Source organism: Anguilla rostrata, chromosome 7 (genome assembly GCF_018555375.3).
Source record: "Anguilla rostrata isolate EN2019 chromosome 7, ASM1855537v3, whole genome shotgun sequence".
Classification (NCBI taxonomy): Eukaryota; Metazoa; Chordata; class Actinopteri; order Anguilliformes; family Anguillidae; genus Anguilla; species Anguilla rostrata.
The window spans coordinates 43,272,745-43,400,519 of record NC_057939.1 but is presented as its reverse complement, the minus strand read 5'-3'; the positions used below and the strand labels follow the sequence as shown (position 1 = coordinate 43,400,519).

The 127,775-nt window shown below is 44.4% G+C and overlaps 1 protein-coding gene and 2 long non-coding RNA genes across 5 annotated transcripts; 1 reads left to right on the top strand and 2 right to left on the bottom strand.

Annotated features, from left to right (window-relative positions):
• Window positions 1-9,323: 9,323 nt before the first annotated feature.
• On the bottom strand, window positions 9,324-44,508 carry LOC135259773 (uncharacterized). 3 transcript variants are annotated; one of them, XR_010331371.1, is made up of 5 exons: window positions 44,391-44,508; window positions 43,622-44,121; window positions 41,086-41,170; window positions 9,995-10,090; window positions 9,324-9,676 (listed from the first exon to the last, which is right to left on the bottom strand). It is a non-coding gene; the product is annotated as an uncharacterized LOC135259773 (long non-coding RNA). The 3 variants fall into 3 exon arrangements; XR_010331370.1 differs by lacking the exon at window positions 43,622-44,121; XR_010331372.1 differs by lacking the exons at window positions 43,622-44,121; window positions 44,391-44,508 and adding an exon at window positions 41,214-41,414.
• Window positions 44,509-54,043: 9,535 nt separating this feature from the next.
• On the bottom strand, window positions 54,044-119,270 carry tmtc2b (transmembrane O-mannosyltransferase targeting cadherins 2b). Its single transcript, XM_064344500.1, has 12 exons — window positions 118,734-119,270; window positions 87,217-87,817; window positions 75,754-76,588; window positions 73,147-73,261; window positions 72,303-72,388; window positions 71,282-71,466; window positions 70,778-70,856; window positions 69,228-69,349; window positions 66,447-66,528; window positions 65,424-65,538; window positions 61,159-61,222; window positions 54,044-57,442 (listed from the first exon to the last, which is right to left on the bottom strand). The coding sequence occupies exons 1-12, from the start codon at window positions 118,814-118,816 to the stop codon at window positions 57,263-57,265; spliced, it is 2,547 nt and encodes an 848-aa protein (XP_064200570.1). The 5' UTR covers window positions 118,817-119,270; the 3' UTR covers window positions 54,044-57,262.
• A 1,279-nt stretch (window positions 119,271-120,549) lies between these two features.
• On the top strand, window positions 120,550-122,583 carry LOC135258621 (uncharacterized). The gene is made up of 2 exons (XR_010331043.1): window positions 120,550-120,928; window positions 122,421-122,583. It is a non-coding gene; the product is annotated as an uncharacterized LOC135258621 (long non-coding RNA).
• Window positions 122,584-127,775: the final 5,192 nt, after the last annotated feature.

Below are 127,775 nucleotides of genomic sequence, written 5' to 3'. Positions count from 1 at the left end.
GCTTCCAGTGACTAGTTCATTACAGTGTTCAGTGTTTCATTCAATTTCATGCTCCATTTCACTGCATTAATAACACATGTATTTTTTAAGATAATCTGACTGGGTTCTAGCAGAAATATTGATGTTCTTTTCATGAGCAGGCCAACATTCAACCATCACCCAGAGGAGGGGACCTACGCGCTAACAGGGACAGATAGACAGATCGTACCGAACTAATCAGGGACAGACCGACTGTGAAAAGACTGGTTGGTTTCATCATGGCAACACAGACGTGAAAGGAGTTAAGGCGGGCGTGGCCAGTCCAACGCTAAGACCACGGCTAAAAGTGAGTGAACGCTCTCGTCCGAAGCTCAAATTGTCAACTTGTTCTACTGGCCGAGCTGCACACACATCCCGGGGTAACTGGAGAAATTCAAAACCCAGCCTGGCCCTGTAAAGACACTCATCCCCCCAATACACACAGAGTCCTCCCCCAAAACTGCTCTGACTGAGGAAAGATATGTTTGCAAAAAGACATCGGGCCAGTGCGGTAAGAGGGAGAAATGTCCCCTAAGCACACAGGTTAACGCCTTGATCTGCTATAGCCATCAGAGTCCCAGTACAGATGTACAGCTCACCTCTGTGAGCTGAGACTGAAACACTCACAGTTGCTGCTGTGAGTTGAGTCCCTGAAATGATCACAGTTACTGCTGCGGAATCACCCATTAAATAGATACAGCCTAATAATCGATTAACCAAAATACCATCAGATAATCATCAGTTTTGTGCTGCCAGATTTCTCCGGGAAACCAAAGAGGACATTCTGGGCTGCGCTGCGAAGCCCGAAATATAAATTTTCCGTCAACGTTACATTTTCAACCTTATTTTCCGCTTAAGTGATGCTGTGGTTTAATTTTCCACTGCAGCTAGAACGTTCATTTGAACTTGGAAGCTGCTCAGCTCTGAGAAGCAAGGCCATTTTTAAAAAATGAGTTCAGATGCTGAGTCGTGCTTTATGGAATCAGCGAAAAAAGAAAATTATGGCCCCTTAGCAGTGAAAATATGAATGTCTTCTTTCTCCAAAGGACAGAAATACTTCAAAGTCTAAACCAACACTAAGCTAAATATTAATAAAGTGATATAGTCTGTCTACACCCTACAACTTTTTTGAGTTATTTATGAGGTTAAAGAAAACTCTTTGCGTATAATTGGAAGAATAGTCATTTTTAGGATTTGGAGTGCAGCATCGCCTTTATCCAAATACCCCACTCTTTTTAAATGCCAGAGGTCAGAGATCTGCATGGACAACCCTGAGGCCTGGCCTGTGTGCTTTCCACCATCAGGTACAATTTAATCAACTTTACACTGTTAAATCCTCTCTACTGAACCTTCTCACTGTTTAATCCTCACTACTGATCCTTTTTACCATTTAATCCTTATATAGAAGTCCTTCTCTCTGTTTAATCCTCATATAGAAGTTTTTCTCTCTGTTTAATCCTCTCTATTGGTCCTTCTCCCTGTTTAATCCTCTCCACAGGTCCTTCTCACTGTTTAATCCTGATATAGAGGTCCTTCTCCCTGTTTAATCCTCTCTACAGGTCCTTCTCCATGTTTAATCCTCTCTACAGGTCCTTCTCTCTGTTTAATCCTTATATAGAGGTCCTTCTCCCTGTTTAATCCTCTCTACTGGTCCTTCTCTCTGTTTAATCCTCTCTACAAGTCCTTCTCACTGTTTAATCCTCTCTACAAGTCCTTCTCCCTGTTTAATCCTCTCCACAGGTCCTTCTCACTGTTTAATCCTGATATAGAGGTCCTTCTCCCTGTTTAATCCTGATATAGAGGTCCTTCTCCCTGTTTAATCCTCTCTACTGGTCCTTCTCACTGTTTAATCCTCTCTACTGGTCCTTCTCCCTGTTTAATCCTCTCTACTGGTCCTTCTCACTGTTTAATCCTCTCTATTGGTCCTTCTCACTGTTTAATCCTTATAAAGCGGTCCTTCTTTATGATTAATCCTCTCCAAAGTTTATTCTCACTGTTTAATTCTTATATAGAGGTCCTTCAAACCATTTCATACTCTCTACTGGTCCTTCTCACTGTGTAATCCTCTCTTAATGCCCTTCTCACTCTTCTTCTCAATGATGAATAAGCCTTTATCAGCACAGGCTTATGCATAACGTCAATATAAAATGCCCCACCGTGAGCACTGTGTAAAGGCAGCGCGTGGTTTCTGCTTGCAAGACACATTCAGTCCCGTACAAACGGCTATTTCAGCTGATCAGCACTTACCCTGTTCAGCCATTTAATCTGTGCTCCCCCGAGCCCCATCTAACAAGACTGCTGCACTCTGTATTCAGTCCTTCAGTCACTAATCAATAAGCAAACTTCCATCCGCACAATGGCCTCTTTCACTGGAGCCGTACCTAAGGATTTTTACGGCAGGTCATCATGACATCCGTTCTTATAATAGACCTCTTAAACATTTAGACAGACTTATCATTTTTTATGTTCCTGCTGTTTTTCATATCAGAGCCGACAGGGTTGTTTGTGTTCCATTCTCCCCGACGGGTAGAATGAGAGTAAAACAATCATCTCCACAGCAGACTGAATAAGGAGATCTATCTAAGAATGTGTCTGCTGTAATTCCCTCTTTCCGTTAATGAGTCCCCAGCAATGGTAGTGAACACACGTTCATGTTTCAATGTCAGGACAGTGCTGTTGAGTTGAGTTGTGATTGTTTTTACATTTTTTTCATGGTTTTTTGGCAGCACTTGAGAAAGGCAGTTGCAATAGTAGAAACAGGCACACGCACACACATGCAAAAAACATGTGCACACATACACACACACACAAACTCAAATCCCCCCTCCCCCCCCACACGCACACACACATACACACACACACACTCAACCCCATCCCCCCCCCCCACACACACACACATACACACAAACACATACACACACTCAAACCCACACACACACACACACACAGACACACACACATGCACACACACTGCAAAGGTGAGCCAATGCAAGCGAAGGCTACATGTGCACACATAACATGTTACGTGAACAGAGTGGAGACATTAAACTCCACACAGTTACAGTACATGTGGTATTTAGCCCCTGTTCTGCTGACCACAGGCATTCAATCAGGGGTAAAGAGATGATCTAACAGGACTTCAGCAGAACAATGAGCCTTACAGAGGTGACCCCTGTTACGACTGCCATTTCCATCGCGTTTAAAAGGATGACCTCAGCTAAAATCAATGCCGGTGTCAAAGGGAGCCCTTCGCTACCCCACAATGCAGAGGGGTGTGTGAGGTGTGTTACTGGACATTAGGGTGATTGCGTGGGGGTGAGCGTGGAGAACCGGAACTCCGTCAGCATCGATTACACTGTTTTAATTAACCTCTCAGATTCAACACAAGGTTACGCGCACCGAAAGGCCACTAATGACCCACTCGTTTATTTAGCCAATCGGGCGAAAGAGAGATGTAGGGGACAGGTCATGTGACAGCATCCACCGGCCTGATCGATGTCCCTGCAGCAAGATATTCTGTGCCAATGCAGAATCATTCATTTTGCCCAATGATTTATCACAAAGCCGCTTGCATCCAATGACCGATTAGACTTGGAATCATTCAGTATTAATCACATCGTACAAAATTGAACAAACAATCTAGCCTCTCGAACATTGCCATAAAGAGGAATAGATTGCAAATGCACGGTGCTTTCAGTAATTAAAAAATTTGCATGGAGATTGCTTTCGGCAACAGTGATAAGCAAAGGTTAACACAATAAAACACTGCCACAGCTAAGCCTCTTTTCCCACTCACAGGCCAGCCCTGGACACTGGAGCGTTACTTAGAGGGGGTAAATTCATGACTGTGTCAAAGCAGGGTTACATCATCCCAAAGGCATTTAATCACAGTTACCAATAACAAATATCTGAACAAGGACATCACAATTTCCCCTAAGAAGCATCCCCACAGTGATATCACAGTCCCCTATTAGAGTAAACACACACACACACACAAACACACGCAAAACAATTTTCAGCACTGGTTCGTATTACACACACACACACACAATGTTAAATATCTTTTCCGAACTAAAGAAAAATACGTAAGACACAGAACAATATTTTTAAGTTCATGGAGTGAAATAGCCTGTGTATGAAACACTGGATAAAGTCCAAACACTGTGCATTGTGTCTATTGCGTTTCTGCTAACATTATCTCAGAGAGCAGCTCACCCTGCTGCTCAGATTCCCCACCAGAGTGCTAACGCTGTCTGAGAGAGCAGCGTACTCTGCTGCTTGGATTCCTCAATGGTGCGCTAATACTCTCTGAGAGAGCAGCCCACTCTGCTGCTCAGATACTCCACCAGAGCGCTAACGCTGTTTGAGAGAGCAGCCCACTCTGCTGCTCAAATACTCCACTGGAGCACTGACAATGTCTGAGAGAGCAACTCACTCTGCTGCTCATATTCCCCAATGGTGCACTAACGCTGTCTGAGTGAGCAGCCCATTCTGAGCTCAGATACTTGACCAAAGTGCTAACTCTGCTTGAGAGAGCAGCCCACCCTCGGATGATAAACTGGGTCACTCTTTTCCTGGAAATAAGCATTTCCCTGGAAATAAGCCACCTTCCTCAGGAATTATTCCGGATCTCGCTACTCTCAAATGCTTGGAATACTTTGAATACCTTGGCTCCCAGGGAAGAGCTAGGCATTGTGGGGGATAAATGCCACGTGTCCATCTGGAAAAGAGAACATACTGCATGAGCGGATCTGGTTCCTCTTGAGGTGGGAGAACAGCTCTCCCGTTCCCTGTACTTTGCAAGTGGACTCTACCTGCATAGCAAATGGACACCACCTGCTTAGAAAGTGACCACAACCAGTAACTTTTCCAGTTGTTCTCCTCAAAAGGGGTTGAGGGAAATAACTACAGAGCAAAACAACAACATTTTAGTGTTATTAATTATTCTTGAATGAAACATTCTTTGTCCAAAGAAACATATAAGATTGCATACACTGGTCAAACCACCGTGCCCCACCGGTTTAATAAATACTGTCCTGGAGACCCACAAAGGGAGGCCCACAAAGGGAGACCCACAAGGGGAAACCCACAAGGGTCCCCATGTTAGCACTCAGCTGATCAGTTTAAGCAGCTGATCAGACAGCTAACTCTCCTCCTCTGGTTTCTTGGTTCTGCACTGGCTGCCAGTGTTAATGTTAAAATAAAAGCCAGCCAATGTTTAAGGGAAAGAATGAAGATCACCGCTCTGATCTCATACTGCTGTACAAGACAATTACCTTCAAGACGTGCGCTATTTCCAGCCACTAAAGGGCGCTGTGCGAAAAAGAACACAACCAGGCTTCTGGGTCATAAATCTGCCCCATGATGTCTGGTGTCTGGATTTACCAGTCACTCCCACTAGATTTTTATTTATTTAAAAAAAAAAAAGTTATATTTATGTGTGTCACCAAAATGACTGCAAATGTTTTCACTTTAAACAAGTTTAATCTTCTTCTCTTGGACTTCCTCCGTCCTGTCAGGAACGCATTCTTTGGGTGTTTTTCAGGGCAGAATCACGCCCATATGGCGCTGCTCCTCCAAGCCAGCGGAATGCTTTTAATGTTGCTGTGGGAGATGCAGGCCCCTGATTGGCTACTGCTCTCCTCCCAAGTAAACAGTTCAAATTCAGGACAGGTTCCAGGTGATGGGGAGGGGGTGGTTCAAATGGCAGACAGGTTCCAGATGATGGGGGACAGTTTCCAGGTGATAGAAGGGGTGTCCAGGTGATGGGGTGGGGGCAAATTTTCAGCTTGCTAGCTTGCCCTGGTGTACGTGGCAGGCCTTTTTTTTCATGTGTGGCGGGGGGGGCACCATCAGGTCTTTTATGCACAGTGATGGAGATTTATTAAATACACACACACACACACAGTAATACAATACAGATATATTGCTTGTTGATGGAAAAGCTATTTCTCTGGTCTGACAGAACGGTAATTTCAATCAGATGACAGCAGCAGCAGCAGTTTTAATAGAGTCCTGTCAGAGCTATACTGCAGAGCACACAGCACATGTGGGTCAGCTGCTTTCTTGTACCTCTGTTTTCAATACTTACTTTCACAGTGGCTTTGATTCTCTCTGTCTGCTCCTTGTACTGTGACACACAGGTAATGTGCTGACTGTGATCTGCTTCAATCTGTTGTGTGTCTGGTGAGCAGAAAATGTTTGTTCTACCACCAAAACCTTTGGACGCAACCATACTCGTGACAAAACAAACCAAAACTCTGTCTTGCATGCTGGTAGGCCTATTTATAGTGCCTGAAATGCATAATTCATCAAATAAATTTAAAAAAATAAGGCGGGGTTACAGAAAGAAAGCTAATGTACTATACCACACCACCACCTAGTGTCGGCAACATGCAATACCACCGTCCAGGGTGTTAAATTCCAGGCAGAGCAATATGATATGAAATTAATTTTAGACCCTCTCAACAGGTTTCTTGTCTTGTCAGAGTAAAACTGAAATAAAGACGGACCGATCACGGACACCCTCACAAGGGTGAAGTAATGACAGATCCTGATTTGAACCCCCTAGCAAGATGGGCTCAACTGAAAAACAAGCAAGTTTTGGAGGGGAGTGCAAAGTTAAAATGTCCAGTCCGGCAACAGACAGTCACGACAGTAGGCCTATATTTCAACTCGCCTTTGACTGATAGTTCGCCAACAAATGACACGGGACATTTAAAAAAGCAGAACATTCTGTTACGGTTCAAATGTTTCTTCTACGGAAATGTGTTGGGAACACTGACTCATGTTTAAACTTATTCCTGCCGCAATGAAATGTCTGAGATAGAATGAAACTCATACTCCTTAATTCCCTGATGCCAACGGAAAATTTATGGTGCAACACTGCCATCTAGTGTCTGAAAAGAAATGATTCAGGGCTGTGATTAATAGCCTGCATAATTATGCAATGAGAATTTCCATCTAAGAATGACTTCTGTGAATACAACTGGCTGAAGAGTTTCAGAATGTAATACTAATTATGGAATAATGACAAAACTAAAATGATATGTCCTAATAGATCCACAGAATGAACAAGACTCTTGAGTCACCTTTATTTCTGCTGAATCTGTAGCGCAGTGGGTACATTCATAAAGACACCACTTTATAAACCAACTGCCATGCTGATGATAGAATGCCTCTGAACCGAGTGTGCTGTGAAAAGTTGTGTCAGGTGAACAGTTCATGCTAAGCTGCAGATATAACTCTTTACGCAAGAGGGCGCCAACACACCAACGAGACCATTTCAGACCACTACTCACCGTGAATACAATGGTGAAAGTTGATATCAGGTGATATTTATGATATATGAACAAAAAAATAAAAATGCAAACGGCAGAGAGCTGGACCGACACAGGAGGCTTTAAAGCCAATATTTATGTAGAACTAAGAATGCATGGAGCAAGTATTTGAATTCACACAAGGTGCAAGAATGGGTTTATGCTGTGAATCAATTTCTCAGTAAAGAACCTGCTTGGAAAACCTTTCCTCACCAGTCACAGAGTGTGTGGGTGTATGGGCGAGGAGGGGGTGCAGGAAAAATACACAGTAAGGGCACAGTAAAGGAACAGGTAAACTCATGCCACTGTTTGATGATGGTTTTTCTCCTCACTGGAAGTTTTTTTTAACATTGTGTGTTTGCTTTTTTAGGGTTTTCTCTTTTGCACTTTCTGCTACTCTGTAAAGTGTCTTTGTGACAGTTCCCTGCAAAAAGCACTATATAAATAAAATTGCTTTGATTTGCTATTTAAACCTTTCAATTTATCCTTTTATGAAATTTCTGTACAATTTGCCTTCATCTATGTCATATCCCTCTCACGTCTCCTTTCAGTTACTCCTCCCTGTGTGCGGTAAAAAGAGCACCATTTTGGAGGGATGGTTTTGGGGGCACAGACCCGAGTCTGCGTTTAGTAATGGATCTCCAGCCATTTCTTCATTACCCCCACCCCCTCAACGCACCCCCCCCACTCACTGCCAACCATCTGCTACTAATACAGAACATCAGGGTTACCCGTAACCACTTCTTTAAAAATGATGAAAATATGAAAGGCCAGAATGCGGCCGTCCAAAGCAGTGGGATGAGGGGCGTCCCAGTCAGACAGAAGGAACACATGGAGGGAACATGGATTCTGCTCTGAGCTCAATTATTCTGACAAATGACCCATTTTTGCGCGTTGGATGTAACAAACGAGAATGCCAAATCATTTCAAGACCTCAGAAACACACACACACAGACACACACACACACGCACATATGCATGCATATGCGTGCGCACGCACACCCACACACACATGCACACACACGCGCATATTTGCGCTTCGTACACACACACCCACACACACGCAAACGCACACACGCATATTCGAGCGCACACACACGCAGACACACACACATGCATGCACGCACACACACACACACACACACACACACACAAATGATAATTTTGTCTGGAACAGGGCTGAGAGGCCCAGCATACTCATCAGGTCAGGAAGAAATAAGCACACTTTAATACGATAACCAGCCGCCAGGCGAAAGCATTTTGGGCAGAAATGAACAGATCAGGGGTCAATTCCATTTCAGTAAATTCAGGAAATTCCTTAAAATTCCGTTAATTAATAGAAAAATCTGCATTTTCCCCCCCCATTTTTGAACTGATTTTTAATGGATTTCCTGAACTGACTGAATAATACGCATCACAGTGTGGGTTTTATATACACGCAGAGAGCAAAACGCATCTTTACTTTATATTTGAGTTCTTCTCAAAATGACATTTTTATTCCGAGAGCATAAAGGGCTAAAACGTATGTAGTTTTCTTTGTCGTGGGGAGCAGTAGCAGGAGGTTCACAGATGCTGGGTTCCAGCAGCACAGCTTCATTAGAAAGGCTGTTGTTAAACTGCCCATCATCCACGCTACGGTCCTCCAAGTCATTTACATTTATATAGAATGCACACCCGGCTCCCTCTGTGCTCCCCAGTCCGTGTCAGTTCCGATCAAATCTCCTCCCCTTCAGAGTCTCGCAGGAAATGTTTTCACGCACCAGGCCTCAAAATCATAGCCACCAATCACGTGTGCGCGGCGTACACCCGCTAACGGCCAACCAATTGCATTGTGTGCCCTCGTTCACATCCATCCAATCAGGAGTGTATGTCCACTCAGACATGCAGGGTATTAACAGAACGCATACTGGTTCAGCTTTACTGAGTCCAGAACACGCCCAGGTCAAATAATTATTACAAACACTTTAACCCTTTTGAGGCTAGTAATATGCATGGAGATTTTTTTTATAAAGGAACAACTATTCTCACAAATATTTTCAAGTCTTTCATATGATTGTACATTTTAGTAAGTAACATGTTTTAATGAACATTGTCAGCAGTATTTTTATATTTTGGAGGCATCTAAAGAGTTAAAATCCGGGTCCAGAGAGCTATCGAAAGAGGTACAGTATTTCAGATGTGTAGTTGACCCAGGTTGACCCAGGTTTGGCCAGGGTCTGGTCCAAGGCAGGCTCCAGGGGGATTCCAGAGCAGACCCCCGATTCTGTTTCTTTACAAATCGCTGTCATCACAGGCAACATTACAGGCTCCTTTGCTAAACAGACAGCAGGACCCCCCTCCTGAATGAGAAAGGATCCGCTATTAAAAATGTACATTTGTTATTCGAAATGTAGAGCCCGGTGAGATTTTGTTTGAGTCCATTGCCAGCGTTCAATGTTCTCATCAGTAAATCACCAAAAGATGTGCCTATGGAAACATTTTTTATCAAGGCTCTAGTGAGTGTTTAGCAGCTCTGTGCAAAATGATTATTACTCATTCTGTCGGGCCTATGAGAATAACGAGCTTCTGGGAGCTGTAGTTTGTAAGGCTTTGTTCTTAGAGAAGGACGAGACATCTGTTCACTTAAGCATGCGCTTAATTCTAAGGGAATAAATCACCCAGAAGGCTGTGTAACACAAGTAGTCGAAGAAACATAAGGACACGTGGAGTCACTCCGGTGCGGTCTGCAGTATTCAGCAAATGTGTGAAGGAAACTGGAAGAGAACAGGAAGAGCAAAGCTGAACATTATTCAATAAACACAAAGCTTACAAAACATGACAGGAATGAGCAGTGGTAAAATTGACTGAAATTATTTCTTAACTATCTTTCTTGGAGAGATTACATATGAAACCAGCGAGTAAAACTGATGAAACACAAAAGGAAATCGTGTTCACACTATTTTTAATCTCCTACATGGAAAAGCTAAATGAATCGTTAATTTTAATGACATTAAAGCAGTCTCTCTCTGGATACCGAAGCAGTTATGCTTTTTGATTTTCTTGAAATTGAATACCTCATAAACTGAATTCAATATTCAATTTCCAAAGAAGAATAAAGACATACAATGTAGTATTGTTTAATACACAACCTTGTCTAATGGAAGACAAAATGAATAAACAGCAATGCTGGTGGCAGAGGGTTTTACCTATGAAGTGGCTATAGAGACAGAGCAAGGTCACCTTCAGTTACACACATGCGTGCGCATGCACACACACACACACACACACACACACACACACACATACCTACACACACCCACACCCACACACGCACGTGCATACACAGGCCAGCACGCACACACGCACAAACACACAGGGGCTTGGTAAAAACCACAGCAGGGAGGCAGTGCAATTTCCATGGCAGAACTTTCCAGAACCTTTCGGTTTTGTTTAGCTCTTTAACCATTTATTTGCATATTCTTAGAATGGCAGGGATCTGCTCTGAGGAGCAGATGAGGGGTCTGAAATCTGCCAAAACAAACAACATTTTGGTTCATGCGTTTCAACACCTTTTGTCTGCACATGTGGCACATGCCTAGCTTCAGAACTTAATGGTGAACTGCACATTACGAAAACACCAATGAGAAGAGTGCAGTTAAAATCCGTTAAAATCTGCTCTTTCTGTAAAATGACATCATAGCGTGACATGCTGCATTCACAAAATTACACATTAGAGTTCCACTGCCTGGAAGAACACGGTACTTTCTTCCAGAGATATGGGCCTGTTTCGCTGACTATAGCTCTGTCTTCTGGCACAAGGCACATCCACATGGGCCCACAAAACATTAAGCTTTCATAAGAGCTCTGGCCACTTGCTGCAAGAAAGGATCTTTTGCCTCAGTATTTTACAATAGTAGCCTGGCTGAAGCACTTTTTGCAGCACAAGGTTGGAAGTTAAAGCTGTATGTGATCTGTACTGCACAGTTGTTAGAAACTGAAGCTGTATGCTCTCTGTGCTGCACAGTTGTTAGAAACTGAAGCTGTATGCTCTCTGTGCTGCACAGTTGTTAGAAGTTAAAGCTGTATGTTCTCTGTGCTGCACAGTTGTTAGACGCTGAAGCTGTATGAGCTGTTAGAATCCAACGGTACACCAGAAAAATAACTGCTGCAGTTCATGGCATGGTGATTACCACCCATGTGTGCTAGAAATGTATAGTACTGGCTCTCAAACAAATACTGACTGACTGACTTACTCACTCACTCACTTATATGAGGTCCACCATATTAAAGAGCTCACTGTGAGGTTTTTGGAGGTCAGCAGTCAGGTAAAGGTCAGAGTTCATCACTCAGCACCAGGCTCACAGCTGCTCTTTAGAGCTGATGGAGATTTCTGGAAGGATCCAGACTAATTGCATCTCAGGGAATAGCAGTGTAATTATGTATATAAGATGAAACTGTGCTTTGACTGCACCGAGACTATCATTCTTTACCACTGAGAAACGTGACACGTGTTCCCCTCTCCAAACATTCATTCATCTTTAAAACAAATACCCTTAATATACATTTTGGCTATTTCTAAGTCATTGCTTTACTTGGCATATATGCAGTTTTCTTCTGTCATAGTTCAGTAATAGATGCTTACATGCTTTTGAATGAAAGTTAAGAAAATAGCTTTTCAAAATTACAGTGAAGCTTCTCTGCTCCGAGACTCACGGTACTGAGGCTTTAGACAGATGGGATATTTTATATTAAAAATACCGTATCCATATCCATTTTAGGTTTTATTAAAATATGTACAATGTTAAAAGAACAATGGAAGAATGGAACATTTGATAACCTTGTTTATACTACACAGATGCTGTTGAGACATAAAGTCTGATCTGTGTACTGCTTGTTCCAAGTCTTCCAAGTACTCTTATCAGGGCTAGCTTTGGCTTGGCCATCTGTGGACCTTAGAGGTTAATCGACTGTTAGCCACAAACCCATCCATCATTACTTCATCACAAACAAGCAGGCTCCTGATTAATGTTTCTTCATTAAGTAGGCCCATTCAAGACCGTAACTATGACAGGAAATTGAAAACCACTTTTTTGTTTTGGCAGTATGTGTAGTATAGTTATGTGACTGTTGGTCAAGCAAAGTGTAAACCTACTGTAAGCCAGTCACAGGGCTCAGCATAGCCTCAGATAGACTTATCACTGAGACAGAGCTAACTCTGAGACAGAATTAAGCCTGAGACAGAGCTAACCCTGAGACAGAGCAAGCCCTGACACAGAGCTAGCCCTCAGACAGAGCTTATTCTAAGAGACAGCACTTAGCCAGAGACAAAGCTATTCCTCAGACAGAGCTACACCTCAGACAAAGCTTACTCTGAGAGACAGAGCAAATCCTGAAACAGAGCAAGCCCTGAGACAGAGCTAACCCTGAGACAGAGTTTACCATGAGAGATAGAGCTAACCCTGAGACAGTTTACTCTGAGAGACAGAGCTAACACTGAGACAGAGCTTACTCTGAGAGACAGAGCATAGACTGAGACGGAGCTTACTCTGAGACACAGAGCATAGACTGAGACAGAGCTTACTCAGAGACACAGAGCATAGACTGAGACAGAGCTTACTCAGAGAAACAGAGCATTCGATATGCTGCACCCCAGAGAACAGAAACCAGGCATGGGATTCTGTTGTTTTTAGCTGAGGTCAAAGGCTGGCCACAGATTTATGTTTGTACAGTACAGGAAGACTGTAAAGACTTTGATCTTCCATTTCTGCTACTGGTAACACCGTGAACTCATCTGACCTGCACATCACGCAGGGGTATGCACCTGTTTTGCTTTACTGAAATCCTCCAGTCTCAGAAAGATGATTAAGAAGGAAAGAAGTTAGCCTTGGGTAATCTTACGCAATGCCCCAGACTCAAACGGTTTTAATATAACTGTGGTGCCTTTATTGACAGTCTTACTTTATTTAGACAGACCCTCTGCGATAGAGCTGTTTTTCTAAAACCATAAATGAGAGTCTCACGCGTATTTAACTGAGATGGACAAATGGGAAATATTTAATTTCAGAATATTCATTCTGATGGCCAAATTTAATTTGTGGCCAATTCGATGCTTTGACTCCATGAAAAGGCCGGCACCCTACAGTTTCAATCAAAGAGACTGTGCTTGGTTTCTGTGTAATTTGCAATCACCCAGCCACACACAGGCTACTGTGGAGTGATATACATGACTTTCATTAAGATAATTGCAAAGAACGCCCTCAGTTATAGAAGAAACTGCAAAATTTCCAGGACTGAACAGTCAGCACTGCTGGACTGCTTTAGATTCAACATACAAAGAGACCTGGAGTCACAGAATGGGAACAGAACAACAAGGAGTTCCCAGAATGCAGTTACACATAAACCCATGATACTGTGGCTCACAGCCACACAAACACAATTCACTCACTTCTCAGGACATATAGCGCAGGGCCGATTTCATGCTACCCATAAATGTTGCATACTATAACAGTTACAAAAAACTACCCTAATATTAAAGCACATATTCCTCTTTAATATGTTTTACTATTATGAAAAACAGACTGTTTCCAAATAAGATGATTTTATGTTTAATATTAGATGAGTTGGTTTTGTAACTAAAACTGTTAAAAATCAGCGCTGTAGTCAGTATAGGGAAGAACTGCATGCATAAAAGTGCCATTGTTTCCAGTGAGGACATGAGACAGTGCGGAGATGATCGTTTCCAGTTTCCATTTTTACTCAAAGCCTTGCAGGCCTCAACAGCTGGAGAACATCCATCCAACTGCATGAAATTAAAGCCTCTGCGGAGTTTGTTTGTTGTTGTTCATGGCGACCTGGAAACTGCAGTGTCAGCATGCCACGGAGCACAACTCCAAGCCACTGCGGTGCCTTCTGTGAGATAAAGAGCCTACAGTTCCCATGCAGCCCCGACACCGCCCTCAGAGGTCTCCTTTCCTCAAGGTTTTACCGGCTCAGAAGGACGGTGCTCGCTGATTAGGTTCATGGTTCGGGCCAGCGATCGAAAAAAGGAATCCTGAACTGCTGGAGAAACACCTGGATAAACAAATCAGTTTGCCACTTGATAAGCAGGACGTCATCAGCAAAGGAAACTCCTTTGTCCTGATGCGCCCGCCAATTACACCAGGTCTTTTCACACTAGCGGTAGAAATGTCTTATTCTTTGTTTTTTTTTCATTCGCTGTGATCTCTGGGAAATCATGCATTCCCATATCTCAGTGAATGACAGTCTGACTGACTGACCCTGAGGCCTGTAGAACCTGGAGGATGTAGGCTGCTTATTCCCGTAAGTTCATAAGCATCACTGTTACGCACAGCACATGTTGCAGTCCTTCACTGGACCTGTATTGCACAGTCACTTTAATAGGCATCACTGTTACACATGGCATATGTTCCTGGCCTTCACAGGAGCGGCATCACACTATCACTGTCATGAGAATCATGGTTACACACCGCACATAGAGCTGGCCTTCACAAGACCAACCCAAGGACCCACCTTAGCCCAACACAACAGGCCTCGACCCACCACTGTGGCACAGTTATCTCTGACACAGGTGAGGCCGTGACTCATGACTGTATGACCCTGCATTCACTTTACTGCCTGAGGCACAGAAGAGGCTGCACTTCCAACCTTGAAAATGTGGTCATACTGTAAATGGCTGATCCAGCATAGAAGACTGCTATTAACTAATGCTAATAAAGATGATGATGCTTTTTAGCTTTACGTTTTTCTTGGAGGAAGTTCCATACGAAACAGATATTTCTAGTTTGAGTTATTGGATTTTTGATTTTGGATTTGATTCTTGCAGGCTGTTTTGAAAAGTTGCATGCTCATAAAATGGCCTGAAAATCCTGTGCAGTTTTGACTTTTGAAACCATTCTTCTGCCTAACCATATCCACATGTTTAATAACTACTGAGTTGCTGTTTTTTTCCTACACCGGGCATGGAATTGAAAAGATCTAAGCAAAGCTAACAAAGAAAAAAAGTGGTTTAAGCTGAGAAAGTACATCTCCCAACATTTTACTTTTAACATATTATTTGAGTGTGATATGATAGAAAAAAGAATTAGCCTTAAATACCTATTTGACGTCAACAAAATGATTGCTATATATGGATAACATACTTTAAAAATTCCTATTTTTGGCAGAGACAATGTAGTATTCAATTTATATGGGTTCATGGTCATTCAGCCTTTATACACAGTGAAGACTGAGGCTGAGCTGTATTAAGGAATATCCCAAACAATATCTGTCATTGTATTTGATTTATAAATAAATGCAGGTGTTACTTTCTTCCCTCACAGATAATTTGGTGAGTTCATTTCATGGAGCTGTTTGTGATGACTGTTGAAGACAGATAGAGACTGAAGCACTGAAAGCACTGTTCCTGTCAGGAACCTGACAGGGCTGCTCATAACTTTACAGTACTATGAGCCTGACCAGGCTGCTCATAACTTTACAGTATTATGAGCCTGACTAGGCTGCTCCTAACTTTACAGTACTATGAGCCTGACCAGGCTGCTCAGGACTTTACAGTACTGTGAGCCTGACCAGGTTGCTCATAACTTTACAGTACTATGAGCCTGAGCAGGCTGCTCAGGACTTTACAGTACTATGAGCCTGACCAGGCTGCTCAGAACTTTAAAGTACTATGAGCCTGACCATGCTGCTCATAATTTTACAGGTACTATGAGCTTGACCAGGCCATTTATAACCTTACAGTACTATGAACCTGACAGGGCTGCTCATATCCTTATAGTACTATGAGCCTGACCGAGTTGATGCTCTGATATGGCATCCGGGGACGTGATTTTATACTGAAGGACAGTGACTGCGGGATAAAGGATTCCCCATCTGAATCTGCTACACTCATCTCTCTCCACTTTCCGGAAAAATCATTCTACAGTGACGATTTCTGAGGCGACTTCAAAAGTGTGTTTGTTTTGAGGAGGAAGTGCTCTGGCTGAAAGATGAACATCTGGTTAAAAATGTCTCCCTGTGGAGCCGATCTCTCAAAATCACAGCTTCCAGACAAATAGAAAATACCACCTCATCTCACACTAGACCAAGGCAAGCTGGCAAGGAGAGCATATGCTGGTGATCTATGACTGAATGAAAACTCTGTATCTGCAATGTTGTCTCTTTTGATGATACTGTACTTTCTGGTTTCTGTAACTAATGAAAAAGGAGGACATTATCAGGATGACCTATGTGACAATATTTAATTATCATGTTTAATTACAATATTGAATTATGTTTAATAGCAATGTTTAACAGCATGTGTGGATTTGCACGGCAGTAAACTGATTGCATCATATGTCTGAAATGAAGGCTGTATTTCTGTCTCTGGCTGTACGTCCGTCTGCCTCCTGTTTCCTGCCTTGGAATCCCACACACCAACATCACTGCACTGGAACCTTCCAAAACACAAGTGGCTTTTGTCTGGTGATATTTTTCCCTTTAAGTGTGTGAGTTCTCCACTGACTGTGTTTATCAATATTTGTAATGTTTAAGTATTTTTTCCTTTAAAAATCCGTATTTATATAGTAAAATATTCAAATGGTCTTATATGGTTTAATACTCTTTCCCCATACAGTAGAGCTTGGGTCTGATCTCCACTCACACAGTACAGCGGTGGTCTAAAATTCTCCCCTCTTAGAGTACAGCTGGGGTCTAGTCCTCTTTCCATTCATTTAAAATTTTCTATCAACATTTGTCTTGAACTTTACTTACACATACATCCAAGCATTTGGTAGTGTTTATTTTATTTGTATGAAACATTTTTCACACCAATACATCAACAAAAGGTCTCTGACTTCACAGTCACCAGTACAATTTCATAAACTTGGATCTCAGTCTGAAAGAAGCAGTCAGCCAAACATCTCCTTTTTTTGTGTAATTTGTACAAATCAAGAAATGTAACTCTAGGGCACCGTCCAAACCTCAGAAATAATGCGCTGCTTATTTTCATAATGTGGGGACAATTATTTTAAGATTATGATTTCTTAAGCATTCATATAGTTTAAATCAGCCTTCATCCAGAATCCAAGGTCCCAGTGTGTGTGTAATGGGTTTGAACTGTGGCACCGTCTGTGCTGGCTGGCTGACACCGTGGACCTGCTCACAAAACATTCAAAGCCTGTACAAGCAATTCAGACACAGAGGAGAGCTGACGGATGTTTCTAATGTTTGGCAAAAGAACCAGCCTATTGAATGCAAATGTGTCTCACAGAAACATAACCCAGTGCTGTCTCATTTATAATGCACAACATACTAGTCTTAACTGAGTCTTAAGTATGTTCTTAAGACCAGATAAATCTAAATAACTGAAAGCTCTTTCTTGATGTTATGTGGGGGTTATAGTGTGAAACACCCAACTCAGTGGGGCCAGAAACTCATCTCTGTTCCTCTGTGTTCTGTGGGCATTCTCTGTACCTGGGAGGCTGTCTGTCATTAACCCAAAGCCCTAACCCTAACCCTCACCTTAACCCTGCCAGTAGGCTCTGTTCTGTGAGACAGAGTAAGGCTTTAGTAATGGGGATTTATGGGCTTTGCACTATGCTCTTCTCCCTTGGTTAATGTTGAAAAGCATTCACAATAAAAGTCATTGAATCACTCAGGATGAACGCATCTGCAATTCGGATCTGAAAACAAGTTGAGTGAACTGCTGACAGAGACAGAGACAGAGTGCCAACATGTGCCGTTAAAATAATTCATGGTGCTTTTCTTTCTTAAGCGTGTGTGTGTGTGTGTGTGTGTTTGCCTGCATGTATTTCTGTGAGTATGATTATGTGTTTGCGTGTGTGTGTGTGTGTGTGCAGGCGTGTGTGTATGTGTGTGCGAGTATGTTTGTGTGTCTGTGTGTATACGCACTGATGTAGAGATACAGTAGAACAGTGAGTGGTGTGTGAGGTGATTTCTGGCCTGAGGCTAACTCAAAATTGCCAGAGCAGGAGTGGCACTGGCTGTGTAATAAACGGTCATGTTGATGAATGTTGCACATTACTGTCTTTATTACACAGCAGCCTGCTTATTTGGAGTTACAACAGCAGGGTGGATGGCATTTTCAGACTGCTACAGTTTTTTTGACAATTGTGAAGGAAGTATATATATATAACAAAGGGCAGCAAAAAGCTTCACATCTAAACCAGGAGTGCATTAAACTGCAGCAACAGCACATTTAAATCTAATTTAAGCCATCTGCATGGTGAGAACAAACCCAGTCCTTCCTGAAGTCTCAGGCACAAAGGGACCCAAAAAAGTAAAGATATAAAGTTAGTGAATGAGGCATGGCCTTTCAGTCAGAGCTCTAGTTATGCTGACTGGCGTGGCTAGGGGAGTGTATTTAGTATTACACACCGAGCCTAGCTGGTGTGTCTAGGGGACTGCCCTTAGTGCTACACACGAAGCCAAGCTGGTGTGTCGTGGGGAGTATATTTAGTGTTACGCACAAAGCCCTGCTGGTCTGTCTTGGGTAATGTATTGGGGAAATGATGGGGGAGTACAGTGGTTGGGGGAAATATAGGGGTAGTGTTCTGTAATGGTTGGGGAAATGTTGGGTTAGTGTGCTGTAATGGTTGGGTAAATGTAGGGGTATTGTGCCTTAAGGGTTGGGGAAATTTTGGGGTAGTGTCTGGTAATGGTTATAGTTCCCTAAGCCAGGATATTCCAACACCTGCAGGTGCTTTCCAGTGAGTTTTCACAGCCCATGTTGTGGTGTAACAGGTCAGTGGTTCTCAGGGTGCATCCTGGTTCAAGTCTGTCTCTGCCAATAATTCACACCTTTCTTATTCTCAGTGTCTACACACATCTCCTTGTGTTTAAATGAATGTTTCTCATTATCCAAGGAATCAAGACCCCAGCACCTTTAAAATATATTTTTATCCTAATGTGAATCACCTGGATAAAAGATGAATAAAATAACAAATGAAATTATAACTGCAGACAGAGCCCTCACAGTGCTTTCTGCCTTATTAGAAGAACAACAGAAATAAAGATGTGTTTTTTCTTTAGGCAAACAGCAACATTAAGGGGTTAAGTGAGAAACAAGAATGCAGAGTCGACAGTTATTTCTCGCAGAGAAAACCCTGTCATACTGTATACGACATGAATACAGCTGCTATGGTAAATATGCTATAAATAAAATACTACAAACCTCACATTTTAAGTATACAGGCACGGCTTCTCCTTTTGCAGGCTCAGTGCTCAGTGGTTTCACAATTCCCAGAATTCCCAGTCCCTTCCGCTGAAACCCACAGGCATTCCTATTCCTCCCATTCTTCCAGTCTGCAGTCGACTATTTCTGCTCGCAGCTTCTCCACGTCGCAGTTTCCTCCGTGGCCCAGAGCCTGAGCCTGGTTCTGCTTTTTGCCGGGAAGCTATTTTGGTGGACCCGGGATTTGTCACGTTCTATTTCCCAGATTCAATCAGCTACAATTTTGTGCGTGTTAAAGTGACAGCCAAATGATTTACTCTGAAGAAGCGCCTTTCAGTCTCCAAAACAGACAGCTAAATGGAGGGCCTACGGCTGAGCGGGTCCTGCGTAATTGAAAACACACATTTCACAGGCATTCTTGTGGGTTCGACAGGCCCTGTTTTCAGGAGATTTGTCTCTTTTCTTGTCCCTTCTTAAGGGAACCGAATTATCGTCCTAAAGAGAAGATGAGGTCCCTTTTATTTTCAGCCCCTAAGCTGTTTAAAATACCATCTCCGAGCTATGGGTTTTTCTGAAACATTAACCTTATTAGCGCCAAACCCAACAGTGGCACTTTAAGCGCAGCATGTGTGCATCCAAGAACGCTCTCTTTCTGCTTTAAATTCCCTCTCCTCGCCTCAGCTGCAAACAGCTTTTGTGAGCTTTCTGGCACAAAATGGCTGCTGAACATCACCCAGTTGGCAACGTCGAAATCATGATATAATAAAAATCATAGATGTAAGGTGCTATATAAATGCTATTATTATTATTATTATTACCCTCCTGTTGAGTAGTATACCTGAACAGTCAGCAGGTGTACAGGTGATGTTCTGTGTTCAGTAGACTATCATTACAGGAAGCAGGTGGTGGACTGCTCTGTAGTGAAAGACAGGGAGTGGTACTCTGTAGTGCTGTAGTGTAGGCAGGGGGTAGTGCTCTGTACTGGAAGGTAGGGGGTAGTGCTCTGTACCGGAAGGTAGGGGGTAGTGCTCTGTACTAGAAGGCAGGAGGTAATGCTCTGTACTGGAAGGCAGGGGGTAGTGCTCTGTACTGGAAGGCAGGAGGTAATGCTCTGTACTGGAAGGCAGGGGGTAGTGCTCTGTACCGGAAGGTAGGGGGTAGTGCTCTGTACTAGAAGGCAGGGGGTAGTGCTCTGTACTGGAAGGCAGGGGTAGTGCTCTGTACTGGAAGGCAGGGGTAGTGCTCTGACTGGAAGGCAGGGGTAGTGCTCTGTACTGGAAGGCAGGGGGTAGTGCTCTGTACTGGAAGGCAGGGGGTAGTGCTCTGTACTGGAAGGCAGGGGGTGTGCTCTGTACTGGAAGGCAGGGGGTGTGCTCTGTACTGGAAGGCAGGGGTAGTGCTCTATACTGGAAGGCAGGGGTAGTGCTCTGTACTGGAAGGCAGGGGGTAGTGCTCTGTACTGGAAGGCAGGGGGTAGTGCTCTGTACTGGAAGACAGGGGGTGATGCTCTGTACTGGAAGGCAGGGGGTAGTGCTCTGTACTGGAAGGCAGGGGGTAGTGCTCTGTACTGGAAGGCAGGGGGTAGTGCTCTGTACTGGAAGGCAGGGGGTAGTGCTCTGTACTGGAAGGCAGGGGGTAGTGCTCTGTACTGGAAGGCAGGGGGTAGTGCTCTGTACTGGAAGGCAGGGGGTAGTGCTCTGTACTGGAAGGTAGGGGGTAGTGCTCTGTACTGGAAGGCAGGGGTAGTGCTCTGTACTGGAAGGCAGGGGTAGTGCTCTGTACTGGAAGGTAGGGGGTAGTGCTCTGTACTGGAAGGCAGGGGGTAGTGCTCTGTACTGGAAGGCAGGGGGTAGTGCTCTGTACTGGAAGGCAGGGGGTAGTGCTCTGTACTGGAAGGCAGGGGGTAGTGCTCTGTACTGGAAGGCAGGGGGTAGTGCTCTGTACTGGAAGGCAGGGGGTGGTGCTCTGCACTGGAAGACAGGGAGTGGTGCTCTGTACTGGAAGGCAGGGGGTAGTGCTCTGTACTGGAAGACAGGGAGTGGTGCTCTGTACTGGAAGGCAGGGGGTGGTGCTCTGCACTGGAAGACAGGGAGTGGTGCTCTGTACTGGAAGGCAGGGGGTAGTGCTCTGTACTGGAAGGCAGGGGGTAGTGCTCTGTACTGGAAGGCAGGGGGTAGTGCTCTGTACTGGAAGGCAGGGGTGGTGCTCTGTACTGGAAGGCAGGGGTATGCTCTGTACTGGAAGGTAGGGGGTAGTGCTCTGTACTGGAAGGTAGGGGTAGTCTCTGACTGGAAGGCAGGGGTGTGCTCTATACTGGAAGGCAGGGGGTAGTGCTCTGTACTGGAAGGCAGGGGGTAGTGCTCTGTACTGGAAGGCAGGGGGTAGGGTGCTACTGGCATTTAGCAAATCATTCTTTTTTGGAGTGAATTACAAATCCAAATACTTTGAGAGTGCTGAATAATAAGCTGCTTTCATCACAGAATTGGCCTTGTCACCACAAACCCCAATTAAATGAATTCACCAATCAAATAGAGAGTAGTGGGGACACATGTGAAGAGTTCGTAAGTCCCCATTACTGGAAATAAAACACCCAAATGGCACAAAACGTTTTCTTTCTCTCTACCACTTCAGATAAATAATTGGGTAAAGTATAAAAGTAAAAAAAAATAAAAAATTCAACTCTAGTTCGAGTTCCAGGAGACGAGATTCAGAGTTAAAACTGCAGTCTGGTCCCTGTTCCGTGAACATTTGGCTGCGCAATTTATCAAACGAACTTCAATCAACACAACACGGGTATATGGAAGGTACATTGAGATATAATACGCTGTCACAATGTGTTAGCTTATAGTATGATCAGAGTATGTGTTTATATCTGTATGTCCGTACATTTAAGGGTATCTTAAACAATGCCGAAATATGCCATGAGAAAATCGTGCAATGTTAACATTTTCTTCCTTACAATAAACGGTGGGATATTTCATGGTTCCATAGTTTATGTAAATGTTCCAGAAGTTATCCATCAGCGCTTGGTGTGGCCAACGCTGTGTTCTTCCCTGCTTTCTCAGAGATCTTTCGCCAGTTTGTTCATTTGCAGTGATGGACGCGTTTCTATGGCAGGGCAAACGAGCTCTGGTCACGTGACCGTTATTCATCTTCCATCTCGCAGGACCGTGTGTTAACCGGAGAATAATAATCCCGTCTGACAGGACCGTATTTATGAGGAGTTTAGCCCTCCGCTCGCCTTGTGAAAGCGTAGAGATATGAAAGACATTCGTCTTCTCCAATGGGCATGTCTCCAGTTTCTCTGGAAGAATAATAAACTCGCTGTGTGCTTTTGGAGAAGGTGCAGAGCAGCTGAAGTGGAGTAAACAGCAGCAGTGTAACAAGGACTTCTGCCGATTAATACACTGCTGGTGTTCATGCATCGCTGGTATTTAATGCATCACTGCTGTTTAATGCATCACTGGTGCTTAATGCATTGTTGGTACTTAATGCATTCATCCATCCATTATCTATACCTGCTTATCCTGAGCAGGGTTGCGGGTACAGATAATGTACTTAATACATTGTTCGTACTCAATACATCGCTGGTGTTTAATGCATTGTTGGTGCTTAATGCATCACTGCTGATTAATGCATCGCTGGTGTGGGTGAGGGAGCTATCAGAAACTTCACTGTCGTTATCACACCAAGATTTGTCCTAACACCCTAAGGTAAGGAAAACAGACAATATTAGTGATGGACCCTGTTCAAGCAAGTCTGAAATGGGAAAGGGGCAGGTCTGAATGGGTCCTTGTGGAAGCAGCACCCACAGCTCCCAGACACTAGCTTCCCTGAAAATATTATCGTACAGATCTTACTCTAGAGAAAGAGCGGCGCACACCTCTGACCTGCTGAACTCAACTTTGAAACACCATCCCATAATATTTGGCTTTCGGTTTCCTACCCCTGCAGCCTCTGCGCAGGTATAAAGTGAACACCTGGGTAGGCCTGTCATTTTACCTGGATATGTTTTCATTGGAAGCTCAACGTTAAAAATTCTGCGGTTGATAAACCGGCCCAGCTGTATTTGAAAAAAAAGAAGAAAAAAATATAACTATGTAAATGGAACTGCTGCAAGCTCAGTAAAATCAGCACTTTCCATTTTATTATTTGAGAGCCGATACCAAACAGAGCTAACCGTTGTGTATAGCAGTTGTGTGTAATGGTTATGTACAAGGTTGTGGATCACAGTGGCAAGCGCCAGCTCAACCACACCGCTCTGCTGCAGCAGGGCGACTTGCACTCCCTGCGATTCGGGTGAATGGTTTTCGCTTGTCCCAACCACAGAGCTTCTCCACCCTAGCTCCCCAGTGGCGGAACGTACACCCTGTTTCTCTATGAACCACTTTGTCATTGCCCATATTCCGTTGTGGTCTGAAGACACATCTCTTCAGACTGTGCCTGGACTAAATATCACCACTCTGCAGGGCACTCCCAATCTAGGATCGCTCTTATCACATGAGTCCTTCTAATTTGTTCCTGATGCATTTTCACGTTACACTTGTATCTGCATCCAACACTTATACTGGACTTGTATTCTTATCTTGAAGTTGTAGCTTGTCGTCATGCCTCCTAGTTTGACTTACCATAACTTTCTGCCCTTTCCTATCCTAGCCAATGACCTTTGGTGTGCACTCATTGAATGTTGCTTTGGATTAAATCATCTGCAAAATAAATGTAATGCAATATGCAATATAAATGTAATGTATAATGGTTATGTACAAGGGCTGCGTATGATGGTTGTATATAAGGGTTGCGTATGCCGGTTGTATATAAGGGTTGTCTGTTTTTAAGCAGGAGAGTTGATAGGAACATGTGCAAGAACTGTGGGTTGGTTCCATGGCCATCATGTGACTGATAATCAGGACCAAGTGTGTGAGGTGCAGGATTAGCTCTTTTCTCTTCTGTGCAGTGTTGCTAATCTCTCTGTGTGGAAATGCTAACAGCTCTGCACATTGATGTTAACTCTTATGCGCAGTGATGCTTAATGTTCTCTGTGGTGATGCTAACTGTTCTAAGTGGTGATGCTAGCTGCTCTGTGCAAGTTAAATATAAGCACTTTGTTCCCCTCAGACAGTTTGGCAAGTTTAAGCGATAACCAATTTTTTTGACATCAAGAACACAGAAGCATTTTTCAAATTTGATTCATACATTTCTGTACTTCAGTCACTTCAATGGAATCATTCTCATTAGTTATTCATCTGTGAGGCCTTGGTGATTTCATCGTCTGTGGGAGATTGTCTGAGGTTTAAGCACCCTCAGCAAAGCAACAAAACTGCCTGTTTAACTCATAAAATCCGGTCATTTTCAGAAAGTGTCATTTGGCAAAACTCATTTGCCACGAGTAAGGGCTGCCTCTGATTGGATTGTTATGTCATTTTGATCATAACCTTCTGTCTCATTAAAAAAGCGCCCGGGTTTGCTTTTGAAGCTGAAGTAGCGCGGCGAGAGCAGCTGATGGAATCAGCGGAGAATGAGCTAGAAAGGAAGGATAATTGGGGGCCTCGTAAGGCCGAGACGCCGGTTTAACGCGCCGTCCTCAAAAACTTAAAAAAAAAAAATCCAGACAACGTAAGTGTAATTGGGAGAGAGGAGACTCCCAGAAGACCTCACTCAGTGAGGTCGCGAGCCTTTGAAGCCCGGAGATCTGAGACCTGCCGTTAAAAAAAAAAAGACCAGACGGTGCCCCAAATCCCCGCTTTTTTAAACGGACAACCCGGCGACATGCTTTATGGACGCGGGGGATCCTAACGCAGATATGGGGTCGGAGTCCCGTTTCTCACCGAGCGGGGCTCACTGACTGAACGGCTGAGCTTCCCAAACACGGCCTTCGGGACGAAACAGGAACCGACTTTATTCCCCAGACTTTTACGGAGCTGTAAAGTCATAACTTATGACTCCGAACACAAGCTGCACCAGGACGCGCGAGCCAGACCTGTAATTAAACGCTGAAATATGGCCAAAATCAGTGATAAAGGAGAAGGTTGTGACTTTAAGGGCACGGGGTGATCTTGTGAGCCCTTTATAGTGCATTACTCCTCATAATGGCTTTCTGTATAGACCCTGGGTTGGCCTTGTGTGAATGGTCAGGTCAATGACTGTACATAAATTACATGCGCATGCAGCATCTTGAATGGGATGATATATGACGACTGTGAATGTCGAATAAATACTTGTAAATGCTGAATTTGTCTCTCTTATGAATGTGTATTCAGTGTGACTGTGCCCTCTCTCCTATCCAAAAATGAAATTTCCCCTACACTTATGAATAAAGTAATACTGTGCAGCTTTGCACAAGTGGCCTCATAGTAGGGAAACAGGCTCTGTGAGTGGCTCTTGTGTAAATACTGTAGTTATACAGTGCATGTGCTTATTTTTATTGCCTGTATTTAGTGCATGCTATTCCATAATAAGAGACTAGAGCTAAATTCACCCAAAGTACAGGCAGTGACATCACTTTATTAAAGATTTAACTAGTTGAGACTCTCTTCCAGGTTTGGCGGGAGCCAAGAATGGGTATTAAAACCATTTCATGTGGGCACAATATTTCGGCTTAATGAAAGTGCTCGGATTGTAATTGGTGTTGTTGTTTGGGTAGGGGCATGAAAAACCCCCAAAGCCAACATGAACTCGTAGAATCTAATTACAAAGTCTGGGCCCGAAATATCATTACGCGAGGAACTCAGCTAATGTGTTCCAAACACAAAATGGGCTTATGCACAGCGACCTATACGAGACGTTGTCCAGAACACACAATACAGTAAGACTGCGGGGAGACAGTGATGTCTTCAAAAGAAACATCTTGACAAGAATTTTAATTGAAAGGAAATGGCATAGTTTGAATTAATACTTTACTTGAAGTGAATGGGTGTTAAAAATACAGCATTGATATTAAATGCCAAGTCATGGCAGAGGTGCACTTATAGGGACGAAATGTTCTGCAAAGATTTTCTGCAATAACGTTCATGGTAACAAGCAATAAAAGACATTCCAGCTCCAAGGGCTGCATTACTCATAAATCACATGTGATGTAGCACTTACGAACTTCAGACATTAGAGTCTAAGAGTGAAGAAACATCCGATTTTCTTTAGAAGTTCCTTTATTGCTAATTTTCTCTCAGCATCCCATGTAAAACCCTACCTTGATCATATGAGGTCAGTGTGCCTAGAAACACACAAAGGAAATATTCATTTAAATCATGCACAAACGTCTTTATTGGAATTAATCTGTGGTTTTGTCAGGAAATCAGAATTAAAAATTAGATCTGCGCCACAAATTTCTTAGAATCCTTTTAGCTTTTAAAAGTCAAAGCAGGTATAAGCTGGGAAATGAATTTTAATAGAAAAATTAAGAATGTGGTCACGGCTTAGAATTTAATTTAGTCTGTTATTACTTTAACCCAAAATTGAGGCCATATATTAATAATCAAACATACTCATGCAAATGTATGTTTCCATTGCCAATATACACAGAAATAAGACATTTAGTCATTCACATTTTTTCTACAGTATGTTTGAAATTACATTTCCCAGAAAGCAAATTAAATAAATTACATTATTATCTACTTAACAGACACCCTCATATTATCTAAACTTTCAATTTTTATTCAAGATCCATTTATACAGCTGGATATGTCTTGAAGCAACTCACATTAATTACTTTGATCCAGGGTACAACTGATGTGCCCCACCCTGGAGTCAAACCTGCAACCCCTGAGTTTATGACTGGCTCCCTACTGGCACGCACATGGAAACGTAACCACACAAACACATCCCATAAACATGGCCAAACAAACACATCCTGTAAATATAACCACACAAACACATCCCATAAAAGTAACCACACAAACACATTCCATAACCTTCCTTAAAGTGAACATACATTCAGTAGAATGGTTCAAATTAATTTTACAGAGGGTTTGCATAGTCTGGTTGTTCTGTTCATAAATATAAGCATTATAAATCTGCTTAAACACAGTTGGTGTTGATTATGATGTGTTATTAGATAAAAGTGTGACTCTCTGGTTCAGTTATTGGTCTGCGTGACAAGTTTCTCCCAGCTGATCTACAGACAGTTTAAATTGTGTCTGGGGGCCACACATAAAAAGCTTAGGTTTCTAGAACCTCTCAAAGATTGTTCTTTCCCCGTCACACAAGACCTGTTCCACCCACTCAGCATCGAGGCCCCACAGTAACAACAAAACACATGGCCAAACTCCCATCATGCACTGCAGCAGACACATCAGACATTGCCGTTATACTGGCAGCGAAGGCGGCAGACGCTCAGCCATCCTTATCTCCGTGAGTAATGCGTATGCCTTCCCGTTCTGCCGCCTTTCAAAATCTCATATTTTTATTTTTTCTGTCTCTCATTTCCCATGAAGGGGCTTCGACAGGCCATTGTGGGATTTGTAAACCAGGAATGGTCTAGCAAGTAACCCCTTTTGAAAGGACCAGGTTACCCGGGAGACACATTTAGATAACAAATGGCCCGAGCAGCGCTATGCAGGTTCGTTTCACCCAATGAAATCCATCAAATCCCTACACATCCTAACCCCCCCCCCCCAGCAGTGAGTGCCTGTCAGGCAAGAACACACCTGAGGTCACTGACTGACACAGCTGTGTGGTGGTGGAGTGGGCAGGAGGGGGGGTTGGCTGGTTACCTAGGAAATGGAATAGATTACCCCCCAGCAGCATGTGCTTGGTGCTTCAGGTGCTGCTTAAAACCTATTAGAATGTGGACACGGTCTGGGAAAGGAAGTCCGATTTCATGGCCAGAATATAAAAACATACAACTGTATGGATGTGAATGTGAACAACTGATATTTAAGGACTCTGGATGCATTATAAGCACATTCCCTGATTTAACAGTGGAGCTCATATGAGAGGGGGCTTTGAAACACTGTTAGGGATGGAAATTGGAGGAATGCTATGCAACGTGCTATTTTAGCCAACCTAGAAACTGCAGATTGTGCAAATACTGTACTTCTTAATATTAATGTCATATAAAACAGCATAAATGCTCTTTATTCCACTTCATGTGAAGTTTTATAATAAATATAAAAAACTGAGATATAAAAAAGCAATTATCTGGAAGATCTTTATCATTCACCAATCACATGGTCTGAGCTGCTCACCAATCACGTCGCCTGATCTGTTCACCAATCACACGGTCTGAGCAGCTCACCAATCACACGGTCTGATCTGCTCCCACATCGCATGGTCTGAGTTGCTCACCAATCAGCACATCGCCTGTCTGTCGCATTGGGAGTAGAGTGGACGTAACTACGCTCTGATTTCTCTAACTGCTGCTTTAGATCACACACGAAGGAAGAGATCCACACCCTCTAAATAGCAGAACCTCCCATGCAATTTGTGTTTAGCTGAACATCAAACAGAATATCTGGTACCACACTGACCTGTCCCAAACAAGTCTTCCTGTGATTGTTGATTTCCTGTTAAATTCAGTTCCGCTGTACCAGTACCAGTATTTTTTGACTCTGAGCAATTTCTGATCTGGCATTCTGACGTAGAAACAGTGACGCATGTAATCCAAAATAGGAGTCCAAAACATCGCATTGCAGGCATTTAGCAGACACTATTATCCAGAGTGTCTTCCACTGTTGCATTGTTGCACTACAGCTGGATATATACCGAAGAAGTTCAGATGAAGTACTGTGCTCAAGGGTACAATGGTAGTGTCCTATCTGAGAATCAAACCTGTTACAAGTTCCCTCTTTATATTACTACTCTGCCAACGCTTTTTGGCAGAATAAGACTGTTTATAACTAACAGGCTAAATACAACTAATGCACCAATTACATCAATGCTTTAGCTCCAGGTACCTCTATGACAATTGAGCCTGAAATACAAAAAAAAAAGCCTAAAATTAGTTTAATTCCAAAAATTGAACATCCTGTCCTGGTAAGGAAGCAGAGGAAGTAGTGGAGAAAGGGGATGAAATTGTAGCCATGAGCGTGCCTTTTGTCCGGAAAATACGGGTCTGGAAAGAAAGGATAATTAGGCTCTTTGCTGAAGAGGAATCAGAGCCATTAAGGACAGGAAGAGGCCTGCTATGAGAGAGACAAAGGAAATGTCACGGATTGGCACAAGAGGAGTGTCACAGCAAGACTGTCTGTCCTCTAATGAGACCCGATTCTGACCCAGAGATGAAATGTGCTGGGATTGTGAATAGAATGACACAATAGGACATATTTCATTCCAAGTTAATGGTAAAAGAAAAGTAATGACCGGTTTTATAATGCCAGTCCGTGAGAAAAAGAATTCAGAAGGCTACAAAACTGCGTGCTAATGGGGCTTCAGCAATGAATTTGCTTACGAAACACTGCGCTTGTACATAGAAATGCACAAATTTCTAGTAATGCTTTGCATATTTGATCATAAATCACCATCCATTTAGCTTGGGGAAGAAAGTAAATATCTGGAAATTGGGAGATAAGTGTGAAATATATTTGCTGGGGAAAAAAAAGAACATGTTGATTTTATGAGCTTATTCTCCCTGTTAAAATGTTTTGCTTTCAAATGTTGTGGCACATACTAGGTTGAAAAGCACTAAAGAGAAAATGTTAATGAGCATAATCATCAAAGTCAGGCTGCCAAGAGCCAAAATGGATGAACACTGTCAGATGAAAAAAAAAACATTACCAGCATGTTAAGTACTGCCCTTCTATGATCATCCATTTTGGCTCTTTCATATAATCACAATAAACCATTCGTTTCCCCAGAGAACTGTTGGGCACATTCTAGAACATTGTTAAATTATGATTCTGTTTCAATACTGCCATATAAATTGTAATGTACATATCTGGTACATTTAAATATTATTTCACTCAAATCAAGATGACAAACAGAGCTCCAAGGGTCAAAACAAAAAGAAACATTTATAGACAAGTGAACAATTATCACTCTCATATTCTGACTCTCTCTTTCTCTCTCTCTCTGACACAGCCAGAGAATAGAGTAACTGTTAGTCTGCCTATGGAGACATACTGTATTACCACAAAATGATGGCACTTCAAGTAATGTTGAAAATCCAAGTTATACAGTCCTCAGGATAAACTTTGGGGTAAAAGGCTTATGGGGTGTCCCACGCACCACAGTGCGTCCCTTTCATTATGTGCCCACTGGCCATAAGATTAATGAGAGGAGTGTGGCAGGAGGGTTTGGCCCGTTTAGCATCAGTGCACAACCTCAGAGAGGAAACAGAAATAAACCCTGTCTGTACAGGACCAGACCACACAGGAACAGCACTTAGAACGGCATAGAGCTAAACGCACCGAAAAAAGTCTGCGTTCTGTTTGAGCTGGGCTGAAGAGTCCATTATGAGTGGATGCTTGTGTGTGTGTATGTGTGTAAATGTGCATGTGTGTGCAAATGTTTGTACTTCAGTGAGGATTGTGAAAGATATGAACACTTGAATTTAACTGTTAATCAAAGGGGAAAATTTTGACTGAATCCAGGTTCCTTATTATAGTCCATTGTGTAGAATATTGATACATATTTATCCAGGCACAATTAAAGCATGATTACATGCTATATTTGACTTGTACTACACTATTGTGTATGCATACGCGTATAAAGGTCTGTGCGCAGTGATATCCTATTACTGCTCTCATAAATCATTTCCTAAGTGTAATATTGGCCTTGACCAATGATAATAGCATTTTCCTGTGAGAGCCCAGCTGTTGTGTCTGGAAGAATATTAAAGATAACGTTGAGTTCTGACAGGCATCCGTTGCTTTCGCTGTGCCTGGCAAGGTTAATCTACATTCGAGTCATTTCCTGGGATGTTGTTTTTCCATAAGAGTGTTTCATTGAATTATGCACGAAGGCCAAACGGCTAAATGCGCTGTCTGTGGTAACGTGACTCGTCACCCAGGCGAATCGCTCTGATTCAGGCAGGATTTTCCTCCTTTATTCTGCCGGACGAAGGCCTCAGGCGAATCCTCCTGAGCAGGCTGTGGGATTACGGGCTCTAAACGAAGACGAGGAGGAGGAGAGGGAGAGGAAGAGCGCGTGCCAGGCTTCAGCCCCTTTTTCTGGGATCGTGCCCAGTTTTGTTTTTGTTTGTTTTCGTTTGAATTCGCAGGAACCAGGATCCAGCTGGCCGCGTTCTGGCGGTGGACCAGGAAGGACGTGTTGGAGAAGGGCGTGGCGCTGGCAGCCGGTCGTACGGAGGGAAAAGTCGGCGTGACGACCCTGAAGCTGTGAGCGCCATCCGGTTAGCGCCATCCGGTAAGCGCCATCCGGCGCTCGCTGCCTTGTTTCCAAAGCAACTGCGGCTTTAGTCATTGTTTAGAGAAAGCGCAACAGATGATTCAGGCTCCTCTGACTGATTGGACGCTGTAAAATGTGAGCAGGATGTAACAGGTGTAGCAGCGTCAGTTTGTCCTGTTTTCTGCAGTGTCCCCGCTGGCCTTCAGCCCTTAAGATGTTCAGGCCTGGATTCAATTGACTTTTTTTTCCTTAACTTTTATTAACAATTAAATGAGCATCTGGGAGAAATATGGCTGGACATCCTCTGGACGTACACCATGTCTCTGAGCAGCACTGAATGGCTCTGCGCAGTCAGGCCAGTGATCATCATGTAGCTCTGTGCAGCTCTGCGCAGTCAGGCCAGCAATCACCACGCTGCCCTGTGCAGCTTTGTGCAGTCAGGCCAGTGATCATTGTGCAGTCTTGCGCAGTCAACAGAAGGCTTCTACTCAATAGGCCAACAGTTTTCTTTTTTTCCAATATGAAAGCTGATAATTTTACTGCCATAGAACAAATTTTATTTATCATCATGTACTTCCATAAGGATATTTGGAAGAAAAATATAATCAATTAGTGTGAGATTAATATGTTTACTTCCATGAACAAAATCATTCCAATGTGTGTCACACATGACATTTTTTTTCCTTCACTGATTCAGGTGTTTCATTACAGTCATGTGGGAAAAAAAATCAGCTCATCTGAATCCTATTTGTATTTTTTTTTGTGATGAATGTGCATATGGTGATTCACCAGCATGTCCATTAGAAAATATTCAGGTCACCAGATGGGACCTCTGGAACTCAAGTGAATTCGATTCTGCTTTAATTATCTTTCAAAATGTAAATACATGTAAGTGATTATTTTCAAGTAGGGAGAGGAACTGGGATATGGACAGAGCCAGCAGACTTTCATGTTGATGCATCAGGCTCATATATTACCTGTGGCAGGTATTGGTTAGACCCTGCCTGAAGAAGATACATCAGCGCACAAATGGATGGGGTCAGGAATGCCCTGTTGCCAGGAGACTGTCTGCGACACGCGCCTCCTTATTAATCTTTCCCAAGATGAATCAGATCGTGTTTCACAGCGCTGCTCCTACCAAGCCAACAACAGGCTCTAACTCTGAGGTTCATTACAGCTGACATATGACCAATACTACCGGCAGACACACAGAGGATATTACTGCAGTACCTGGAATCTTAACATTAAATTATAGGGGACTGTCTAGAAAGAGATTTATGCATTTAAAAAGAAGAAGAAACTAATTTATTGGTTCATTTGTCACTGTCCGGACTGAATGAGTTAACTATATTACAGTAGCGATATTGATTCACTCGATTAAATGGCTGTTGCAGCGCTTGACAACTGAAATGGATAAGTTCGCTTAATTCAAAAGAAAGTTCAAACTGTTTTTTCTTCAGTAACAAGGACAACATGCTGTACTTCTATTTATTTTTCCTTCTTCAGTTACAAAGCCTGCATGCTGTACTGTTAAAAGTTGGTAGCAGTGAGCAGGGGTACACGGGGTACTCTGGGGTACGTGGGCTAGCAGTGAGTGGCCCTGGCATATGCTGGTTAGCTGTGAGCCGACCCTTTAGCACAGTGTGAGCTGTGCTGGGACAGGCTGTGTTACCCTGTGTGCAGTTTAGTACAGTGCGAGCTGTATAGGGACAGGCTGTGTTACCCTCTGCACAGTATAGCACAGTGTGAGCTGTGCTTGGGAAGGCTGTGTTACCCTCTGCACAGTTTAGCACAGTGTGAGCTGTATTGGAACAGGCTTTGTTACTGCACAGTTTAGCACAGTGTGAGCTGTGCCCGGGCAGGCTTGTTACCCTCTGCACAGTTTAGCACAATGTGAGCTGTGCCAGGGCAGGCTGTATAACCCTCTGCACAGTTTAGCACAATGTGAGTTGTACTGGGACAGGCTTGTTACTGCACAGTTTAGCACAGTGTGAGCTGTGCTGGGACAGGCTGTGTTACCCTCTGCACAGTTTAGCACAGTGTGAGCTGTGCCGGGGCAGGCTGTATAACCCTCTGCACAGTTTAGCACAATGTGAGTTGTGCTGGGACAGGCTTGTTACTGTACAGTTTAGCACAGTGTGAGCTGTGCTGGGACAGGCTTGTTACCCTCTGCACAGTTTAGCACAGTGTGAGTTGTGCTAGGACAGGCTGTGTTACCCTCTGCACAGTTTAGCACAGTGTGAGCTGTGCCGGGGCAGGCTGTATAACCCTCTGCACAGTTTAGCACAATGTGAGTTGTACTGGGACAGGCTGTGTTACCCTCTGCACAGTTTAGCACAGTGTGGGCTTGCTGGGGCACTGCGAATGACCTGCTGCAGTCTCATAGCCTAAACTATAGAGTGCATGTTTAGGGTCACACATGCTTGCGATTGGGATAAGTGAATTTAGGTATGTAAACAGTGTACAGATTACAGACTCACATGCCACTCCCAGCGGTTACTGTACATAATAAATATTTAGGCTCGGTTCTATTCATCACTGGGGCCCACTGTTCCGTAATGAGGACCAGAGCCTTCATATATCACTGCAAACCGCCATCAAACGCCAGAGGCCCAGAGAGGGAGCAGGTATGGATTATACACCCACCTTATGAACCTTAACCCTGCTGAGGCTGGCAGCCATATGAGAGAGACAAAAAAAGCAAGACCCCCCCCCCATCTGCTCTCTGCCAGTACTCCATCTGTGCTGAGTCTGTACTCTGCCAATACTCAATCTATACTAAGTGTGTACTCTGCCAACACTCCGTCTGTACTAAGTCTATACTCTGCCAATACTCAGTCCCTATTCAGCCTTGTTCACAACAACTCTCTCTGGCCTACCCACAATGCTCACATCAGCATCCAACACTGAACGCTGCCAACCAACATTGGCCCGTCCAACCACCTCTCAACACCAGAGTAATGAATCACTTTACTAATACCCCCTTTTGCTTACGCCCAAAATCTGACATATTTTCTGCCTGCCAATCTTGTGTTCCCTTGGAAATGCAAAATCCAAAAATTAAAGAAAGCTGAAACTTCTCAGCTTTGAAAAAAAAGATTGGTTTATGAAAAGATTACCCGCATTAGATCATTTCTCTTCTGTTTTTTTTGGTACTGAAACATGTGGCTTTGCTGTTGAGTCTAGGACACTGAGAAGCTCTGGAGAACAGCAGCCTTCAGATGATGAAGAACAAGCATGAACACACAACCCGATGGGTGTTATACAGCATATTAAAAACCGTTTCTGATTGGTTTATAAAAGTCATCAATGAGACGGAGTGTCAAGAAAGCCCTGTGCTGTGTGGGTTGGAGATGGGATCACACAGGAAATTGAGTTTTTCAGCTCCATTAATGTGATGGGCGGAGCTTAAGCGAGATTATGGAGGATTTTTACATGACAAATCTATATATAGAAGCATGCATATACATGTGTATAATTATGCTTATGTAGAAATATGTATTTAGATGTGTATAGTTGCATTTTTATATGTACAAGTATGCATACATATATATATATGTGTGTGTAGTTGGGTTTATATGTAGAAGCATGTATATAGATGTGTATAGTTGTGTATGTAAAGGTATGTATACAGAACACATTTCTATATATTGCTTTATATATATATTATTTTCATTCCCAAAAAAACTGAATCAGTAAGACAGTGCAATCAATTCCAAAGCTGTGGTTTGCTGGAGCCTAAGCTTTGTGTTTATCATCCACTTACAAATAAATCCAACTGTTGGCTTTCCTTTTTCCACAAACTCAGTTTGGCAAGTTAGACTTGGTGATCACTGAACTCACCAAAATGTTTTTGTGGGGGGAAACCCTACATTTTATCGTGAGGCTAAACTCAGTTAAGGCTCTGTGTTGACTGAATCCGGGGCTGTGTTCCAGTGAAGTGAGGTCGCGAATGAACCGAGCTGGAAAACATGGTTTACCAAGCCATCGCAAAATGCTTGCAAGCGTAATCAGAAAGACGCAGATGTCAGTGGTGCGCAAATCCAAACTGCAGTGGACTTAAACCGGCTGGCACGACTGATTATATTTCTCTATGTGTGGCAGTAGGTGAAATAACAATTTGTAAATATGTGCACTGTTATTTTTCCAGAAGGGTTGCGCTGCGGAGGAAAGCTCACTGAAATATGGAAATGCTTCGGTTCAGTACATTTCCAGCAGGATGTTGGTTCAGATCAGATCGCGTTTAGCTCGGTGTAAATATTTGGAGTGCATGGGGGGACCTGTGTACAGAGATCAGCTTTTGTGTTACTGCCGAATAAACAGAGATCAGACATTCCAGCTCTTTCTCCTGCAGGCGCTGTTCTACTATAAATACATCTGAGCACCGTATTAATCACAGTGACCCTGTGTTGTGCGTTTGTATCCGAGCGCCATGTTAATCACAGTAACCCTGTGCTGTGCATATTCATGAGGGCAGGATTAATCACAGTGACCCTGTGCTGTGTCACAGCTTTAAGTACAAGGATTCTAAACCTGATGATGTGGCAGTTTCCGGAACTCATTTTTCTTGATTGATAATATCGCTGAAATCAGTTTTTCATTCAAATTACTGTGTCACATGGAAAAATATTTGAGCGTTTGACATACGGTATGGATTACATCTTTACATCTCCACACAGAGCCGTGTGTGTGTGTAATTTATGTCAGCTTGAAGCTTTCTTTACTCCTGGTGATATTCTTCATGTACAGCACCCATTAATAATGAATCTGGTGTCGCTGTGACTCAGATGTGTGCCTGCAATATCTGGACTGCAGCAACACAGCGGAGCAAAGAAGCTTCAGATTCATCAGACATGTGTTGGGTTTGAGGGACTATGGGCTGAACGAAGCATTTTTCATGATTTATCGTCTCTGGTGAATTCTGGGAAACTGGAAACATAAAACACACATGGGAGCATTCTGTGAAAACCCTACAGGGGGAGAAGAGGACAAAAATAGCAGCTTTGTTTCAGTTAAAAGGACTAAAAGTATGTGACTTGTAATACTCAAGCCAAAATGAAGCACTGTCCTTTGTCAGCACAGTAAAAATATCCTTTTTCAGTTCGGATGCATTAAAACAAATTGTCCACCACACCCCATGTGGATCAACACAGACCTGTATAACGCATACAACTACACTGAAGGGTCACTTGGTTTCCAAATGGGAGAAAATGAACTGGTGCCATGTTTTTTCACTGTGGTGGTGGGTCTTTTCAGACACACGCGTGATGAATGAGGATCTGTGTCCGGCGTGTGCAGTTCCTCAGTCATTACACCTGGGAGTCCCATGTGTGAAGGGAGGAACAGGAAGAGGAAGAGGAAGAGGAGGAGAGGGAGGGGAGAATTAAGCAGGCCTTTCATCTCCTCTGCAGGCCTGGACCCCCAACCCCCCCCAAGAGCAGGCTAGTCCACCCCACCCCCCCTCTGCTGGGCGTCATTAACATTGCATGTGTAGAACTTTGTTCAATCGAGACTCTACTGTTTCAAGTGTCTGGCAGGGCCGGGTCAGTTTGCTTGTCTATGCTTGGCTGTGCTGGCTCAGCGCGTTTGGTTGTGCTAGCTCAGGGTGTTTGATTGTGCCGGTTCAGTGTGTTTGGTTGTGTTGGCTCAGTGCATTTGGCTGTGCTGGCTCAGTGTGTTTGGTTATGCTGGTTCTGTGTGTTTGGCTGTGCTGGCTCAGTGAGTTTGGTTGTGCCAATTCAGTGTGTTTGGTTGTGCTGGCTCACTGTGTTTGGTTGTGCTGGCTCAGCACGTGAGTCCTCTTCCAGGCCCCAACAGTGTGGTCTGAATTGACTGGTTGATTGCTGTGCCATTGCCCTGGTTACAGGGGTAGTGAGAAACAGGGAACAGAAACCTCTCGCTAAGGGGTCAACACCCTGGTCAAGGGTCCTCTCTCCCCCTCCTGCCCCTCCGCCCACCCCACCTCCCCGCAGGGTCAAAGGGTAGAATTGGATAAGGGAGAACATCAAAGTCCTGTGCATATGTCAACGTCATTGCTTTTGCAGCTTTGTGCACGGAGCTGGCGTTACTGACATTTCGTCATCCAACAAACATCCAGAGAACCATTGACTGGAACACACTGCAGGCCACTGTCCACTATGTATGGGGCGACATAGCTCAGGAGGTAAGACCGATTGTCTGGCAGTCGGAGGGTTGCCGATTCAAACCCTGCCCTGGGCGTGTCGAAGTGTCCTTGAGCAAGATACCTAACCCCTAACTGCTCTGACTAATGAGAGGCATCAATTGTAAAGCGTTTTGGATAAAAGCGCTATATAAATGCAGTCCATTTACCATTTACCATCTGTCCGCAACACACTGAGAGAATCCACATCTATCCATTTCCTCTCTGCAGGGAATGATGGGATAGCTCAGTAGCTCTCTCATTGGTTTTCCTTTGAAGTGTCCAGATTTACGTCCTTGTTTTCAATTTCCCCGGGATAAAATCTACTGCTCTTCTATAAATAAAAACTTGTTCTTTGACAAAAAGACATCTAAAATTAAACACATATCTCGCTTGAAGCAAAAGTTTTAATGTTCACAAAGAAGTACTGTGCTATTATACATTTGATTTATCTGATTTAAGGAATTATGTGCTTCCCTTTTTTTTTAAAAAGGGGGGGGGGGGGCGGTACTGGCTTTTCAAATGGGTCTTTGCCGGTCTGCAAAAGCAAACAGTAGAGGTAATTTAACGCAGGTGATTTATAAGTGGCTTCAGAACTCAGAGCTGGCTAAAACCAACCCTGTTATTCAGATGCGTTTAGGCTGAACCTCTTTGATTGGTGGCATTCATACCAGAGGTTTCCCATCAAGGTTATTGTTAAATCAGGTGCGCAATTCAGACCAAATCATTTTGTGATACGTGGGAGTCGTACCCTGAATTAATGAGCCGTGCAGAAGCACAGTAGACGTCTTCAGAAATGTCCTTCAATAACGCATTAATAGGGACGGCGAAACGGAGCTTTAGAATGCAGACAGCATAGGTGCCTGAGAAGAAGACAATATATTTCTCTCAGAAAAAGTCCTTTATTGATTGTTTTTTATTTAATTATTTTACTTTGCTGCAGTGGAGATAAAAAACTTGCAATGACCGTCACATAAAAATGAAATGTTTCGAAAATTAAGCTGTAAGAGTGATAGTAAATATAGATAAATCTATATGTCATATGCAGTAAAAATATAGCAGTAATTAATGTGTTGTAAAGATATCTGTATGTAATATGCTGCAAAGAGCATATGTATTTAAAATGCTGTAAACACTCATGGGCTGGTTACATGCTGCTTGTGTACAAATGTGCGAAACAGTGTGTTGCTCTATGGTGGAATCATTCAAGGATGCAATCTAAGTGAATCAATATTCAACAATATCATCTACAATAAGCCAAATGTACAGAGTAAGCACAGGTAGAGTCATAGCCCTGTGTCGTGCGTGACAGGGACCTTGTTATTGTTAGCGTGTCAGGAGGCGGTGTGAGCATTAGTGCGTCAGGGGGGGCAGCTGTCAGTGTGTCAGGGGGGGCAACTGTCAGTGTGTCAGAGGGCGTTGTTAGCGTCACGGTCGAGGACGCGTAACGGGTCTTTACAGCGGTGACACGCTGCTCTTGACAGAGACGGATGGGGGAGTCGCCCGGCTCGGCGTTCGCTCCGCGTGCGGCGCATTCAGGTCCCATTAGACACGCCCGCGACGGGCATGCCTGACGCGCTCGCCGCGTAGCAACCGCGCATTCCTCAGGGGGGCCCCCGGCATGCCAGCGCCGCTGCGTCATCCGAGGGGGTCACGCGTGAGATTTCGGATGAGGCGGTTCGGATGGGGTCAGGCACAAGATTTAGACGAGGCGTTTCTGATGGGGTCATGCGTAAGATTTGGGTGAGGCGTTTCTGATGAGGTCATGTGTAAGATTTCAATGAGATGTGCGGGAGACTCCGGTACAAGTCTGCCTGCATAAAACGGATCCGCACACTCAGGTTTCCTCACAAGACATACAAGTGCCCTTAAGCAGCACAACAACACTCTCTTCACACTCATAAGAATCAATCGATCTCTCAACCAGAACTGGCAGCGCCATGGTTGTGTCACAAAATCATTTCTACGTCCGTCAGAATGTACATTCGTTTAACCCTTTCACTGCTGGCTTTGCTCAGTATTTAAAAGGCAACATCACACTTCCGTTTTTAGTTGACGTACAGATTTAATATAGTTTAATAAATATTAAGAACATACTTGATTGAGCTTTCGATGAGGGTTATGAGGTACAAGTTTCATTTCTGTGAACAGTTTCCTGTGAAGAATCTTTCTGTGACTTGAAAACTGTGAAACCACTTCGGAAAATTCCAGGACAACTTCTACTGAAACAGTTTAGCTCATAGCTTATTGAATAAAGGCATGTGCTAAACTCCTCCCCCAGTGTTACTAGTCTAAGACACATTACAGCTTTTCCTCAAACCCAAAATAAATGGTGGTCTGGCTACAAATGAGACTGATAGCCTTTGGGCTATTTAGATTCCGCATAGCAGAAAATTAGTCTGTGACCCCGAAAATTATCCCAAGAACACAAAACGCCCATAATGACCCACTAATTATATTTCTAGATTACACTAATTATTTATGTTACAATCAAAGCAGGTCAGCCCGTACGGTCAAACACCTGTGTGCGTGTGAACAATGAATTTCACCAAGTATGCAGCCATACACTTTGATTTGTTAAGATAGATAATGAGAGAGGACATTCTTTTTAATAAGTAAAGGTACAGGTGCTCAGTAATGGTGTTGTCTGAACATGGCAGGATGCTGTTGACTGCCAGGCTGTCCAATTACATTTTTTAGAAAATCCTCTAATTATTTACTCTTTTTTAAGGCTGGGTGGAAAGCCTACAATATGTGATGTGTTTATATATAGTAATACAAAATATACTATTACAATATGCCAAGAAACAAACTCAGAATTAAGGCTCAAGCTCGTAGCCTTTACTTGCATTACAATTAGAAGTATTCAGCAAAACTCCCCTCAACATATACTAAGAACTATACCAAGAACTGTGAATAAAATAATAAAAGATTACATTAATAAATTAATAAATAATAGCAGCATCTATTTACTGACAGCTAAGCAGCTCATTATCTCCCCCGCTAGCTTGCATCCAGGCCTTCATGCTACATTTCTCAAACCAGCTTAAGGTTTGCTTGACAATTACTGCAGGTAACTAACAGGAATCTGAATATTCACAACATACAAACTAAGCATAATAATGTAGCAAACTGCTTACCTTAAGGTAGTGTTTGTTTTTTTCTCACTTGTTTCTTTTTGGGGTGGTTGTGTCTGGGTTTTAGCCCAATTTTCCTCCTGTTTCTCTGTAAAGTGACAAGTTTTAATCTGAGTTTAATCTGAATTTACCCGTTTTATTATCTAGGACAGTGGTACCTTGTTCCTAGAGATCTACCATTCTGTAGGTTTTCATTTCAAACCTAATTTGGCACACTTGACTGCATTAATTAGCAGCTGAGCAAAATCTCTAGCTGTTGAATGAGGGGTGCTTTGTTAAAGTGAAAACCTACAGGGTGGTAGACCTCCAGTGACAGGATTGCTTACCACTGATTGAAAGAGATGTGATAGAAGGTGAGGAAAATACCGTCAGTGTGTAAATATCTACCTGCTGGGACATTTAATTAAGAGTGTGGTAAGCACTACCGCTAGAGTGACTGATAGAACTATAAACATTGTGTAAGAATTGTGACAGGATTGCTTACCACTGATTGAAAGAGATGTGATAGAAGGGTGATGGAAAATACCACCGTCAGGTGGTGTCAATTATCTACCTGCTGGGGACATTATAATATAAGAGTTGGCTGGTTAAGCACTAGCCTGCTAGAGTGACTGATAGAACTTATAAACATTGTGTAAGAAAGCATTGCTTTATATCTGACTACAGGCTTTCAGGGTTTGATGTGTCTTGTTTCTTGTTCTTAATGTACGTGTGCCTAAACTCAGGGTGTCAGTAGCGCCTTAGCAATCAGCAAAACAATGATGCCAGTATGGAGTAAATGGACTGCATTTATATAGCACTTTACAATTGATGCCTCTCATTCACCCATTCACACACACACACACCCACCCCAACACCAACAGTGAAAGGCTGCCATGCAAGGTACCAATCAGCTCATTGGGAGCAATTAGGGGTTAGGTGTCTTGGTCAGGGACACGTCAAACACCCAGGGCGGGGGATCGAACCGGCAACCCTCCGACTGCCAGACAACCAACCGCTCTTACCTCCTGAGCTATGTCACCCCATGTGGAGTGAAATCACTGTTTTTAATATGACAGCGCAAAAATGAGGAAAGTGCAAAAAACAAACTGAACTCTTGCTTTTCAGTTCTGCGCTCTTGCTTCTATTTTTGTACCCAGAAATACGTTCGGGTTCATTCTTTCATTGCAGTTTTTTTATTGCATTTCTAAAAGACACAGTTCAATTTCAAAATGTATGCAAGTATATGGTATATACGTGTGTGTGTGTGTGTTTTAAGTGTATTCATTATACATAAGTTCATATGAAATAAGTTCTCTTATTTTCATATAGCATTTTGCTGTATAGATTACAAATGGTCAAAAAAAAAAAAACAGCACTGTTAGGAGCAAATTACTGAGAGGGACTATAAAAAACTTACTGAACAATGGGGGGACCCCATCCTTTGTAAATATCACTGCACTGAATGTTTGTTCTGGTGATTTTCTCAAGGACAAAATGTACAGAATACACAGCACAGCACAGACTGTTAATTCACACATTTACAAGCTATCTGAGAATCATCTAGAGATTCATCATGAATAATCCAGACTTGATTGACTGTGTAATGCACATCAATTCCTTACATTTCACCCACCCAGGGCTTACCCCAAATGCACCACAGTACAGTAGGGGGAGTTACTCATTTAAATGGTAATTTGGCCCCAAGTTTCTGAATTTCATCTGCATTTTCGCATCCAATAAAAACAGTGTCTAAATGCAATCAAAGAGCAGCTTGAACACATTCATAAGAACTCATGAAAATAATGGCACATCTGGTACATAATTTATACATTAATGGGAGAAAATTGCATGCTGAAGATACCTTTGAGAATCAAAGTTCTGGCCTTCATCAATATTTTAACATTTTTCTACATTTCAAATATTAATTCAACATTTATCCTCAAAACTGTCTCACAAATAAATGCAGAAATGAATGTTTTAAAGGCAAACAATTTGTTTAATTGCATGGATCTCACTGCAAATTATTTGCAAAGACAAAAACAAACCTTTATGTGTAGATGTATGACTCTGTGCCCTTGTCAATAAGTGCATTATGGGCATACCTGGGTGCATGTTTGTGAAAAGTCAAGAATCACTGGGTGCTCACCTGTGTTTTCATCTTTTATTTTAGTCCATGAATTCAGCTGTTAGCACTGCTCATGCAAACGAAATATTTGCATTGAAATTCTGACCCAGAGCATTGGGCTGGTCTACTTCAGCCATAAAATTAATGTTTGATATTACTCATCATGCCAGAGTTATATTTGCCCCTGTTTCTGTTGAAACACTTTATCAAATTCACCTATAATAGTGCATTGATGGGCAAATAACCAGTGAAACCATAGTGCTCAGTCTCAGAACCACTAATGTGCATTACGAGCCCAAAGGTTAGAGTAATTAGTGCTCTTTTCCTGAGAATGCAGCTCTTTGTACCCCACTTTTGAACACGTCACTGCAGGGTTTAAATAATCACCCATACTAAGTTCACGCATCCTGTGAGTTTACCTCCCCTACTCACTAGTCTGTGAGTTTACAGCACCTCCCTTAATCAGTGCAGCCAGATGTCCGTCGGCCTCTTGGTAATTCTACTTGTGCTACTGATAGTACACTACTGCTTGTGATACTCACAGACACAAGTGCTGAAAATAGAGCTTTATAACACGAACATCTTTTACCATTTAATAAGCCAGCTGTTGACACAGCAGAATCTCAGCATTAATACGTTAGCACATCAAGGCATATCTACCATTCCAAACCGAGTACTGCACATTCCAGAATGAAAATGGGCTTGTTTTTAGACTTCCCTCTCCCCCATCCTTAATGAGTTCATTATCGCCCCAGACAACTGTTTGCAGGTGTGAGGGGTGGACTACCCGGTGGATTGTGAGAATAGTGCAGTTCACAATTTAAAATAAGCAGAAAACATAAAAACTTGAAAATAAAACTTGGGCACAACTGACCTCGAGTTCATACGTTCATCGCTCTGAACTGTTTCGTGGGTTCTGCGTGGCACCAACTCTGAAACCTACAATCAAACCTCCATTTTAAATCCAAACATTCCTTCAAACTGGAATGTTATTTGCTGGAGATCGCTGTTCGCTCTTGGCTTTTTCCAGAAGGCTCCCTGCATACTGTATCCCCTCTTTGTGGACCCCAGGCGTGCTTTATCAAATGGACGGTTATTACAGAGCAATTTGGTTCAGTTTGGGTTTTTATTATGCGTAACCGTATACGACTGTAATTAAAGACTGACAGCCCCAGACCACCACTTACAAAAACATACCTACCGGCTGCAGGGATTCCAGCATGCATAAATAAATAAGTACGTGCATACACTTCCCAGATATTCTCTGAGCAGAACTGTGCACTGCTGTGGACAGACATGTATTAATGAATGCGGAGTGGCATTTTACATCTGTTCCAATGGCCAGAGCTAATCACCAGCCTGCTGGGTGCAGAATGTCAGGTGATTTAGCCTAAATCTCTCAAATGCCAAGTCGCAGTCAGGTGTAGATCTGTGTGGGTGTTCAATGTTCCCGAGCCTGTTCTGCTCAAGGGGGTGGGGGGGAGGGACACCAGTCTCCCGGACTCCACTCTTGCACACCTGGGCTATATTTGTGCATTTATCTGTAATTCAAAGTTAGCGACAAATGCTAATTGAATCCAGACTCAATAGAACATCTTTGCCGTCTCTCATGTGCACCAGAAACGTCTCTGCTGTGTGCAATTCAGAGAGACGTCTCTTCTGTGCACCATTTAGAGAAGCGTCTCTTCTTAGCGGTTCCTCCTGTTGAATAAAGGCCCTCAAGCCTAACAAAGCAAATGAAGAAATCTGAGTGGTGCCACTGAAATCTTAAAGAGCCAGGACCACCTACACTGCCACACACACGCACACACAATCCCACACACTGCCACACCCACACCTGCCACCATAAACCGCCACGCACACCCACACACGCCTGCAACACCCACACACACACCGTGCCACACACATACACACATGCACATGCAACACCACCACACCACACACGCACACACACACACACTGCACACACACAACAGCACACACACACACACCCATGCACATGCACACACACACACACACACACACTTACACACACACACACATGCACATGCACACACACACAAGGAATTTGAGACAGTAGGCTTACAGAAGCTTTTATTGCCGTAGGTCATGTTAAATCAGTTTGTCTGCAAACATGGGTCCGGCCATTTCCTGCACTTTCAGAATTGCATCTTCTTAGATTACAAAGACTTCCAGGAATGTTTATTTTGATCCCTGATTTGATTACATTAATATTCTACTCACAAGAAAATGATAATATTGATTTAAGGAAGAGGAAGGGAGGTAGCTATTGATGTTCTTGCAAAATGCTATAAAATAATAAAAAAGCACTTATCACAAAGGGCATTATTAAATCATACTGTGGTGCATGATACAGATCCAGGAACAACTAAACGTAATTTCTGACTCTCAGTCCAAGCTGGCTAATAGTTAGACCGTTTTGCTGACAAATTTTCATTTTGCCCATATTCTTGTTCTACAAAGGCAAATATTTTGTTCACACTTCAGCTGAAAACAGCTGACCATGTGATTATGTAGTGTGAATATAATAATATAATATAATATAATATAATATAATATAATATAATGTTTGACAGTATGTTGCCTGTTCAGTCTATGCTGTAGAGATCCCTTCCCTATCAGATTGTCTTCCCAATGGTTTTCATATTCGGTTACATTCATTTTCCTGGGGAAAATGATTGAGCTTGAAGTGAAAGTTTTTTTCAGCGGTGGTGTCTAGTGGCGGGTTTGAAAGCAGCCTTTGTGTGCAGCGGGCCTGCGCGCGGTGATTCAAAATGACAGGCCGGAGAGGATTCCCATTCCGAAGGTGGAGGGGTGAGTCGGTCCCGCGCCCGCCGATATAGGGTTTCATCCGCGGAACGCACCCCTCTCTCTCCTCGGGGTGAGTCTCTGGCCCCCCCCCGAGGGACTGATTTGGCTCTCGGCGTGACTTTCTGAAGGTCCAGGAAACGCGGCAGAAACTCGGAGGAAGTTCAGCCATCGGAGAAGACGTCTGATACACGTCTGGGGCTGCCGAGCAACTATGTCTACTGACTCCGTCCCGTGGACCTAAAGCCATTAATCACAGTCATTCGCAGTAAATATTGCTGTCTGTTACACGGAAATGGCTTTTTTGCTGTCAGACGCAATTGCTCGCTGAGAAAGCGTGATGCGTGACAAAAGCCGTTTAGGTTTGCGAGTCGGGGCTCCGCGTGTTTGTTATGGTTGAAATCGGTCTTCCACATTTCTGTTGAGAATGAATCAATGCAGATTTATAAATATTCACATGCTTTTCACCCCATGGACAGAGAGGATTTATGACCGAGCCTATTTTTTTCACCCAAATTAAAGCCTAATCAACATCAAAACCCGAACGTAGCACTGTACTCTTTCAGCGCAACTCTTGTTTTGAAAGGAAAATAGTTAGCACATGCTTAGATTAAAAGTTTTAATAAAGGATTTGGGTGTTTTCCGGGCCTATCAGGGGTCTCTGTGTTGAACTGTTGCCAGAAGAAAAAAGGCTAAGCTTGGTAAAAGGAATGCAGTAAGGACGTTTCTGATTGGCTGCTCAAACGGGCCATTTCACACAGACAGAGCTAATTAGCTGGAGCAGCTTTGACACATTCCATAATGAACTTAGTGGAGCAAGAGCCATTTCATTAGGGGAAGGGCCGCTATTCACTGAGCCGACCGCTCGTCCCTATCATTTATATTAATCAGCATTAACGAGGCGCTTGCGCTGAGCCTCGCTAACGACGCGGGGGTTACCCCGCTTATTAAAAGAATCCCTGGAATGCCGCTGCTCTTTTCAATAGAACAAGGCCTCTCCTCCAGGCCACGCCTCCGTCAGAATTCCCCATTAGCATTGTCCGGAGCCTTATAAAGGGATATAAAGACCGGCTCGTTCTTAAAGCTAACTACAAATGGCATCCTTGCAAAGGAGAGCGTGGAATAGCTTGGCTCCGGCCCACCGTGAAAGAGCATCTGGGCCAGCCGCCTACGGGGGCAGAGGGCACTGAGTAAATCAGGGGGGGGCTGAAGCGGTGGGGTAATAGGACCCCCCGATACAGGGAACGGGGTACCTCTGCCGAGATATCGGATTCATATCTGTGGTTTTTATCGTTCGGTCTGATCGCATCAGCCCTCCCCTCCCTCCGTTCCGACAGGCCGCTGTAACGGGATAGCAGCGCGTTCGGAGTTCTTGGGCTGTGGGTTTGGGGGTACGGGAGTGTCGTATTTGAGGGTACGGCTGGTGTCAGTGCCCCACATTGCATGATGGATGAAGGGGTTGGCGAAGGCGTGTCGCCGTGGTAACAGATTTCCCAGCTGAATCTCGGAGCGAGGGGGTGGGGCTCTGCTCCTGGGTATAGGAGCCCGGGTGCATGCTGGGAAATCCCTTTCAGCGAGGCTGTGGATGTGATAGAGGCTGAGCGCACCATGACCGTGTGACCCGCCAGCAGCTGTAAGGCCCACTGGTAACCGCCATTTGCCCAGATCTTGCCAGAGCGCTAAGGTCACCCGAGGGGGTATGGTGAGGGATGTTCAGCATGCTTTCCCCTCCAAAAGGGGGGGTTCTGGGGGGGGGGTACAACTGTGTTGTTCTGCAGGTTAGCACATTCCTCAGCAGGCTTCTCCCAATCCTGATGCTAGGCAATAACATGATTAGTGGGCCTGTGGATGTGTTGCGCCAGTGTTTATGTCAGGCTTACAAGTGTTTTTCAGTGTTTTAGAGGGAGAATGATGTGGAGCCTGTTAGTTTACAGTGTTTTAGAGGGACACTGACATGCAGCCTGTGTTAATATACTGTTTTTTAGAGGGTCACTGATGCACAGACCGTGATAATTTATAGCATTTTAGAAGGATGTTGATGTGTAGTCTGCGTTCATTTAGTGCGTTTTAGAGGAATGCCGATGTAGTCTGTGTTCATTTACAGTGTTTCAGAGGGACGCTGATGTGCAGCCTGTGATAATTCACAGTTTTTAGAGGGACACTGATGTCTGTGATTGCACTTGCTTTCTACATTTCCCTGGTGGAATTCATATTTTGAACAGAAGAGAGACTTGTGGTGTCTGGAAGCCAAATCTGCTCCCCCGCCAAATCGTGTTCCTTTTTTGTGCCCTGTCCCATTTAACAGCCGGTTTCTGTTTGCTGAAATTTCACAACTACAATGATCTGAAATCGGCTTGATCAATGTGACCCGGGGCTATTATATTACAATACAAAATGTGTTTTATATCTACATACATATTCACACCAAATGTAAAATGGGTGAAAGTTAAAGAATATCTTCTGTGTGCCGCAGGATTTCATTTCATGTGCCTAAAAATAATCTGGGCATTGTAAAACTGATAATAAAGTTTGAACTGTGATTTGTTTTCCTGGCCCAAATAAAACTCTCTTGTTAACATTTGAAATATTATCAAATATTCAATAGCCTCACTATCAGTCACTTTCAGCTCAGCGAAGATGAAAAGCAGCTGATGCAGTTCATCACTGATGTGATTAGTCTCTTCACAGAATCATAATCTGGAAGACGCATGATGAGATATCCCAGATGCTAATAATCAGAGGTTATTCTACAGCTGTCGGTTCAGCCAACGGGAGAAGGAATAGGGACTCTAGAATGGTACACAGCGATTCGTTTGACTTTGAAGAAATATTCTGGCCCGGCTTGCTGCCACACATGGCTTTGCGAGGCACTGAGATGAAGGTGGATGTTTGCGGTGCGGATTTAAAATGTTGACAGGTTATTTGCTCAGAGCCCTCTGAGCACGGAATCAAAAGCATTCGGATGTTTTAATGTCGAGATTACGGAGCGCTGCCTCGCACGCCGCACGCTAAGCGTCGGACTCGGCGGGATAAGCTAATAATCAGGAGCAGGAAGGCCGTGTGAGAAAAACATAAAAAATGCTAAGGCCGGTAAATCTCCCCCCATCTCTTTCATCAAATGGTAAACTTCCCCGCAGCCATGTGTCCTGACATAACTCACGAAACCGTCGGCACATGTTCCAGAATATTCCAGCAGCGCACATGTTTGCGGTCCGTCGCAGCTCCGTCCCATCCTTTTTGTTTGTTGATACGATTTGAGGACATTAGTCACCGAAACCAAACAGAGGAAAAAATGTGGCACGGGAAGGTTGGCTTCGATTACGAGCGCCTGCAGGTTGTCCAGATGAAAAGGCGCTGCCCTTTGTGTGTGGGAGACCAGCGGGTTTCGTACACAGCTATCTAACAGAGAGAAAACAGGGAACAGCAGGCCTTCAGTGAACAGAATTTACTGCCAGTGCCTGTAAAACAGATCTGAAGAAGCCCGAGGTTCTGTCTGCGTGGTACCTGGATGTTATTGGGTAAAATGTGCTGTGTTAAATCTCTGATAAACGTGGAACGGTTAAGAACAGATAAATCTTGAGAGCAGGAATGCTGACACCACATCAATGGTTGAGAGGGTTAGTGTTATGCTACCAGCATCCCTGAGAGTTATGGGTAATTTGTGTCCATGTCAAACCAAATTCTTCAAAATATCTGAATATCTGAATCACAGATATGCTTGAAATTAGAAGAAGTGAGACATGGACAGGGATGAATGCCTACTTATGAAATGAAGGCTTTCCTCTATGTCACTGTCCTGACTACCATTACCCAGAACAATATGCTGCTGTACAGGAAATTTCAAGTGAACTGTAAAGCTGACCAAAGACCTATTTAGCCACGAGATAATGATAATATACAAAACCATATACACTCTCAGAACAAAGGGTTCTTTGACTTGGTTCCATAGGGGAATCCTTTTTAGTTCTTTATGGAACCCCCTATGGTTGGTATGAAAAGTGTGAAAGCTCTCAAAATGAACTAATTTGTAAGAAGAAAAAAAAAACCCTTGATCTAGTCATGCACTTACTCCTGCACTGACTCCTGATTCCTTAGGGCCCGGACCATCACTGATGGCACCCCTGGCCATGGTCATTACAGATTGAAGTTTGAGTTGCACACATATTTTGTCCATTGGATAGGTTGAGTCCTTATTCTTACAGTAAAAAATACGCTCTCTGGAGAAATGTTCCAAAACACTCCTCTTTGTTTCCATAGAAGGACCCATCTAAGTATAGGAGTCAGTGCACGAGTCACTGCAGGTGTCACAGCAGGTGTCGGTGCAGGTGTCTGTGCAGGAGCACGTGCACGGAAGGCCCGGCCAGTCACCGCACCTTCCACATGAAATTGGGCGGAATTCACCTGGGGCATTCCATATGGAACAACAGGAAGACGTAGGGCTCTTATGCAGATACGGCACGCTCCATCTCTCCACAGCATGCTTCCGTGGATGCACCGGCCGTGCCGTATCCTGACGAAATAGGTCAGCCAATGGAAGACAGATGTTACTTGTTTCCTGTAGTCCTGTGCATCGGGGATCCAAAGCTCAGTGCTTAAGTCCTCATAAAGCTCTTCGTTCTCTGATAGCAAAGAGGAAACTCAGATTGCATGCAACATGCACTTCAGAGAATATTTTATTTCTACTTATATCAATATCAATATAATGGAGAATATTTCCGTCGGCCAGGGGATATGTGTTTGCATGTCTGGGTGCGTTCACGTGTGCGTGTGTGTATCTGTTTGTGCACGTGAGCATGCATGCGTGTGTGCATGCATGTGTGCGTGGCAGTTGTATAAATAGTGCTCTCCTCATCTGAGTATGAGAGTTACACGAGGAAGAGACATGTCCATCATTATCTGTATTTTTATTATCACTTTAATGACATTTGGGGTGTATGTTTTTTAATTCAATTATGTAATTCAATTAGGTTGTAATTATGTCATTTAGTTTTCAAAAACCAAATTAGAAAACTGCACACAGTTTTCACAAAAATGTTGGTTCCCTGTGCGGCAAATATTGTACAATATGTACAGGCCTACATAGATTTGGGACACAATGTCTGGCTGTTCATTTAAGAAAGAAACATAAAAAGCAGCAAAGAGAGTAACATGAAATTACTTGAAAATGTTTTTTGAATCACTGGCGACATCTTGTACCTCATACCTCATACTGTCAGTGGTAATAACACTTCATCTTTTCCAGTGTTAATTCATTCATTGTGGAGCACAATGACATCTGAAACACATAAACATTATACTCCGACTGTAAACATTTATATATTGGCTGTAATGAACTGAATACCAAAGCGTCTGATTAATGATTTCCCTCTGGGGTCCCATGCCGTGTGTACGGGTCCCACACTCAGAGAAGTGTGAGACACCGTTAAGTCTTCCGTACAGAATCGCCGCTAATTGGTTGCAGTCGTTCTGCAGTAAATCACAGCAGAAGCAGAAATCAGTTCACAGCTGTGGAAAACATCTGGGGGACAGTGTTTCAGCTCATCCAGCATTCTGCATCGCTCGGTAAGTGTGATTTTTACAGGCCGTGCTGTCCTTGTGAGCTGGATTAATATCATAAATGGCGACATCTCGTCAGTCTGAAAACCTGCTGTCCGTCACGATAGCTGCTGATATAACACAGAAAGGCTGTTGGCTAATGCTGAAACAGTGGTCAGTGAGGAAGCCAGGGACCATTCAGACCGTGTGCTGTGGTCCAAATGGTCTTGTTGCCTGAATGGATTTGACTGAAGAGTTCTCACATGGGAGAGAAATGTGATATGCAAACACCTTTACTTATGCTTAAGAGAAAGCAGGCACCACTGGTGTTTATTAAAGTGGATTCATTAAAGGGAAAAAAAACCAATACTTAGCAAATTAGGAACTGCACAGAAATGGAATCATTTCCTAAATATTTCATGTGTACCATGCTTATATCCCTGAATTTATGACTAGAATTTTTTTTAATGTTCAAATGAGGACAGTTGTGAGACACAGAACTCCATCAGGCTCTCTACCACTGACCAGCTGAAGTCACCATCCAGATCTCTGGTTTCATTTTTCTCTTTCGTTTTTTTCTATTAGGCATCATCGGGAAAGATTTAGAAGTGGCGAGTAAACACTTAACATGTTGAAAGGTATACAGGCAGTCGAGGAATTTTACGATCTGCGAAAGGGCTGAGTAAATACCCTGAACATTTGCCGAGATTCAGAATTATTGCACCATCTCTAACTGTGCTGACAGCTTTAGTACAGCTCAAAAATAACACGTAAGAAGCTTTATTTTTAAAGTATTAACTGTAGTTTACACGAAAGTATGTATGAAAGAGTAAAGGAATGATCATTTATATCGACGCTGAGATATTGAACCAGCTGATCGCTTGTACAGCAGGTAAGTGAAAACATGGTGTGAAGTGAGAAGATATGACTGCTGTGCTTGTGTATGAAAAATGAAGGTTTTCACTGAGAAAGCTTGGATATACACAGAAATGATTCAAAAACAGCAGAAGAAAATAGATTAAAAACAGTAAAGGAACACACTGGCTTTTAGTACACTGCCACAATAATGTAAAAATTTTCATCTTCAAATTTTCATTTAGCATGACAAGATTGTATACCATATATTTTCTAACACTGTGGTATGCAGAATGTTGCAGTGATTAAAACACTGATTAGTTAACACTCCCTAACAGAGTAACGTTGTCATATTTTAAACATATTTTAGATATAGGAGCTGGAATGCACAATGCCTACACAGACCTGATGGGAACATTCTTCTGACTGGCTCACAGTGGTCATCATTTGATGCTGCAAACTCAAGGCTCTCCACACAAAAGACTGCAAGACAAAGCAGTTCTGAGAAGCATTGTATGAGGATTTGAACCCCTGTGTTATTCTTCTCTGATGACCTCCAACAACCTCAATATATGAATTCATTTCTAACTGCTTTGTGCCAAACTCCGTGTCTGGATAATGGACACTTCGAATAGTGAATCTTTTTCTGGTTTTACAGGAGGGAAACTCAATAGCGTTGGAATAATAAGCAAAACAAGCAAAGCACTGGCATTATTAAGTGCACAGAGAAGCTCTGTTTACCACCAGACTTCCCAGAATTACCATCTGATTGAAATAATCCTGCATAGAATACATGTACAAAGCAAAACTTCTAAGGTAGAAAGCCGTCTTCCCTTAATGAACTGTCCAATTCGCATGTGCAACTCCAATTGTATTAGTCACGTGATTAAAACCGCACAATGTCAACATGATACATTTTCTGCGGCCTCATTAATTCTTTTGTTTTCTATCAGAATAGAATTGCGAACAGATTGTACAGCCGCAAAATCAGCACAGCTGGAAATCTAGAAAAGCTTTTTGCAGTCAGAATGTCTAATGAAGTATATGACTGACCTCTGCTAATACCCCATCCACATGTATTATAACAGGAAACAGACAGCATTCTTCTGTCAGTGCTTACAGATCACTCGCCTCCATTCTGTATAGATTATTACAGCCAGTATCTTCATCAGTTTGATTGCATTTGCTTTATAATTCACACCATCATACAGCAGACTGGACTGATAAAACTTGTGAAGAACTTGCCTGTGCTTCAGTGATGATGATGATGCTGTGCACCTGCAAAGACCAGGTTCTGTTTCAGTCTGCAGACATACATAGCTAACACTCTTCTATTTTAACATGCAGTCCATTTATATGGCTAGATATTCTGAAGAAATGAAGGGTTTCCAAGGGAAGTGTCCCACCTGCAGCCAAGCAATGAACTTACAGGCTCAATGCCATTAGCATTATGCTACACTGCTTCTCAGAGAGCATTCAAATGAGAAGGAAGAGTAAAATTGATTATTTAACTGTTGGTTATTTTGGTTCTTTTGATGTCAAAGCATTTTCATTCCAAAAGTTTGATTAAGTAGAAAGCCACAGGAGTATCCAAGCAATGGAGGTCATCTTAAAAGTGCAGAACACAGGAAATACTCAGTTTGTCACCATGAATTTATTGTGGAAAAAGCAACATTTTGGGGAAGCCTCGTCTGGCGTATCTGTTATTTTAATACAAAAAAAGGAAATGCTACAAATTTCGATAATTTATTCAAATACAACAGTTTTCAAAAAATAAAACTTTCAATTTAGCAAACTCTCCGAATGCCGCGTGAGCGCAAACCCGCGACAACCCGCTGTTTGAAATCCCTGAGCGGAGACACATCGTGAGGGGTTCGTTTCCTTCTCGAACGGAACCTGCGCAGGACGCAGTGAGCTCTGTGCGGGGCTGAACTTAGTCCACCGCGGCAGCCAAGGTCGATGCCGCGCACCGCCTGAAAACGAGCGCAGCGTCCGCAGCCGTGCGCATCCATGGTTACCGCTGAGCTTATGGGAAAATATAAAGTACAGGCGAGGCTGTGCACAGACCACAGGTATTAGACGTAATAAAAGAATACAACATGAACGCGTCACACAGTAATCATGACTTACAGTACTACCTTCCGAAGGCTGTGATTAGAATTGTTGGTCAGTAACAGGAAATTTCATCCTTCTCCCATTTGTGTGTTCACCGTTTTATCACCAGGGCAATTAAATGATTGCATGTAAGCTTTAGCAAGTCAATATTTTAGCTAATTGTGACAACAGATCTGGAACATTCCGGAACTGTGCCTCGGTACTTCATGTTTTTATCCACATTAACTTAAAGAGGCCCATCTCCAAAATACAAAGTATATTTTATATATTATTAATCATTTTCATCTAAAACTGAATGTGTTTGTATATCAAGCCCATATCTTCTCCCTGATGGTGAAGCAGAATGAGACAGACAGGGTCAGAAGCATACTGAAGCTGGTCACCATTTATATGCAAAGCCAACCTCAACCAGTATTTTACTGCATTCCTGCATAATCGCTACTCATTCGACAAAAGGGGATATTTCAATAACCAGTTTGCACTGAAGCTGTGTTATAAATTCTCTTTTGAAAACATTTTAAGATGCGTCACAGTGCCAGCTGTTTTGTTAGCCACATTAACACACAGAAATAAGTTAAGAGTAAAATGAAATCAAATAATTTCAAAAGAATTAAAAATACAAATAATATACAACATTACTCTTATCTTAAGAAATAGCTTTCTTACTTCCAAAGAAATATTCCTGATACTGTATTATTGGGCTGTGCCCAATCCATGCTTAATGTGGCTAAATACTGGAAATGACTCACACTCTACAACAGTAACATACGCAAATTAAAACACCCAAGTACCAAATCTTGGGAGAGGGTTGGGTCTATGAGGGTCATTATCTAACAGGTTCTTGGATCACACAGTGGGCCAGGGAAGGGCTTGTGTGTACACTCCCTTTTCAAACTTGGGCTTTTCTTTCCCATAATGCAATTGTTTAAAATATATATTAAGGTTTCTTTACGCACAACAATATAAATGAATTAAAGTATCAAACAAACCAATACACATTTAAAGAGTCCATCACAAATGAAAAATATGCCTGTGGTTGTGCAGTATCGAAAGAAAGGCAGATGTTGTAGGTGTGTATATTTGGTTTCTGTTAAACACCCGGCGCTTGTGTCTGGAACATTCTGCACAATTAACAGGAGATAAGTCCTCAATACTCATCAAAACCAGCTAAGCAGCATTCTCATGCCCATTGGACAGGAAGTAGTACCTTAGGTGCACTTTCAGAGTACAGCTGTTGCTAAGACACAGAGGCAGGGGTGTATGGTGTTCAGTTCTCTTCTGGGGGGTGAAGTACTGCGTTTTAACAGGCTACCAGGCCAACTGTGTTCAGCATATTTTTGTGAAGCGATAAGGCAGAGTGGACCTCAGACATCTAACCTTTCTGCTCAAAAATAAATAGCCACTCTATGAAATGTCAGCAGTAATTTCTTCACCGCGCTACATACATATTTGGTAAAACTTCAAAGACATACACATCATTCATAACAGAGCGTTTGGGTGCACTCTAGGGCAGGTGAAAGAGTTCCTAGCAGGTAATGTACCTTAGAAACAGATATCTGTCAGAGGAAGTCTGATAGTGTGTACAGTATTAGGGGATGGTGACATCAGTCCATTACAGCAGGATAAAGAAACTTAGTTGATTATGTTCTTTTCTAAATCCACTGTTTTATCCACATACAAATCCAGCAGCCTGTTCTCTTCAGGTGGAATCTAATCAGCCAAAAGTGAGATCATATCCACTTTAGAGCTCACAGACATATCCACTATAGAGCTCAAGTTGCACCAACACTGAATCATATTTATGTTCTGACAGCTCTCCTGGGTATAATACACCTGATGTGTGTTGTTTTTAATGCTGTAGATCAGTGTGTATATACATGAAAGGCTAAGAATGGCATCATGAAATTTGTCAATATTTTCATTTGAAACCCTAACGAGAATGGCACATGCTCATATCTATGCTGTAACCCCAACAGCACTGCATGAGTGACACACCAACCCAACAGAACCACGAGTGACACCAATCCAACAGAACCGTATGAGTGAGACACCAACCCAACAGAACTGCATAAGTGTGACTCCAACCTAACAGAACCATATGAGTGAGACACCAACCCAACAGAACTGTATGAGTGAGACACCAACCCAACAGAACTGTATGAGTGAAGCACTAACCCAACAACATTGCATGAGCGAGACACAAATCTAAACACAGCTGTCCTCAGGCTTCTAATTTCAGCCTGCTGTTCTCACACTGACCCACAACACACATCAGCCCAAATATCCTCTGAACATAGAAGACAAACTCAAATGGACTTTACTGCCAGACCTAGGACAGGTAGTCCAGGTTCAGAACTGAGGGAGTAAAGTAGAAGGTCCTGTTGCTACACTTGATTCTGATTCTAAAAAGGAATGCCTAAATAGCATCTTTGACCTCTGCACTGATAAGAGCCATGAAGAATCACAGACAGAGACAGAGACAAACCCAGGGATCCAAGTTGTTTGGAGTCATGGGCACCATAGTGTTCAGACTCAGGGTCTGTGGTGCTCAGACTTGGGGCTCCATAGTGTTCAGACTTGGGGTCCAGTGGTGTCCAGACTTGGGGCACTGTGGTATTCAGGCTTGGGGCCCCATAGTGTTCAGGCACGGGCCCAGTGGGGTTCAGACTCAGGGTCCCATGGTGTTCAGAGTCCAGACTCCATATAGTGTTCAGACGTGGGGCCATGTGGTGTTCAGACCTAGGGTCCCATGGTTTTGAGACCCTGCTTCTCCATGATGTTCCAGAGTTTGCGCAGGTTGGATTGGGTGATGACATCATCGGGTTTGAGTTGCAGCGCACGCAGGTAATTGGCCTCAGCCCTCGGTAGCTTCCCATTCAGGTGCAAGATGGCCCCCAGGTTCATTAGAGCAGCAGGGTACTGAAACACACACACACAGTTACATACAAATATAGTTCTACACACACAACTTCACACACTCAGTTACACACACAGAATTACACACAAGCAGTTATATATACACTTACACACAAATACAGTCATACACAGAGTGATACCCTGAGTTACACACAGTAATACACAAACATAGTTATATTCTCTTCCACTCAAACACACACACACTTACAAGCAAACACAGTTATACACAAACACAGTGATATACACACACAACCACACACACAGCTACAAACAAACACACAGCTATACACAAACAGTTACAAATAGTTATACACACACAACTACACACAGTTATTCACAAATACAGTTATACACACAGGCACACACGCATGCATGCACCTGTGCACACAGGTTAACATAGTTCACTATGGCTGTACTACTGCTATTCATTTCCCCAATCCCCAATAGCCAAGATTATTTTACCAACATTCACACATCAGTATGCTAATAAATAATGTGAATTATAAAGTCATGAGTGCTGAAAGGATGAATCCATCTCCTGCCTAGAATTTTCCATCAATAATTCATAGAAGAAAATATTTTCAGTGGAACAAACAAACCATATGCAGATAAGAGAGAAAGTGGGGTGATTATTTACTTAACCATGGGGGGGGGGGGGGGGGTGTAGGGAATGGGTCCCCTATCTGAATAAAACATTGTTTTAACATTTACCTTTGCAAATTGACATATTAATATAACTATGTAATTCTGTGTATGTGTGTATATATAGTATATGTAATATTACATTACATTATTTATTTGCAATATACCTAAAATATTATGATGAAGGCGCTATGCTGGTGGGGTGTCATGTTAGCACGGTAGTGCTATTTTAGTGTGGTGTTACATTGACATGTTCTAACAATTTAATGTGGTGTTATGTTAGCATGGAGACGATAAGGTTAGTGTGGTATTTGTTAGTATGAAGGCGCTAGGTTAGTGTGCTGTTATTAGCATGAAGGTGCTAGGTTCGTGTGGTTTTGTTAGCATGGTGGCAATAGTGCGTCTCTGAGCTCTGCTTTGTATGTGAGACCATGCCGGTCTCTGGACTCTTTGAAGAGGGACTCAGGGTTTGATTACTTTTCCTGTCTCTGCTGTGAAGAGGAATCGTAGGGTCCTTTGGGAATAATCGACATTACAGAGGGTTGCCTTCATTCAGATGCTCAATACACACCTATTGAATAAAAATACAGGCTGCTCCATCGAACAAACAAATAGATTTAAAATGCTCTGAAACATAGATGAAAGGCTGTCAGGCTGGCAAAATCGTTACCGACCGATCTTAGTAATTACTGATTCGCTATCGGTCAGAGGGCCTAATTGGATGATGATACTGCATCTGTTTATGTTTGACATTTGAGCAGTGAGCCGCATCCGTGCTAATGCGCTCCCGCAGGACCACAGGTCACCCCCAGCAGCCCATGGGCTACATGCAATCCCTGCAGGGGGAAACGTGTCAACGCTCGTGCATTAGCACAGAAAGCTCGGTTAGCGTGTGAAGGTCACGGTCCTCTCCGCTTCAATGGGACGCGGATGGCTAACAGCTTCAGTGTGAAATGGCAGTAATGAAGGCAGAGAAACCCGCTTTCAGGCTGGTAAATTTACATATTCTTTACATATCATTGCGCAATGCTTATATTAGCATGGCTAATTTTAAAACTTTAAGTCAGAAATTGAGGAAAAACTGAAGTGTGTAAACACAGTATAGGACTTAGCTATGCTAAGAGGAGTGTTGGTGTGAGTGTACACACAGGCCTTCTTACCTCTGCACTCTATGCACAATGTTATAACTCCTACCATCTTCCCTATGTCCCCTTGTTCCTATTGTCCTAGCTGTGGCAGATGGCCATAAGTGTACACATTCAATATAGGGGTGGCACTCCAACCCCCAGCACCCAACCCCCCCAGCACTCAGAAACTCAACCGCCCCAGCACGCAACCCCTATCACTCAACCCCCAGCACTCAGCACCCAACACTCAATCACCCCTGCACTCAACCCCTAGCACTCTCTCTCTCTCTCTCTCTCTCTCTCTCTCTCTCTCTCTCTCTCTCTCTCTCTCCACACACACACACACACACATTCACCTACAATACTATAAAACAGTGACTCAAATTAGTAAAACTAAGTATCATATTATCCCAACTTTCACCTTCCAATAGGTGGTCAAACCTCTGAATGATGTTCTGGGACCAATTTAACTGATATGCATTACTTTCATGCACAGGACCAAAAACCTTGAACAAAACAGTCCTTTTATAAAAAATGATTAAATAAGTGAGTGTTGGTGTAACAAGTTAACATCAAGGGTGAATTTGGTCCAACATGTGTAAGAACATAAATTAATTATGAGCATGAGTACTTCCAACTTATTATTATTATATTTATTTATTTACTCATTTATTTTATAGCTCCTATAGCCCAATCAGGGGATAAATCTGATACTGATTAAAATGAGGGGACCAAAAAAAAGTTTTTTGTTTTTCACTACTTTTTGTAGACTGAAGTACCTCCATAGTTACAGCCCTACAGCATCACAGCTGCAAAACACATTTAATAAACCACATAAAAAAACACAACCTCACAATCTGTCACAGCGGGGGGGCGGAGCTAATAAGGCCATGCTAATGAGCTTCTGATAATGATGAAAATGCATTTAATTGAAACACGCAGACATACAGATGAGGGCCTGATTTGAGACGTGAATGTGCAGTTATAAAGTGAGAATCCTTGCCTGAGAGTAAGTGTTGCTTTTAAACTGTACTTATACAAAAGGACTGCACAGACTGCTGATGTGGCCAGTATGATCATTATTTACTGGCTAAAAGCTCAAAGAAAAACAGTTACGATGTCCACAGAAATAAATGTCTCCGTTTTGGATCACCGAGCTCTTCCACAATTAGTCCAAGAAGCTTTGCATTTTCACAGTCTTGGTTAACTGGGTACATAAATCCACCTTAGAAAAGGGAAGTTTTATTATTCACAGATGACTGACTTTAACCTTTTAAACACAGACCGGGGCTTGGTCCTTCCACTGCCTTCCCTTGAAATATCAAGGATGAGGCCTCAAAGCAAAGCAGAAATGAGACATTGCACAGCCAAATCCGCCATCATAAATGGATATAACGCTTTCAATTACAGCATGGCCCATTGGAAAAGCATTAGATGTTGAAGGCAATGGGAGATTTGCCAGGCTTGTATTGCTTGTTAAATTAATAATGGCAACCTCTCCCTCTCCACCAAGAACAGCAACGTAGGGCAGGTTGCCAGACCCACTCAATTTTAAAACCAAGGACAGGCGTCATTGCTGCAGCTCTCTTTATAAATGGCCTTCCACAAAATCGTTCACACCTTTCCTTTCAAGTCTTTGACTGATGTTTTTGCAAACACGTTGATTCCTTTCATAGCCAACAATATCGTTTTCTACACCCGAGCAATAATTGCTGTCGCTGATGAAACTCTGGGGCAGTGCCATAAACACAACTGTGCAGACTGCAATTGCGCAGACAGAGCTGCACAGACAGAGCTGCGCAGACAGTAACTGTGCAGACGGTTTGTGCAGACAGAGTCACACAGACAGAGCTGCACAGACAGTAATTGTGCAGACGGTTTGCGCAGACAGAGTCACACAGACAGAGCTGCGCAGACAGTAACTGCGCAGACGGTTTGCGCTATACTCACATCAGGCCGCAGGCTCGCCGCTACTCCATAATACTTCTCGGCTGCATCATTGAGGCCAGCTTGTCTGTAAAGAGAGAGCACCAAAAAGCTATTGTTCAGCAAGAGCCGCATTCAAAAGAGTAGCATTGACAACAAAGGCGTTTAGCAGAGCGGTTAGTTTAAGTTCTGCGTCGTTTTCCACTCTGTTGTGGGGACAGCTAGTGAAAGCACATTTCTCCACTGAATCACAGTTCTGCCCCAGGCTGAGCAAGGCCTGGCAATCTTAACACTTCCTAGGTCACGACCCTTGGCTCCTGCTGTCAACATAAATGCCCTTTTTTTACTGCTGCCGCCGTTGTTAGGGAAACACCCCTTCGGCAGCGTGCGACTTTCCCACTCCCGTCTAAACAAGCCGGCAGCTGGGGGAAGCGAGAAGATGAAGACAAGGGAAGGGAGGAAACAGGAACACACAGACAGGAAGTGTGTTTCAGTATGTTTAGAGTAATTAGGCTCTGTGATTTACAGCCCCTCTCGAACAGCCGTAACTCCACCTCACAGACAGCACATACTTACAGACGTGTGCTATGTGAACGGGCTTACAGAAGTAAGTAATGCGAACATGCTTACAGATGTGTGTAATATGTAACCATACTTACAGGCTGTGTAATTTGAGCAGACTTAAAGAAGTGTGTAATATATGCACATGTTTAAAGACATGCATAATGTAAAAATGCTTACAGATGTGTGCAATATGTGCGCACAGACGTGTAATACAACCACGCTTACCGACTTGTTTAATATATGCGCACACTTACAGACGTGTTTAATGTAGACATGTGTTATTTGAATACACTCAGAGATGTGTGTAATGTGAACATTTGTTTACTTAAACACCGGCACAAAACAGCAAATCTACGCTGCAGACAGAGTTACTGACACAACGGGATATGCTTATTGAAATGAATGCAAATTTCCTGGATTGTTGATTAAAAAGGAGCAAACTCTACTTTCGTTCAGATCAATTTGCATTTCATCCATAACAGTAACTACTGTATGAGCTCCCATTATGAAACCGTTAAAACCCCACAGAAACAACAAGCAGGAGAAGCCATAAAAGGTAGAAAAATACTGCCTGTCATAAGTATGGTAATTACAGTATTTCAGTGAGAAAAGGAACACCATTTTAAAACTGCATTTTAATTATGAGCTGACAAAAACAATCATTATGACGATAAAACTAGCTTCCATACCACTGCGGAAATTTAAGTATCTTATAATAAATGACCTAGACTCAACCCACATCTGTTTCATATAGCTATCGCATACTGCATGCAGAATTTGCCAAACCCATCCTTTTCCTGATTTTGTCATTCCAGTTTGGTCCTCAAAAAGTAAAGTAATAATTTTCATTGTTACGTTTATAGAACAATTTAATAACTGGCTGTCTTCTGCAAATGTCCAAAAACTCACCTTTCAGTGTTTCGATTCAATATAAAAATAGCTTTATCCTGTAGGTCTTCATAACGTGTAATGGATGCATGAAAGATACCACATTCCATAACATCCAACGTCTTACTGTAAAAACTCATATACGTGAGCATAGGACTCTTGTGCTTCAATCTTATGTCAAAACGTATATGACTTACAACTCATTTGTACAGTACATTGCACAATGCACTTTAACCTACACTGTACTATACTGGTCAGTTTTACAGTACTGTACTTCAATTTGTTTACCCTACTAATTACTTATTGCTTTATAATTTCCTTGCATATGCATTTTATTTGTATTTATGCTTACACTGTGCGAGTGAGTGGGGAGCAAACATTCCATTGTAGTTGTGGTATATGCCAGTAAAAACCTGAATCAATATGGAGTTTGACTTTTTTTTTAAATGTAGCCTATGTAAAACCAGCAGCATTAATACAAGCAAGGTGATTCTCACTGCAAACTGGAGACCCAGAAAAACAGAAAAGTGAGATTTGCCGAGGGTGACTGCTCCTGTATGACAGATGAGGACACTTTGTTTGCTGTAACCCTGGGTGTAAATTTAGACATCTTCTTTAGCTGCTTGTTCCCTGTTGCAGTGGAGTCACAGATTCAGGTCAGCAGAATTTACAATTGAGTAAAAGTTGAATAAGTAGGTTTCAGAGTTTGAGTTCCGGCCCTTGTACATGTACAAATTACAACTAAATCAGCCTGAAAACACCTTGGTTTGAAATGAAGAGTGAAGATTAAACATTACAGCCTCATTGAAATGGAGAGTCCTGGTTTCAATGGAAACCAAAGAGAGAAGAATCTTTTAACGCCCATTTCCTGATGTCACCCCAAATCAAATTAAACAGTCAAGAACCCTTTCACAGAGACCTGTTACCTGCAATGCATATGCTCTAACATACAGGTATGCATGTTCTGTAACATACAGATAGAGTATGTGCTCTAAAATACAGGTATGTATACGCTGTAACATATGAAACTGCATACTATAACTTCAACACATAACTTCCATAACTTCCACACTTGTCTCACGCAACTTCCACACTTAACTTACGCAAGTTCCACACTTATCTTATGCATGTTCCACACTTATCTTAGGCAAGTTCCACACTTATCTTAGGCAAGTTCCACACTAGGCAAGTTCCACACTTATCTTACGCAACTTCCACATTTAACTTACACAAGTTACACACTTATCTTACGCAAGTTCCACACTTAACTTACACAAGTTCCACACTTGCCTTGACTTCGTGACTAATGCAAACCGCATTCTGCTCAGAGTGGTTCTATATTAAAGTGTTCTTGGCTGAAATTTTTTTCCCCCAGATGTGTCAAGTAGAGAAAAAGGAATTAACAAAGGACCCAGGGATATTTTCCTTCTGAAATGTGCCGAAGGAAAGGGCGCCCGTTCAGCGGTGCTGGGCACCGCGGAGCTGCTGGCCGCGATGCTAATCCCGCTCTCCTGACGGCATCGCGGGAATGGCACTCAGGCTAAAACTTGCGCTGCTGTTCTTGGCTCGCGGTTACACAACCAGGTCACACAAACCTTTCCCAAACGTTTATTAGACAGACGTTATGTCAACATCTCGCCTTAATGGCATTTGCATAATGTACACAAAAAAAAGCGTTTTTGAAATAAAGACTTATGGGGCGTACGCACGGCATTCGCGGGAGCGAGAAAGGAATCACGGTGAAGGGCAGTGGCGTGCCAGCTCGACGCTCGGTCTCGCAGGAGGGTTGTGTTTCAGAGAGAGGCCGTCGGGCTCGCTCTCCACGGAAACAGGACACTGGAACGCCGAGCGCGGCCGGCTGCCCGATGGCGAGGGCCGCCATCTGAGGAACTTCTACTTTTACACCGAATCAGACTCTTTCTCTGTCCGCACCGCTCAGAGAATATGGAAACACTGAATGGTAAAGCGCAAAGCCACTACATTTCCCATAATCACTGTCATTACCATTTAGTTGAAAAACTTGGTGGTTTGTGCTTTGAAGGAGGAAAGGACAGAGGAGTAATCCCGCACAAAAACATGCGATTCTGCGGCAGTTCCAGCTGCATTATAAGGGAAAAGAGAGAGGTCCTGAGGGAACCACCTGTGCATGCATCACGCTGTTAACAAACTCCTACATACGTGCAGGGCGAGTTTGGTAGAGCTGTCACACAGCGCAGGTCTCAGAGTCACAGCTGCGTTTGGACCCGCTGGCTCCGGGCAGCGCTAATGGGTCAGGGCATTCCCAGAATTCCCCTGAGCCATCAATCAAGCGCCTTTCATATCCTGCCGCGGCGCGGATGGGGGGTGGGAATAGTGCGCTGATTGTTTACAGAAGGCGAGGGGCAGGAGAGCGAGAGGAAGGGAACCTGTCTAAAGGAGCGTCCTGTGGGAGTGCTAAGATCTGAGAGACCCAGGCTTCATTACTCCTGTGGGCCCAGAACCTCAGAGTCCCCTTCCAAAACAAACACACCCAGAGAGCCAGCCAAGAATCTGAGACTCCACCCGCCCAGGACCACAGAGTCCCAAGTCCTGATCCCAGCAGAGCTGAGCTGCGCCCCCAATGCAGGCCAGTAAGACAGGCTCCGCCCCCAATAAAGGCCAGTAAATCAGGCTCCGCCCCCAGTAAAAGAGTAAAGTAAGGTTCCGCCCCCAAAAAAGGCCTTAAATCAGGCTCCGCCCCAATACAGGCCTGTAAGTCAGGCTCTGCCCCAATACAGGTCTGTTAGCCAGATTTCTCCCCCAACAAATCAATGTCCGAAAGCAGATGCAAGCACACACACACACACACACAACCTCACCTGAGCATGTGTGCGGCATTGAAAACCACGTCAAACTCTCCGCTCTCCAGCCGGGCCGCTTTCTCCGCCATCTCAGCCGCTTCCTGTAGGCGGGACTCTTCCAACAGGAACTGACCTGGAGAGGGGACAGAGAAACAGATTTAACACTGAGAGAAACTGATTTAACAGAGAGAGAAAAACATTTATCTCTGAGAGAGAAACACATTTGAACACTGAGTGAGGAGGTTTAATACAGAGGGAGAGCTGATTTAACATTCACTGATAGCAGAAACATCTTTAATGCTCGGTGACGTGTTGGAGAGACAAATCCGGAGTCATGAGCTCATGTTGGGGACGTTGAGTCACAGTTCCTGAAGAAGGAAGCCCTTACGCAGGAGGGAAGATGTAGCGGGTGCGACCGCGCATAGGAAGGACCCAGCAGGAAGACGCACCGTGTGCGAACGTGCGCTTCAAACGGGTCGTTTGATGTGCGACGGCGGACATGCCCCCCCCCCCTTCGCTCCCCAGCACGCGTGAACAGGAACAATTCCTGGAAGACGGTTCATTTCCAAGGTGAACCTCTGCCCCCGCGATCCGCGCTCAGACACGTACCTTCACACGTGACACGGCACAGGGTCAGACCCGGTCAAGAAGACCAAAAGAAGCGTTAGTTTACGCGAACGCACGAGCAGGAGCGTGGCGAACACGCACCCGGAGACGTGAACAACGAGGAGAACTGTCAACAAGCCTTCAGGGCGGATTACCCATAATACCTCACTACGGGAAACCCTCAACAGCCTGTCAATCTGTCATGGCCAATACCTCCAGGATTACATCAGTGACCAGGTGCATTCACTGCAAGGTACAGGCTTGCTAAAGTTCTAAACCAGCCAATCGCAGAGCTTCACTTCTCAAGCGTGCAACATGTCTCAGAGTGCAATGTTGTTATAACAATGTCAGATCTCACAAATAACTGGAAATGAAACACTGTGATGAATACAGGCACTGAAAACAGATGAAATAATATTTCCATTTTCCACTTACCGTAATGCATATAGCAGCTCCCCTTGGTGGGATCCAGGCTAATGGCCTTCAGAAAGTACTGCTCCGCTTCAGTCTTCTGTCCCTATGGGAGGAAATGGAGTTTGGTTGTTTTAATATTTAAGATTTCCTCAACATTGTTCAATAACAACTTATAACCATATTCAAAAAATTTCGGTTGACAATCTACCCTGACATAAAATGGAATGGTATATGAGAGACTGCCTTCTTGGAGAGCTGACACTGCACCTGTGACTCTGACTAATGAACAGGTGACATTGCTCACTGTGGGCTTGCTGTCAGAGCTAGCACAGCCAGTCAGAGAGACAGCCAGTGTGGTTCCTCATTCAAACCGCTATTCACACACGGGTACACGGACTACCGTGACCGCAGGGTCACGTTAGAGGCGTGTCTGGCTGTTCTGTGCTGCACGAGCGCCAGGAGACTGCCGTGATCACACAGGGGGAGTGACTGGGTTCACCTACACGCCAGCCTCTGGCCCCCAGAACAGTGGCTATGGCAACCGAGGCATCCATCATCCCCCGGGGACACGGTGACCGGGGCATCTATCATCCCCGGCGGCCATGGCGACAGGGGCATCCATCATCCCCCGTCTCTTCAGGATCGGTGCGGCTGCACATGCTAAAGACAGCACTGAAATCCGCTGTGACAGGCGGTGACCAGGGATGACGGTAGCAAACAGCGCCACACGCTGGCCTGGGGGACTCCTGTCTCAGAGCCCTTACAGAGACAAGGCTGGACTAGGGAGAGCCAGAAGCAGGACATACGAGTCACTGTATCTTCAATTAAATGAATCAAGGAAAAAGGCAACTAAGGTTAAATAAATCTCTCGTCTGGGAGATCGATGTGGAAGCAGAAGCAGCAGGAAAGCCTGCTCCCCGCTACCAAAATCGAAAAAGCAAGAGAGAGTAAGAGAGCAAGAGAAAGAGAAATGAGAAAAGTTCAAACCCCAAGTGTTTTTTTTACCCAGTTTCTTTTGTTAAATAATTTAATTGCTAGATCCACACAGCAAATTTCCCATTGTAAATATGTGAGGAAGCCTATTGACGTGCTGTGCTATTTAACTCATTCAGCGTAAATGTTTAATGTAGCCCAAGGCATGAGGGTAATTGCAAAAGCTGGAATCAGTGCTAAATTATTTTTATACGCTTTCGCTTGGCTTGGCATATGGCCGCAACAGTGCTGTAAAAAAGATTGAAAAGTCAAACCTGTGCTGCACTTTTAAACAAAAGCAACCAGCCTGCAACAAAAACATATCACAATCAGCCTGCAACAACAGCACATCACAAACAGCCAGCAACAAGAGCACATTACAACCAGCCTGCAACAAGAGCACATTACAACCAGCCTGCAACAAGAGCACATTACATCTAGCCAGCAAGTTCTCACAGTTCTCTACCCACAGCCCAGATGAGACTTCTGCTACACCCAAAGGATTATGGGTACATGATTTAGCCTTCTCTTTATGTTGCCATCTAGAATTATGGGTAGATGGGCTGGGATTTCAGCGCAGATAAGTACCCTCTCCTCTAAGGAGCTTCTCTCTCTACGGCGAAACGCGAGATCCCCTCTGCCGGAGATCGGATTTTATTCTGCCGCACGAACCAGAACTTAAACCGGGTTTCTGCCATTCCCCATCTTCAGTTCAGCGACTTAGCCGAGGAAAGACAAAGGCTCCGGAGTGGGAGTGACTGCAGCAGGTCTTTGTTGTCGAAGGGGCCGCAGCTGCCGAAGACGAAAGTCTCCACTCCGCCTCCAACGCACAGGATCCCGGCAATTACCGGGACTCCTCCAGCTCAGATACACGGATCAATTCACCCCGGTGCTCACGTACGAAGCCAGTCTGAATACAACGCTTGATATCGGCATTTTCGCTCCAGGTGAAGCAAATTGCATTTAACATGCTGCTGGTCTAAGCTTCATGGAGAAAATACTCAGGAGACAGAAAAATCGACGCAGTGATCGGGCTCGCATTATTACCAGCGTTCATCGAAAAGTCTAGGTTTTATGGTGAAGTAGCTAATAAGCAATATAATTGCAGAGATGGTTTAACACATCAAAAGACCCAGCCTAAATCCCTGATTTCCATAAATATATATGGATTTTTATGTTGTTTCATTAATATAAGGTTAGACACAATATATGGTCCCTATTGTACCGCATAAAGTATCTTTCGCCAAGACAGCTGTGTCTGTGGGAAGATTAATCAATTCGCTAACCCCAAAGTCCTATACTCAGTGCTGCCCACGCCAATATCCGCCATATGAATTATTCCCTGTTGGGACACTTCAGGAGCACAGAAAACCACATTAAACACTGCAAGAGGAGGAACGAGTTCTGCACGAGAGAGACAGAGCAGGGAGACGAGTAAGAAAAGGAGGGGGAGGTGCACAGAAAGAGGATTAAGGAGGAGGAAATGGATTTTATCATGGGGTTTTATCAACTGTGCTACGGCTAACCCTGTATCCTCAAACCAGGCTGCTGCAGAAAGCTCAACATTCTCGGTCTCCCTTTGCACCTGCTGTGGACATCAGTCCTCACTGAGCTCACACTCTTACAGTGTTCCTGTGTGGCTCTCGATAATAGTGCCTGCTAATTGCCTAAACGTGCATGCAAATGTAGTGGTTGGGAGGAAGAAAAACAGTGAGGAGAGAAAGGAGAGGACGAGAGAGGGAGAGAGAGGAAGGAGAACGAGAGGGAAAGGGACAGGAGGGAGAATGGAGAGGGAGGAGGAGACAGAGGAGGCGGAGGAGCAATGCTCACCATCATAGCCAGGAGCTTTCCATAGGTGAGGTGGGCGGGGATGTGATCGGGTTTGGCTCTGAGAGACTCCCTGTACCAGTGCCCTGCCTCCTGGAGTCTGTTCAGCCTCATGTATGCCTCACCTGTGGGATCAAATGTCATCAAACAGTGTAACACACACACCAGTGTGGGGGGAGCGAGCTACCCCCAACCCCATCACCAAAACATCCCCACCACAATTAAACCCTAACCTTGACACAAAATTAAACCCTAACCCTGTTACACAGCACACATTACCGCCTGAAACCAAAATGGTCATTGCCTTTGATGTCAGCTTTGTGACTCATGATTGGTTGAACTGGTGGTCAGTGTTCCAACTGAACTCCACCCCTTCTGTCAAGCTTGACTAAACTCGGTGAATTAATTAAAGGGTTCAGCTTAACAGGAAACAGAGCAGGAGTTTAGTGAAGTACAGGGTCCAGTTTAACAGGAAACAGAGCAGAAGTTTAACAAATTACAGGGTTCAGTTTAACAGGAAACAGCAGGAGTTGAGTGAATTACAGGGTTCAGTTTAACAGGAAACAGAGCAGAAATTTAGTGAATTACAGGGTTCAGTTTAATAGGAAACAGAGCAGTTCATCTGAGAAATCATCAGAGAAGCAAATCCCCAAAGGATCAACAGAGCACAAGCTGTGGGGAGTGGGTGGGTGTGGGTGGGGGGGGGGGCTGAGGGAGGCAAATAGAGACGCCAGCACAGAGAGATCAGCATGAAGCCAAGATTTTAACCGTCTCTCAGAGAACGCCACCCCACTGGCTCTGGATTTATGAGGACACGTAGAAATAGAGCAGCTTTTTTTAAAACCACCTGCATGAGGAAACTTACTTTCAGACTCACGGATCATTTGTAATGTTGCTAATGCTAAGACAAGTTCTACTGGCTGCCATGTCTCTTCAGATGATTAACGATGCTCTGAAAATTAGATCAGTGTGTTTTGCAGGATGAGCTACACCTGCACGTTTTTGCACAAGTGTTTTTGTCCAGTATTGTGTCTATGCAAAAAATCTAAGCAGAGGGTCACAAAGGTCATTCTATTAAAACCAAACAGAATTTAGTTCTAGCACAACATGAAAACACCTGACTTATCTAATCAACCATTCATATTACATCAACACAGATTACATATTACATCAACACCTTGATTGGTTGAACAAAATGCAGCATCAACACCAACTTTAATGGGTAAGACTGGACACCCCTGCTTGCTTGTGTAGGTGTGTGTGTGTGCGTGTGTGTGTTTGTGTTTCCATTGTGATAGCAAATACAACTAATGAAAATTAATCATCCGGTTCAGATGCAAGTTCCTATTTCTTAATAAAATGCTGACTTAGTGAAACTTGTGGATGTTCCCACAGGCTCAAGTGCATTCATACAATGCTAAGCAGACATAATTTCGTTTATTTTAAGTCTGGCTCCTGGGCGTAGCAAACCCTGGATAAACTACATTACCCATCAACCAGATATTCTCTCCCAATCAGTGCAGTTTGGCCAGTCCCACAGGTAGCCCACTCACCCATCATGTTGTAGAGGCTCTGAGGGGCGAACTGTCTGGGCATTTTCTGCATTGCTTCCTTATACACTGACAGAGCTTCCTGTGGATGAGAGAGAGGGCTTGGGGCCTTAATAAGGAGGGTGGGTCTCAGAGCTGACTGAATGAATGAATTAATAAGGTCACCACTACAGTGCTAGCTTGTCCTGCACATTACACAACATTTGTATTTATAATTAGATATCACAGTATGAACCATGAGCCAGCTGCTTAGTGCCACTAACAACATATTTAGGCATCTAATCCTATCTAAGGACTATACCTAGCCTTATTCTCTTACCTGTATCTTGTCCTCTATTGATGGCCGGTATTTCATTTGCCATTTTAACCTTTATCTCTGGCCTGCATCTTGGCCCAGCTCTGTGGGCAGCATCTTAGACCAGCTCTGTGCCCTGTACCTTAGATCGGCCCCGTGCCCTGTATCTTGGACCAGCTCAGTGACCTGTATCTTGGCCCAGCTCTACCCACCTCCTGGTGACCCTGCTCGTGCAGCAGCTTTCCCAGGTTGTAGAGGCAGCTGGTCACAGAGCTCCTGTGGGCGTGGGGGTCCTTCAGGTTCTCGTCAGGGATGTTGGCGCAGGTGAGGAAGGTCTGCTTGGCCTCATCCAGACGGCCCTGGTTCATCAGGACGATGCCCGTGTTCAAGTACGCAGCTGCAGGGAGGGATGAATCAGTTCTGGGGCTTGGGGAACAGGCGACATAAACCAACACACAACGCCTGGCATTTTAAACACCCCCTCTCATCTCTCTGTGGAGTTCAGTATTGTTCCTCCATGATCTAATTTCCATTAGTTCTGATGGGAATCTCCCTGGGAAAATGGTGACATGACAGAGTCCTATTATTATTAAAACTCCATTCTTAAACGTCTCATCTTATTGAACATTACTAATACATGCATTATACATATTACAGCTTCTTCTCTGGAGATTCTTCTCCAAAGAAATTGATATGCGTTGAGCAGTATGAAACAGAATTACACACCTTCTCAGAATTAACAGAAATGCAGGCTTTTAAAATGCTGATAAACAAGGCTATTCGTACTACTGTCCATGTCGAGAGCAGATATTGTTACCAAATGATAATGAAAAGCAATTGCATTTCTTACATATGACAGTCAGTATAATTATTCATAATAAGTGTAATTAAGTGAGGGTTTAATGTGGTGAAATGACTGGGCTTTGATAATGACTCAGAAGTGCACTTTCAGACAGTTGATTCGGGGACACAGAGCAGAGGGGGCTGTATGGGTGGCAATGTAATATAATGGGTTTGGAGTTGGATTCCCCAGTAGGACACTGCCATTGTACCCTTGAGCACGGTACTTAACCTGCATTGATTCAGTATATATCCAGCTGTATGATTGGATACAATGTAAATGCTATGTAAAAAGTTGTGTAAGTGGATAAGAGCGTCTGCTAAATGCCTGTAATGTAATGTAATGTAATGTAATGTAATGATACGGCCTTAGAGCCAAGCAGCGATACTTACAGGCTAACGTCGGCCTGCTACCGATCGCCAGCTTGTAGTAGTGCAGGGCCTCAGTGAGTTGGCTGCTTTCTTGTAGTAGCAGGCCTCTGGAGCAGAGAAGCGCATTAAAAAACAGAAAACACACAGGAAAATGGGAGACACACACACGGACAGACACACGGACGTTTCGTAGGGAAGGCAGAGAGAGCTGTGCCGAGGGCGAGCGGTGTTTCGGAGAGAGAGCCGAGCTCACCGTCACCTGCTTCCAATATTCCACGAGGTCTCATAAAATAAAGATGTACGCTTAGGAGCAGTGAGGTTGACAAGTGAGCCACAAGTGTCAGAGTCAAACTTTAACCTTTTAGACACCAGTGAAATCCCCGCAGATTACTGGCAATTTTAAAAGCAACATCTGTCTTTGCCAGAAGGTAGAACAAAACATATCTGAATCGTGCAGTTATCCACTGGAGAGATGTGGCGTGCATTTAAAATGTTTTCCTTGCAACAAGGTCTCAATCCACCTTCCTGCATCTACTGTACATCAGTTGAAATTAGTTCTTTTTTGCACAGAAAAAGATTTTGATCCAACAGGGAGGGGAACTGTTGCCATAGGAACCGGGAGTCAGCTGAGGAGCTACGGATGATTGGCGCCCTGGGTTAATGTGTCAGGTACGCTACTGCCTTCTTCCTAGGGTAACAGACGCAGGTAACCCCAGCAGGGGGTGTGTACAGGAGGGGTACTCCCTCAGCGTGGAGACAGAGCACAGAGATACAACCCCCTAATTCCAATTAAAGAGATAGCACAGGGCTGGCACACACACGCCCGTTAGCGAGGGCTAGCGGGGGGTGACGCACACGTACTCACAGGTTGTACAGCATGTCGGCCATGTTGCTGCGGTAGTGCAGCGCGTTCCTGTAGGCTCGCTCGGCTTCGGCCATCTTGCCCTGGTTCTTCAGGACGTTGCCAAGGTTACCCCACGCTGGCAGGTGCAGAGGAGCCCGTCAGTACACCGGCACATTTTACACGCGTACAGCCCCTTCACCCAGCCCCCGCAATGCCCCCCCCACCCCCCCAGTTCCAAAGAAGCACTCTCACGCAGCACATAAACACTACAACCCTGAGTCTCCGCTCATATATCAACACAAACAAAGACTCTTTAACAAACACAATTCTGCTTCTGTCAGAATACTGTATACAGAATACGACATTTATACAGAATACAGAATACGACATTTAAAAGGTATTTTTCAGTGCTCCTAAATGGAAAGTTAAGTGGCCAATTACAGTGTGACTATGCCAGACTGTAAAAATATCACATTTGAAATTGAAATGCATTCCTCGGGTCTGACACTAATTTAAAAATAAAAACGGCACACCAGCCATGTTGGGGTGGGTGAATACATCAGCCATTTTCCCCAGGAATCTGAATACACAGTGGAAGGTGTGGAGTTCACTCAGGTACAGAGGCATTAGGCTCTGTGATACACACCTCCACTAGGAGCTGGTGCTGCTCCTTCTCTTGACGGCTCAAAAGCAAAGAGTCTAAAATACAGGCGCTGAGGCTGCTTTAATTAAAACCTATTGACCGCCATCTTCTGCCAAAGGCTCTTTCCATTGAAGCGCTTATTTATTACAGAGAGAATATCACAGTCAGGCTAGCCTGGAATATTTGATTCCCCATCAGTGCAGCGCGCAGGCGGGGGTGCTGTGTAATTATTTGGTTTCTCCCACATACGTCCTCCTCACGGTGAAGGTAAAGGTTTGGGTGTGAAGGTGCAGACTGTGTCTGGTTTGCAGAAAGCCGGCCATCTTAAGATGCGCGTGCGTATGCATACTAATGGCACTTTAGCGTGGCGGTTTCATAGGATGATTGACTGTTCTCTCTGTGTGCTCAGCTATCCAGGAGGTGATCCAAAGTCCCCCTTCACACAAACTCACGGTGACCAGCCAGCACTTATTCTCTAGAGTGTCAGGGTTAACAGGCCACATTGATGTTCATCGGCCAATCAGAGAGTGAGGATCGTTAACAGCTCATTGTACGACTTTGGCCTCTGACTCAGCAGATCAGGCAGGCACTTCCTGGTCTTATCACAGCTTCAATCGCCAATGCCGTTTTTTCTGAAGCTACTGAGCCAGAAAGGTCAAAGGTAGGGAAATGTGGTTTCCAGTCACAGCCCAGCATTTCAGACAAAAGATCACTGAACCCTTATCAAGACCTACCCAGCATGCTCTCTGTTTGACTCGCACTCAAACAGGCCTTCGAAAAAACTGCTTGTCAGAGAGCCATGTTCACACTCAAACCTGCGATCACACCTGCTAATTATAGCTGCGATAGAGCCAGCGATAGCATGGTGAGCTGATTAGTACGTGTGACTCCACAAGCTCTCCTGCGGGGGGGGGGGAACCACAGTTAGTCACAAAGTGATACTGAAAGTGCTTCTGTATGAATTAGCGCCAGAAAGTGTGTGATATGGTGTCATTTGTATAGTAGCAGGGTATCAGCTTAGTACGTGCGTGCTAAAATATCGTGGTTGTATCCAAAAGAAAAGAGACAGCATATTAGGACCTGGACCTGGTCCTCTACTCTAAAGGTATGCCTTTATAGCAAGGCTGCCCAATCAGCTGCTCAAGGTGTACTTTGTTAGAGTTGGAATGAAAACCTACAGGAAGGTAGATCTCCAGGAACAGGATTAGGTAGCCCTGGCCTATAGGAAGTAAAGACAGCGTGTGATACATCATTCTTATTTCCACTGAGAATACAACAAAGTCTGCCCTCCGGCTAGGCCCTTACAGATAAAGGAATCGCTTTTCTATTAAAAGAAAAACGCAAATGTCACGGCCATTACAGTCGTTCCCTGCAGGGCTGCCATTTAAAGGGGAAAAGGCAGCTCCCGGAGACACAGAGTCATCGCTCACACCGTCCCCGACTGACTCCGCTGTCAGCTCTGCGCTCCTGTAGAATTTCACTAAGGTGTACTGTCAGGTAATAAAGTCAGCTTTTCATCAGCGTTGCGCTCAGCCATAAAATCTCGCAGACTTGCGGTGGAACTCAACTGCCGGCAAATTCTTCTCAGGTGAGAGTCGGTGTTTGTGTTCACTGAGAGACAGAGAATCGAGGAGGACTGAGCGAAAGGCCTCATCCCCGCTGAGGAAAGGCTTTTGAATAGTAATAAAATCTAAGGGGTGTCTCGTGGCGTAGCCTGTAGAGCACTGTCCACATGCGACGTCGGCGGTTCGAGTCCGACCACGCGACCACGTCTCTCCCTCTCTCTTCCCCGTTCTTCCTGTCTCTCTACAATATCCTGTCCAATAAAGCTGAAAAGCCCATAAAACAATAAAAAAATACAAATAAAATCTAATTCAGTTGGTGACCACAGGACCCACAAACAAAGGCTGTAGAAACACAAGAGAAAAGAGCTTTTTTCTCCAGAACCACACGACGTCTGGAGAGCTAGCTTAGCTCTTACGCACCTTTAGCGGGGTTGACGGTAATCCCGGAGCGGTACAGCATCTCCTCGTTGCGCCAGTCCTGGTTGCGGAGCACAGTTTTAATCCCGTAGAGCAGGACCAGGGCGGCGGTGCCGTAGAGCAGCGCGGTCCGGGACGCTCGGCTGCGCAGCCGGACGAACAGCGCCCGCGTTCCCACGGCGACCAGCAGGCAGAAGCCCATGCTGGGGATGTACAGGACGCGCTCGGCGATCACGAAGCCCACGTAGAAGAACAGGTTCGTGGCGGGAAGGAAGGGCACCGCCATCAGGCCCAGGGAGAACACCACAACGCCCTCCGTGCACGGCAGGGGGCGGGGCTTGGGACCGCAGTGGTTCCTCGTACCGTTCTCCGCACTTTTGGGGAGCTCCGATCCGGAGTCGGCCTGCTCCGGCTCCGGGTGGTAGCTGTGCCCGTTGGAGCTGGACTTGCCGTTGCCGTTGGAGACGTGGGCCTTGCCGTTGACCTCGCGAAGCTTGGCCGGGCTCCTCAGGCCAAACCGGGCCAGCACCGCCACCCCGACATAGAAGGCCACGCTGTGAAGGTTCCTCCAATCAGACACGGTCCTTAGCAGGGGCAGGGCGTCCATGGACCAATCAAAGCTCAGGGTGTTGGGGCACAGGAGCAGCCACAGGTTGGCCGCGGGCAGGTACAGGAAGGTGAGGGTTCTGGTGAGCAGGCTGGCGGAGTCGGCCGCCGGGTTGTCGGAGTTGGAGAAGTTTGGCGGTTTGTTGCCCATCCAGTACAGCCGCAGGCCCAGCAGGAGGGCCCCCCAGGAGGCCAGCAAGCTCACGCTGAGCAGCAGGCCCCCGTTCTTCCTCTGAGGGAAGAAAATAAACACAGAGTCAGAGGCTTAAGTCGCCCTGGCAACGCCACCGCGGGCTTTGATGCGTGAGGTGGGAGGGACAGCGCACTTTCCACTGCACTGCCGTTTTCTGAAGGCCATTCGTGGTCATCACACAGCACAGATGCCAATACTCCAGTCCAGCTAAAAGTGATGCATCAATACAATGAGTAATAATATTGTTAAAACAGAATCACAGAAATAGTTGTGTAAAATTCAGTGCAGCTTGGAACACAAACCGGTCTGGATGCAGGCCCAGTCTCAGTGTTTATTCTTCAAATTTGCAAAAATAAATAAATAAATCAATAAATAAATTGTGTTTAGTTTTCTGGTCGATTTCATTTGGATCGCTAAACTGTGTTTGTGAAGGCAAGAAAAAGAGCAAATTTTGAGTTTAATTGTGATTCAATATTAGAAAAAGGGTTTTATTCAGCAGAGCTGTGCTACTGAAATACATGAGCCAAAAAAAACGTGTTAATTTCCCACCGAGTTACAATTACTTTCATTTAAAAAGTTAGACGTTAGACACAACACAACTGTATCACTACTGCACCACAACCCTCATAATTAAACAACTCAAACCCAACATCGCTGCCCCCTGCACATTTTCCCTTCTCTCGTCACCGTTTGCCTGGAACACCTGGACGTGAAAAAATAAACTTAAATGTGGCTAAATTAAATGTACCCATCAATCATATTGCAGGCCTAACATTAAACACATTCAGAGCTCAAACAAGGAAACGGTTATGATGCATTAATAGAGCGCCTGAATCGCTCCTGCTCCAGTATGAAAGAGCTGACAGCAGCAGCAGTCCCTGATTCCCTATAGAGCTCTGCGGGGCTGGCCTTTAAAAGTGTTTACTTTGGAAACCTGGCACTACTGTCAGTCTTTATGGCTTCCTTTCCTCAATAAATATAACATAAATACAGAGAAAAACAAGCAGGAGGCCGGTTCCTGTACAAGGGCTGCGAGCAAAACTTCATGGCATGATGATGTCATAGCTGCTGTGAAGCACAGTGCCAACGTGCTAACGGCAGTCGAGCTCAGCACTAAAGTGCTAGCCACAGCCAGGCTCAGTACTAAATTGTTAGCAACAGTAAAGCTTGGTGGTTGAGCATTTGGACTCCAATCCAGTTCCGAAAGGGCAAAGAGCTCCTACTGTACATTCAGCTGCATGGAACCATTTGATGCATTTAGTTATTCCGAAGAAAACAAATTTGTCATTTCTATTTTAGTATCTTAATGTATTCTTTTTAAAAACAGAATATTTATGCCCTGTAGATACTGGAAGCACCTGTTCCCAGTTTATACATTTGTTACAGTAGCATAAATTTCGTAATCTTATCTACCCAGAACACTACAATGGTGACAATTCAGCAAACTCCAGTTTACTCCAGTTTATTCCAGTTAACTCTAGTTTATGGTCTTATTCTATCTTACTCCAGTTTATGCTACTTACTCGACTGTACTCCAGCTTACTCCAGTTTACTCCAGGTAATCCCAGTCTACTCTATTTTATGCTCTTATTCTAGTTTACTCCAGTTTATGCTGCTTACTCGACTGTACTCCAGATTACTCCAGTTTACTACAGGTAATTTCAGTTTACTCCATCTTCTGCTCTTATTCTAGTTTACTCTAGTTTACTTTATGCTTAGTCCAGTTTACTTCACTTTACTCCAGCTTACTCTAGCAGATGGTAGTTTGGCAGGACATCGGATCCCCATGGAAAATCAGATGCGCCACGTGATCGGAATGAGGTCGTAAAAACATTCCCAGTGGAACCTTTAAGGGGCTTGCGGCAGGAGCCAAGTGGAACACCACTACTAAAGAGAAAGGCAGAGCTGTCCCATGATGCACTGCTTCTTTTGTAGCTCAGACAGGATACCAACAGTAAATCACATTCCAGACGGGAGGAATCCGAACAAATTTCACTTAGAGCAAATCTGTAACGCATTTATTCAATTATAAAGCAATATGAATCAAACTGCACACATATACGGTATATGTGTGGTTATTGCTCTTTCATATGGTACATTACGGAATAGCTCGTAGTAGCATAGAAAAAACAGTGAATCTAGTAATTAAAGTGTACTATTCCTTGGGACTGAAGCAGTAAATGATCTTGAGAGTCTTTGAGAGTCCTTATAATGCCAAATCTACATGTGATAATATAGCTGTGAGCATAGAGGCTGCATGACACAAAGCCTCATGGTACAAAAGCAGTGCTGTAGTAGACACCATATGTCCCAATACAGACCCTTCCATCATCGAACACGGAGCCAGATGTAGACCCATGAAAGCTCGGCACCCAGTTACGGTTCACTGTAGCACAAACTCTGGGGTCGCCTCCCCAGTGAACCCCAAAACGGAGACAAACAGAACCAGCTGAAAAAGCTGACAGGCAATCCAAAAAACAGCTCCAAACAATAAAGACTCTGATACCAAAGACAGCTGTTAATTACAAAGACCATAAGACTGAAGGAACTCCTCCTAGACCAGCCATAAAGAAATGAGAATCAGAATCTAATGCAGTCTGAGAGATCGTGGACAGGCAGCTCCATTACGGTCACTGGTCCATACGAGTTTATTTAATAAACTGACGCCCAGCGGCGCTGAAGTTCTGGTTCCGCTCCGAGGAGAAAAGAAACAGCGCAGAGGAAGTGTAAAAGTCCATTAAGTGGAAAATATTAAGCCACGCTTTTTTACTACCTTTACTCTGGAAGGAAAAAAGCAAGTTCGGAGAGAACAGGTCGATCAAGCCCATTTAGGCTTAACACCTTTGTGTCAGCGGTGTTCAGTCTCGCCCTGGAAGAGCCTCCAGTTTCTTTGTTTCACCTCAAAATTCAGCAACAAGTTCAGACCCCAGAAACCAGGCGAGGAGTGCCTGGTTTCTGGGGTCTGAATCAGCTGTTTTAACTGAGCCACTAACAGGTGAGTAAGAACATAAACCTACACTCCCCATGGGTTTCCAAGGACAACGGTGAACAAGAGATTATTCAGCCCGGTGTCAAGCTTGATTTTAAACACCCTTAAGGTCTCTGGCAAGATGGTTTAACAGTGACAAAAACTGTGTGAAAAAACTGCGAATTGATATCAGTGCAAACATGTGATTCTGTGACTGTATAAAAAGAATATACAGAGAGAATATATGAGCACAATTGGCCGCTGTTGGAGCAGCTGGAGGCTGTGACATGAATCAAGGCCTCATTGAGGTTAAATCATAACTACCATTGTCTCTCTCATAGAGAACAAAGCAAGCAAATGAGCACACACGCTTTCCCTTTATTTATTTTTAAGAGTTTGTTATACTAAATTACAGGGAGTTAGTTAAAAGGCAATTTGTACGGTCTAATACAATACTCAAGTCAGCATGTATATGCATTCATGTATTTATATACATTTGTACTTGACATATGGATATTCCTATGAGAAATGGCATTGATTTTTACGCTATATTTCTTCGACAATAGCTTTCCCGGTTGTTTACGCAGTTTAAGGAATCCTTAAAAGGAAAGGGAGGAGAGAAACGTCCTGGGACAAAGCTCACGCGGGACCGATGTGGTGTTAATGTGATTATGGGGGAGAGCAGAGCCGCTTTATCGGCCTTGGCACCGAAGCCAGCCCGGTATTACACGAGATAAGAGCGGTGCGCTTATTATGCGCTTTCACCAGACGTAAATCAGGGGGAGTCTGACGGCGAGGGATTTCGTCACGCTCCCTCGAACCTTCGGCCTCGTCTGAACTCGCCTTGCCTATCGGCTGCTTGGAAAGAGTCTGGCGCGTCGTGCGTCTGTCTCTTGAAAAACACCGAACTCCGCCAAAAGCGTCTGAAGTGCAAGGTGAAAGAAAGGTGAAAACACAGATTATCTGGAACACCATGCGCACGCAGCACACTGAAGTGGTCAAAAACAAAACCTTAATCTCACACCTTAAGGGATCTACTGAGGTAATCTCACGCCTTTATAAGGAATCTGCTGCGGTAATCACACCTTTACGTGGGATCTGCTGTGGTAATCACACCTTTACATAGGATCTGCTGTGGTAATCACACCTTTACATGGGATCTGATGTGGTAATCACACCTTTACATGGGATCTGCTGTGGTAATCACACCTTTACATGGGATCTGCTGTGGTAATCACACCTTTACATGGGATCTGCTGTGGTAATCACACCTTTACATGGGATCTGCTGTGGTAATCACACCTTTACATGGGATCTGATGTGGTAATCACACCTTTACATGGGATCTGCTGTGGTAATCACACCTTTACATGGGATCTGCTGTGGTAATCACACCTTTACATGGGATCTTCTGTGGTAATCACACCTTTACACGGGATCTGCTGTGGTAATCACACCTTTAAACGGGATCTGATGCAGTATTCTCACATCTTTAGAAGGGATCTACTGAGGTAATCTCACACCTTCATGTGCCCCATCAGCGTTATGTCATAACAGTGAATAAACATTTATCAGTGAATGAATATAACACACTCCTCTGTGAATGAAACACAAATGAATGCAGGCTGTGTGCCTGTGTGTCCATAATCTTGTTTTCCTTGAAATGAGAGATTTAACTCTGCTCAGCAGGTAGCATAATACACCCCCCCCCATCTCATATACGGCTTTTTTATTTGGAAAATGCGCGTCCTAGTTACGCAACGGCATGTCTGTTAAAATCACACAAATGTAAAAAACATCTTCCCGGGGAATGGGGCTAGTGCAGGAAGTTCTTTACCCACAATCCTTTGCTACTGCACCCTCCGGCAGATAAATGACAGGAGCCAAATTAAAGAGGACAGCTTCCCCAGAGCTGCAACGCTGCTGGGAAAACCAGGCCACGGTTATTGACTTTGCCTTTTTGACCCATGGTGTGAACAGCTGGTGACAGGAGATTAAATCACAGCGTTGGTGTTATGCTGGTTCGGGATCTGCTTCATCTCCCCACCCCCCACCCCCCAACCCCCCATGGTGCTGACGTGCCGCTGGGAATTCGAGGAAACGTGACGACAGCAAAACTTTAAAAACTATTTAAGGGTCTAACTCAGCACACCCAGTATCTCCTGTTACAGTTTGGGCCTGTGCCACACACCCCTATTGTTATCATCCTGAACAGAACATCAGCAGTGCCTGTTCACCTGGAGGGTGACCAGCTCAACAGTCTTTTTCCTCTATCACACACAAAAACACACACACACACACAGACAGGCAGACACACACACACAGACACACACAGGAAAGGCTTTCTGTGTCTGCAGCACTGTGATACAGATGCAATCTCCGTCACTAAATGCGTAAATCCCATAAAGACTTGGGATTATCGTTGTAAATAAGAGTTTTTCTGTACAGCAGAGGTTTTACACACATGTTGTCTGGACTAGTCATATCAGCTTCTGTCTTTGTGCTTACATGATATTATTGTTACAGTAGCAGCCACGTGGTTTGTAGTTATACTTCACCCACTGATTCCACCCATAGAAACCCAACAAGTTAATAAAGGTGCTGGGAAAACAGGCTAAAATCTACGGTACTGCAGCACCCCAGACCTACAGCAACCCAGCACTCTGTCAACCCAGTACTGCAGTGCCCCAGAAATGCTAAGTCAACAGAACATGAACAGGACTGGAACTCTGACACTGATAAAATGGCTGAATTACAGAGCAGCACTGTTCATCAGGACTGCAGTACAAAGGGCAGTGACCTCGGAACAGGAAGGTCATGGGTTCGCGCCCCGGGAGAGACTCCTGCCTCCTGTCTGTCTCCAGTTTATCCTCAGCGGTATAAATGCACTCTGAAGTTCATTCATGAGTCTTGGTTATCTAGGCTGTGAGCAAGGTAAAATCATCTACACAAAGAACAAATGCTGTTTCAAATGCTGGTGGAGGGACTAGCGTGTGGCTATGAGAAACCAGCAGAACCAGCAGGGAAGATTATGGTCCAGAGTCATCCATATACAAATGATGAGCTCTGAGGAAGGCTGTCTCATGAACACCATAATGAGAAACACAGCATTGAAGTCCAACGGGAGAACTTTCTAGAAAAGATTCAGCATTGGCATTGAGGAAGGACCTTGGCTGTCAAATGGAAATTTAAAAACTCAAGGTGTTTGTTCCGAGGATAATTAAGATGGCCAGTGCAAAACAAGGTTTTAGACTGTGTGGTAGATTTATTAGATAGCCTATGCAATGGAGTTTTCACATAACCTGTGTAACAGAGGGTTTTTAAAATATTGCCCATGTAACAGACAGTTTCTTTTTTTACCAGTTTTACAGTTTTTGCACCACAGAGAGCTTTCAGATAGCTTGTGCAACAGAGGATTTTTACATAGCTTGTGCAACAGTTTTCAGATGATCTGTAACAGGGGACTTTAGCCTGTGTAAGAGGGCTTTTGTTGCGAAGAAAACAATATGGAATTGATTGTTAACACATGAGAACTGTTGTGGCAAAAATGCTGAGTCTTTACAAATTTGCAGGGTTACACTGGAAATATTGACTAAGTCAAACCTTGATTAATTTAATTTGCATGAAGAGGCCACTCTCTAAATGTTTTCTTATTTTTTCGGACATCTTATTTACATTGGAAATCTGCAGTCTACATCGCTAACAGTCTACAGTCCAGAGCGCTAGCAGTCAGCGCGGCGCTTGCAGTCTACCTACAGTCCAGATGTGCTATAGCGAGAGACTGGAGCACGTTCGGGGGAACGTCGCTGAAGTTTGACGATAATTGAAACCGATCGTGAAACACATCGCATAATTTCAGCGAAAACGGCTACAGAACGGTCTGGGGGGAAAATTACAGGCCATTCACACGACTCGTGCCCAGACCTGCTCTCATTACAATGAATGCAGGAGATTACAGTTCCCTCACGGAGGTTAGGGGGGATTAAGAGCTGCCGTTCCTGAGAGCGATCGAACGAATGTTTTTTGGACGGGACTGGGGGCGATAACACGTCTCGAACGCGAACCTCGCTGAAATATTGGCAGCGAAACTTTTCGGCGCTCTGCTGTCCAAGAGCAATCGTGCTGGAAAGCGCTTCTCTCTCCCGGCATGACGCCGGCGTTTGTTTGCGTTGGCCGCCCCTGCTCTCCGGCCTCAGAGCTCCCCAGGGGGGCCGCCATGTGACTATCTGGGCTAACGGAAAACGACGGTGAAATATCGCACACGCTTGGAAAAGATGCAGCCCGATTAAATCCGTCATGAAAATGAAACTAACATCAATTTCCCTGCATCACCGCTACATTTATTCTGAACAAAAATGCACATTTTACACAATATGTTGCTTTGTAAACTTAAGAAATTACCATCTTTTGCACTATTCAAACAAATAAGCATGAACACTTATATGTGTGTGAATGTATACACATATATCACCCTCACCCTGGAAAATACACATGTGAATATACATATAGGCTACACATTTATATAGACACACACTCAACAATCAGAGAGGAGATGAGAGGAGAGAGGAGACCATAGCAGAAGAGAGTAGGCAAGAGGAGAATTCTGCTTCTGAGGGATTAGAGGTCTGCGTATCTAAATACAACACTGAAAGTATAACTGAGCAGTAAGATCTTGTAAACAGAAGTGGAGCGACTGCACACACTGCTCTGTAAGCTCTATGTACACACACACACACACACACACACACACTAGTCCACATGCTCCTCTTGTGATACAAAACATGAGGATTCCTCTTTCATCTAACAGAAGGTGATCATCATATGAGTGCAAATCCGCAAGAGTTTCTGAGAGGTTCTGGAAGGTTCTGAGGGGTTCTGACAGGGGTTCTAAACTCCTGCCAAAGCTAGAGGGTCATTCTCTCTGCTTACAGAGGTTATTAACATGGGCATAGGAACAGTTTACTAGATTTATCCCTGGAACCTCAGGAGGGATGCATTTTTATAACATTCTCTTTTAAAGCTGCACCAAAGTACAGCACATATCCGTGGAAAGAAACAGATTTTTCCATCTTTTTAAAATTCTGGATCAAATTTATTGTCACAGTACTGTCCAAATATTTACTTTAATTGCCAAACAACGATGCAATTTTTGTCATGGAAAAACACAGTAATGGACAAATCCACAGAAATAAACCTTTTACAGGAGCAGGCATATAACTCTCATGCTAAAGCAGCTACACACTTGCCAAGTTAGGTGTGCTAATTACATCTTAATTGTTTGTTTAAGTGTTTGTTTATCGAAATGAGCCAGTTACTCTGAAACGCACGAGAAAAGCAGCTCATAAAATGCACATTTATCTTAAGAATAACCTGATTCCAGAAGAAATGTACTGGCAGTCAGCGTAGTTGAAATCTGTGGGTTCAGTGTTAGCGTGACAGCAGCTGAATGTGGTGCCTGTTAGAGGCTGGCCTGTCAGCTTCACAGACAAGGGGCAGCACAGGCCAATGGCCTGAAGCTACAGCCCAGCTCTCCATAAATAAAATAATACATTAAATGTACATAAACACGCACCGCTGTGTGTTCCTTTCATATATGAATACAAATAGAGCACTCAGAGAAAAGAGAAAGAGCTCAATATAAAGGAATTCAAGAGAAGCCTCTGGTTTAAAGTGCTATGCTGCAGACACACGATATAACTAACCCTAACCCTAAAACATATACACCTCTATCTGAGTGTGTCGGCTAAAATTCTAATCCATAAATTCCTTCTTGTACCCCTCAGATACCACAATTTAGGACCTGAAACAAACCCTGTTAGCATTGCAGCTTAAAATCCATGATACCACTCCCTACAGTTCAAAAGCCTACGTAGCCTATGTTAATCACACACCAAATAGCCTATGTCGTTAACCAAGGGAGGCAGAAACAAGCTCCGGAACATTCTGACTTGGCTAGGCCACCGGATGATCCACAAGCCAACTGCGTCAATGCAAGCCGCCATGCTGATTTCATATAAAACACCAGATTCAATGAAATTGGGGTGGACTGCTGGGAATATAGCCGTATAGAATGACGCTGATAAGATGTGAAATGCATTCGTTTCTATGACTGGACAGGGCATGGGAAAATCGTACAGACCGAGCAGACTGACAGACGTGGCACAGAAGACTTACAGACAGACGTGGCACAGCAGACTTACAGACGTGGCACAGAAGACTGACAGACAGACGTGGCACAGCAGACTTACAGACGTGGCACAGAAGACTAGCAGACGTGGCACAGAAGACTAGCAGACGTGGCACAGAAGACTGACAGACGTGGCACAGAGGACTTACAGATGTGGAAGAGAAGACTTCAGTCGTGGCACAGCAGATTCACTCAGGCAAGCGAGCAGTGTGGTCCGTTACGTACTTTTTTCACAAAGCACACATACAAATGCTCCGCAGAACTTGAGGGAGAGAAACTCCCAATATTTCAATACAATATTTCATATTTAATTACTTCATACAGTTTCCTGCATGTTAAACCACTGATTCAATGCTGATGAAGCCCCTGAACTCACATGCACGCACACATGCGCACACACACACACACACACACACACACACCCGCGCGCGCGTACACATGCACACACACGCTCGCGCGCACGCTCATACAAGTATGTGCAAGTATGCAACGCAAGGCCAGAAGCGATAAGGACAAATATCTCTGTTAGTGCTTTATTATAAAGACCAAGCACAGCCTCCTCGTGCCAGTCGAACAGGGAGGCAATTAATCTCGTTGACAAGACAATCATTAACAATCATTAGGGAGCCTTATCTGATCCTGACAGCCAATCATTACCCAGACTTATCTGATCCTGTTTAACTGCTCTGCAAACACAGCACCGCTCCTCTCTCTGCTAAGGCTGGGCTGAACCGGACAGCTGGACTTCAGGAGAGAGAAAATAACACCACTTTCACAGGGCGTCGACCGGTCCGAACGGACCTCTGGCACCACAGCCATTTCCCCTGGATCATCACCCCCTTATTGCCCCTACTGCCCCCTGCAGGAGAGGTTCTGCACTCTGTCTTTCCCTTTTCAGCTCCTCCGAGTATCTGTGTGCACTTTCATATGTTCAGGGACACATGCGGTCATATACACACCACCAAAGAGGACTCATTCAGCAGGACTTAGGGTAGTTTGCTGGGTCAGTAAGTGATTCATGTAAATAAGAATGAAGTTAGGAAATGATCACTCTTCAATCTGAAGGTTTTATTTTGTGTTAATGCTCTTCACTCCTCTCTGTTTTATCACATAAATCCCATGAGATAATTCACACTTTCAACAGAAATCACTATGCCTCCCACAGGGAGTTTATATTTCTTACCCTTAAATCAACCATCTTTCAAACAAAGGAGCCTCCCTACTCTCTTTATGTATCTCTTGCGCTCGCTCTCTCTCTTTCAAAAACCCACACACACATACTCTCTCTCTTTTATGTGCTCTCTCGCTTTCAAAAACACACACATGCGGACACAAGCACACACACTCTCTCTCTCGCTCTCTCTCTCTTTCAAACACACACACAGACACACGCACGTAGACAAACACACAACTCGCTCGGTCTTTCTCTTTCAAAAACACACACACAGACACACGCAGACACACACAGACACACACACAGACACAGACACACATCCCCGCAGTCAGGCTCACCTTAAACAAGCCGAGGGCTTGGCGCAGCTTGAGCCGATGGAAGACGAAGACGTCGTAGGCGGCAGAGACGGCCAGGGTGGTCACGCCCTGCTCTTTCCACAGCATGCTGCAGGCGGCGCACGCCAGCGTCCCCAGCAGCCACGCCCAGCAGCCCGGGAGCCGCGCCCAGCAGTGGGCGGGTCCGGGGGCGGGGCCGGGCCTGAGGGCGCAGTGCCGGACGTAGCACAGCAGCGACAGCAGGAAGAAGAGCCCCGCCCCGAGGTCGGCCCGCCCCACCACGCCCGCCACCGCCTCGGTGTGCACCGGGTGCGAGGCGAAGAGGAGTCCCGCCACCAGCGTCCAGCGCCCGCCCCCCAGGAGCAGGCGGGACAGGCGGGCGAACAGCCCCGTCACGGCCGCGTGCAGGCTCACGTTGACCAGGTGGTACCCCCAGGGCTCCAGCCCGCCCAGCGCGTGGTTCAGCCGGAAGGAGAGCGTGCACAGGGGCCGGTACGACTTGTGGCTCCCGCTGTGGGTGAGCAGGGTCCCCCAGAAGTCGTTGTAGAAGATGTTGATCCAGGGGGTCTCCGGGAGCAGGTCCTGGTTGGATTTGATCGCGCGGCTGCAGGAGGGAGAGGAGGCCGGGTCAGAGCACAGAACCATTAGGCTACATGACATCACGCAACATTACAGCAGCACAGCACAGCAGCCACTCACTGTGGCAGTTTCCTCATGCTGAGTCAGCCACAAAACCAAGCGCGTGAGTGCATAAGAAAACACCACTCACAAGCCATTCAGCCCTGCAGAGCATAAAGGGGTCAATCCAGGTCAAAATGAGGAGGCTAATAGCTTCATATTTTCTGCTCTGCAGACCCACTCTTACAGAAACCGGTGTGAGGTAAAGACAGACACGCGGACTGAGAAAATAACTCCACACAGAGAGAAACGATAACCCCACACAGAGTGAAAACATAACTCCACTAGGAGTGACAAAAAAACTTCATAGTGTGAAAAATAACTCCACACAGAGTGAGAAAGTAACTCCACAGAGCTAGAAAAAATAACTTCACACCTAACCTCCCCACCTGTGACTTCTTCCTCATCCTGTACTTCCTCCTCCTACACCTCGTTCTTCTCCTATACCTCCTCCTCCTTCTTCACCACCTCCTCCAGCAGACACCTCATCTATCACTTCCAGGACCACACTAAGACTGAACACACACAGTCGGCCTCACAAAGGTCCAAAATAAACCTTCTGTTTTGAAGTTGAGGAGAAAAAATAAAATAAAGACTGGCGAACTGGCCCAGGAGGAGGTTTTCCACTGTGTGAAAACCTCACGTTTGATATTTGTTTGAATTGCGGTTCTATGAAACGTCAATGAGATTCTGGCCCAATCCACACATGGGCGAGTCCAAACACTCACTGAACTCCACACACTGGGACTGTTCCCAAAAACAGCCCAGCGTTTACTGCTGTGGAGAAAGCCATGCTTTCATGCCACATTTAAAATGGCCTTTCCCTAGACAGAGCAACCATATGATCCTTAAACAATATAGTTTAAGAGGTCAGCCTGAAACGCAACTTCCTATGAATGTACAAGGAGGCAGCCACCACTTGTGAAACACATTGGCCTGAATTCAAGAATCAAGAATTTTCCTCAGTTTGGACCTGGACAAATATAATTTGAGTTTCTACCCTTTTCAAACATCCCGTGTTTATCAATTTGTCAATGTAAATGTAGTTTTTTTCTTTTGTGGCAGAATCCAGTCCAGAATCCGGTCTTCTCTGAATCCAGTCACATGCCAAAAAGAAACCCATCATTCAAACACTGCAAGCATGATGCAATTCTGTGCAGAACTCTAACAGCAGAGACTGCAGGTTCTATTGTGCAGAACTCTAACAGCAGGAACTGCAGGTTCCGTAGTGCCTAACTCCAACAGCAGAGACTGCAGGTTCCCTCATGCAGAACTGAAACAGCAGGAGCTGCAGGTTCGTTGTGCATAACTCAAACAACAGCAACTGCAGGTTCCTTCATGCAGAACTCAAACAGCGGGAAGTGCAGGTTCCACTGTGCAGAACTCTAATGGTAGGAACTACAGGTTCCGTTGTGCAGAACTCAAACAGCAGTAGCTGTAGGTTCTGTTGTGCAGAACTCAAACAGCTGGAACTGCAGGTTACCTCATGCAGAACTGAAGCAGCAGGAGCTGCAGGTTTCATTGTGCAGAACTCTAACAGCAGGGACTGCAGGTTCTGTTGTGCAGAACTGAAGCAGCAGGAGCTGCAGGTTTCATTGTGCAGAACTCTAACAGCAGTAGCTGTAGGTTCTGTTGTGCAGAACTCAAACAGCAGGAACTGCAGATCCACTGTGCAGAACTCAAACAGCAGCAACTGCAGGACCTCTGAGCACACCAGGGCATGAGAAAGGCTGGGTTGGTCTTCATTAAATAAAACAATCCTGGGAAACTGCGGACCTGGTTGGCAACCGGCGCATAAAGGGCAGAGCCCTGTAGCAGCGACTGCGCATGGAAAAGCAAAGAAAACCACAGCCCTCACAGCCTTGCACCTAGCACTGCTGCCATTTTATAAACACACAAACCGCCACTCACCCACATGCTATTACACGGGATGTTATTACACAGGATCAAGGATGATTTTGATCATTTGATTTCAGATGATGCAAGTTAAATGCACCCACGTAAATGTCAGCATGGTCATCAGACCTACTATAGATCAGACCAGGGTCACACAAACATCTGAAACACTTAAAAAATCAAAATAAAAATAAATAAACTCCTGCAAATGATTTATAATGTTCAACAAAACACGGTGCTTAACAAAACCAACAATCAACTTGAAGTTTTCTCTGAATATTACAGGAAATGGGTGTTTCTTTTAAAGTTGTCACTAATCTGCAGGGATCTTACTGGTGTATTTTCACAGTACAGTACTTGGCCCAGGTCTGCTGTTGAGTTCATTTATATTGGAGTATTAGTGCAATTCTTAATGCAGTGAAACAATCGCTATCACTTTCCCTTAAGGCCATAGCCTGTGGCCTGAGGCACAAAGTCATTATCACTGGAGAGCAGGGGGTCGAGCGACCCCCCCCCCCCCTACCTTCCAGCTCGAACGGGCACTGTCAGCACTGAATGCCTCCAATCGATGTGACACATGAGATTAATAAAGCTGTTCTTTGAACCCAGGGGAATTAACCTGATTACTGACTGTGATTGCAAAGCTTTTATACTTTCATACAGCCTGTGTGTGTGTATGTGTGTGTCTGTGTGTGTGCGTGCGTGCATGTGTGTGCGTGTGCGTGTGTGTGACTGCAAAGCTTTTATACTTTCATACAGCCTGTGAGCGTGTGTGTGTGTGTGAGCGTGCACGTGTGTGTGTGTGTGTGTGTATCAGGGCCACCCTGGCCCAACACTAATCACCCACAGGACTTTCTTCTATCAGCTGATTGGCTGTCTGTTTCCAAAGTGCAACATTTGTTCAAAGCTATGATTTTATGGCTCCCATGAAATAAATTTAAAAAAAAAAACTTTATAAAAGTTATGTGAAGACAGACTGTGGAAAATAAACACTTCTTTGCGATCGGAAAAGAATTAGACATTGATGGTTTTCATTTTGCTCATGATGGGACTGCATGTGACACACAAATACAAATAAATCCCTTGCCTCCCCCCTCCCCCAACCACATGACAATCCACCTCTTCTCTGCACACTAGGCAGTTCAGCTAGTACTACAGCAAACGCTAAAGCTAACGCTAATGCCATTCTGGTCACCACTAAGTTCCCCCCCTCAACTTAACAGGATGTTCATTCAGCCGTAGGACTAAGCTGCCTACATGCTAACACTTCCTCCTCCGGGATAATTCTATTAGAGTTCAGTCGAAGAAAGCAGCGGAGACTGATTTACTGCACCAATTAAGCAGGGAGATAGCGAGCTGTCAGACGCTTGGCGCTTCACATGGAATTACTGTCGTCTCTGAAAGGACAGGAAATCGCTCGCGACGTGACTAACTTTCCCCGGGACTCGCACCTGAAAAGCGCTGACATCACGCCGAAGCAAATTAGCTGCCGCAATTGCGGCTTCCAGAAAGGACGACAAACTCATCAGCCTGAATCTCACGCCGGCTGGATAACAATCTCACATCCCCTCACAAAAGCACAAAAGTGCTATGTATTCTTGTTAAAAATATATAGGGGCCCATGTCATTTCCTGCAGGTGCAAACTAGATAAAATAAAAAGGATTCTGGGAGGTGTAGTCCAGGTCCTGGCTTCTGGCCCCTGGACTATTGTGTTTCTTACAGAGGCAGCGGGGCAGGCATGTGCCCCAGATTCTGAGCTACTCATAATCTTGATTATCAATAAATGTTTCCCCATTGCACCATGGGTATTACAGAATGCAGCAAGGCTGGACCAGGAGGCTGTAATGTTAGGCCTCTGCAAATGACTACAGTATGCCCAAAAAATACAATCTTTTAAGAAAATCTGCTGACAGCCAATCATTAATAAAACCCTGAAATTGCTCAGTATCCCACAGTCCTCTTGCCCAGCCAGGTCCTCTGTGTGCTTTAATTAGCTGCCCAAAGCAGGTGCAAAAACCAATTACTCTGTGCTTGTGCCTCTGCAGACAAGACCTGCTGATGCATACAGATCATCACATCTCATAAATCTGTCAGCATGAAGCTGCTCAAACACTTACTACCACCCCCCACCCCCCCCAACTGTGCCCTCCGGTCAAGTGGTCTGAGCCGAGGGAGGTCAGTACCCCGAATCCTCACCCCCCACCCCCACCGTGTCTCCGGTGGAATCCCAGGAGATCTGCAGAACATCCGCAGAATCACACCCACACACACACACACACACATTTGGTGACATTGTACATGACATTGGTGCAGTTATAACTGCACTATACATGACTTATTACATTAAATTATTTGCTTATTACACTACTGCTCTGATCCACAGAGCATGTCAATATCCAAGGGGGAGTGGTGTGAACCACACACACGGGTCTTGTGAAGAGCCTTTGATTAAAGTCTTTGATTGAACAGTTTAATAAGAGCTGCACTATCTGTGCTGAGCTTGTGTTGTGTGATTCCCGCTGGTTGCTGCAAAGATAGTGTATGATTCAAGGCTTATCAGACCCTGCTAATCACAGGCTTTAGAGGACAAGCTCGGCTCATCTGAAACATTAGCGTGGCTTGTCTTATCTCAGAGCACTGAGCGTGCTCAGTAGACACCAGCTCTTTCTCTCTGTGTACACACGCATCCACGCACGCACACGCATAAGCGCGCACACACACACACACACACACCTGCTGAAGGGTTTCTTTTTCTGAATAATGCTGCTGGTATTCATAGCAGGAAGCAGCAACATCTTACCCCATCTGTCCCATCTCGTACATAGGTCCTTGACACCAATACGTTTTTCCCTCCCACCCTCTTGGGAATGTGCCAACCTCATCTTCACCAAGAATAACCTTTTAGATTCATGAATTTTACATTTATGCATTAAAAATACACGTTATTTTCAGTCTGAACATTCAAACATGCATTCTAAACCGGTTGTTTCACTTACCCTAACCCTAACACAGTTGGGTGTGGATCTGTTAATGCCTTTAATGTGAAAACAATTGGAGTATCTAGAATGTTCCTTTTAATGATGTCATAGCAGAAGTCACGGAGATGTGGTCGGGACATTTTATCGCCGTTCGCATGTGCACCCCCCTCCCCCCCTCAGGGGCGAGCAGCAATCTGTATGACCAAGTTTCCAAGTTTGGGACAAACCAGGACGTCAAGTTCTGAGAATCAGTCTGAAACTGGTTAAAAGAAAGAGACACTGATATACAGCCAGACAGGCAAGAACCTTGTACGCACCGTGTCATAACCAGGATATTTGTACCATTTGTCGCAAGCTGCCACCTCACTAAGCAAATCCGCCCATTCATGTTATCCGAAAAGATCCTTTTTTTTTTTTTTGCATAGTTGTTAAAGCTGGCAAAGACGAGATGTTGAAATAGGTTTTCGAAATGGAAAATGCCCCCCACCCAAAACCGGCATAATGAGATCACCACATGAGAGAAATCGCATCGTCTGCTTAAGGCATTCACTGAAACAAACAAAACTAAACAAATGGCACCCGTACCTCCTCCCCCCCTCCCCCCCCCACCCCAGCCCTCCCCCCCGCCACCCTTGCGTGAGACCGGAGGGCCTGGCCGCCCCAAAAAAAAACAGATCTAAAACCCCAAAATAAGCACTTAACCACGTTTCAAGACTTTGTCTTCCACATGGCGTCAATTTGCATTTTTGTGACAGAGCTCATTACGCATTTTTCGATTTTATTGTGGCCCAATCGCCCAAACCACACGTCCCACCCGCTCAGCATCTCTGCTTTATGGCTTTACGCTTCCTAATTTGTTTTTTTCCATTGTTTTAAAAGCTGAGCACTTCCATATTAAGTTTAATACAAAGACGTTATTTAAAGTTTACATTTAGCTATAAAAATCAGCTGTTTTATGATGCCTAAAAGGCAAACGTATAACCAAAAATGTATACATATTTTTGCTAAAGCTGTTAGATTTCAAATGGCAGACAAATTTATGCCCTTCAGCTGGGGAAAAGCTTTCCTCTTGAGTAACATTCCACCCTCAGAGTTCTAACGCATGAAACCCAGCACAGGGAGAAACCCAGCATCAGGGATTCAACACAGGGAGAAACACAGCATCAGGGATGCAACGCAGGGAGAAACCCAGGATCAGGGCTGTAACGCTGGGAGAAACCCAGGATCAGGTTTATAACACAAGGAGAAACCCAGGATCAGCACTGTAACACAGGGCTAAAACAGATCACAGCACAGGCTCTGAGGGAATCACACACAAGCTGCACACTAATATTTCATTGCCGCCGTTGCAATATCACCGAGCTATTCATTACCTTCTGTCTTCTTTGGATCTATCATCAATCATGACTCTCGCTGCACCAGAGACTGATATCGGTCTCCCAGCAACACCAGAGCCTGCACCCCGCTGGATGAGCCACCTTCATTAGCCAATTCCCCCAAAGACTTCCACACACAGCGCTAATCTGTAGCCCACTGTTACTGTGTCTGTAGTCTTGTATGTTTCTGTGCATCTATCATGAAACCATATACGACATTTCATTTTTCAAATGGGCTCACCTTTCATCTAGAATGCCTTAACACATTTAAAAATGTCAGTATAATTACAAACCTATATCCCACAAGAGGAAACTGGGCAGCCCTGTTTATCATATTCGTTCTTTTTTTGTGACTTCCAGTATTAAACCTCGGTAAAAAGCCTTGATCATACGCATTGCATACAATACCAGAAGGTGCCAGAAGTGGCCCTTTCTACTTCAAACAAGGAGGCGGTTTCCCCCATTGTCTGAAGCCCCTGCTTTGAAGTGCTCATAAAGTCTACTTCCTGATTAGCAACAGACCAACAGGGCAGCCCGAGCCAAGGCCATTCTATAGGAAAGGAACGAAAGAGCAGAAGGGAAATCACCGGGGGTTAGCCCTACCGCGCGTCTGCCGCTAACGTCAGCCTCCGTCGCACGTCACGGCGGTCACGACTCACGCTCTCAAAGAAGCGAACCGACAAACCGCGCGGTTGCAAGCCGGCCAATCGCAGCGCGGCTCGAGGGCCGGGTCGTCCGTGGCAGCCCCACGGTGGAACGGACTAGCGCGCACTAGCGCAGGCAGCCGTCGATAAAACATGTTTTATCGCAATTTAAAAGGTTCCTCTTCAATTTTTATAAAACGTCTAAGGAGCCTCTCTCCGCAGCTGGGCCTGTGGATGCTTTTAGCCGGCCCGTCTTTCTTCGGCAAAAACATGTTTTATGGCCGTCCGACGCGAGAGGCAAACCAGCCGCCCCCACAGCAGGTTTAGAAATTAAGGGGGCCCCTGGCATCGCGGAAAAGCCCGAAACATGCGTGTGACACTTCAAACGGCTTCCTCTTTCAAGAGCAGGCCGAGCACTAAGGCTCTCACATGTACTCAGATTTATGTGTGCCACGTAATCCTTAATAAAAGCAAGAAAATTAAGGCAAATATATTATGTTGCAAAACAGGAGACGTGTTTATAGAAGAATCCAGACTTCCGAGGTCCCAACAGAGGTGGGTAACCCGGCTTCAAAGAGTAAAAAGACTGACCATGTATTTGCTCCACCACCATGCACTAAACCAGCTGACTCTAAATAGCATAACTCTTCAGCATGATAGGAGAACTAATTATTGTAATCAGCTGGTTTAGTGCATGTTGGTGGAGCAAATACATGGTCAGTCTTTTTACTCTTTGAAGCCGGGTTACCCACCCCTGGGTCCCAAATGAGAAGGTCGGGTTTTTCTTAATGAGAAACCAGCTAAATGTTTTTTTAATCTACAAATGAGCTTTTTTGTGGCAAATTACATAGGTTTGTATTAATTTTAATATATTCATAAGTTTGTCTAGAACATAAAGTAACAAGTAACGAGACAGGGACTTTGTTAAATGACTCTGCACTGTACTGGTGACAAATCCCTGATACTGCCAATCTCAAATATGGCAGGGTTTAGTCAGTCAGTCAGTCAGTCAGCCAGCCAGCCAGTCAGTCAGTCAGTCAGTCAGTCAGTCAGTCAGACAGTCAGTGAAGGCTATTTCAGTTTCTTGTGCTGTTTTTACCAGGGGCTATCAAATAAAGGAGAGCAATAACACAAAGCAGATATCCTTATATAAAGCACGGCTTTGCTCTGACCAATAGAAAGAAGGCAGTAGAATTCCTTTTGTTTGAACAATGCCAATTTGTCTACCACTCAGCTCAGCTCCACTGTCAGCACGTCACAAAATCAAAAAACGTAGACTCCAGAGGATGAGAGGCCCTCTGTGAGATGGCTGCATGGCAGAACATTCAAACCCACAGAGCAAACGGCATTCGGTGCATTTCTGAAATAGCTGCTGGTGACAGATTGTAGTTTGAGAGCAGAAGGCTGGGGGGGGGGTGGAGTGGGCTGACCCCTGACCTACAGCACAAAGGAGTGGGTGGGGCCCCGTTTCAGGCCAAGCCTGTGAGTGGCTGGGACAAAGCCAGGCCTGAGACTGGCAGCTTTGGATTGGCTGAAGAATGGAAGGCGAGGTGGGGGGGTTGGGAGAAGACAGACAGAAGAAGGAGGGGGAACGCAGGAAGACGACAAAGGAAGCATGAGAGAAGGACATGAGAGAAAGAGAGAGGGGGAGGGGAAAGATGGATAGAAAGAGGAGGGAAAGAAGGGAGAAAGAGGGAGTGAGCAAGGGAGAGATGGAGAGAGATGGAGAAAGAAAGAGAAACAGAAACGTGAAATCCACCTGGCTACATTCTTGGGCACACTAGGCTGTGAGCTCTCAGGAGAAGAAGTGTGTGTGTGTGTGTGTGTGTGTGCGTGTGCATGTGCGTGTGTGTGTCCGAGCGTGTGAGTGTGTGGGTGTGTGCGTGTGTGTGTGGTCTGGCCCCCCCACTGCGATGACGGCCTGTGGTAAAGGCAGAGAACAGACAAGCTCCCCATTCAGTGACCGCGGTTCTCCACCCTCCAATCGCCCCGGCCCCCGCCCCCACCCCCCGAGTGTGGGCGTCTCGCTTCACATGAAACAACCTGAGTGACATGTGACTGACAGGTGTTTGATGCTGATGGGGAGCACCAGGTCAGGGAGCAGGGCTCTTTCGTTTGGGGGACAGAAGCACACTTTCGTGAGAACGACCATTCTGAGAAGCAACAGTCGGAATCTGTGTCCGACACATTAACGGAGCAGATTTTACAGGGGTGGAAACACACTGAGAACCACCACTGACACCACCTTCACACCCATCAGGGGGAACAAGGAGAGCACGAAAGAGAACACAAGGAGAACACGAAGAGAACACAAAGAGAACACAATGACTAACACAAGGAGAACACAAAGAAAACACGTTCTGCCATACTACGGATATGCAGCTTTGAGTGAAGTGGCTGTGTGTTCACTCTTCAGTGATGAGCACTTGAGAGCGAATGCCCTGAGGAGCATTAGCTTTCGCTCAGCTGCCGTTCAACCCCACTTTAATGAAGAGGTCAAAATAAAAGCTTTCAGAACAAGTGACAATCGGTGGATGATGACAGATGGTGATTATCAGCTTTCATTTCTTTTATTCTGAAAGGTGAGCGCGGGCTGACCTGAGCGCTCGGAACGCTTAACAGATTCATTGATTTCCTCTTCCTGCCAGCTGTGGCCTGCAAAGTGATTCAACCGCAAGAGGCGAGAACCTCCACTTCAGATAAATTAACGCCCACACAGGAGATTCAAATAAACTATAAAGCTTTAAAAAAAAAAATTCATTCACAAAATTTTTCTTAAATTGTTCTTACTTTTGTTCTTAAAAATGTCCCTACGAAAAAACAATATGAGATTCATGACACGTGTGCAGACCTTTGTTTTTGTGCGTATCCCAGGTGTATGAGATGATGAACGCAGGCTGTTTGTAAATTTTCACGTGCAATCCTGTTCATGTGATTTGCATAAGGAAACAGCCGTGAACAAATACAGATGAATGATGACAACAAATGATGAATGCCGAAATGTTCTTCGAAACATTCTTACACGCAGTTTACAATCAAATGTGATCGTACACATGTTTTGTGAATATGGCCCATTGTTCATACCAAGACAGGCAAATGCCCATTAAAAAAAATATTTTTTTTAAATATTCAGGGCAGATATTAGCCCATATGCATAAGTGAATGTATGCCAGCAACTGCGTGGTCCAAGGCCATGTTCCAGTTTCCAGGGCTACTTTGCTGTTTCAGTGGAGCAGAGTTTGCTGTAAACGAGAATATTCAAAGGAGAATAAAGGAGAATATTCAGCACTGCATTACTGTCCGACAGGCCAGCGATAGGAAAAGAGCTCAGAGCAGAACGAGTGTTCTCACAAGGCAAGACTAATACAATAAAGCCACACAGCCACTGGGGAGGGCGGGCTGTCGTGACCTAACAACTCCGCCACCCCCCCCCCCCCCCCACACACACCGAGAAACACACCGTAAAATCGGCTCTCAGAACAGAGCCGGCGAATTTAACATCTGCCAAATCAAAAACAGGAAGAATTTCCTTCCTTGTTCCTCACAAAGTACCCTCGACATGAAAGTACACTTGAAGGTCTGCATATGCATTTAAGAGGTGAGCGTGCTTATAAATCTGCAGGTAAATGCGCTCATTTCAAAAGAAAAAAAGATGAAACCGTGTGGAAGGGATGAAACGGCTTAGCCGGCAGTAGGGAAGCCAGTAAATGCCTCAGCTGTTGAACCTGAGTCTGGATGGCCACCCACAAATAGCATCTGCAACACAGCAATTTACGCACAGCCAACTAAACGCCACGTCCTCAGCCACTGCAACCGTGAAACGCACCTTCTGCTTCACAAACAGCTCCTGCAGTCTGTCCAGCTGACCTCTCTACTGCTGTTTCATGCCTGTGCAGCCAATCAGAGAACAGTTTATAGCTGACCTCCGGCTGAGAAGCCAATCAGAGCTTCATCACAAGTAATTAACGAGGCCCGCAGAGAAAATTAGCTCTGATTTTGCAGCAACCCCCATTTTCCACATATGTTGGAAGTTTGAATCAGAAAAAGATTCAAGACAATCAAAGCATCAGGAAAGATGGGATATGAGTCAACAAACCAAAGCGTGACAACCAGCACGGAGAAACACAGGGCGACACCCAGGCTATGTGCTGGAAAAATGGGTAATGTTTTATAAAGCATAAAGCCATCATACATGACCTTACCACTTGAGGAAAAAAATAGACTTCAGATAAAGTGAAGAAAATATCCAATTTATTGAGTGAGAAAGTAAAAGAGTGAGTAGGTTAGTGAGTGAGTTAGGGTACATGTAGAGTAATTGGATGTTGATGAGTAACAGATGTTTTAAACCTATACTTAGAACCTCTTACTTAGACTAGCTGTAAGTTGACAGGCAGTAGGGACAATAAGTGTAGTTTTCTGCTTTACTGACGGGCACAGCCTGTACTCTAGGTTCAGTCCTGTGGTGACACAGTGAAAGATCTGGGTCCTACAGCCGCAGGACTTCTAGCTCCTCCAGAGGGAAATGGGACAGAGCCCGAGGAGCAGGATGGCACCCATTGGCTGCTGCCCAACTAACTCCACCCCCTGCTCCGCCCACAGCCTCGTTTAGTGCAGAAAGGGCGCAGTGACTCCACACTCCACCCTCCTACCCTCCACCATTAAAAACCTCTCAAATCAGGCCACTACTGAAAGTGAGGCTCTGGAGATTTCTTGCAGAGACAGTGCAGTTAATAATGAATCACTGAGTTATTTCAGACAGTCATTGAGGTAGAAACAGGTCACCTGTTCACGTTAGAAATATGCAGTCAGAAAATGAAAGCAATATGAGCAAGAATGAAAAAATATGTCTTGATGGAATAAAAATGTTCTGAGAAGGACCATGACACCATTCATTTAAGCTATGTTTCTGGGGGGATGATGTTTTGAGCGCGGAATGACTTTCTGGCGGTCAATTTGTGAAACCAGCTGTCCAGCAGTCTCCCTTGGCAACAGCAGAGAAATGTTTTTTTCCGATGCCTGTTTGGCTTTTGGTTATTATTGACACAAAAGGTTCGAACAACCTTCATGTTAAAATTCAGCTGTCAGGCTCCATTGAGTGCAAGGAAATGACCTGAAAGCCTCCAATTATCAGCCAGTGGGAGGTACTATAAATAGACAAGGGACAGGCTATAGACAGTTTATATCACTGTTAAGGATTCCTATGACACATAATATTAAAATCACATCATCAAAGGGATTATGGGTGAAATTTTGTGATTGTGAAGAGTACAGCGTGTGCATGTGCAAGGCCCTCTTGTGCACATGCAGACGCATGCACACATACACACCTTAGAGCTACACAGTGACACACACACATACACACACACACGCACGCACGCACGCACACACAGAGCTAAGTTTGCCTTTGGATTTGCAATGAAAACGCAGATCCGTGCTGAGACGGTAAGAATAGATGGTGAAGACAGATGTCTGTAGTTCCTGTTGAAAAGTGAAGCAAGTGAACAGCCCCGGAGCATTTTAAAGAGCTTCCATCATTTACAGGAAACCGACCTGCAGACATATCTGCCTCGACGCACGCTACACACTACACGAAACTACTGAGGGAAAATAAATAATATATAAAGGCTGAACAGGCACTTGGATCCAACAGCATGTAATTATGTGCACATGACTGCCGACAGACGTGTGGCACAGGGGGTTACCCCAATCATGTTATAAAATAACATGCTATTAGTAAGTGACATCATCACCCCAATTGGGGTTCATTCTAGCCAGCCACACATTAGCACGATAGCATGCGATTGCGTTAGCACGCGTGCTTGCGCCGCTTCGCCACAGTGATTCAGCGTATTCCGGAAGCTTCAGCTCTGATACACGGAACCAAAGCACGGAGATAAAACGGCCTGAGGACACGCAACACCCCCACTTCTCACCGATGATTCAGTCTCCCACGGGCCGAACTCAAAACACAATTTTTATGCTTTACGCACACATAAATAATTGAATATTTGCCTCGCATGGAAATTTCCACAGAAATCGAGGCCTGGTTTTCGAGAGCCCCATTCAGGCGGCGTCCCAACCAGCCTCTAAACTCAGAGACTCAGTGGGTGACTGTCATCAACAGGGCGAGTGCAATGCGCACCAAGCAACAGGACAGGAGCGCATTTGATCATAGCGACTCGGTGAAACGTAGCCCGCACTGCAGCCGAGTTTTCCGAAATAACGTTTCCCTGGAAGCGTCCAAGCCTCTCCGATCCCCCTGAATCACCCGCACGTTAAGCCCCTCGGCCCGGAGTGGGAACGGACAGGCCCAATCCCTGAGAGATAAGGGGAAGCGCCGTTAAGTCAGAAGCCGTTCCGTTTACGAGCGCTCCAGCGGCGGAGCTCATTCCCTTATCTTTCCAGAGCGGCGGGCGTTCCGGGAAACCCCGTCCGCCGGAGCGCGGTCCGTTCCGCCACGCAGAGAAGCGCCGAGGCTGTGATTTACTTAATTACGCTCCAAACGCGTGCTTAACGAACGCAGGGAGGGGGGGGGGGGGAAAGACCTCCCCCGCCACACACGTGCAGGATTACTGCGTCGGCAGTCTCGCGCCGCACTGTTCGACAGCAGCCGGACGATGTGGGCGGGGTCTCTGTGATGTAACGGCGGGTAAGGGATGACCCACATTTCAGTAAACCTGATGAAGGGGGGGGGGCTTCCCGCAGTCTCAGAAATAGAGTCATGCCCTGCCATTGACTGACAGGGTCTGGCCCCAAGCACATTTCAGCTTGAGTTTAAAATTCTATAAAAGAACAACTATAAAAACTAAAGTGGCTAACAGCTGAAGCTGATATGGATGGCGGAAATGAACATTTAAAAGCTTTCCGACCTGGTCTCATCTCAAACAATGGCTATCCTTCTCTGTATTCTGACTGAGTGGGGGGGTAAACTACCCCCTTATTTGGGTGTAATGAATGGCATCCCAGCATGCACCAGGATGATCTACCTGGCTGCAGTGAGACTCCACAACCAGGTCATTCCGCAATCACCAGGTATAAAACTACTTGACTGGGAATGTACAGTTAGACAGAGCACATGATGTAGCCTATGTAAGACTACAACTTAATCTTGTCTGTAATCAATGTGAACAACCCTTCAAATTTGCAGTCATGCCCTTTTGTATGACATCATTCATTTTGAATATGAATTATGAATCGCTCCAAATGGTTTATTGGCTTCTTACAAGGACATTAACTGCTACTGCAGTAAGAGACCAACGCGATCAGCGTCCCGTTATGTAGACTTGTTCTCCCCGCTTAGACTCCCTGTCAGATAGAATTAATGGTGCTTCATTGAAATTCATACAGCATTTCATGACCTTGATATATCTCCGAATGACAGCAGTTAAACAGCAATATTTCATCCTGGTATTTAACCCTGCAGTCCAGCAGAACTCTATAAACGGCATTTATCTGTGCAGGAACACAGGGGGGCTTCCTGTGCGAAAGCACACTGGGCTGTCACAACACACCGCACAGTCACACTTAGCCGTTAGCACCCGCATAAATCCCTTTCACATTCCTCTGCCTAACTGCACGTGGTCATTTCCTCCCCTCCTTTGTTTGAATTCAGCCAAATTTGTCCTCAAGTTTAACTTTCAGATAAGCCATTTGTCAATTATCTGACCGTACGGACATTATTGCAAACACATGCAAATCTTACGTTTTCTCAGTGAAGTTCTGGGTCTCTGAATTTGAATTAGCCAAAAGGTGTATGAAGAAGCTAACTAACGCTGGATTCAATTCCAATTCGAAGGGCAAATGTTGCTTGAATCCGGGCCAAAGTTAAGGACGACTGTCAGCTGTATCCAGGTCAAAATTCCTTCCAGTCAGCGATCAGCCAGCCTGTACAAAGCTGTTCTTCACAGAGACATACATTTACCCCCCCTCCAGGAGCCCTGCACTTCTGCCATTACAACACAGAACTGACACTAAACAGAAAAGCAAAAGGACACAGTTCACTTCGAAAGGGCTTCCTGCTGCGGATTAGAAATGGCCATTTCACCATCCTTTAGGTCTGTGATCAAATCCGTTTGAAGGACACATCTGGGAAAAGGCATTTCTGCAGCTTAAACACATTTCAGTTTCAAAGCGACGGCACAGGCAAATCAAATCATGAAATTACCTGTGACACCGAGCCAGAAGCACACAGAGATGAGGACAAGGAACACAGAAGAAACATTTTCAGTTACCGAAAACTCCAGATGAGTTTGTTTGCAGTTATACGGTCACATTCTGAAATGTGCACTCGTGTCATGGATGATGTGTATGCTAGCGCTAACCACACCAATCTTTTATCATTTTGTGGATAATAAAATCAATTCTCAATCTATCACTAACAATAACCCTGCACATCAGCTTCTGTTAACTCAGATTCCCACAATGCACTTCTTACATCACTGTAGCAGAAAGGATTATTCTATTTCTGACCTGAAAAAACCTTATACCACCCAGCTATAAAGCCATAATACAAATCATTTTAACAGCTTTATTGTGCTGGGCTTGATATCATAAAGTAATCATATGTCATCAGGAATATGTGTAATTCTGTTGTATGTTAATTACTGAATAAAATCAATCAGTCATGAGGGTGAATAAGCGTGCTTATGTGTGTTATTTACATAAATGCTAGCAAAAATATTATCATAAATAAAATGCCTGCTGCTTGAGAAGATTTGTCATTTATTTTGTAACCACGTTTGATCTACTGCTGCTCAATGTGTGATGTGAATCAAGTGAACAAAGACACAGCTTGGAGGTCAAAAACACCTCCAACATGCCCTGAAGACTGGGTATCTAAAAACTGGCCTTCACTTGCATTGTGAAACGGGAACACTGCAACAGTGATAGTCACCATGACAACCAAGTGAATACACTGTAAGGGGACCCCCTCCCCCCCCCCCCCAACACCCCCCTTCTTGCCCCCAATACGCTCGTGCCAGTTGGCTGCTGTAAGAAGGAGCCTCTCGGTGGCCCTCCGGGCTCTGATTGGCTGTCCGTAACAAAGGGTTCCTCAGCCGCGATTGCCTGCGTGAGCCGTGACTGCGTTCCAGAAAACACTCTCTGAGCGCCACCTGAATGAACTCATCATCTCCGCTCGCCTGGCGGCGCTTCCGCGCGACCTTCCGCGGGTCGGCCTCTCCACGAAACCCCGCGGAGGAAAAGGATGTGGAGGAAAAGCGCACTCCCCCCCCCCCCCCCCTTCCTTCTCCCTCTCAGTGAGGCCGGCTTCTTAGATGACAGAACACAACAGTCATAAGCGTTTCATTTCCGAAAGATTAACCGCTTCTTGTATTTATCACCTGATTCTACAGCGTGAATGCAGTCCGATATTTTGCTTATTTATATACTTGCTAAGTCGGCTGACAGAACAGTTCAGTATCAGAGTAAATGACCTTCAGAGTATACTGCAGAGCAATAACATTTGCACTTGTATCGTTAGCTTGATGTAGCTCGTCGTCAAATAAATGTAATGCAATATGCTGGAACGCTCACAACAACAAAGTGTTACCCTAAAGAGCACTGCCAATAAATGATAAAAATAAACATAAGGACTAATGCTTACTCTGCAAGGTGCCAGATAATAATGCAAAAAAACAGTTAACTTGCATCATCTTGCAACTCACTAATGTACAGACAACAGCCTGCAATAATCCTATTTCTTATTGCAATCACCCCACATAAAGAGCAAGACCGTGGATCCCAGAGAGCAGATATAATTGCATGTGCATAAATACTATCCTCTTTTTAAACACAGTTCGCCAAATTTAAAGCTTTAAATCTCTTCAAGTACAAGCTTAAAATTCTCCCAGTCTAGTCTTAGTCTTATTTACAAACAGTTCTTTACTGAAATACAAGCTTTATTCACAGCTACTCTGATACTTACCCACAGCTGATCCCAAAGTAAAAGGAAAGACAAACAAATCTGAAAATAATTATAGTTTTCAGCATGATTTAGGTTTTTTATTGTTCAATACTTCCAGAGCTACAAAGAGGGAACACATCCATTCATGCACCCAGTGCCCAAAAATGCCTGGCTTTTTTACACCATATGAAAACTGGACCCTGTGCTGGCTGCAGAGTGGAACACAAAAAAGAAACAATATTTTCCCTTTTTCGGCAAAATATCCATGACGACGCATCGTCATTATCGGCGTGCCGCCGGAGCGAGATTTCCGAAACCGCGCGTAAATGTGTTTCTCATTAGGGGAGGGCGACCGAGTCCCCTCCGCAGCCAAACCTGTGGAAGTGGGGTCTCCGCTCGAACCCCGTATCGGGTTACCGGGGCTGCCGACGCCGCGGCCCGCGCCCCCCCCCAAAACCACAGACAGTGCCCGGGCGAAAGGTAATCCGCTCAAGCTGCTGATTAAAGCGGGGGGGGGGGGGAAACGCGTGATATTAAACAACTGCTTCCATTCCGGCTCAAAGAGAAAGAGGAGACTGTGAATAAACCCCGAGCTTCTGCCGTTACAGCGGCGGCGGGTTTCAAGGGGAGCCGTTAATCCGATCCGGTTCGTTACGGCACGGATCGGAAGCGTCGCGGTAGCGCTGAAACGGCGAGGGGCCTCGCCGAGACGACGGGAGACCTTCGCTGTGGCGTTTCGCTGCCACGCTGAAGCCGTACCATGGCTTACTCACCGATCCAGTACCATGGTTTACTCACCGATCCAGTACCATGGCTTACTCACCGATCCAGTACCATGGCTTACTCACCGATCCAGTACCATGGCTTACTCACCGATCCAGTACCATGGCTTACTCACTGATCCAGTACCATGGCTTACTCACCGATCCAGTACCATGGCTTACTCACCGATCCAGTACCATGGCTTACTCACCGATCCAGTTTTAATATCAGACCTGGGCCAAATGCTTATTTGAAACGGGTTACTTTCAAGCAGCGTTTCCCAATCGGTGTACCGCGGCACTCTGGTGTGCCGTCAGGTGAGGCCAGGTGTGCCGTGTGAAAAATCCTTTAAAAAATTTTTATGTTCAAATGAATTTAAAAAACTTAAATGAACAAATCCCACTCACAAAAGCCAAAATAAATGTTATTAAACATACATATCGCTTAATTAAAACCCCAAAAGAACATTTAGGCCTGCTGTTGGCACGTCACATCAACGCCAGCACGTCGCTTGCAGGGTGTTTATTTTTTATGCTTTTGAGAGCGGTGTGCCATGAGATTCTATAAATTTGGAAAGTGTGCCGCGGAAGGAAAAAGGTTGGGAGACGCTGCTTCAAAGAACCTTCATACCCCTGTCAAATTCTGGTTGACGACTTGCAATTTCCAAAAAAAACTTCTGTTTTCGCCAACAACATCCACCTACAAAACTGAAAATATTCTGATTGTCAACTGAACATGTCATTGAAAATTTACAGGGACCTACAGCAGTGTTTTAATATTTCACTGACATCGAAACCATAGTCATTTTCCGGTAATTACTATGACTGGTGGGGAGCAGGCAGCGGATAATTAAAGCTGAATATGCTCTGAACTTTTCTGGAGACCCGGCTGATGCAGCTCGGAGTTTGTGCCTCGGTCAGCTTTACTGCTTTCTCTAACATGCTGCTTAGAGTGCTGAGGAAGCTCATGACACTCAAACCTTCACCCTGCCTCTTGCACATTAAATCACTTTACGTGCACTTTACCAAATTTGTCTTTTAACCCTTTTGTTTTCTCCCCCATACCTATTGTCTACTGTTTCATTTGTATAGTAGCTACTCAAAACGTAGCTCACTATATCCAATCTTGAATACACATTTGACGCAAGTCTGGTAAACAGGCAACATGTAGCATATGTGTGTTCATAAACTCATTCATGTGGTAAAAAGTGTTTTCAATTTGCAGCGTGATGTCAGCGTGATCTAAGATGGGGGCCAGCCAGTGGAGAAAAGCCATGCAGAATCCCGCTGTTCTTAAGACAGAGAAAATGACAGATGTTTGATTCCTGCAGGACTAGTCCAACACCCCCGCACCTATTCCCCAAAATCAGAGCTTTTCCAGGCCTTCCAATGTCCCGTTCCCCAAAATTCAAGGACCCATAAAATTAGGCTGTCACACGCAACACTGACTATCATTAAAAGTAACATAAAAAATAAATTCAATATTCCTGCTCACCCAGAATCAGGTCTTTCAACCCCAAGTCAAACCCCAGTCATTTTCAGCGCTAACTATACTCTACGCACGGCTAATGCTACACTGCTGCCTTTACAACCAGCAAATATGCAGGGCTAACGCTATACGAAGGTAATGCTACACTCCATCCTTTCCAACCTGCAAAAACCGTGCATAATACAACACAGAGCAGCTAAGCACAGCAGATCTGAGAGCTTGCTCAACGGAACAGTAAATGTCTTTGGAGGACAGTAGCATTCTATCTTGGGTGAGAATTCCTTGTGCATTTTTCAACAAGCTCTTGCAGAATATAAATCTGAGGTTTTAAATGTGGCAGGCTGTCAGTGTTAGCATGAGGTGGAGACGCTAAAATGCAGAAGCAGTGATGCTAAAGTGCAGAATTTAACCGTATCACAGGTGCTCATAAGCATTTCTTTCGTGGAAGATATCCACAAAGGAGCTACTCAGTTTGAAGCAAAATTAATGGTGTTAACTTGAGAGTCCTCTGTCTGCATCCTGTAGGCTGTCCAAACAATGTGCTGTCCACTAACAGCGAGAGCAAGTTAGTGAGTGAGTGAGTGAGTGAGAGAGTGACTGAGTGAGTGCTAAAAACAGTAGCAGAAAACTGAAAGTCTTTTTTGAAAAATGAGACAGGCCAATTAATAGAACTGTATTACAGGCATTACTTACTTAGATGGATGTTTTATTACGCAGCCAGGGAACGTCATTAATAATGCATTAATCATGACTAAGATCAACATCTGGGCCACACTTCTGCAGCTCCACAACAGACCCTCGGCCAAACTCCACGCGGCATTAATGTCACAAGTCTGTTTAACTCAGGGAGAGTACAGCACGTTCAGCTCCAAACATGTGATCTGTAGGGATCCACTGTGGGCCGGTGGCCTTCAAAACCCTTCCTGCATCCTGTGGGGATCTCCGTGAGACTGTAACAGAAAGCAGGTTCTGTCCTCATCAAACCCCTTGGCTCAGACACAAAACTTAGTTAATTGGCCGCAGACAGGCACATGACCGCATATCCCGAAACGATATAGCGAAGCGTGACGAACCTGTAAGGTGTGATTTAACATTCTCGATGTTTGCCTTTGCGCCTGCTTAATATCGCTGGCGTGATCAACTGTCTCACAGGCCATCCAAATGTCAAAAACACAGGGGTTTAAGGCACTTACATTGCCAAGCACCGATAAAAAGGCTAAGGATGGAACTAAAGCAGAGCTGTGAATGAAGCAGTATTTAGAGCTGAAACAATGACAGGCCAATCAGCTGCCTCTTTCTAAGACCAGTCCTGCCCACGGGCCAATCGGGTGCCTCTTTCTAAGACCAGCTCAGCCTGAGGGCCAATCATGAATGCCTTTCTAAATCTAGCTCAGCCCAAGGGCCAAATGGCTCTCTATCTAACACCACCTCAGCCTGAGGGCTAATCAGCTCTTCTTTTCTAAGACCAGTTCAGCCTGAGGGCCAATGAGCTCACTCTTTCTGAGACCAGCTCAGCCTGAGGGCCAATCAGCTCTCTCTAAAACCAGCACAGCCTGAGGGCCAATCAGCTCTCTCTAAAACCAGCTCACCCCGAGTTGCCAGAGTGACACAGCCTGGCTACAGTCAGTCGGCGCATTCAGAGGCTGTGTTAATTAAAGCCCTTTGAACACATGGCCCACTCCAAACAAAGAGTCATTCATATTTACATAAAGCATAACTGAAACTTTCATCCATAATTGCAGTTACCGCGGTGACCATTTGATGCATTTCCAAAGGCCTTTTCATGCAGACGCGTGCATTTTGGACACTGTGGAGGAGGGGACGGACACACACACACTGACCATGACATAGGCCTCTATCCCAGACCCTCTGCCCAAACCAACCCCTCCACCCTAATACCCGCAGTCAACCCCCCCACCCCGCCGCCTCTCACAATACACAAAGGCCCAGTCACCCAGGACCCCCCCTTATCCAAACACAAGCAGTGATAAGCAGTGTCAGGGAGTGAGAAACCAGGATGGGGGGGGGGGGTTCTTTATTAAAGTGCCAGACTGTAGCATCCTTGTTCTGTTTCACCAACAACAGAGTTTTTGTGTCTCGTAGCTTGGACTCCACACGCTGCTACTGGCACATTCTCAAATCCCATGGACATTTCTCTGTGTGTGTGGCTTTTAATAAATAAAAAAGGCAACATGGAAATCCTGCTTGGATTTGCTCAATGTTTGTCCGTAGTTATGAATTAACATACAAACCAGCCATACCTGGGTCACACGTTGATCAATGTTTGGAGTCTGACTGAATACATATTGCGTGAACATTCAAGAGAGACTGAGATGAACTCCTGTTGACAGTACAGGTTTGGCATGCAGCCATTTACAGGTGATGAGGTGGCTTCACCCATTCAGAGACAGTCCTGCAGAGACGTCGCCAGCGGCCTCGCTTATGAAGAGAAGCCTGCCTTTATACCGCCGGCACAGTGAAATAACATCCAGCCAGCGCGCTGCTGAATGCTCAATGGGGATAGACCACTGGGAGCCCAAACCCATCCCCTGCTGATGAGGTCAAGTGCATAACAGTGTTCTTGTAACATCCAGACATTCGAGATACTACAGTCAGTCACAAATCATCAATGGATCAAACTATCACCAAAAAAATTCAACATGGCCCAAGATGTGCATGCCATACTTGATACACAGCAAATGTTCAATGTCAAATGAACTCTGACAAATTTGCATTTAGTCAAAGTACACTGAGTCCTTCTGGGATACACTCTATTAGAGTTTAACCAAAACTGTATATTTTAATTTACAGTCAGATTTTTCTTTTGATGCACTTTACATTATGGGAAGATAGCCGGTGGTTAAGCTCCACATCAGTAGGTTTCTGACTTTATTGGAAGCCATTATCTTCACCAACTACTGCTGTCCTTAAATGAAATAAAATGATGTAAACATTGTGACCGGCAGACGGCAGAAACCTGGCCTAAAACTCTTCTTTCGGCTTCCTCTCGCCAAACGACCACCTGTTTCTTTCCTCCGGCCAGACAAGCGTCACACCTTCTTTACGGATAAAGGGCTTACAGCACATTAGCCGGAGTTTACCGTGTCGCTAAGTCGTCAGAGATGACACACTGAGCGCGTGCGGGATTTGCGAGTGGGATAATTCAATTGTCCATTATTAGGGTCTAAGATTATTACATTTTCAAAATTATATATATGTAAATATAATAATGAAAGACAGAGATGGAACTATGAGTTAACAAAGATAATATATTGGCTTGGAGATATGAGAGCTCCTCATTCCCCCACTGTGTGTTCAGTGCTGCATGCTGATCATCTCTAATTCTCAGCACGAACGCAAAGTCCCTGTCACATATGGAGCCCCCCACTCAACCTGCCCCTGCACGCACCTCTTCTGCCCCCCCCCCCCCAACCCGCCTGCTTGCCCCCCCCACCCTGCCTGCCCCATTTCCACAATGAGGCTACAGAGAAAGGGCCCACAGCCCCAAACCCCCCACCAAAAAAAAAAAAAACCCATCAGAAATAATAATCATTTGCCCTGCAATCAGAGACCTGTCCCAACAACTTCCAGACCCCCCCAGACCAGGCTGAGGCTATCCAACCCCCCTCCCTCTACCCCACACACCAATACCAGCCAAATCCTGATGATCAAAGCACGGAGGTTTAGTTCCTCCTGGTGCTTCCCAAAGCAAACCACTCAAGAGATGGAGACCGGGGAGGGAAACGCCCTCTAATTTCTCCATCCTGAGACTTTTTGTCTAGACACCATCTGGCCCGGGGAGGTTGTGGCTATCTGGTCGCCTCCACTAAAGTTTTTTTTTTTTTTTTTCAAGTTTGATGCCAAGTATATGCAGCCCGCAGCAGGCATCTTGCGCTGCCAAACGCATGCTAATAACTGGCGACTGCAAAGTCCGTGTGACCGTGGAAGGTAATGAACATCTGCAATTTTACATACTGTAAAATGGCGAACCCCACAACCGAAACCACCTCCATTCATGAAGAGGTCCTCTCTGTGGGTGGCTAAAGGTCTGGCTCCATTGGGCGGATCACCACCCTTGCCACTCTCTGGCGGATGACCTCTCCTGCTGCTCTTCCTGAAGGAGAAGCAGGGTGTGTACTGTGGAATTGGGAGAGCCAACCTTAAATACTCTGGGTCGCAGCCACACGGCAGTGACCCCAATCAGCTGGAGCTGAGACTCCTCACCTCATCACTAAACTGGAGAGTAAATGTCACCATGCCAACGGTCACCCTGCCGACAGTCACCGAGGACACTTCTCAACTGCACATCGCAAGTGAGCAAATGGATCTGTGCTCTGACTAGAATACAGGAGTCACTCCAGTGGTGGAGTTGAAATGAAAAGAATATGGAGACTTTATACTTTATACAGTACTTGTTTTTCTGCATCAAATATGACTTTGTATAACTGTTCCTTTTCCGGACAAAATTTATTCAAAATTATTAAAATGCATCGTTCAGCATTCAAACAGTAGAGCACATGTGCCCCATACCTCAGGCAAGCATCTGAAGGTCCTTCTGGCAAAACAGCTGACACACGCATTTAAACCTCGTTCGAGGAAATTATGAATTGCACTAAATCTATCACGCGCTCAGCCTTGCGGAACGCCGGCGATGCTGCCATGACGACGCAGCACAAAATCGTTCAGTTCTCCCATACCACCAACCAATAAAATAATCCCACAATACTTTGCAGCCCAGGCCTTGCGGACCATGTCTATGGAGGATGAGAGCAAAGCTGGCCTGGGCTCCTTTGTGCGTGTCTATGTGTGTGTGTGTTTGTGTGTGTGTGTGTGTGTGTGTGTGTGTTTGTGTCTCGCCCCCCCCCCTCTCTGGGGGTAATTACAGGCTCTCTCTCTCCATGGGGAGGGCGGGGTGTGCCCAGGGACCGCAACACCGCCCTCTGAATCCAGCCAGCCACGCCCACGCCAGCGCATGCCAAACCCAGACACCGTCACCGCGAAAACGCGCCAGCCTCCATCCGCACGCGGGCATCCCAGAACCCTCCGGGATGAATCACGGAACGCGGCGCAAACGTGAACGGGTAAGGCCGATTCGGCCATTGCCAGAATCCGCCCTGCGTCCCAGTTTTAAAGAGCATTTGAATCGGCATCTGCCGCATGTACGCAACCCTTCAGGAAGCAGAAGGAGAGGGGAGACGAGGGTCAGCTTCCCTCCGAGCGTCAGTCTTTGATTTATGGCTTTGTTTAGAGCGCGGCCCAGCCCACTGTAACAAGTCAGTATTTATAAACAACGTTCCTGTCCTGCTCCACTCAAAATATACACACATGCACACGCACCCTCCGGCCAAACCAAATATCCTTCGCCGGGCTGTCCTGGCATATGAAATTTGCCTCTGTTATGGCAGTTACAGACGAGTAAAAATGAACCACACCAACCGTATCACATGACAAAAGACCATTTACTGTGCGGCCAATCAGAAAGCCACTGCAAACCACATGCAAACTTTACTGAAGAGCACCAGGTTGCATAACTCGACTGGTAAAATGCAAAACGATGCTTCTGAAAACGTGTCTAACACAAGGACTCATAAATGTGCTGGACTGAACCATTTATGATATTTGAACTCTGACTGTAACAAAATGAATACACAAACATATAAAACCCAAAGAGGAACACAAAGTGCTTCCCACTTCTTTGCTATCCAAATGCCCTTTTTTGGATTGCTAATGTACTGCAGCGCATTACAAATGAAAATGTGTTTTTCTCAACTGAACTACCGCTCAGTATTTTGAGGGCAAACCAAATTCAGATTCAAATTCCGTGGCGTCAGTCAGACTCCTAGCATCCATTACAGCGTTACAAATTAACATTACAAATCTTTAAAACTGCTTTAAAATCGGTAGTGTCAGCAGTGCTCAGGGAACTCATCCTTCAAACGCATAAAACATCACATCTATTAATCAGCTATTCTGGGTACCAGCCTGACAGGACTGCGGTTACAGCAAATTACCTCAAGCACCTAAAATATTGAGCATGGATAAAGTTTTGAAGCTACACCCCATCCCTCCCCTTCCCCCCTCTCTCCTCCCTCCCTCCCTCCCTCTCTCCCTCCCACCTTCTCTCACTCTCATCCGTCTCTCTTTCTCACGAACAGTCCACCAGCTTTCCTCTTCATCAGAACATTTTACAGCAAAGAGAGAGCAGCGCATATTTTACAGACCCCTTGCTAAAGATACTTCAGTGCTGTGCTATTTTTAAAGAGCTGTCATTGTTATGTGTTTATTAGAAGAGACCAACAAAAACACACTTTTAATCACTTCAGTTAAAAAGAATACGAATGTCACAAACTTTTGTGCGTCCTTGTCACAGGCCTGACATACACTTCGCGGTGAGTTTAATCTCTTCTCGATTCCCCTGCAGAATGAGGGAGAGCCGGTCCTGCGAGCTGGGCTTGAATCCCACAGTCTGACATCGGATCTCGGCTCCTGCGTCCGGCCCGTCAGAGGAGCGACAGCTAGCCGGGGCCCAAAAATACTCAGGCACCGCACTCAGGACACAGGCTGGAGAGAGCATTTTTTGGGGTGGATCTAGCACAGAATTTGAGCTGTACCTCTGTGGTGAGTCCAAAATAAAGGACCATAATACCACCAAGCTGTGACATACATTAATAAGAAGCATTTGGGCAGAAGTGTAGTGTAGTGTATAAGGGATTACAGGTTCAAATCCCAAACGGGATACTGTCATTGAACCCTTTATCAAAAGCTACTTAACTTGAAAGCTTCAGTAAAAACACGACTGCAAATTACCTATAAAAATACGGTAAACGTGTAAATAAACTGTCAGTTGCTGTGAATAAGGTTGTCCGCTGAGAGAAAACTGCTGCAGTAATGAATGTTCAGAGCGCAATGTCAATGAGCTGTAGCACTCTGAAGTGACAGAATTGCGAGACTGCGGTGTGATGCCGCAGGTTTTGGCACCGATTTCACACAGACAGGGTGACAGAATGCCTGGCACGTCTCCAGCCCTGGCAGCTTGGCTGGCAGACAGCAGAACTCTCTTCTGCCAGGGCAGATGTGGCAGAGCGGCTCTGTCGCCGACCTTGGTAACAGCATCCTACCCGCAGGCCGAGTCCAACTGCCTCGATCCAGCCACCATTTTATCACGCCGGCCTGGACCGCTAGCTGTTCCGCAAGGGTTCGCCAAAGCTGGCGTCCGTCCCACCGAAGGAGAAGCAGAAATGCACGTTTGCGTTGGTGAGAGACGTACAGGCGTGCCGCTCTGCCTCGATTAACACGGAACACAGACCGCGGCACTGCCCTTCCCTCAGTCAGCCAAACACAGCTCTGTACAAACGCGGTCCCGTTCAGTTATTTACAGTAGCGTGTGTCACACTCCTCTTGTTCAAACTCAAACTTTATCTGCTCAGGTATGCCAGCCAGGCTACAGTAAAGCGTGGCGACCCACTGCAGCAGGGTTAGGCTTAAGTTTAGTCCCTTTACAAGCTGTAAGCGCAGCGATGACAGCGTTGTTAACCTATCAGCAACGCTGCCGGTGCGTGTAGCTCACACCGTGCCAGGCCGTATCCAGGTCGCAGCCTCACACACCTGTTAAGGCAGTAAAATAGCCCTGAGCCACTTCCTGTAGCAGTAACAAGCCGCGTCTGATCCAGCACGGTTCACTTTACTCAGACACACAAAGTACTGTGGTTTATTTTACTCAAACACACAATGACTTGTCTCATTTTTTTTACTGAGACACGCCGTAACGGGGTTCCGTTTACTCAGACGCTCAGTAACGAGGTTTCTTTTACTCGGGCGGAAGTCTGGTTGAGGCCGGACCCTTCTCACGCCGGCTGCTGTTCATCTGTAATCATTAACGGGGGTTAACCCGCACCACCCGGTCCTTCCCCTGAGAACTTCGAAACCCGCCTCTCAAACACAGCAGAAATCAATACGCCAATCTCCGCAGGGTTTGTTTGCTCGGGCGCCCGCCTTCGCACAATTTTTTTTTTCCCGCTGGCAAACGTGCCGCAGTATCGCGCATTACTGATTTCGTCCAATTATAAATTATTTATTTGCATACATGTAAATTTCACACACATGTGAATACAATTTTTTCATATGAAGGTGTCATGCATCCTTCCTGATGTCTGATCCCTCTTGCCTGCCCTGTCTGTCGAAGGAACAGTGTGGGAGGGCTGGGGGCGACTTTGGAACCCCCAGGTTATGAGAATTCTGTAGGTGTCACAAAAGGTCAAGAGTTCATCGGCCATCTTGACTTATAAAGGATAAAATCGGAGGACTCATAACTCCTCTGTGGCTGGTTGTTATATAGCCTAACAAATGCATTTTTCTTTGCCGTGAAATGCATTAAAATGTGTTTTACAGTGCCCAAAGACTTACAGCTGTATCATTTCCTGTTCAATGCTCACTTTTTCTACTAATCTCATCTTCTGAGTGAAGGGTGTATGTGTAGTGAGAGTGGCCTAGCAGGGGGACACACAGCTGTGTGCGGAGACGGACACTTCCGTCCACCAATGAGATCATTTCACCAGTCTCAACCTTGTTGAGGACTCCAGTCTGAATATTGAATAAAGTGTCGTGTTTATAACTCATACGAACATGCCGACATTGCTACATATGCACCACGCACGTAGCCAAACATGGCTCTTAAAAATAGCATCACTGACTACAGATGCTCAGAAGGCCATTTTTCCAGCAACAAGAACAGAGTATAAAAATACACACTTATGATGAGATGAAATTGTGTGAGTGGGAGTGTTGAAACTCCGTCAAATCTAGAACACTCTTCAAAAAAAGAAGTGAAAAGCAGCCAGTATGAGGTCAGCGTTAGCATACGCTCGGATCTGTTTACGACTGTAGATGCAACACCACTGTTATTTGGTAAAGTACAAAGGCTTACAGGTAACCATGACAACCGCTCACACGCTTCTGCAAAACCCCAGAAGAATAAAAATATGTAGCCTACACACTACCGACACACATCTGGCGTTTCACGCATTGCTTAATATTCGAAATTCAGATCAGCATATTTAATTAGGAGCAAAACATTTTCATATTTAATCACTGTTTTCATATTTAATTACTGTTTTTCCAAAGCCAGGAGATGCAAAATGTGTCACAAAAATAAAACGGCTCCCTAATTTCCATCTTCCAAAAATCAAATCAAGATGCAATCCATGCGAGAGCGTTTACATCGGCAGAACTTCAAAATTAAATTTACATTTTTTAAGAATAATGCACTTGCGTAGGACACCTCATACGACTCTGTTAAAAATTATGTTCACTCCTGGCTCACATCTGATTGGCCCCGGGGTGTTAGATCAGTAGCAAAAGGGTTTGATTTAGGAGCAGTTCCCACTCGGACACATGACACGATTCCTGTCTGAACACCGTTTCCAGTCCCGTCGCACCTGGACTTCCTCGTCTCAAACGAAGCAGGTGAGAACACTGTGACATCACTAAAGACTCACGTCTGTTGTCCAGCTTGCTGTTCTGTCCCAGAGGAACTGCAGGAATGTATCAAGACGCTAAAGTGCTACCAACAGCCAATGAACCGAAGCAAATACTGAACATACTTTTTTTTTTTTTTAATCTACAGATTTTGATCAGTCTTAATTTTTATGTGTCTGCTCAACATTCATAATATGAATTAAAATATTACAGATAATCACATTCAGCACAAATGCAGTGTATTAAGTTGTTATTATAAGGCTCCATTAAAATAAATGTTTGAAAAGAATTTAAATAATTGACTTCTAATTATTTAGTCCATATTAATAACGTGTACGCTTATACAGAAATACAATTTAATTCCTTCATAAGGTTGTACTGAATGTATAATTCACTTGCAGCTGTCCGCTAGTCCACCCAAAGGGGTGACTAAACAAAAAATAAATACAATGATATAAAAAGTTCCCTTAAAAATGGCAACGTGGTGGATGAAGACTGTACCCCCACGGCCCACCGCATCTGACAAAGAATCACACTTACATCGTACAAAAAATGATTCCTTACAGTAAAATCCAACTAAACCCAACTCTCTACTGCAGACTGCAAAAGCACAGGTTAGTCAATGCACTGGCATTATGGAAGCATGTCTAAATTGCAAAAATTATATATAGCTACTTAGTGCAATATAAAAACGTAATAATTACAGTGAGGGTAATATTAATATCTGCAAACCAGAAAGGTATAATTTACCCATAAAAACATTTCATCTGTAAAATATGTACATGTGATGAAAGTACTATTAAATTGAATATATTAATATCCATATAGCCCTGGGCCCCTGGGAACTGCCTTAGAATACCCAAAACCAGTTTGGAGGACCCCCTGTCCTACTGAGCTGACTGAGCGAATCCACAGCAGTCTCTCACCCAAACAAGTTTATCTTTTTACAAGCACGGAGCATTATCAGCACGCCACGGCACGCTGTGTAAACGAATCAGTTATCTTTCCACATTAACCAACCTGAGCAGGACACACTTACAGCAATGGTCTATCCTCAAATCAGATTATATTTTATACGTTCAGGCTATGTGGGAGCCACAGCAACGTACTGCACATTACTTGTATTGTACATATTTGTTTAATTCCTTCCTGAAGCACGAAATAGCTGGCCTACGTGCACATCGATTTGAGTTTTGTGTGTGTGTGTGTGTTATTTTTGAGAATTTTCATTTCAATTTGTTATATAAAAAATAATTTAGACAATGACAAAAGATTCAGAGCCGTTAATAATTTAAAAAAATCATTTTACATTTTTAATTTTAAGCACTTACAGCAGGCGCTCTTATTCAGAGCGACAGAACATCAGCCTACATTTTAAAGTGACTAGTTATGCTTGTAAACTAGGGAACATAAAACCTTGATAGTCCGGGTATCATAAGCTGCAGTTTCCATTGAACATGGGGCCATAACCGAGATAAACATGCATTTTCTCCGCGATGTAAAACTAATGGAAACCCACTAAATGCATATTAAGTTATTGGATATTCACTACTTCCCAGTGAAGAATGGAAAACACCGTGTTGGTAAGTTCAGCGATACCTGCTGTGTTGCCCGCCTGAAAGAATGCATCTCAAATTGCGATATGAATTCCCCGGAAAGCGGCGTCCTGATACACGCTTTCTAATTTAATGGAGTTAAAAGCAGTGCTTTATCGTAGGTTACAACTGCGGAGCGCGAACACTGAATTTCACGTGTTGCGGATTCATATTTGACAGTTTCTCGGACAAGAACTTTACCGACCTTTTATAACTAACCTATATTTACCACGTCTTTAATCTGTCCGGTTGTTACTGTTGTTGTGTAAATTAACATGAAGAAAAACACGTTTGTGGCAATAAGGTCACATCACGTTTGAGTGAAGGCTTATCACTGTATAAAACATTCTTGTTATGTGTTGATAAACCAGAGGTCCGCCTCCCGTGGCTACTGCTATCATGCAGTCACTTTAGATAGCCATTTCTGCATTTATTTTAAACGGATACACATTGAATAATGATATCGGCAAGCTCTTGCGTTTTCACGTGTCAAACTTCAGCAGGACGCCGTGTTTACTGGCAGAATGGCCCACAGCTGTACCGAATTCAGACCGGGGAGAAAATCCCGAGCCAACCGGTAACATATCGACATTTTGGTATTTTCCAATGCATGTACCATAGGCTATATCTAAATTATTCACGCCGGTAAAACGCATCGTCGTAGAGCAGTTAATATAGTGAAATATGAGAAGTTAAGAGACAGGTGGAATAGCGATTTCTGTACCTGTCATCGTAGCAGAAATCAGCGCCCAGGGTGTTCAGATAGAGGACCAGAGCCACGGCACTACACACCAACTCTGCAATCATTTCTCAAAAAAAGGAAAAAAATAAAGAAAGAAAATGGAAGAACAGGGGAGACAAATCAGTTGCCCCTATTTTCTTTCTTCTTTGTCAAGGTGCCTCTGCAAAAACTGAAATTCCGACTCCCCATCCTCGCAAAGTGGAGAGAGCGAACAATCCAGACATTCTCTCCCTAACCCATTTTGAGTTTGTAGAGGTCAACGGTGATCCGAAGAAGAAGACAAAATGAGCAGTATTTACAGTGCGGCTGAGCGCATTTGGACGGCTCCGCTCCCTGTGCCCAGCTGATGAATTCTGGTCACTGAATAAACGACTGATTGAGCCGCATGTGGTAAAGTCGTCTACGCGCATGCGCACGACTCCTCCAGCGCCGTGTGTTGATGCATTGTGCAAACGGCAAGATATCATTCCATATCCCGGGAGCGGTGTGTGTTTAGCTGTTTTTTCGTATTCCTTTAAACGTGACCTGCAAATCCGCTAAAAACACCTTAATGCGGAATATTGCTAGCAACATGTTAACCTATAGGCGTAGCTATTTAATTAAAGTTGGAATATTTAGAATTCCCGGTAGATTTCCGCGCGCATATTACGAGGGCGCTGGATCCTAGCAATCACGACAATCATGGGGAATCGCGGTGTAGTTTACTGAAAACGGAAAAGCGTGTTCTTTTACTGAATATTATTTGGTGCTCTACGGCCGTGAATTTAGCACAACTGCGCGCTAATCCGACCCTAATCCTCTTGAGTGCGATGTGCATTAGAGAAAATAGGCCAACAGTGATCCATTAGTATCCTCAACACAACCCTGTGGCAATTTGCACAATTGGCTAATCCCTGTGGCAGCTTTTCAGCACCTTTTCTTTTGAAATATTCTAGTTTGTAGCAGATTACATTTACATTATACATTGTTTATACATTTAAAACACAGTAAAAATAAATTAGTGAGGCATGTTTCATTATCATTTAAAATTCTAATGTGATTTTCCAGTCGCACTATTGATAGTACTGATAATATTAATGATGCAAATTGGTAGTCTCATATTTTACAGTGCATAACCACTGCAGTGGTGACATGCAGACCAGAAAGGTTTCCTTTTCTGTAAACTGAGTTTATTGTAGGTGTTGACATGCATGATCCGTTCTGCTGTGTGCCTGTTCATTCATAAACCAAGAGGCACCTGTCAGGGTCTAACTCTTATGAAATCTGTTCTTTTCTGTATTTTTAAAGTTTAAATTGCACAATAAGAGTGAATGGAGCCTGATTTGGGGATACTATTATTATTATTGTTGTTGTTGTTGTTGTTGTTGTTGGGTAGACTTTAAAAGCCTGTGTTTAAGAGATAGTAACAAAATATGTCACATGGGTGTAAAAACAGTCCATCTGAAGTGTAATAAACTTTCATTTTTAGTTCAGTAGAACTAACATGGTCAAATTATGCTGGAGAAATGACAAGAAAATATAATGTGACCAGTGAAAACTCATCTGAAAGAGTTATGCTTGATTATTACTGTTTATCACTGCCTGCACAATAAATAAAAAACTACTTCCATAAAATGTCGACAGAAAGATAATCCTCACCCAGTTTCTACATAACTGGGCTTTCCTATGGTTGATTTTTTTAGCATGGTTACATTTATAAAAGCATTAATCAATGTTTCTGAAAAGTACCGCAGGCAGCTTTACTTCATCTGAGTGATGCTGTACCAAACTTCCGGTCATAAGGCAGGGAGCCGTGCAATCTAAAACCGGTCAGCAGAGGGCTCTCACCGTGTGCAAACAACTTGCGCGGAGAGCACATACTCCCTGCTGCAGGAAGCCGTTTACTCCAACATGTTTAAAATTGCATCATGTGTGCCGAATGTTCGTTTTTAAAGCAAAACCGCTCCGGTATTAGGAGTTGAGCTGCCTCTCCTCGGTCCCTATAAGGATTTTTCCGTGTGCGTTGGAGGGAACTGGAGAGAAGAAAAGACTGGATTTCGGAGCTCTTCTGTTAGCGCAGAAACAAAGGCCGTAGCCGGGTCCAGTGCATATTGATGCAGTTCTGCTTGAATAGAAAGACCTGCTTTACCCAGGAACACATCAATGTGTCCATTCACTGAGCTGCAGCCCGCCATGAGGTAACGCATTGCAGGAATGAATTAAACTCATCAGACGACTGACCCGGACTGCAGGCAGTCGGCTCACTGAAGGAGATGTGTGTGCAAATACTGAGGAATATGTGGACCTGTGCGAGGCTCAGTTAGCACAGATTCCAGATTACATTATTATGTTAGTGTGTGTTTTGCAGTGAGCATGTCACAGAGTAATGCTGGTATGTAGGTATCTCAGTTTCCCAAATGATTTCAATCAAATATTTACTATTTTTTAAAAACCGGTTCATATTCTAATTCCTTCTTTTTTGGGGGAAAACCTTTGCAAAAATAGTTTTGAAAATGCAATAAATATTCATACAGTTTAAATTAATTACATTTTCCCATTTAATAAAATGAGGAGTGTTTAGCAGCATGAAAGTTTTATGAAAATCTAACACTAAAATTTCTGTAATGATCAAACTGCATACAGCACAGCCATCCTTTTCACTTATTTGAGGTTTGGCTGCATTTACCGAGTTTTAGGTTATGACTGCGCTTCCAATCAATTATGAAACATAACAATCACTCCCACAACCAATGAGAAGTGCTCTTTCCAAGCCAGACGTTCCACACTGCTCCCTGCTGAAGACCAGCTCTTCTATTCCGGAATGTTCAGTACACATTTCCCCACCTCAGTATTTTATTTGATTCATTAATAGTCAACATATTGGAGGTACAACAATGTGGAAAAAGAGATATAAATAAAACAGTCACATCTCTCATGCAGAACCCAAAACATTATATATCATTTGTATAACTCATTTTTTTGGACAAAGATGACATATAACAGGGTCCACCCTTAAATATTTGTCATGCTGTGTCTGGCATTGTGCTTTGGAAGACGATGGAGGAAGTCTCCTGTTGCAAGAATCTGACCAATAGCGGTGAGATGCCTGCATAATCACAGACAGATAATGCTCCAGTGTTACCCAGCACCCATCAGTCACTCCACAGTATTCCTGCCTGACCTGGAATACTGCCCATCAGGTGATATACAGCTGGAGACAGTGATGTTCATCCTGTCCATCTGCAGTGGTTAAAAAACCTAGCCAGTCAATGCAGACAGACTGCTGAAAACCACACAAACTCCAAAACATAAAACCTTAAGGTGACATTAAAATTAAAATGAAGACCAGGTGAATCCTGTTTTAAATCTGCATCGCAGGTAGCCTTGGATGTTGAGTGAAACCCAGGTGAGGGTCTACAGTTGAAGATGAGCTGTGTAGCTGGATTGTTTGGGAAAGATTAGCTGATTGGCTGCAAGGCTGTGATACAGCCAATCAGCTCATCTTTGGTGACTGGTTGGAAGTCTGTGAAAGAGGGGTTGATAGTATTAGTTTAAAATGAGAGTCATTCCTAACGTTCCAAGCATCTGATTTCAGCTCTCGCCGGGCTCCAAATCCTACCCTGTGTCCCCTGCTCATCAACAAAAAGTAATTCTGTTATTTTTCCTCTGTCCTCTCCCTCCTGCCCTCAGGGCCAGGCAGTTCAATGGATTCCTGAGATATTACATCCGGCAGATCCACCAGCCTGGCTTGGATAAGTCACGGATAAACAGCCTCCTCATCTCCGGTTCTGCACACGCACACAAACTCAGCAACCTCAGTCTCCTTAAAGTAAATCTCTGCCTGTTGAAAATATTTATGATCGTTTATTTATGACCCCTAATCTCTCAGTGATCTCTCTCTCTCTGAGTGTGCTACCTGGCCACGATGCAGATGAATTTCCACTTCCCCCTTTGTTACCTGCTCCTACAGACACCTGTGTAAGTCAGGGGAGGTCAGGAGCTACACGGTAAAACAGTCCAGCACAATGTATGATGGTATAGCATGACACAGTGTTAAAAGTGTTTGTTTTCAAATCGATATACATGCAAACAGTAAACATTATGTTTAATTGCTTGGACTATTTTAGCCCCTGACTCATCGACATCTCTTTCAGTTTAGCTTTTCCATGATGTGAGCATGTATTTATAACTGGAGATCTTTCATCTGTATTTGCAAAAACACTTGTTTTGTTATGACAGAGTTTAAACCGCTTTTGTGTGCAAACACAGTTTACAGACCCTGGTGCATTAATCACAGTACAACAGATGCGAGCAGTAATCATATATCAATCCATTCCTCACTGTTTGCAGAGGGAGAGGTTAAACTCTTTAATGAAAGACCTTGCAGCAAACACTCTTAGAGATTCTTTAAACAGGCAAAAACAAATCAACATATTTTTCCACGGTCTGACAGGAAGTGATGTAGTTCTGCGAGGAGCTGGAGCCAGTCTGTGATTTGTTTATTTGTAGATGCATCTAAAGGTCAGTTTGTGTTTGGAACCACATTTCCATCTTGTTCTTCCAAACCTAGAGGAGTGGGGGTTTGTGGGAGGAAGTCTGCAGGGGGTGGGTGCCTGGTTGGCACGGGGCATGGTTGGCATGGCGCATGGTTGGTACAGGACATGGCTGGTATGGCACATGGTTGGCACGGAGCAGCATGGCTAACTCCACTCCTTGGCTCACCATCCTCCTGCTGCCACCATAGAACCCACCAACACAGACAAGACAACAGCGACCTGGAGAGCTACAGTGAAATTCAGAGCCAAGCAGATCAGGATCCTTATGTTCTGACCATGTTACTGCTATTGTAACAATCAGTACCTGTGTAGTACCTATGTGCTGGGTACCTGTGTGTATTACGTGTGCGCAGGGTATCTTTGGATGGTACCTGTAGTACATTGGTACTGGGTATCTGTGTGCAGTACCTATGTGTAGTACCGGTGTGTATCACTTGTATATAGGCCTTCCTCAACAGAATTCAAATGCACACTATTCAACAAATTATTCAAAATAATGAAAATACTCACAACATAAATGTAACAGCTTAAGGACATATTTAATGTACGATTAGGATTATGAGCAATGCATAAGTTATGAAGCGGCTAAATTAATCTTATGAGGGTGTTTAACATGAGGTGTGTGCCATTTAAATTTCCGGTAGTAATTTATAATGTATATTTTAGCCTGAAGCAGCCATGATCAGCTCCACATTGCTTTTGGAGAAGCCATGCTTACAGTACGCGTGCCTTTAAGGTCCTGGTGCAGAACCATTCATTTTCCAAACGTGCACTTTCTTTTTTAAACCTTTCTATCTCTACACATCACTATACAATTTAGAATGAAAAGAAGTCCCTAAACAACACAGCTAAAACAAAACAGAAAGCCATTTTCTGTTTTTCATATAAAATGAAACATTCATTGATCAAAAGGAGGATTAATCTATTACATTATGCAAGTAATGAACAGATAGAAGTTCTGTATATAAAAAAACGTTCTATTAAAAACAAATAATAATAATAAATGTATTTTTGGACATTAACTCAGCGTTTGCACTTGGAAGAAGGCCAAAAATGCTGTCAGTTTTTGGCAGCTGAAGCGGACCGTTTTTTTTTTTTAAGAAGGTAAGAGTGCGTGTGAATGGATGAGGATGTCTGGTGGAGAGGAACGTGATTCCAGCCCCTCCCCTCCGCTGATGAGCCTGAGAGCGAAGTGCGGAGAGAAGAGTCGCTGTTCCCAGGGAGGAGTTATTCTTAGGCATCGGAGCGACTCCGGTCCATCTCACGGCATCCTGCATCTTTTCCTTTTTTTTTTTTTACAAACGGAACGCGCAATCAGGAAGTCGCGGAAGTTGTTTACGGGGCGCTGGCGCTGGCGTGTGCGCGAAAGAGCTGGTACACACCAGGTCACGTGACACGGTGAAGCGCCGCGACACGATCTCTGTCCTAAAACAGAACAGAAACATCTTGCAGAGCTTCATCACAGCAGGCCTTATTATTCACACTCCCGCTCTCACAAGCGGCAAGCTGTTGACCCTCACACCCGTCCAGCATAAATCAGAGAAGGACAGCACAAATCAGAGTCCATTACTGGAGGACAGGGCCCAAAGAGGCAATCAGATTCCAATGTACTGCAGGGCAGGGACTATAGGGGCCAATCAGAGCCCTTGTTGCTGCAGGACAAAGGCCAATCAGTGCCCATGATACTGTAGGACATACATGTACTTGTATGTCTCTGATAGACAACATGCGACTTTAAAAATGATCCCGGTTCTTCAGGAGTGCTTTTAAAGAGCCAAAACATTTCAGCCGCTGGAGTGAGCGTTCACATGGACTCAGACACATAACTCGCGTTGGAAGAATCACGTCGCTCGTAAACCGATGCTCATTGCGCAATGATATTTAACGGTCGGGGAGGAATGCGTTCGCGGAGAACGTGCGTGCTGCTGGGGAGAGATAGTGCCCCACGCGGGCGCATAAACACTGAGCTCTGCGGAGGGGGGGGCAGGTGTGCTGAAGATCGCAGCCAGGAGGGCTCGCAGGAAGCTTTATGAGCGATGCGTTTATGGTTTGGAAAATTATCCCGGCCAGCAGCTTTCTCTCCCGGACCCGAGCCCGCGTTATGGATCTAACAGCCATTTAACATGAGACCTTGGACTAACTCAGACTCAGCCCAAATGCTCAGACTCAGCTCAAATGCTTAGACTCAGCCCAGATGCTCAGACTCAGCACAGATGCTCAGATTTAACCCAAGCACTTAAATTCAGCTCAAATGCTCATATTCAGCCCAAGCGCTCAGACTCAGCCCAAATGCTCAGATTCAGCCCAAGCGCTCGCAGTCAGCCCAAACACTCATATTCAGTCCAAACACTGCGAAACAGCCCAAACATTCAGACTCATGTCAAAGATCAGGCTCAGCCAAAACGCTCAGACTTAGCCCAGTTCCACAGATTCAGCCCAAGTGCTCAGACTCAGCCCAAATGCTCAGATTCAACCCAAGTGCTCAGACTCAGCCCAAATGCTCAGATTCAGCCCAAGCACTTCGATTTAGCCCAAATGCTCATATTCAGCTCAAGTGCTCAGACTCAGCCCAAACACTCAGATTCAACCCAAGTGCTCAGACTCAGCCCAAGAACTCAGATTTAGCCCAAGCACTTCGATTTAGCCCAAATGCTCATATTCAGCCCAAGTGCTTGGAGTCAGCCCAAACACTCAGATTCAGCCCAAGTACTCAGACTCAGCCCAAACACTCAGATTCAGCCCAAGCGCTCAGGCTCAGCCCAAATGCCCATATTCAGCCCAAACGCTTGGATTCAGCCATGCATCTCCGCCATTCAACTTTGAGTCGAAGGTCACAAAAGCCACAGAGAGGCCACGCACATTGTGACATCATAGCGGTGCACTTACAATTCCACTGCTGTAAGATCCCAGGGAAAACTATTTTACTCTCAAACTTTCCATGACAACATGACCACTCCATACAAATACCCTTTTTTGCCAAATTGGAAGCAAATGTGGCTCTGGGATTGTGATGACAAGACAGGAGGGAGAGAGAGTGGGAGGGAGAGGGAGGGGGAGGGAGAGAGAGAGGAAGGGAGGGAGAGAGAAGGGGTGAAAATGTCATATTTCCCTGAGATTGTGGTCTCTCCTTTAGATTATATCTGTAATATTGCATTTATTCTTCAAAATAGAGAAAAGAGGGGAAGTGTGATTACTGAGTGATTATGGGAAAAATTATCATGAATATTTTGAAGAATGAATAGAATATTCATGATCATTTTTCCCATAATCACTCAGTGATGGTTTATTTCCCCCCCTCTCTCTATTTTGAAGAATAAATGCAATATTATTTGTAAATATAATAAAACATAGGTAGAATAGTTTCTCAATCAAGTGCTCAATCTGAGCGACAATCTAAGGGAAATACAAAAATCCAACTCAGAGACTGGAATACCAAAGACTGAAGTGAACATTTTATTATTGATTTTGGAAGGATTTTAATATTATATGATATATTGCAACTGACAAACAGCACACCAGCCCAGTACAGTATATACCCATGTGCAATATTTCTACATCTACGCTGCTGCCATGTGTAATATAAACATTTAAATGTCTATTTTACTGAATAGCCATGAAGACCAAGCTGTGCAAAAAGGCATGTAATGTGAAAACATTTCTGTGGCTCTTATAAGTGCATGTAACCGCTGTCCCTAGACATCACACAGAGTGATCTATGGCTGTAATTCCACCATGCAGTGATTACACTGCACTCCTGATTATAAGTTAACCCAGCGTGTATGTGTGTGCGTACGCGAGCGCACGTGTGTGTGTGTGTGTCTACGCTGAACATTTGTGCGTATGCGTGTATGTGTTTCTGCCCTGTGAGAATGTGTGTGTGTGTGTGTGTATGTGTTGAAACTGAGAATTTCTGTGTGTCTGCACTTTGAGTACTGTACGTGTGTGTGTGTGTGTGTGTGTGTTTACTCTGTGAGCATGTGTGTACACTGTTTGTGTGTGCGTGTATGTGTGCATGTGTGAGAAGTGCGATTTTCCTCTTGGCAAAGAACCAGTTGCTCCTGAGGAACAATTTCATCTTTTTACACATGAAATGGTGCATCGGTGCAAAGAGTGTTGTATTTCTGGGTTCATATGAAATCATTTTAAATGAGAATTGCTGAGAAACCCCCATCAGACTTCATTGGCGTGAGGTCACAACATTCCTGAGTTTGCCTGGAGTCTGTGCTTACGGTTCCTGTTTCCTCATAGCCTTCCTGATGCAGAGGAATTCATCTCATACCTTTGCTGAGCCAGAACCACCTGAATCCAGCCCACTGCCGAACCACCTGAATCCAGTCAATGGCAGCCTGCAGCCCTCGGCCCCAACCGCCCAATCGTGATGCCAAGACCTGCAACAGGGCTAAGACACAGTTGCACCACGTGATACATAGGCTTGAAAAACAAAAATGCTCCCATTCTCTTTCAAAACCTGGCGAGGGCCATAACGAGG

Coding starts and splice junctions, on each gene's coding strand:
- tmtc2b (XM_064344500.1), bottom strand. CDS start 118,816: ATGATTGCAGAGTTGGTGTGTAGTGCCGTGGCTCTGGTCCTCTATCTG. Junction 70,857..71,281: donor ACGAGCAGGGTCACCAGGAG/GTGGGTAGAGCT, acceptor TCTCATCCACAG/GAAGCTCTGTCAGTGTATAA. Junction 57,443..61,158: donor CGGCGAGCCTGCGGCCTGAT/GTGAGTATAGCG, acceptor TGTGTGTTTCAG/TACCCTGCTGCTCTAATGAA.